Source organism: Pempheris klunzingeri, chromosome 17 (genome assembly GCF_042242105.1).
Source record: "Pempheris klunzingeri isolate RE-2024b chromosome 17, fPemKlu1.hap1, whole genome shotgun sequence".
In the NCBI taxonomy this organism is placed as follows: Eukaryota; Metazoa; Chordata; class Actinopteri; order Acropomatiformes; family Pempheridae; genus Pempheris; species Pempheris klunzingeri.
The window spans coordinates 17,850,093-17,992,935 of NC_092028.1; the positions used below are offsets into that span (position 1 = coordinate 17,850,093).

At 42.0% G+C, this 142,843-nt stretch overlaps 8 protein-coding genes across 11 annotated transcripts; 1 reads left to right on the forward strand and 7 right to left on the reverse strand.

Annotated features, from left to right (window-relative positions):
- Positions 1 to 41,197: 41,197 nt before the first annotated feature.
- rnf213a (ring finger protein 213a) lies at positions 41,198 to 71,317 on the reverse strand. Its single transcript, XM_070848069.1, has 67 exons — positions 71,236 to 71,317; positions 69,643 to 69,758; positions 68,619 to 68,764; positions 67,712 to 68,500; positions 67,362 to 67,540; positions 67,075 to 67,239; positions 66,643 to 66,848; positions 66,232 to 66,521; positions 65,883 to 66,142; positions 65,585 to 65,800; positions 65,292 to 65,484; positions 65,145 to 65,200; positions 64,719 to 64,893; positions 64,469 to 64,630; positions 64,269 to 64,367; positions 64,056 to 64,178; positions 63,624 to 63,807; positions 63,306 to 63,479; positions 63,045 to 63,197; positions 62,331 to 62,950; positions 61,940 to 62,099; positions 61,633 to 61,850; positions 61,042 to 61,179; positions 60,784 to 60,948; positions 59,034 to 60,321; positions 58,762 to 58,943; positions 58,505 to 58,660; positions 54,801 to 58,409; positions 54,589 to 54,713; positions 54,222 to 54,338; positions 54,018 to 54,142; positions 53,807 to 53,929; positions 53,661 to 53,722; positions 53,294 to 53,447; positions 53,075 to 53,216; positions 52,796 to 52,987; positions 52,548 to 52,678; positions 52,296 to 52,453; positions 51,991 to 52,197; positions 51,639 to 51,826; positions 51,383 to 51,503; positions 51,168 to 51,268; positions 50,888 to 51,070; positions 50,486 to 50,652; positions 50,276 to 50,378; positions 50,060 to 50,174; positions 49,701 to 49,908; positions 49,383 to 49,579; positions 49,143 to 49,265; positions 48,932 to 49,042; positions 48,465 to 48,707; positions 48,282 to 48,357; positions 48,130 to 48,164; positions 47,932 to 48,032; positions 47,657 to 47,813; positions 47,100 to 47,274; positions 46,500 to 46,594; positions 46,128 to 46,379; positions 45,021 to 45,153; positions 44,586 to 44,669; positions 44,305 to 44,485; positions 43,854 to 44,055; positions 43,670 to 43,747; positions 43,352 to 43,549; positions 43,013 to 43,102; positions 42,585 to 42,763; positions 41,198 to 42,047 (listed from the first exon to the last, which is right to left on the reverse strand). Exons 2-67 carry the CDS (start codon positions 69,740 to 69,742, stop codon positions 41,891 to 41,893), a joined length of 15,795 nt encoding a protein of 5,264 aa, XP_070704170.1. The 5' UTR covers positions 69,743 to 69,758; positions 71,236 to 71,317; the 3' UTR covers positions 41,198 to 41,890.
- A 7,810-nt stretch (positions 71,318 to 79,127) lies between these two features.
- On the forward strand, positions 79,128 to 80,484 carry LOC139217302 (neuropeptide B-like). Its single transcript, XM_070848627.1, has 2 exons — positions 79,128 to 79,385; positions 80,356 to 80,484. Exons 1-2 carry the CDS (start codon positions 79,128 to 79,130, stop codon positions 80,482 to 80,484), a joined length of 387 nt encoding a protein of 128 aa, XP_070704728.1.
- Positions 80,485 to 81,348: 864 nt separating this feature from the next.
- LOC139217209 (guanine nucleotide-binding protein G(o) subunit alpha-like) lies at positions 81,349 to 90,806 on the reverse strand. The gene is made up of 10 exons (XM_070848521.1): positions 90,758 to 90,806; positions 90,077 to 90,212; positions 89,892 to 89,983; positions 89,675 to 89,767; positions 89,263 to 89,423; positions 87,353 to 87,481; positions 84,273 to 84,402; positions 84,037 to 84,108; positions 82,185 to 82,272; positions 81,349 to 81,593 (listed from the first exon to the last, which is right to left on the reverse strand). The coding sequence occupies exons 1-10, from the start codon at positions 90,794 to 90,796 to the stop codon at positions 81,403 to 81,405; spliced, it is 1,131 nt and encodes a 376-aa protein (XP_070704622.1). The 5' UTR covers positions 90,797 to 90,806; the 3' UTR covers positions 81,349 to 81,402.
- A 2,408-nt stretch (positions 90,807 to 93,214) lies between these two features.
- LOC139216494 (ethanolamine-phosphate cytidylyltransferase-like) lies at positions 93,215 to 102,386 on the reverse strand. Of its 2 annotated transcripts, none has more exons than XM_070847625.1 (13): positions 102,054 to 102,386; positions 96,824 to 96,912; positions 96,071 to 96,232; positions 95,918 to 95,984; positions 95,723 to 95,807; positions 95,606 to 95,647; positions 94,863 to 94,995; positions 94,689 to 94,771; positions 94,522 to 94,599; positions 94,337 to 94,402; positions 94,178 to 94,243; positions 93,997 to 94,085; positions 93,215 to 93,788 (listed from the first exon to the last, which is right to left on the reverse strand). In XM_070847625.1, exons 1-13 carry the CDS (start codon positions 102,182 to 102,184, stop codon positions 93,674 to 93,676), a joined length of 1,206 nt encoding a protein of 401 aa, XP_070703726.1. In that variant the 5' UTR covers positions 102,185 to 102,386; the 3' UTR covers positions 93,215 to 93,673. The 2 variants fall into 2 exon arrangements, with proteins under 2 accessions (XP_070703726.1, XP_070703725.1); XM_070847624.1 differs by having other exon boundaries at positions 94,863 to 95,009; positions 95,605 to 95,647.
- A 2,349-nt stretch (positions 102,387 to 104,735) lies between these two features.
- LOC139217203 (transcription factor MafG) lies at positions 104,736 to 119,782 on the reverse strand. Of its 2 annotated transcripts, none has more exons than XM_070848512.1 (3): positions 119,688 to 119,782; positions 109,197 to 109,269; positions 104,736 to 109,095 (listed from the first exon to the last, which is right to left on the reverse strand). In XM_070848512.1, exons 2-3 carry the CDS (start codon positions 109,230 to 109,232, stop codon positions 108,643 to 108,645), a joined length of 489 nt encoding a protein of 162 aa, XP_070704613.1. In that variant the 5' UTR covers positions 109,233 to 109,269; positions 119,688 to 119,782; the 3' UTR covers positions 104,736 to 108,642. The 2 variants fall into 2 exon arrangements, with proteins under 2 accessions (XP_070704613.1, XP_070704614.1); XM_070848513.1 differs by lacking the exon at positions 119,688 to 119,782 and adding an exon at positions 118,926 to 118,986.
- Positions 119,783 to 120,278: 496 nt separating this feature from the next.
- Positions 120,279 to 123,564, reverse strand: pycr1a (pyrroline-5-carboxylate reductase 1a). Of its 2 annotated transcripts, XM_070847726.1 has the most exons (8): positions 123,437 to 123,564; positions 123,132 to 123,203; positions 122,928 to 122,998; positions 122,591 to 122,770; positions 121,636 to 121,857; positions 121,451 to 121,543; positions 120,867 to 121,030; positions 120,279 to 120,594 (listed from the first exon to the last, which is right to left on the reverse strand). In XM_070847726.1, the coding sequence occupies exons 2-8, from the start codon at positions 123,196 to 123,198 to the stop codon at positions 120,423 to 120,425; spliced, it is 969 nt and encodes a 322-aa protein (XP_070703827.1). In that variant the 5' UTR covers positions 123,199 to 123,203; positions 123,437 to 123,564; the 3' UTR covers positions 120,279 to 120,422. The 2 variants fall into 2 exon arrangements, with proteins under 2 accessions (XP_070703827.1, XP_070703828.1); XM_070847727.1 differs by lacking the exons at positions 122,928 to 122,998; positions 123,437 to 123,564 and having other exon boundaries at positions 123,132 to 123,190.
- An 806-nt stretch (positions 123,565 to 124,370) lies between these two features.
- Positions 124,371 to 125,925, reverse strand: LOC139217152 (myeloid-associated differentiation marker-like protein 2). The gene has a single exon (XM_070848444.1). It carries the CDS (start codon positions 125,923 to 125,925, stop codon positions 125,014 to 125,016), a length of 912 nt encoding a protein of 303 aa, XP_070704545.1. The 3' UTR covers positions 124,371 to 125,013.
- A 4,572-nt stretch (positions 125,926 to 130,497) lies between these two features.
- Positions 130,498 to 137,020, reverse strand: notum1a (notum, palmitoleoyl-protein carboxylesterase a). The gene is made up of 11 exons (XM_070848328.1): positions 136,426 to 137,020; positions 133,507 to 133,559; positions 133,285 to 133,380; positions 132,881 to 132,941; positions 132,741 to 132,799; positions 132,539 to 132,641; positions 131,861 to 132,052; positions 131,667 to 131,764; positions 131,376 to 131,523; positions 131,226 to 131,273; positions 130,498 to 131,118 (listed from the first exon to the last, which is right to left on the reverse strand). Exons 1-11 carry the CDS (start codon positions 136,752 to 136,754, stop codon positions 130,815 to 130,817), a joined length of 1,491 nt encoding a protein of 496 aa, XP_070704429.1. The 5' UTR covers positions 136,755 to 137,020; the 3' UTR covers positions 130,498 to 130,814.
- Between the last annotated feature and the right edge of the window lie 5,823 nt (positions 137,021 to 142,843).

Sequence of the window (142,843 nt, forward strand, 5' to 3'; positions counted from 1 at the left end):
CTGAGATTTTGTAATGACTTTAGATATGACCATATTATATTCCTCATACACATAGCACACAAAAGATCACTGTATAATCTGTCTGACCAGAAGTGTAACTTTATTTCTGATAATGAACAGATAGGAGCTCTACCACTCCTACATTCTGACAGGTTGCTTCACTTTGCTCTCTAGTCACCAGGCAGTATCAGGGTTGATTTTCGATGATCTCTCCTCCCCGACCTGCTGCGATTGTTTGGCAATGAAGGCAGGTTTTTATTATGCAGGGGCAGGACTTGACTCTGTCTCATTATGAAGGGCAAGGGGGGGAGAGATGGAGGGGTGAAAGGGAGAGGGAGGGGGACTCGGATAAGTTCCCCTTTGTGCACACACAAGGAGGTAAAAGGCAGACTGTGGTGGCTGGGGGATCACTGGAGTGGCTCCACAGGTCCTGTCGCGTGGCCCTGAGGCTTTCCTTTGGTTAGCACGCTCAGCCCTCCCTGTTCACAGCTTCAGAAATGTGCCTCACTGTATGACCACCCATTGCTTTGCCTCTCTCTGACACACATACAACTGCTACAGAGAGTAATTAGAAAGAGGACCAGCTACTGGTAAAAAATAACAGTAAGTATGAAAGTAGGCATGTTTACTATACAGGATGTGTGCATTTTACTCTAGTTACTGGGTAAATCAGGTTATAGAAAGGTCATGCTCCGTGATGATTTATGTGTACAGTGCTGATGCAGAAGCACTGCAGTATATTCTTTTCTTTTATTTGGACTTCTCCCGGCATAAAACCCAGATCTTTTCTGTTCTTTTTCTCCTTTGCAACTAAAAGTTCCTCCTTTTAAATGTGTTTGGCACTAAAAGCGACAGATGCCAACAAGCTATGACAGACATAAGATAGAGCTATTTTATTCATTAAATCCTTTTGAATTCTGAGTAATATTATTATATAATATTATTACAATTAGTACAATTTGTGCATAAAACACCCACATTTTGAAATGCTTTGCTTGGCTGAGATGGGACATTGTAGAGCTGATAAATAAAACATGCTATAAGGGGTGATGGAAGAAAAATCTTGAGGAAATGCATCCAAATGATGTGTGTTTAGACAGAGGTGCAGTAATTCCCTGTTATCAACTTGAATTACATACTTAATAATAATTAACATATTAAAGGAGGGCTAATTGCTACTTAAAGTCCATTATCTATTTTTGCCCTCCTAATATTCACTTCATCATTAATTTCTTCATGTCAAAGAACCTCAAAGTACACAGGAACTTTAGAAATTTAGAAATCTCCCGCAGAGCATTTGTGAATCAATGCGTTGCAGATTCAAGGCAATTCTTATACAAGCTTAGCTGCTGAGTATAATATGAGTCGGTAGTGAATCAGCTATGGGTGAGTCACCTCACCCCGTTTTTTTTCCTCAACTCTTAAACTGGACAAACCCAACGTAAGCGTTTTGACGAACTATGTTTTACATTCCCTGCTAACTGTCTCAGACATTCACCTCTTCCTATTCAAGAGGGCATGAGTGGGCACATGTGGTTTAAATTATGATGTTATATGATGCAAAAACACTGTGGCACAGAGAATCAATGAGGTATGAAGCTTTGCCATGTCTACTTTCGGAGCCCATCATTCAATCCAGGAAACTGGGCAGAATGCAGCTTTTTTTGTGCCTTCCTCAGCACATACCACTTCCTGTGTTTGACTGTAAACGCTTAATGAGATGTTAGATGCATATAATCACTGCAAATTATTATCATGGGTGACTTTTGTCCTTTAAAGAGATGACATCAGTGTCTGGCAGACAGAGCCATGAGAAATTCTGCATTTGCATTTACTTGGGAATGCCAAGTAACCACAACATCTCCAAATGTCATGCAACAGTTATTTACTAACAGATCTTACCCTACAGCAGAGGTCTCAGGCAACAGAGTGGGGATAACATGTCTCAGCTTTGTCTGTGAGCTTTGGTATATGACGCCCAGCATGATAGCGGTGCTCCATACAAGCCTGCCACCCTCACCCTGCCTTTCAGCACCTTCTGGCCCACAGAAAGGGCCTCTTTGTTCGGCCGTGTGCTTGTGACGTCCACTCAAGACCATGCTTCCATTAGCAACAGCCTGCCAAATAACCAGGGATTGTGATGGAGCCTAATGCCCACTGCATATGTAGTATTTACTTAAGGAGGAATAGAAAATTGTCCCTCCCGTAGCGTCCAGACACAAGACTACTTTTATAACTCACCTTAGTCACACTCACTGCCTTTTACCGGGCTGATTGACTGATTGATTTGAGCTTGTAACCTTAATATAAAATATTTTTGATTTATCATCATCATCCCCACTGGGTCTTTAGTGGTTCCACTGTTAGATTTCAAGCAAATTAACAGTCATTGAAAAAAGCTGGGACTGACTTGAGGCAAAACGTCATTAATCATGGCAATTATAGATCACAGATCATTGAGTGCTGATGCAAAAAAAAAATCATACTGACTATTTCAAGTTATTTATCCAATATCGTGCCATTAAGCCCCTTTAAACATGAATAAGACGTGTTCAAACTGTTTAAGAAGGCAAAAGGAAACAACCAAGCTTTAAAATGAAACATCCAAACTAAAATATAATTTGCATCTGAATCTGAACTGTGGTTATTACATATCAGAGAATAGGCACATGATAACGCTATGCTGACTTTCCCACAGCTGACCAGCGGTATTAGTTTGTCCAGTTGCACAATCTTCCATGTAGGCAGACTTAAGCTGAGCCAGCAGACTTTGCAATAGGCATTCAAGAATTTCATATTTTATTGGAGTAACCTGAAAGGTGTTTTATTGCACATGAAACACAATCCTGTACAAACACAATGAAAAGTAAACTTAGATTTCCCAAAACCTCACGAAAGACTAAAGAAATGACACCCTGGATTTGATTTGACCTGTGGTATTTTTCCTCTGGACAGGCCTGATATTCTATGGTCGTGTTCAAGTATGCCAGTCTTTGGCTTATTTTACTTGGATACGGTGACAGCTTCTCTTATCACTGCTTCACTTTTATTGTCCCTGTACAGACTCCTACAGTACATGAATTGAATCCAGGCTCTCAATTCAAACATTGTCTCACAGACAGACTGACCTGCTGAGCCAAGTCTACAAGTAGCCTACATGGAAATAAAACAATATTCAAACATCACTCTTAAAATAAACAGTTGTGCTCGGTCGGCATGGCTGGCAAATGCTCCTCCATGCTGTCTCTATTTAAGGAAATCCAATAGGCCTACAAATGTCTCTTCATATTTTCATGAATCATAATAATGGCAAGGTGAAATCATAAAATCATCATGTTATAAAACCTGTGAACTCTCTGGTTTCTATTTAGAACAGAAAACATCCTTCGGCCCCCACTATGTGCTTATGTGCACAGCTATGCAAAGAGCTAAACACACATCCAATAAAGGCTGAAGACAGCAGATTGCCTTTGATGTTTTTAGTATAATATGAATATGAAAAGTGGATTGGACAACAAATACATTTATACATTCAATAGTCTGAGAGTCCGATATGCACAAGAAGCTCGAAGTAGATAGATATTACTGCTTAACTGGATTTGCAGTGGCTGATCAGCTGTTAGCACTAGCTTCATCTAGAGTTAGAGGAAACTTAGAGGAGTTACACAGATGGTTTTACTCTGAATTTCCATTGGCTGATGATTTCCCAACAACCTGGAGAAAGGCAGAAACAGGGGCAATTATTGTACAGACAGAATGACTGAGGGTGGCATCTTCCATACTGTCCCATTTCTTTTTGTTTACCAAAGCATGCTATTTTCTACTTTTAAAGACTTTTTGTTTTGTTTTTCTCAACCAACTCGACCTTGATTGAATTTCTAGGGCAAACAAACAGGGTAAAAGAGCCTCATAAAGGAGCTTATTCTTAGCATTTCTTTTAATAGAAAAAAAAAAAAAAAACAAGGGTCATTTTTGTGTATTTTTTCTCCAAGACGGGAAACCCTGCCCATCTCTGTTTTTACTGGAGCGATGTTCAGGTGCTTGTTGTAAATGTTGACTCATTTGACAATATCACTGCCCTTCTGCCTCAAGGTCTGATGATGCTGACTTTAAACATGTTTCTTATAAAAACCTACATACATACATACTTTTCTTTTGATTATCTGCTCATATGCCTGAATGGGATTCAATTAAGTACATACAGCAATCCCCTAGACCCTTTCCATATTAAAACTGTCCTGGCAAACACATACTGGAAAAGGTTGAGTGTATATTTGCAAATATCAAGTGACAGAACCATCAAAAACCTGGTGTATTGATATACTGTACCTGTTCTGGCTGCTGAATATATCCTCTGTTAATAAATGCAGCACAATTTAGGAATAGTTCTGGTGAAATGTACAGGGTGGTTAAACATAAACTGTCTTATTTAAACTTAGGCAAGGACATTCACCACAGAGAATATTTTGATTCATTTTCAAGTAGTTAAAGAAAAGGAGTGTGTTTGTTTATTGGTGGTAACTGGCTTAGTGTAACCAACTGTCAGATGTTGAAATTAAGCCTTGTTTTACATGTTTTTTAAAAGTCTGACCACTGCGGTGTGTCCAACATACTTGGTTATAAATCTTGCAGGTACTGTAGAGAGATGCCATGCATGCATTAATTTTTCGGGCCCACCACACACCTTTCCACAGGCCTACACCAAAAAAACAAGGAGTGTGGTCAGTTTTTCCAGTCCGGCCTAATTAAAGGGGAGGAATATGAAACATGTGTCCTGTGCTTACAAAGGGCTGCGGCAACCAAATGCATCACCAAGATCAACACATATTTCAACAACCAACAGCCGTGCTATTGTTTACAGAGAACGATGTATTATAATGGAGAAAGGGTAGACTATAAATACAAAATAGAAATTTGCATGGATTTAAGCAAGCAACATGAAAATGAGGAATTATTTATTATTGTGTACTACAAATGCTGATATTTTATTTCCAAGGTATTGTTCTATTGTAGTGTAAACTTTATTCCCTTTTTCTGTTGTGTCAACATACCTGTCCAGTTCTCAAATCATATAGAAAAGAATAAAATAAATCATATTATGTATCATATTATTAGATCAAAACCTGTCACTCATTCACATTACAACTTACACGTAAACTATAAACCTATACATGTTGTTACAACTACTGTATATTGTTGCATGTTGCCAGGTGTAAGTGTTAAATAATGGTGTCAAAACAAAATGTTATAGATATATTACAACATTCCAACACTTTAACTAATCAATGCATTCATCTGTAAGCAATTTTTAAACCCATTCTGTATGCACAGAGCAATTTCCAATGATAGAATTATATTAAAGCCAAAAGGTCCATTTCTGAAGCAACAAGGAATGTTGTATGCGGTGTTACTTGTGGTGTTTCTTTGACCTGGAGTAGCAGTCGACCTATCTGTATAATAAGTCTATTCACACAATAATTGCTGCATGGGAATACCTTGGGTAAACTAGTCAAGACGTATCAAAAACAATCGGGTGGTCGCTGTAAATTCCTGCCTCTCCATGAGCTATTGGGAACAGAGCTGCTCAGTGAGAGTTTCAGTCCCATCTGCCAGCGAGCCCATCAGGACCTGGAAACCAGACTGCTTTCTCTTGCAAAAAGTCTGGAGGAATGAAGAGCGGAACGCCTGCTGGGAGGTTGTGGCAGGACCCTGCTCACCCCAGCTCATCTCAGTCTTAGTTAACCTGTGTGATACACGCTTGTAGCAGAAGTCTCAGCCCCTCTGCTCAGGATATTGTATACATTTTAGAACAATTAGAGTACAAGAGTTAAAGAGTAAGCCTTTTTTAAAAATATCCTGTGACTAACGATTCTAACTTAAAAGGGTGATGGACATGAATGCCCTTTTGAAAGCTGAGTCATGTTCAGAGTGCCATTCCCGTGTTTCCTTCGTAACACCCTCGGAAAGATCGTCAAATCATATTTGAGCCCTGCTGTGAAGTGAACAGTATCCCATACTCATGATGAATGAGGCTCCTAGCAGGACAGTGGCAAGGAGGACAGCTCCAATGTTATCGCACAGCGCCCCAAAGCACTACACTTCTGAGGGCCTGCTCACCTGGGAGGACCCTGCACATTAGGGCCTTCATCAATCACGTGTATGCCGGTTTCCACAGGCAGTAGCATGGACAGGCCTGACACAGCATTAAGGTGGAGGACTGCTCCTAAAATATAAGTGGTAACCTCATGTTCTGACTGGGATTCCTCTGGTGGTAAATGTGTGAAAAAGTATCCATATCACTGTCACATGGATAAGCGAGTAACTGCAATGCATATTTTGAAGGCGCTGTTGCTGCATAAGCATGGGAACATCTTTGTACAATGCAGAAAAGTTACTGGTAATGCAAAATAAACACCTCCCTCTTATGATAATATGTAGGTTAATAGCAATCGTTACTCAAACAAGAATTCTCATAATTCAAATTGGAGAAATGTGGATTTTATACAAGGCGCACCTTTAAACCTTTACAAACCTACTTGTCTGTGCTATAATTAGTCTTTGGGGACCCCCAATGCCTTTTCATAGAGTCATATTATCCCTACCGTTGCTGGACGTTTTCAAAGCTCGAGCAATCAATGCAGAGTTAATGAACCCAGTCCTGGGGCTCCTGTAGCCCACTGGAGGCACACGTTGAGAGGCCCCAATACCTGAGAGATCCATTTAAGGGTGAGATATTCCAAGCGGAAAAGCCTATTGGTAGCCAGGCCACATTTTATAGGGGTCAGAACAATTGGGAGAAAAGCGCACCCAATCTTTCAGGGGTCCACATGCGCAGTAACACTGTCAACACACAAGGGAGAGCAGGACCCCTGAGGGTCGGTCATGGGGCAGAGCCAATGCCAGAGCCTCTCACCTTCTCCCATAAATCCTTACAATCTGAACTCCCACTGAATGTTGTGGGAAGGTCAGGTGTTTGGTGCTCTCTCTGGAGAGGCCAGAGTTGCCCTGTGCACCCCCATTACTGCAGAAGGACCCTTCAAACTCTTGACCTCTTCAACTGCATGCTACCAGTTTCATTTGATACTTAAAGCATTGGAGAGTGTTCCTCAATACTAGCATCAGCAAATACACAGGCCGACCAACTGATAAACTGACAATGTGAAAAGTTTTTTTTTTTTATCATTTTTGTCCATGGTGAAAAAAGAAACAAAAAATGCACTTGTGTTACTTTTTCTAATACAGCCTTCCTAAAAACCTACTAAATGTCCAAAGCTGTCCAATGAGGCTTCCAGCAAACTGTGGTACATTGTGGTACACTGTTATGTACTGTGAGCAAGGTGTGCTGCGGTATCTGGCCTCTGGTTTTTCAAAGAGCGTGCCTGTCTGCTGTCTGCTGGTCCAGCTCTGAGGCTGTGGGAGAATAGGAGGGTAAGCAGCTATTTGGCTTGGCCCAGATGGGACATGTGTACGGCACTGTAGCTCGCTGGATAGGTGGATGTGGGCACTGGAAGTTGGCATGCTATATACATACTCATTATGACAAGCACACACGCATATGTCCACACACAGGCTACACCACACACAGATAGACAGACAGGCGCACACACACTTGCACACACCACCTCTGGTGGATCCTTTCCCAGAATATTTTGGAACTAAACCAGCTGCATGTACTGTGTAGACTGTATGCAGGTTGGCCGTTTGGTTTGGCATTGCCAATAGACTGGAAACATGTCATGTGACTTCTGGAAAAAGTGGTTCCCACCAGCCTTATGTCTGCATGCCAAACTGAGACATGGGCGATAGAATGCAGCACAGTCTACAAGCTCCAAAACAAGGTAGATCCTTTTAGATATCTGCTGGCATTAAATGGGTATGTTAATTTATACTTTTTTACATTGTGTCACACCATCCACAATTCCTCATCTATAATATGATGTATATATTTGCCCTTGAATTGATTTTTTTTTATGACCTCTTTGTGGCTTTGTGTACTGCAGTACAATCATATTAAATAAGCTATTAGACCTGCAGCTTGTGTGAGTTAATTAAGTTAATTATTAGGCTATAAGACCACTGAGAAACATGGTACTAACAGGCCTACAGTACTTAGGTGACCCAGCAAGGTGGCAGTTCACCTGAGCTGGTAAACAGGTCCACAGAAACACAAGCCTGTTGCCTTTAAAGGGATTTAAACCAACAGACTTGCAGGGGCCTACACTGACACTGACAGCTTTATAGGAGCATGACACTGGCAGGACTGAAACAGTAAAAGCATTAAGACAACATACACCTTAGGAAATAATGATTCCACCAGCAAGTACGGTAAGTTTGTTTGTTAGTGTAGGCACATGTGAGCCACTATTTGGCCTACAAATACGCAAATCTCCATGTCTACATGCTTGTGTTCATGCAAACGCAAACCGCTTGGCGTAGAGAAAGCAGCTTCTCTGTTCACTTAGGGTCAAGTGAGCGAATAATTATAGGAGGTGGCCTTCTCCAGAGTCTGCTTATAATTCTAATAAGGGAGAGTGTCAGTGGCAGAAAATGTCATGCCTGCTTCATAAATACAATACCACTTTGCCTTTCTGAAGTGAGCTAAGAGAAAGAGAAAACATATAAGTGACTCCAGTGCTTTCACACACACACACACACACAGAGGTCCAAGGCCAAACAAGACCAATAATCTACGTCTAACACAGTCAACACAAACAAAGAGGCATGTACACACAAGCACACATGAAAATACGAACATGGTGGAAAAAAACAGAAGGCTGATGTCAGAGTCACCAGCACGTTTGGGCTGACACCTCCTGGGTGACACACTGCTGTTTGCAGGCCAGGGCTGCAGCATTAGCAAGCTACAGTACCACAGCCACAGAGGACAAAGACAGCCTTCATGTGGTGTTCACTCAGCCCTGGAGACTACTTTTGGTTTTGTGTGTCTGGAAATGAGAATGTGAGGTGGCACTGAGACTCCATCGACCCAAAATCAAGCCCAGGAGTTATTTACGCACTTGACATTTATCGGAGTTTACGCTGTCTTTCTTTCCCACTGCTGCTCCAGCATAATATGCATGTATACATTTCCTACATTTTTAATTTGGGATGGTATAATTGCAAAGGAGCAAAGGTATAGTGTGATTTCTCCAACAAGCAAATGCTGATTTCCCACAGTGGGACATGGTTTCAATTTTCAGTAAGTTCTGTAATGACAAAGGCAAGGCCATCACCAAGGTAACTCTCAATTTTAACAAGTAACGGTTTCAATTTGTGATATACAAAACCCCTCTCCATCTTCAACACCAGTGAGAAGGAAATATTAGTTCCTTAATAAAACATAATTTTGTCTGGAGGCTGAGCCTCGAGGCCCTACGAAAACAGATGTTGTCTTGTCATGTTAGCAATACCACACGTGAGACAGGGATCTATTTCATTCTGTTTTCATAATGAAAGGAATTCTCCCTCTCTGTCCGCTGTCTCTCACTTCAGTTTGTCTTGAAATGGAGCCGCATTCCACACACACTGTCTCCTTAATTTGCAGGCCTGATTTGAAGCCTGTTCTTGAGATGACAATATTAATTAAGGGCTAATTAAAGTTATGCAAACAAAAGCTCATATTCGTATTTTTGCGGCAAACGTAACCGTATTAAACCAGATGAAATCAAGGGGTGGCCCTGTATGCAGACAGGAGTTGTAAGCTGTATGTAATTAAATAACATGACACCTCTCAGCCTGCTAGCTCACCATAGGAAACCCTCAACAGCATGAGACATATTCCACCACTTGCGGTTTTGCAGTCAGTCAGATCTTAGCCATTGTTAAAACGTGACCAGGCCACCAGTGAAGGGAAGAATAATAATAGTGTCCAAATATATGACGTGACTGACAAGAGTGATTCTCCTACTTACAGTTTGGTGGCTTATACAGGGCAGAAATATCATATTTATTTTGAGAAGATCATCTGTATTGGCATATACTGGCATCCAGTTAACCATAAAAAAGTGTCACCACAATTTCTGAGTCAAGTATTACACAGCAGACTGACGTTTCTTTTCAAGATTCTCAAGATATTCTTACTGGACCTGGCTATAACTCTGTGTTTTCATTGCTGGACTGACTGCCATCAGAGAATTTGTTTTGAGACACTCAGAGTTACAGAATTACATTGACTTGACCAAAGGAGTTGCCTTCTGCAGCTATCTTTGCAGATCGGTCTTTGAAGTGATTCCACAAGAGTAGTTTGAGACACGTCAAAGCTCTTCCGTTTCTCTTTTCCTTTCCTTTTGATGTGAGTCCAGCTGAGACATCTCTCTTTCTTTCTCTAGGAAGTGATAGAGGAAAGAGGGGGTGGAAGCTGCTGGCTTGGCTGCAGCAGAGACAGGCTCCACGGTGTTGAAATGCAGTTTGAGCTAGTGCAGGGTTCAACTCTGGAAACACCAAGTGTACTAAATAAAGAGAAGTTGCAGACCTCTGGCTGTCCACCCACAGACCTCGGTACAGGCTGCTTCGATTACTGTCACAGGAACAGTTTAGAGTGATAAGATGCCAAATATACCCACAGCCTTCCTTAATAAGACTGTTATCATATCAGGACAAACAGCTCTACAGACCTGTTCAGATTATTGCATCCATTCTATGTCAGTCAATTCAGTTGGGTCAGATTTTATTCAAATGGGCAAAAATGACTGTCCAGAGTGAAACAATGAATTTCAGAAGTGCATGTATGCACTCTCAAGTGTGCATTAACATGATCATGCAAAGTGTGTATGTTTAAGCCAAGTCTGTGGCTAACATTCAGGCCTTACCAGAATGAACAGAGCAAGCCTCACCTGAATGACTAGACCTCTTTTCTGTCCACCGTCCTCAGTGTTTCATCAGGGCCAAAGCTGCACAGTTCCTGTTATGCTTAATTAGTACATGACAACAAAATCATAACATAGGCGGTGTCGGGTTCCTGCTGACCAAAAAGGTTGTTTCTAAAACAAACTGTTGCTGGGAAAGTGAAGTTTTTGGAACGATGGTGAATGTAATGGGTGTGATGGTGGCAGTAAGCATGGTGGGCGGTGTTTGGCAGTGGTGCAGCTCTGTGGGTTTGGAGGTCCCCTATGTTTATGCTTTTGTCAGACACTGTGTTGGCCCCCGGGCCAGGCCCCTGGGGGACCCCTCCTGGCTGCTGCTCTCGCTCCTGTCTGCTTGCCGTGTTGCTCCATAATAAATAAGCAGCTGTAGGCCTGGACCTGTACTCTGCATATTCTCACACAACCAACTGTAAATGAGGGGAAGCTGCAGCAGCACTTCACACACTTACAGCCTGCCACAATTACTGTGTTACACAATACTGGATGAAGCTAGCATTAGGGTTGTTATATATGTGAATCATAAACTGAACATAAGGCTTCTTGTCCAGTAGTTCCCTATTCAGTGTTGCCCGCACACATCTTTTTGTTTTCTAAATGCTAAGGCTAATGTGAATAGTGGTCAAGACAAATTTCTGATTTTAAGTAGTATCTTTACTTTTGGCTACAGGGGTACATGGGCACAATCCTCAGATCCATACTCCCCAGGACCCTATCAGAGCAAACTAGCTGGAGGGTACTTCCACGCATCAGAGGCATATCAAAACTTTTACATCAGCAGAGGAGGCTCACTCGCAGAGCTGAGTCTGGCCTTTTTCTGACAGATATAAACACACAGATATAAGTCGGCTTTCACTGTCAGAGGGTTCAGTTTCAGGGAAGGCCCAGAGTTGGCAGAAACCACAAAGCGGTCATATAATGCACATAGAGTGTAAAAGTCGGTCAAATGGGCCTTGGAAAGCACCTTGGGTATGATTCCCTTTCAGCTGAAGCTTAGAAAACTCCTGCGGATGGCTGTGGACTAACCTGGTCCCATAAACGTTGAGTTTAGCAAAGCTATTCTCTTCATCTAGATTTTAGTGTGATTGAGGTTGATAGCAATGTTGTCAATACGTTGCATGATCTAGTTAATGGTGAAGAAGTGTGTGTGTGAAGTGGTGGCCATCACAATAACCCAGTAAGAAATAACAACTTTGCACAAATGTTTCTGAGTAGAAAGCCCATAGTCCAAAGTCCAAAGTCACATTGACACATTCTCTGGCATGCTGTGTGAATACAAATGCAAAACAAACTTTGAGCTTGGTGAGCAGCATTAAAACATTGCTGCTTGTTATTGCATGAATCACATGCCCCCAGCTGCCTCTGTTATTACAGTACATAACATGTAAATTCTGTCTGCTCCTCCATTTGTGGGACCCTCATATTTTAAATGTTTTCATGGTAAATGACAACAAAATTTCACTATCAATATTAATTCTGACCATTAGGCTGTATCTCTGTGTGTTTGTGTCTACAAACCTGACCTAACAGTGCAGACATACTCTATCATGCCAGATGTCTTGGAATAAGCCCACGCAGCCTCCACTGGGGCTCAGGGGAGAGTCCAGACAAGGTTATATGGTGGCCAGAGGGAATAAGCTTGTGAGGCTCTAAATCCCTTCTTCCTTCCATGGACATCTTTCTGGTTAGCATCTAAGGATCGCTTAAGTGTCATGTGCTAAAAAATATAGCCTTCATACCTGTTGATATCTTTCAGAGATATTTGTTGGCTTGCCAGGGCACTATTATGCAATGGAAAATAACTTATTAGTGACTTTGCCGCTTTTGTTCATATCCACTTTTAGTCCTTTGTGAATCCAAGATAATTTCTCCCTCCAATTAGGCTCCAATGTGAATGTTGCAACACAACATCTGGTGCTTAATCAGCTGGGAGATGTATTATTTTAAATGCGTGTTTTCCTCCATTCACGCGTGCATGTGTTTGCACGCGCACACGCTTTGCAGGCTGTGAGTATTTACATGTGTACACTGGAGGAAGCAGGGCCTCCAGGAATTTGATACACCATCCCACTCAGGAAGAGAGTCTAAGTCACCCAGCAGATAACACCCCAGTAGAGTCGGGCGCTGGATGTTTGGTTAAAGCCACATGCATTATGCATGCCCTCTCACTGTACAAGTACACATGTGTCAAAAGGCTCCCATCATCATCACTCCACTCGACAGATCCGCTTCCATGGTACAGGGGTCCCTCAAGGAGACCTGAGCTCAATATTGGAGGGGAAATCAGTCATGACACTAATGAGGCCCATAAAAAATGCTCTGAGATCCAGTCAAATTCTTCTTATTCAGAATATTCTTGCGGGGTGAGGTGATTTTTGGGATTGATTTCATCTGTCAGCCAATCTATTCAAGGCATTTTCAGGGAACGTATTATACTATAACATGGATTGTAATGTCAAAACAACAACGCACTGTATCCTTTCTAATGCATGTTGTAACCTCTCATAACGCTCTGAGATCCAGATCTATCTAACTATCTTCACTCCCATCTGGCTTCATTCTTCTTTACATCTGCTCACATCCTCCTGGGGTCAGTTGATGGTTAGAAATTCTCAGTTTGTGTCTCAGCTTGTTTTTGTAAACACAACTTTCAGTGAATTAACTCGCCCTCAGAAGTTTGAATCTGCTTTGGTGTCTTCTGATGCACAGAAGTTGCCACTAGAGTTCTGGTAGAAAATGCCTCGCCAGCAGGCCGTCGCCTTTGACCCGCAAATAGCAGGAAGAGGGGGAAGAAGCCGAGATTTGACCCTCAGGGGGCCGTTCCCATACAGGGAATCTAGAGTGCTGAAGGAACATGTGTGGTTTTGATATCCGCTGTGCAGCCAAATAGGAAACAGAGGTGAATGGCATGGGGAATCATCTGTTGATCATCCTGGATACTGGGCCCGAAAGGGCGCCACCTGTACCCTATAGAAAACGGTGACACAACAGTTTTAAAAAGAACATTTGAAATATTACTTGGAGTATGTGTATGAAGGGAGGGGTGATGGACATTCAGAATATAAATAATCTATGATTGATTTTGACCAATATACTTAATTCACCACACAACTTTAATTTAAAATGTCAATATCGTGAGAGGCTGCTGCAAAAATGCCAAATCAGGTTTGTTTCAGTATAAAAAAATGATGGATGATCTGCAAATCCTTTGAATATTCAGATTTTTATATGCTAGATGTGAAGCCGTGTCTTGGTGTGAGGTTGCTTCTATTTTAGTAGGAGGTGGGGAGGCTCGGGGGCTGCAGCAGACACTGTGGCGCTGCGAGTCCCGAGCAATGTTAGCCTCACTGTGCTGCTCGAGGAGTTTTACACCTGAATGCGAGAGGGCCTGGAGATGTCAGAACCTTGTAAGCCAGAAGACCCCCTACAGCGCCTGTCCCAGCCTCAGCTGTGTCCGCCCCCAGAAAGCCTGTCAAAACAGGGATTTCTTTTGGTGGAGGGGCTTCATGAGAGTCATGGCTCTGACAGTGATAAATGGCCTTGTCCATTGAATATGAAGTTGCACCCATAAAAATTACAAATCAAGATAACTTTATTTATACAACGGAGCTGACAATAAATACAAATTCAAATTCTACACTTGATGAGTTGGCACATAAGTGATATGTACTCTGTATAAAAAAAATTCTGTGGGGAATAAAACAGCAACAGTGTGGTTTTCTGGTATATAATAGCCTATTTGCTTTCAGTTGCTTCAAGAGTGATTAGCCGTCTCTACAATAACAAAAGTGTACCTGTCACTCGCAACAGAATCACACTACAGTCATGTAACACAATCTGCAGAGCCCATGGGCTGTGAACAGCAGCGTTATTGATTTTGGGGAGGTGGTTGATATTGTCACATTTTGGAACAGCACGTTCTATCTGTTTTCAAGGAGTTCAGTCATGTGCGCCAAAGCAAACAAATTGAGTGACGGGGGGTATGGTAGGGTTTGCAGGGGGTGGGGTCATGTTGTAGGTTGTGACACACGCAGATCTTGTCAGGATCAGGAGGAGCATGTCGGGTTGATGACAAGGCAGAGGTGGTCAGGAAAACCTGATCCCGTCCCTCGGGGAGGGCCAGTGTACTGTGGCTTCCTGTTTAGGGGGACAAAGCCACGGTGTACCTCAAGACACTGTATCACCTCTACCATCCCACGTCAAGCCACATCACCTCCCACTCTACCGCATGCATCCCCACCTCCACTCACGCTTTGATTTCAGGCCAAAGCAAACAGCAAACCTGCTGGCAGCCGCGGTCCCCGTTCCCATGGCGACAGCACACAAGGGCACAGCATTGGCCTTGATGATTTGGATCTGCAGGGACAGACAAAGAGGCCAATTCAGAGCCAGCCGAGAGATTTGGATGCAGGCAGAGCTTTCGGCTGGACACTGGGCCTGAATACACATGAAAAAAATCGGCAGTGTGCAAGACTTATCGCATCCAATCAAGCAAGTGATATTAACACATCCTGTCACTTGGAGGAGACTTGCTGAACAAAGAAGGCACTTGTCAGGGTTGGATGGGACCAGTAATAGGGGTGTAATGGAGAAGGATACAACTTCAGCAAGCGTAATTAACTCTGTGTACTGTTGAGAGAGTCATGCTGTGCCTGGTCTAATAATATAGTGGTCATTTCATAGTAAGGGAGGGTGAGAACAATCTTTTATTTATTTTCAGTGTATAGAAGTTTGTGTGACAAATCATTTGTTGGTTTGTTTTCACTTTGGCACTCTTATCTTTTACCGTTGATCAGAGTTTGCATTTCAGATGCTGCAAGCAAGAAATATTTGGTACTGCTACCTTAAAAGAAATAAACAAATGAGCAAAATATAGTCAAATATAATAGTTAAAGAATAATTTTCTGTTAATTAAGTGATTAGTTTATTAATCATTTCACTTTCACCACAACTCTGTAGTACAAATACTGAGGAAGAATACTCACAGACCAGATAATGTGAATTATGACGGTCAACATTAACAGGTTAGCAACTGTCTTTTGCTTCAAGTTTGAGTCACATCACATCTAGACTTCCTGTGTATGCCTATTTATTTGCACTGGACGGCACTGTTTTACGCAATGCACAGACCCAGCTGATGACACGCAGCTATTTGCCTGGATTAGCTGTAAAGATTGTAATCTGTCAAGGTATGAATGCAGAAGATATAAATGTAATCAGTTTTGAAACAAATATCATATCAGATTTCTCTTAAATCAAGGTACTTTGCTCTAAAATAATAATAATTTAGATTAAAGTTAAGTTAGGAATTCTGAAATATGCTTGTTTGATCCATGGTGGAAACTTTAAACAAAGTTTACAGAGTCAGAATGAATGAATCTCCCAGCGACAACTAAAAATTATTTGAAACATCACTCAGGTTCTTCCCCAAATTCCTTAATACCTCTTACTTGAGGACCTAAGTTAGTCTAAGTCTGTTAAAGTTCTCAAAAGTAATTTATTTCTTCAATGTCGTTGTAGAAAAAAATCCAGCAGCCACTATAGAAACTAGTAGACTGTAATGGCTGAAATGCTCTTGTGACATCAACCTTCTTTTGCAATTAAGCAAAGCTCAAAGCTCTTTCTATTAATGCCTGGGGAAAAAGGGCTGAGCTATGTGATCTGTAACTCAAGACAATTTGTGCCAAATAAAACCTGAATAAATCAAAGCCATATTTCAACGTTGCCTCACTGAGATGTAAATCTAGGGCTCAGAAAGGCTCTGTGGCCTCACCCTGGGACTGGAGGTAGTGTGTTATTGTTGATTAAAATGGATTATGGGTGAGATTACAGTCTGTCTCCTCCCAAAGTCCGCTCTAAACTAACCCAGCGCCAGCAGTCCAGGTCACTCCGAAGAGAAATAGACTCAGTGAGAGAGGCTCTTTCAAACAAGCTCTACAGTCTGTCTGGCTGAGTGTGGTTTCAGTGACACAGTGGCTTTTTCTGTTTTACTGGACCACAGGAGGGAGAGGGGTTGATTGAGAGAGGAGGAGAAAGAATGAAAAGTAAAAAGAAAGAGGGAGAGAGGGAGGGGGGGATCGGTGTGAGACAGAAAAGTAGAGTGATATATGACACCCAGACAGAGGGAGCGACAGCTATCAACATGTGCCTGGGAACTCCTCAGACTGACCAGGCCTGTCTGCTGGTGGGCAGTAGGTTTGTGGCCTGTGGCTGTGGTGACCTGGAGAGATTGTTTTCACCTTTCAGCTGGAACACAAGTTCCTGAATACAGTACATAGCTAAGAGCTGTGACATTGATGGAGGAGCTCTATCAGTGAATAAACTAGCCAAAAAACTCCATGGCAGTCATTCATGAAAAGCTCAATGAATGTTAAATATATCCAGATTTAAAATCTAGTCTAGTCATGCTAGATGTGGGAGGTTATGGGCACAGTGGTGCTAACATCAGCATGTTAAGACTTACAGTGACAATGCTAACATGCTAGTGCTTAACAGACAATGTTTGCCATGTTTACCATAGTGATTTAGTGTGCTAATGTTTGAAAATGAGTACTGAACATACAGTACAGGTGAGGATGATGGGAGTGTCATTAGTCTTGCAGGTATCTGATCAGACATGAAAATAATGGACAAATAGAATTTCTGACCTGATAATGAAAACTATGAAAGGTCAGGAGGTGACTAAAGTCATTACAGTTGATCCTGAAGTGTGTGTACCAAATTTAATTACTGACAAATATGAAATTACAAATGCACATAATGGATTTCAGGGCATAAAGTCAGTCTCTAAAGTCAGTGGGCTTCATCCTCTGGGAACCATGAATGTCATAGCGATCCATCCAAAGCTGTACATTACAGTCCCAATAATAGCTGATAGCTGATGATACTTCTGTCATCTTTATTCAAGGCTGTACCCTGAAGTTCCACTGAATGGTGCCTCTGCTGATTAAATGAAGCTTTGTGGAGCTTTCAGACGCAGTCAGATCATTGTTTTGCTGTGCCAGTATGTACAGTATGGTTCAGTACGGCTCCACCCCAAGAGGGAGATTAAAGGTTTTGTAGTGCAAGCTGACTAACTAGCTATAAAATGCTGCATACAATTCATTTTGCCAAGCACTGTATTTATAAAACACAGCTTTCTCCGAGTGCTTCTCCTTGATGATGCAACTCTGGCTTCATTGATGGTTATTTATTTGAACTGCTGTTTCGCGTATACGTACTTACTGTGTGCATTAGAAATGAAGTTTAATCTAATCTAATTGAATAACACCCAAAATTAACATTTAATTTCTCAAGTCATCACTCATGGCTTGTTTAATTAAACCTAACAGTTTACGTTTCTCTTCAATTCACAATGTAAACAGAACAGAAAATATACTGTTAAAGGGAAATGTAAAGGGGAACCTGGATTCTTTTGGTGGATGCTTCATTATAAATGCCACTGTAATCACACTGTGTCAAATCAGATTTTTTTTTTTCATAACTTTGCTTTTTGAGTTTTCCATGTCTCTTGTATGTCTCAGTATATTTTAAAAGGTAGCATCACATGAGATTTAAGGTCCAATTAAGATAACAGGCACAAGGTCGTAAAAAAGGAATCTCTGCAATCGACTTGATTACTCCTGGCTTAGCAAGAAAAATCTTGAGGAGATGGTGAAGTGTGTGTAACAACCAGAGCGGTTTTGTTGTCATAAGGCAGTATTTATTTCTTTTTTAATTAAGGAAAATGATTCCCATCTGTTAAAAGGTTATTGTTGTGCTTGTTATAAAAGGTTTCAGCAGAACAGTTGATTAATTGAGCATGTCTTCAGTGCTGCACTCAAGCAGGAGCTGACCAACCAATTATCATAATCCAGGACTGTTTATTTTTTCTCCACTGCCAGTCATGGCTCTTTGGCTGAGCCGGTGGTTTTACACTGCGAGGCCTGGTGACAGAGGATGCTCAGTAGCCGGTGAGACGGAGGGAGGAGGGAGGACAAGGTCCTGTTCAGTCTGTCAGTCATCTAAAATGCTGTAATGACTGAAAGTTGATCTGTCGAGGTTGGCTGAGCGAGCTGTACACTACTGACAGGGATGAAGAAAACACTGACACATTCAGATCACATTAGTTCCGAGCTAATTTACTGTATCAGCTATGATTTGTGTTTCTTATTTTCACGTAGCCCATGGCCACACAGAGAGCGGTGCAACAAGTAATACTTTCACTTTTTGCCTTAGTATCCTGTCTTTGCTCTCTTTTGGAACATATACTGTATCACCAGGCAGTTCCAACTGTCTGCATTACTGATTTTATGCATTCGCTAATGGAGAGGGAAAGTAGAGCTGCATTGACCATTAGCTCTCGAAAACATTGGAAATGTTCAATGGGCTAAAATAGTAACATCTGGTACTTTCATTGGCCGTGACACAAGACAGTCAGATTTCAACAGGGCTCTTTATTTTATGTCATCTGTAAGCCACAATATTTAGATGACACATTTGCTGTCTCCCATTCCAAACAAGTGAGCTTAGTCACATTCGGTGACCAATGTCGCTGCGGCATGTCAACAAATGTCTAGAGCATTAATCAAAATTTGCCCACAATTGTTTTATTTTCCAACGAGTATTTACTGTATGTCTTCGGTTTTAATTTTTGGCATGAGAGAGTAAATGTCAGAGCTAATAAGAGGTTATCGGGAAGGAAAAAGTAATTAAACTCCCTCCCCTCAGAATGAGTCCTTTTACAGTGCATGCTGGCGGCTTTTTCTCCCTTTTCCTCCGTCTAGACACGCAGGGCAGGACCACAGCTTACATACTGGACAAAAGAGCCATACAGGTCTCTAGAGAACTGTGAAGACCAATCCAACATTTTAGACTTTTCTGACCTAGGTTATATAAGTGACAGCAAGTTTTTATTTTTACAATGTTTACCACTCACTCGTCAGTGTGGAGGTAAAGTAGTTTAAAAAAAAAACTAAATCAATTCAACAGGAGCCACAAAAATTACTGAATTCAAGAGCACTACAATGTGCAGTGCTACAATTTGCAGTGGTGGAACTTGCCTCGGTAGTCTGGTAATTTCTGGCTACTGTGCAAGTAGCCAGTGTGAGGTTAACAGTGGCCAGTAAGGAAATTAAATTTCCTTTCCCACCCTACATGTTTGATAATGGCCTCTTCCAGAAACCTGCTCCCTCCTGACCTTTGCTTCCACCTGTTATAGTCTTGGTCTGCCTCGTGTCACTCACCTCATAACATTGACAACACCGCTCCACCGGGTGTTAATTGCTACATTCAGTGGCCCGGCTAATAATCCTGGACGGCTGGCAACATGCGGGCCCTTGCATTAAACCAGTCGTACAACTAGTATCTCTGTGTGGGAGTTAACGACAGCAGATGTGATCATTTTCCCAGCGCCTATTTTCTAAACACCTCTTTTCTATTGACAAAAAAAACAGATTTCCAGGTTGGCTCAACAGAATCAGTTACTAACCCTTGTAAAAAAAAATTACTCGGGGGAAAACACAATATATTGTTTGTTTCTTTTTGCTTCGGAACAACCTGGTGGGAAATTGCAGCTATCAAGTCTGAATGCAGCCAGTGTGCCATTATCAGAACCAGTAACTTTTACTTACGGATAAATATATCAGGTAAGAAATACCTAAATGGTCAGACTGGCTTATTTGCTAAAAAACAGAAAAAAAAAAAGAAAACCGTGTAACTGCAAAACTGAAAATTGTTTGATATCCGTTTCACTTGAAAATATAACGATAATGCATTTAAGTTAGTAACATAAAAGGTTTGTCTGTTGTGTAAATCGAAGGTTCAGTCATCCATGGAGGGAGCACGAGGCTGTGACCCCTCTTATTCTCCTGTAACAGAGGAATGTAGGCTGCTAAAAGCATCATTAACTGTCAAATCACACAGAGACCCTAAACATCAGGGGCCTGCAAGGACACCCTGTGAGCATCCTGTCAGCCACGATGAAAAAAATATATAGAGTGCATGTTAAAGTCAACTATTGTATTTTTAATATATTTAAATCTTACCCTCAAAAGCCTTTTCAACAGTCTAAAATAGTTGCAGCTAGCGTATCAGCAGTTTGGTTTTTACAGTATATGATAAACACAAGTGTTAAGATATAATGTTTCAAGTTAAAATATCTGCCAAAGTGCCACTTTCAGCAGCTCATAAATTTCATACACTGTACTCTCTGTGCCAAGAGACTTGCTATTTTTCTTATCTTGTACAGTATCAGACTGTGAAAGTGGAGGAATAACATCCTTGAGTGTGCCTTGCCAGGGCAGCAGCAGCCGTCTGCGGAGGAAATTAAAATGAAATACATCTCCCTGCCTGGCTCTAGCACTTCACACACCCATAAAGCACTTCTCTGCGATTGTCATCTTTACAGTCTACACATCGTTTAAGGAGATTTTTCATGTGGCTGAATATTGTGTTTGAATATTTGAGATCTGCCTAGCAACAGCAATCAAATGCGGAAAGCATTGCTGGCAGTAAAAGACGGTGTGTGTTCAAGTCATCAGTAATCCACATTTACACAAGAAAAAGGGAGGTCAAGGTGGTATTTATTAGGCACAAAATACAACTGAATTAGGCTACTGTACATAAATCAACCAGGGTTAAAAAGGTTTTATCATTAGCCTCTGAAAGTATGTAGTGTTAATGTACAAAATGATCAGAAAGGTTTTAGCGTTTGTGTGTGAAGCTCAGGTTGGTCAGGACCAGGCTGCACTGCACTGAAAGGACCTTTTCATCCATGACAGAATGAATCCGATGCACATTTTGGAGAAAGCTGCTGACATAAAGTCAGCTAGGAAAAAAATGTTGACATTCATATGCTCCCCCAAACACATCACATGTTAAAAATACAGAAGTTCCTGCACATGCGTGCGAGATGCAGGAGCCAGGGCGACCTACTAGTCTCAGCCCATCCACCCCTCACGCTTTTCTAAATATCCCATCATCCCCAGGTGGTGGACGGACGAGTCAAAGCCAGGAAACTGCCAGCATGACAGACACATGTCTTACACTGTTAGCCCATCTTCACCCCCCCTCTACATCCCTCGTCCACAAGCAATACTGCGGACATACCTCAGACATCAGACGTAAACATAGGTTTACGTATATGGGAGGAGAATTAAAGGCATTCTGGTACATTTCATAATAACATATTTCCAAATAAACCAGATTTTTACATGAATGAGTTCAAATGCTCTCCTCTGAGTGTCCTCCTATAGTAGCCATGTTGGGTAACTTAAAGTTGAGTTGCATTATCGGGGCTTAATAAGTTTTATTGTCTGGGTTTTCATTTGGGTGAAAGTCTCAAAAGAATGATGCCTTTTACTTACTTCATTGTGTATTTGAAAAACACCGCTGCCACGCTAACAAAATGGGATAATGAGTTCACAATTCAAATCTTAAGTGGTTTATTTCCTGGTAGACAGAACAAAGTATAGAAATGTAGAAAAAAAGTAACTCTAACCCTCAATTTTAACGAACGTCATCGGTAATTACTGTTCCCACAACCATTACCACATGAACAACATTTACAATGTGCTAAAAACAAATGCAGTCATTTTGAAAATACAGGACACTCTAGAAAGTATTCAATTTAAAAACATGAAAGTGAAATTCTACATTATTGTATTGAAAATAATTTCACATGGAGAATACCGAGAAAAGTTAAACCAGATTTCTTACAAAATATTACAGACTGGATGATTTTATTAAAAGGAATCCAGTGTAATTGTACATCTATTTCTAGCTATGGAAAACAGATATACTGTAGAAAAGTAAGTAGTGTAAATACATTAAATGGCTATTGTTGTAAAATGCAATGGGGATGTATAAAATAGGATTATTTTAATTATGACTTAAAAATGACATACTGACATACTCTACCATATTATCTTATGTGCCTTCCTGTGTTATATGTGCTGACAGGCCTACAATAAAAGGATTGAAGCCAGAGATACAAACATTTGCACATTTAGAGGGGAAGTCTGTTTTTTACTGATGCAGTGGGACTGTATACAGTAAGGCTGCCATGGTCCATAAATGTAAATCAGCACGGCTTTTCTGAGAGAGAAATATATGGTCTGGTTTTAGCAGAGGCCTCTGAGGATTAGCCTTACTCTAGAGGCATCCTTCGAGATGATGCAACAGGTCAGTAGTGAGACACTGCTGCCGGCCCCCAGCTCTGCTACGATAAAGGCCTGATGTGAACTGAAGTCATTTCAAGTGGATCTTTTCTGCTGTTTGGTATGAAGGGCTTTCTTACAGATGTTCATTGGATCCGAAAGCCCTCTTGAGAGGGACCCCTGAAGCAAAGCATCACATCACATCACATTTTAATGCCTAAAATTCATGTTTGCGTTCTACGTGTGTGTGGACATGCATATTGTTGTATATGTTGTTTTTCAAGCAATTTATAAAATTGCTTCTATTTATGCAGACCAGAAAAACAATAGATCTCATATTACTGCATATGCTGAGATCATTCCATAGTAAATCTAAAAGCCTAATGGCCTGAGTTGAAATCACTGAAGTATTTGGACTCTACGATCTGATAGTTACAGTTAGTGACACAGTTGCTCTTGAGTTCCAGAGAACAATGTTTAAAACTTAGAGCTCTGACTCTTTAACCACTTTAACCCTGCGCAAATGGACTGCAAACATACAAGATATACATCACATATGGTGAACAAATTCTCTGATCTGTGGATGAAATGGCCGGTTCAGCTATTAACAAAACAGGCTACATTTATGTGCCATTAGGGCCGTTTATTTTCAAAGAGATGGAAACAACAAGCTGATTAGGTTGACATTGCACCGCCTGCGTTTCAATCTACAGTGAGAGCCTGTTTGTGCGTTAGGCCAAACTGAGAGGAAAATATCCCTGCTTTAGTTGGATAATAACATTGCAAATCTGATAAATTCAATCTAACTCATAGCCTATTAGATGTGGTGAATTTAACACTGAATAATGGTCATTTAGTTTTGACCAGCAGATTGGGGTGCATTCAAAGGTTGTACATATTATTTTAAAGGATGAGTCCAAACTTATTTTCCATTTACACAGACTGTATTTTGCACTACTACTTTTTGCTCTTTTGAATAAGAAACGAGCAAATAGCACTGATGCCTAAAAACACTTTCACTGCACCAATATGTAATTTTAGAACTGGTATTAATATTATATTATAATACCAACTACTCACTGTTACAACACGTTGGAAATTCCGAACAAAACCAACAAAACAGTGTGTGTGAACGTGTCTGTTTCTTTGTGCATATGTGTGTATCTCTGTGTGTTGCTGTGTTCATAAGAATTCCTGAGGGATAATCCCATAATTAGAGCAGATAGCACAGGAAGTTTATTCAGGTGGGCTTTTTAAACAGGCCTGTCTACCTATTCTACTGTATGGGAGACAGCCAAGCAATGAGACGCTGTTTAGGTGCTTTCCACTGGTACAAGACTACAAGATTATGCACAAGAATCCTATGGTGGCATTATGTTTGAGCTTTATCTATGCATCACAAAAAAAAAAAAAACAGCTGGATTAAAATGGTAACAGCTCCTGGAAATCTGTTTTGTTAATTTCATTAGATCAACCAGCATATAATTTTGCACACATATCATATGTTTTTTCACCACTCTCAGAAACTAAATTCATCAAGTTGTTTCCTTTACTGGTAACAAACTGTTGCTTTTATCAGTTTTATGTGAGCATTGCACATAAAAATGACACTCAGTGGAGAAGAAAAAAACATCTGGTTTGCACAAAATCTACAACAAAATCAAGTCAGTACTTTTGGACACCCCAAACAAACTCTCTCTGGGTCAAAGGCAGGAAGCAGATGGCCTTCCTTCACTCTCCATGTGGGATCATATACCCTCCATAAGCCCATTAACACCTACGATACAGTAGCCCCGCTGCTGTGCTGTGCATTAAACAACTGCTGCACATCTTTAATCCGATCATCTCTGTTGTCTTTCTTGTTGAACACAAACAAAATCGCATTGAGGCTACGTGAAGCCATTAGTTGTAAATTGCCAAGAACAGTGTGAAAACCCAGTTGAAACCATGTGGTTTTAAACTGCCTCCTTCTCGCCATGTTTTTGGAATCACTTCCAGCTGCTACACAGCCACTAATGGCACCTTGGGCCCACATTGCCGTTTAAACACTGGCCAAGTCTCAGCCCCCTCCTGCCTGCTAGAAGCTAAGGAGGTTTTCAACTACTGTTGAACAAATGATTTTAGCCCATATTACGAGCAATAAAAGGACGTCCTGCTGAGTGTCCTGAACGGCGTGCTCATGCACACGAGCGGATCCTACTGTATGTTAGTGGTTTGAATAGTTTCTTTTTTTTTCAGATTGTGCCACTTCTGTAGTTTTCAGGAAATCCACAAAAAAAGATTCAACAACCAAATGAAAGTGTTTGGTTAGAAATAGTGTAAATGCGCAAACCTAGACGTCTCTGCATAGGAGCTGGTTTGCGTGTCCTCAACTGCTTAGAGTAGCTAACATTGTTCAGTTTAGTTTTATTTACCAACACCAACACGACTGCCTCTGTTCAGTTCCAAAAATGTGCACAGCTGTACACACAATCCATGCTAAAGTGCGGTGTAGATGTTCAGTCGGTTAAAAATGATCAGACGTCCATTGTTTATCTGTGTGTTTCCAGTATTGTGGCAGTTAGAGACTGCGGCAAAATTACAGGTCATGGACAATGAAGGGTTTTGATGTCAGACAGTTTGGAGGAGCAACTGAGCAGCTAAAGGTTAACTATCCTGTGAAAGGATACTTTGACAGGTGGAACCTCGGCGGTGATCAGAGCTAGATATGGCAGCTTGAAGGGCATTATGCAAAACAAACACATCCCAAACACAAATGCATGTGGAAGATCTACATACTGTAAACAGCCTGGGGAAACATTTAAATGCACGCCATGGCAGGCAGAGTCAGTGTTTATGTCGAAGGGTCCTCACTCAGTCTGTTAGAGGCTATCAGTGACATCATCCAAGAGAGAGGACTCTTGCTGATAACCTTTGACCCCCATGCTGCTGTCAGTTATAGAAACAGCCAAAGCTTACAACTGAGCATGTGGGTGGCCGCAGTCATACTCATACTCACATGTAGCACTCCCACATGAGAAAACCACACTCAGTGATGCAGTCCAATTTCTAATTTTACAATAATACTGTGTCAAGAGGGTTTTATCTACGTCTATGGAGCTTTTTGAGGACGTAGCTTGTAGTAGTGTTGTGTTGGATTGTATATTATTGAAATGTTTCGAATATTTTTTGTCCCTTTGTATGTAAATGTAGGTAAACCTTATTCTTCATCTTAAAGATACAAGCGCAAGCATATAATTTATGTATGTACTGATCTTGGGAAATACAGGAACTATTTGATAACAGTTATAAGAAGAAAGACTGTGTTTATTTTAAAATGTTCTTTCCTTGTTTTATATTGGTATACAGGACTCCCTAGAAAACAGTATTAGATCATATATGTGTAATTTTCTGTGCTGCTCCAGGCATCATGGCGGCCATTCTATGAAATGTGTGTATTGGTAAAACCTGCAAATGTGAGGCTACAGAAACGCACGCGTGTGCATGCATGTATTTATTCATATGTGCATGTGTTAATTGACTGCTTGTGAACCATGTTGGCTGGTCAGATGGCCAATTAGTGCTTGAACCTTTCTGCTTCATCTCAAGAAGAGGGGCAGGGCACATCTGGTGTCAATACATCTTAATAACTTATTGTAATTCTCCTTTTCCTGGACTGAACATGCTGGGACAGAGGCCCATTTAAAAACTTGTCAAGCGGTTACAGCGTGTCTGTTTGAATGGAGCCAGATTGCCATCACTAGATCAGCGAAGGTACTGCAGGAGAAGGAGAAAATGAACTTTTTTTCCTCTTTATGCAGCAGGGCAGTAAAGCTGAGACTTAACTTTTTATCATCATTAAAAGAGAGATCTTTCGATTGTATAATCAATTAAACAAATTCTGTCATAGATTTTACACACTTATTAGCACACTTGGGCTTTATGCACAAGATATTTAGTATAATGTGGGAAAACAAGCCCATTAATCATAAACTGCTGAGTGTGTATATGGATAGGAGAATTTAACTATTTTTACTTTTAAACTGATCCTAAAAAAAACTGAAGGAAACCCGTGAGTTACTGCTAGTAAATGAAAATACATGTTATGTTATATAATCATATAAATACTCATACATATATAATCATACACTCAAATCTGTGGTTTGTTGTACCTGAAGAGTTGTTTCAATGTATATTATGCCTCATGTAAAGCACTTTGAATTGCCTTTGTGTTTTATTTCTTCAGTTGATTTGAAGGTGGAATATAAATGGATAAATAAATATGATCGTCTGGCTTCCTCAGCTTGTAGACTGTAGAGTGGACAAGTGGTGTTACAGTTTGGCCCCAAGGCCCAATTTCCTGCATTCTTTCTGTCACACATTCCTGTAACAAGAACAATACAACTACAGTTTATTCCCAATTATAATAATTTGCTTTTTTTTTCATTCTATGAAGTGCTTAATTGATGCTTTAACAATGCCGTTAATTTTTGCTGGGCACGCAGCGTTTGCTTGCACAGGTCATTATATCCTCCATAGAAAAGAGAAATAACAATGGCTAGATGTGCAGCCAATACTTTCACCAAGGTTAATTTTAACAGATGTTTGGATAAAAAGCAAAATACTTTCTGTAAGTGAAAACCTTTGGAATGTCAAGGTCCATGGAAAATAAAGATTAAAACACGAGATACACGAATAGAGTTTTCTGTGTAAGTACCTGTGTCTTATTCAATAGTTACAAAACAATGAGTAATGCTGTAGGGAATGGATTGGAGGATACAGTCTTTAGGGAGCTTAGAGAGTAAATCTAACCACCATGCAATTTACTGATCGAGCTTTTGGCTGGCCAGTATGTTATGAAACTAGACAAATGTCTTCTTCTGTCAAACATGCTTATTTTAAGCAACCACAACTATATAGTTTGTGTGTCCCAGCTTGGCTGTCTTGGATGTGACAGAGCATAATGTATGAATTTCAACAGCCCTGGCAAAAACTAAATGGGCCATTTATAGTATCAAAGAGAAAACCAAATATTGACGTCAAAGATGCGAAAACTGGCAGATGCTAATGGTAACGCCTGGGCAGAGGCGGAAGTGGTTTACACATAAGCAGAAAAGACAAAAAAAAAAAAAAAATAGACCTCAGTCACTCTGTGGCACTATTACTGATTCCTGCCAAGCCCTAGAGGACAGAGCACAGGGAGGAGTTCCCCAGAGCACAGATTACCTCATGCTGTCCCATGCTGCGACAGCAGGCATGCCATCATCCCCTGGCGTCCTCCATCTTCCTCAGGATGTGATGATTAGGAAGGCTGACGTCTCTGGGATCAGACAGGCATCCAGAATCATGCTGTAGACCACTGGGTAAGTGAGATGCTGTGTCAATACGCCGCTGGCAGTTTCCATAGCAAACACAGAGCAAAAACTATTACCGTAAGTGTTACTGCATCCAGACAAAATCCAGTGGCCTGAAATCACCCTCTGACTGCAGTATGTGTTATGCAATAGTGTGAAAATATAGTACTTCATATCCCTACACATTTCTGATCATGGGCAGATTATGATTAATTCATCCAACAAGCACTGAAAATCTGTCTTGAATTTATCTAACCTTGCTTCTCGAGCGTTGCTTTGTTGTGTTTTTATTCAGACCACTAGCCTGCATGTAGCCTGTCATAAATAGCACCGCACTGGATATTATACTAACAAGCTAAGAGCCACGGACCACAATCTGCGCAGAATAAAGCTCAAGTTGCTGTTTCTGTGAGCTCAGCCAGTGTAGTAGATAATATAGCTGGCCATTCCAAAACCACAAGTTTTAGCCATATTGCAAAAACCCAGAGCTCCTTGTGGCTGACACTGAAGAAGTCAAGTTGGCTTTCCGAATAGCCAGAAACACAACCACCGTCACAGCTTGTTGACTTTCAGCAGTGGCTTTTACAAGGGGACATACAGGGTGACCCAAGAGTTCAGTGCCAGCGTCCTGACTCCTGTGGCTCTGGTCACCTTTGCACTAAGAGAATAATGCTCTCACCTTTTGGAGGAGAATTTAGCTGACATATTGGTTCACTATATTGGAGCGCTGAGACCCTAAGGAGCTGCAGCGCTGACAGACTCACTGAATATAGAGGGAGGGATACGGGGCTTCCTCCCTTGGAGAATAATCCCACCACCCTCCCATTAGGATACACATATATACATATAAACACACACATGCACACACTCCCTGCAGCTGTTGAACATGTGCAATTCCAAGCAGTTCAGCTAAAGACACGGAGACGGTGACACATTCACACCTGTTAGCACCGGCAGCACCGGCCAACTCTGACTGACAACTTCCCTCTGGCCATCATCACCTCTCAATCGCAGAAGAACTGTCCAAGCAAACAGTCCATCAGCAGCGCGGCGGAAGGCTCTGCAGTACAGCATTAGTATCAACAACCTTTCCACATCTCTGCTGATTACGGGACAAAGGGTCTGAAAAAACAAGAGAAAATGTCTTTTTTGTTTGTTAATAGAAGCTCGCTTACTGGAACATGAGCCACCGGTTGGGAATAAACGTGTGTGTGTGTGTGTGTGTGTGTGTGTGTGTGTGTGTGTGCAGAAGGATACAAATTACTGCTGTTTTCTGTGTGTGTTAATAATGTGTATGAACCAGTAAATTATTATTGTCTGATTTGTGGCCTTGAGAATGAAAAGGAGGCATACAGCTGGCTTTATTACATCAGCCCTGCAATGTTTTTGTCTTTCTTCTTTTTTTTTGGTTTTATTCTGAAAAAAAAAACAGAAGACAAACACTGAAGTCTAAAGATTGTTTAAAATAAAAGACGACTCAAGACACTAAAAGGTTTCATTCATATACTCAAATACACAAAAAGAATACCAAGATATTTTTTCAATATTTACGGTGTGTTTGTTCCACCGATTTAAGGTTAGAAATCCTCAGAGTCGGTGCCCTTCATTTGCTCGTAACAGAGCCATACATATATTCTTTGTTTGTTTTCACATGTGCTGCAGAAACTTAACAGAGCTGTGAGGTTTATTTAACGTCGTGGGAGAAATGGGTCCTGTCAGCGATAAGAAATGGGGAGATAAATTGTCTGTTATCATAGATAAAGATCATAAGGAGTGCAGAGAGGAGATGTATTGGCATGGGTAGGTATAAATCTTCTGAGCTCTTCTGAACTCAGGGAACATACTGTTGAAATATTAAGATCTCATGGTGCTTTATTCAAATGACAGATTTACATGTTTGCAAGGTAGAAACAGATCAACAGAATATCCCTTTTCAGCGCAGACGGCCACGGTGGACATAAATCCTAAAAGCAGAATAGAACCCAAACTGAGCGACGCTGCCCCTCTATCTCTCGCTGCATCTCACATCACGACAGGCCAGGTGATTAAATGGCAGCTCTTGCTCTGCAGCGATGGAGACAGCATGTTAAACACCTCCTTGGCATGAACTCTGATCCCTCATTGTCTGCTTATCTGCTCCAAAGACCCACAGATGGATGAGCCCAAAGGAGGAACGAAGGCTGTGTGGTAAAGTCATCACACGGTGATGTGAAGCAGCCGCACGCCGAGGCTTCTCCACAAGTTCAAAGGGAAATGAAATACTTATTCGATTTTTGTTTTGCTTTTTTTCCCCCCCCGAGCAGCCTCCATCTCTTCCACCCTGCCCATTACCAGATTTATTAATGTTGTTCTTGAGATCGTCTGCATAATGTATGTCAGAGATTTACATGGTTGACCAGATTTTGGTCGGGTGTCAAGGTTTGACAGGGCGAGCCTGTCTCAGAGAGCTGCTGAGTCCTTAGTTTGACCCAGAGGACTGAAAAGGATCTAGTGATGTGTGTGAATGTCCTTATGATGACAAAGTGCTCATGTCCTCCCCGTGGAATCTTAAACTTGCTGTCAAAATGGTGCACAAAACATTGACGGCCAATATATTATACACCGACGAACTGAAATTTCATCAGATTTTTATTACAGCCGATAATATGGAACCTTATTGAGGCCAAACTTTAGTATCTGGCATAGATTTGTAATGCGTTTTCTTCTGGATATGACCAAATGTGTGTGGTAAATCAAACTGTATTTTTTACTAAATGACGCAATGAAGTTTTTCAGATCATTCCCCACCCCCACCAAAAAGAGAAAAGGAGGTCCTAATGCGAATATTCTTTCCTTTATCCCCAAAAAGTAATCCCTAGTTACCTTTTGAAATACTGCGTTAAGTCAGACCAATATTCATTCATACGATTCATAGGATCAGATTAATAACCTGCCAACAAATTAAGCCAATATCTAACTTTTCATAATAAAAAAATAATTTTTTGATCAAAGTTGAGAACGTATTTCTTATTGTAAGAACCATCACTGACAGTAAATTAACACCATAACAATCAATCCCAATTTAATACCAATTCGAAGCTGTTCATGTTGCTCAAACAAGCACTTAAACAACAGATATTCTTCCACAAGCTGAGCTGACCTTGGTCGTCTCACAGTTAGGAGAGAGTTATGTGCTATCTGCGTGGGCGCGAGGTCATCCCAGGTTATCACCAGGGCCTCCTTCACTGCCGCTCGTCCTCTCCCCCTCGAGAAGCTTAACAGTTTGCCCGACTGATAAAGTCCAGTCAATTAGTCTGGGAGGATAAAGGCACAAACTGCAATATGACCTGCGTTTCCGCCTGCGTTGAGATAGTTCACTGCTGACATGTGTTTGTGTAGCTGTGAGTGTGTTTGCTCGCTTAGTCTGTCAAAAACAGTGTTGAAAATAAAGAGTGTAACCTGCAGAAATCATGTCTTTTAATTTAGTTAGAAATAAGCCTTTATGAGGCTGCATGCTGGGTGGACTTCGTGTATGGTATCTTCTGTTTTCATGAGCTCATCGCTGTTATCCGCTGCAGAACGTCTCAGCAGAGCCCGAGACCCTGTTGTCAAGAGTTTAACATGATCCCTCCTCCCCTGTTTGAACTGTTAGGGTGTGTTCTGACATCTCAGGGCTGCTCTCTCGCTTTATCACAGTGCACCGGAGAATCACCGGATGTCCTACAGCACAGAGAGAGAAGCATCCCTATTTTCACCAATTCACTTCTTCCATCAGCATGATTTTAAAAGTTCATATAGTACAAACACATACACCCTCACGTAATCGTGTCCATTGGTTGATGAGCCCAGCTGCTTGTGGCCAGCAATTCAGCCATTAGTCTTTTGTTGGCCAACAGCCCTCTCCACCGGCTGTGCTATCAGCCAAGCCAACTATCTGATGGCTGTGGAATACTGATGCTCAGCTGTGGGGCCCAGGGAGGGTGAACCTCTTGCCTTTTAAAAACTTCAAGGCTCTTTTATGTGCCAGTCCCTTTTGTTTCGCTTTTTTTCTTGATAATGAGAGACCAAAGCAAAGTGAATTGCCGGTAAACAAGGTGGAATGAGCTGAGGCTTACACATTGTTTAGCGCAAGGAGCGGTAGTCAAAATCTGCGTTTGATCTTTTTCCATTATGTAGCTGTGTCATGGCTAATCAAAAGCTTTATTACCGAATTAGTGGCCGTGGTAACGATCAAAATTTGCTCTCACTTTATAAAAATGCATAGCTTTGTTAAATTCTAAATTCACGAAGAATGTCAAATTGTTTACAGCTAAATTTCCAATCAAACAATTTGCGACTGTGTGTTATACACACAAGGAATTCATCACGATGCACCTCAGACTTCACATAAACCATAATTCTGTCCTGCCAGTGGTTGAACGTAATCTAGGCAGACAGTGGCCCCCATCGCGCCAATGAATGCTCCAAATCACATTTGGAAAGAAAGGTGGAGCTGATTCACCTTAGATGCTGAACTTTCAAACAACATTCATTTAGTCAGTATGCTCATTAATAACATTTAATTACATGTGACCTTCCTGTTATCACCCGCTAAATATCATGTAATTCAAGATGCATTGTAATTAGTCTGTATTGTTTGTGCAAGCTCTGTGTATACAGTTTGGAAATCCATCCTATGGGGCGTTACAAGCTAGAGTAAACAGGCTATTTTTCAAAGCCAAGACCACTTCTGGAGCCTATTTATAAATGGTCTGATTTGGACATTTCATATATTTCATTATAAACTGAAGTCGTTCAAACCTTCTCGATCCACAATCTTGATTTGCCTGGAAATATTGCTGCTGTCGACGCAAGAAAAATATACATGTTTCATTTTGGAAATCAGAGACAGAACATGAGTGGGCTGCCAGTGAGCAGCAGTAATAACCAAATGACTACCCCTGGCAGGAAATTACACGCATGTCGTTCCTGGGCATCACAGGGTAGTGCTGACTTGCCCAAAATAGGCCCTGCCAGTAACAACAATATTACACACAGATCTCTCTATGTGTGTGCAGGTTAAAAAAGCAGGGCCTGGCAGCCGCTCCTTCCCCTCATTATTTCCATCTACTTCCCCTGCTAGAAAATCCTCAATCCTCTGATGCCATCTCTAATAGCCAAGACAATCAGCAAATCACAGGCTGATCCTCAATAAGACATCCAGCTTATACTGGATGGTGGCTCACTAGACATGGCAATGGACGATCTCAGTATATATGGGGTGCAACAGTTTGAGGCAGTTAGGCCCATGGCTAATGGGATGCATATAGTCTCTGATTGGCCAAGTTAAATATTGTCATATTATATATATTTTCAACACAGTTAGTATTTTTCCCCAAAATACACTGTTGCCCATAAAGTTGGAATCAAATGCTTTTTACCTCTTGTGACAATGTGATTTATTCTTGATAAATAAAGTGTATATCTTCTCAACTTTATTGACTCTTCCAAACATATCACAGTGAAACTTAAACCACAATTAACCTTTGCAAACTGTGTATTCAGGCTTTAACAAAATTTGGGGGTATTGAACAATTATTCTGACTTTATGGGCAACAGTGTACATGCAATGTTGTGAGTCTCCTTTACAATCTCTGGGTAGCTTGACGTCATGTGATCAAGAGCTGCTAGCTTACATCATATTTTGGGTCACTGAAGTAAACGTAGCAAATTTAGCATAGTTTTGTCACTGACAAATTCATCGCTTCTCAAAAAAGCAATACAATACATATCCTTTGATACTTAACGTAGGCCTACTCATCATCGGAGCATCTTTCCAGTCATTGTTTTGGTTTTCCATCCCATGACTTTACTGTTTTACTTTATTCTCACCACTCTCATATTGTGGGCTGCAGTAGATTTTGGAAGGAAAATCTACTCACCACACGGTAGAGAGAGAGAAATAAGCAACTAGCTGATGAACATTGCAGAGCATTTAGCAACCTTTTTTCCCTCAGCCTTTTTTTGGCTGGTGGAGACCAAAAATAGTTTGAACACTAATCGAAAAGAACATTTTGCTCTGTATCTGCTACAAAAAGACATGTTTGACATTTAAACTTAAAAGGTGAGACAACAATATATGTTGGGTTCACAGCTTGTTCCTGCTGATCCCAAATGGCCAAAAAAAAAAAACTTTATTGCAGGTTTAGTGCTACTTTTTGTTTTTAATTACATATAGATATGTGGACATTTTGGCCTGATATTCTTGGGGAACTTTAGCACTTATATTCATTTTAGTCATAAAACAAAAAATGTTTCCCTTCGTCCCTCAAATTCCTACAAACACTCATCTGTCTGCAAAACCAGCAACCTGACACTGACAGCGTTGTTTCCATTCTGGACATTATCAATCATTTGGTCATCATCAATCATCCAGTTATGGCTGAGACGATAGAGACCCTCTCCATTCAGGGGTGTTTCTTATACCTGTATTTGCGTGTGACCGATTTACTACTTCATAGTTTATGGCGTGCTGTTCAACTGAAGTCATTAATACACTTATCTTTGACATTGCCTTGTTTTGGGGGTTAATGCAGACGAGGCTGCCGCTCACAAGAAGCTGGATTCATTTATTTAAACTGTGACCAGCCCTCACATGCAACACTTAGTGTGTATAGCTGGTTTCACATTTCACCGTAGCGATGCATGCACTCATCACAAGGACAAATATACAGCCAAGTGTTTCCCCATTGCATTGGAGCCCTTAATGGCTACATTGCTTATTTTGCCCCACTGCTGAAGAGAACATGAATTGTCTGGGGCTCACGCAGGAACTCGCTTCAGCAAGGCCTAGTCGGGGGCTCAAGGCCAATCTGCTTTGTCTGCTGCCACTGTACTCCACTCAAGAATCCATATCTGTGGAATTATAATTGAGGATAAATATTATCAAGTGCAATCGGAGAGGGTGTTGTGTATTTGTGCTGGGGCCAAGAAGAGAGGCACTGTGAAACTGAACACCGGCGTGGGCCCTGACCACAGGAGAGCTTAGTTGGAGGCAGAGGAACCATCTTCCTCTGTGGATCGCCACAGACATCAGGGAATACCATAGTGAAAGGTCAAGGTACAAAGTAACGTCATTTCCACGACTGAGGCTGCATATCATGGGCTACAGCTAACACAAGTCTGAAACAAATATGGGGGCAGTGGATTACTTTCACCCAGGACAACCCTGTTCCTTGGGGTCTTGGCATTGTGGCGTTCAGGCTTTTCTTCTAGTCTCTCATCACCAGGTGGAAAAAAAGAAACAACCCATAATCCAAGTTCTCTAATCTTGTACAGGATAACTGTCAGCACCTCCATACACTGTGGCAGGCTTCCCCTGCTTGTTACAACACTGGCACCAGTAGTAATCACTCTAATCCTTCGGTATCCATGGTAAACAAAACCTCTTGCACAGTCATTATCTATTCACAGCCAAAGGCCGTCAGATAACAAAGCACATCAGGGAGAAGAGAGTGAATGAACGGAGATGCGAGAAAGCTAGAGAGAAAGAAAGAAGAGTGTGAGAGAAAGCAAACGGGGAAAAAAAGACAAAGGGACAAAGAGGAGAGAGAGAGAACAGTATTTAATTGTATTATATAACACTCTTTGCTGTGTGCCAGGCAGCAACTGTTTTCTCTCTTTCAAAGGAAAGTTTTCTGTTGTAAGAGTTCCAGGCATTTCTCAGCCTTGATGTAAACTGATATTCCGCTGTTTGATTTATGTTTCCCGATCCAAGCCCCTCCAAAAACTGTCAAATATCTGGAAATCTTACATAATAACAATTTTGTGACATTCATGAATAAAACCTAGAAGTATAAAGACGCCAAGCGCTTTGGTCTTTTTTAAAGAACAACGTTTTGTCACTGGGCAGAAAAGAGAATTAGTCAGGGCTTTCAGGGACAAACACACACACACACACACACACACACACACACACACACACACAGAGACAACCAGAGTAGAGAGGCAAAACCTGGATTGGAACCTGAAAGGTCTGCTAAATCTCCCTCAGTTAGATGTGGACATGTTTGCCCAAGGCCAGTGAGGTCGATGGCTTTAAGCACCATCTATAAGATGAAGGTGAATTGCTATTTTTCTGTGGAACAGCTTCCAATCAGCAGAACGATCAGCATCCACCTGCTAGCTCAGCAGCCAGCATTGCAGCTTGGTTTGGGACAAGCTATGGGAAGACGTGTTCAGGTTAGGTGGAGATGTACGAGCACCCGATAGGAAACACGCCAACATGCAGGAACAAGACACTGGTATTAGAGCACAACAGAAAGCTTTCTGTAACCTTAGAGTAATTGTCTCCCAGCCTTGAGACAGTGCTCCAAATTGTTTCCCTTCAAACAAAATGCACGGATGAGCAGTTCTGGCTTACATCCAGCGCTTTTACCTTTTCTGCAGTGCCTTTTTCCCCCAAAACAAAAGCCAGCGAGAGCAGCAGGAGCGTCGCACAATGCAAATGTAACCCAGTGCCTGACACATAACCCTGTCTAGTCTGTGCTTCTTATTATTATTTGGGCAATGCGAGACATATTTCTGGGCCTCTCAAACACGCTCTCATCTTACCATAACAATCTGATTCAATATGTGGTTTTATTGTTATAGAACGCAAAGGCTTAGCTGTCTGCCTGTAGCAGACAGTTTGGTATTGAAATTCAAGCTGCAGTAATGAATCGGGTACAGTTAAGATTTCTCTGAGCAAGGTGAGTTTTGCAGCAGGCTCCACCAGGACCTCAGACAAAATCATTTTCCATTGAGGAAAGTCCATCTTTTCTCAGGAGACTGCTATTTTTAATCATTTTATCTATTTTACAGGATGCACAGAGAGGAGAGGCAAGTTCAGAATGATCAGCCAAAGATGGCATGCTTCAAATCAGCTGATGATCAGTGTTGTTTTGCATATTTTGAATGCACACGCATTTTAAATGCAAGGCAAACGCCCGCTGTTTGCATGCACATCCTACAGCGGTGTTGCTGAGAAACCTGTTCATGTGCATGGCAAAAAATTAACTCACTCTGGAATCCTGAAATGCTGTGCCTCTCATAGTCCCATGTGGTATGTTCCCACTTAAATAGTAATTGTATTTTCTCTTCACGTGTTTAATAGAACAACATGGCAGCAGTGCTCTTAATTTCTTCCTTGTGCTTGGAGGACAACCCAAGTGTTGAGTGCCAGGAGAAGTGCACACAATTAGCTAATATAATTCACAGATGTGCACACTGAGGTTTTTTTTTTTTTTTTTCCCTTTCTTCCTCGTGCAGCATTGCACAGAAGGTTCAGCGACCTGAGAGTTTGGACACGCTCTCTGCTCTCACCCCACTCTGACCTACTGGCGCATACATTTCAGATGACGTAGTAATTAAAAGACACTAATTTGATAATAATGCAATAACAGCAGCACCCTGCAGGGCTAATTTAAAGAAAACATTTTCCCAGACCGCCAGCATATGTAATGCCCCATAGAAAATACAGTAGCCTGTTGGTGCGCTTTCTGCAGTCTCAAGGGTATTTTGGGGTTCTGATTTCATACCACAATCATTAAAATCTTAGCTCCCTTTTGGCTGAGAGCGCCTGACTGGCGACGGCGCCTGAGAATGATATTGGATCCCCAAGGTGTAAACTTGATGAATATCAGAGGCTGTTTTGCAAAGGGTTAAGTGTGAAGCTCCACCACAGATCAATGCACAGTGACAATTTAAAAAGCTGAACCTCATATTATTTTAACTTGATTGTAAAGTTCATAGGGCATTTCTCAAGGATTAATAGATACACAGGAGTAACTCTAGACAGGTATAAACGGGGGGGGAATTGATTTAGATTGCTGACCCAGATCTAACATCGCAGAATCTTTCAATATTATTTTGTGACATCATTTAACTTTCCATAACAGTTCACAGGAGAGAGAGAGAGAAACGGGAACCATGTGGAGAAAGAGCGTGTGGGCTTACACACAACAAGGTTCGCTGGACACGTTCAAACCAAGCATGTCTTCAACCATCTGGCCACCGGAAAACTGATTTTGTTTTAAAAATGGTTGGGAACAAAACCAGATGATCTTAGATAGAGAGGTATCATTTCACACGTCTTTCTACTTGTTATGAGTTATGAGCCTAATTGCAGATTTAAAATGGACACTTAGTTACCCATAAATGCCCACACGCTTTAATCTAATTGGCCTACGAACCATTTCTTCTCAGACAGTGTGTTGAATACCTCTGTATTATTTAATACAGCATTGAAAATCTGAAAAGACAAGGCAGCCATGACAGTCAAACCTTCCAACATGCTGTAGCTGCAAACCAAAAGAGGTAATGTCTCCACATCATTATCCAACTTTGTTAATCATAATACCCTCGTGCTTGTGACCTGATCCCAACAGTCCTGCAGCCATGAATATCATTAAATGTGAGCCACGATGCAAAGTAATTTTGCCCCTAATTCCTCCTCATCAAGAGACAAAGACAAGAAACAAACAGAGAGCAGGGAAAAGAATTTGGCCCCTTTGTGTCCTTCCCCTTGTATTGTTGTCATGGTGGCTTTGAAGCCTACAGAAGTGGAAGTGAAAGTGATTGAACTTGCTCACTGAGGCTTGTTCTACAGGACCGAGCTGCACAAATCAGGTCTCATGACCCATTTGTGGGTGTGTTTATTAACCCCATGTACAGTACTTCCACATTCAGGTTTGCTAATGAGCAGCGAGGAAATGGCTCCAGAGCACATGTCAGCAGCACCTTAGCCCGGTGGAATCTGTCGGCTGACAGCTCTGGTTTGCAGGCTGCAACTTTACCTATTTCATCATGATTAATAGAATAGATTATTTGCATCATTGTACTGCTGAGATAAAGTTTAAAAAAAAAAAGGTTTAAAATCTGAGAACCGTTCAGTCCATGACCACTCTTATGGATATCATTTGACTGCAGACTCCCAGAGGGTGGTCGCTGGCATGGTTTACTTTCACAGGCGCATGCTTTCATTTGTCATTGTTATGCTAAACACTGCTTTGGTATAGAGGAAATTGAATTAAGTAGCCATCCAGCAGCAGTCTTGCGGCTGTCTTGTCCTTATCATTTCCATCAGTCTGATCAGAAACACATTGAGCTCCCACCAACAGAGGGTCAGAAAGTCACGTAACCTTAGGCAGGCCGCCATTTCCTGAGCACTCGATCATGGATAGCCTCTGTTGGCTTTTGGCAGTGATGTAACATGTAAATAAGGAGTAATTTACTTGTGACCTACAGTAGTAAGGTGGCCAAGAATCTATTGTATAACACTCTCTTTACAACTGCACATAAAGGGAATTATAAGGTACCGAGTACAACCTAATTTAGTTCCACACAATTGTGCTAACACTTGCTTTTGTTAGACAATAGCTCCAAACAGACATTTTTCAAACATTTTATTCAAACTATTAACATTTGAGAGGTGACAGAAATATGAGAGTGCGCAGATTGCCTGGTTGAAAGTGAGAAAATATGTTGTTTTTGTAATTTGGATGGTAACTTTTATGGCAAATGACCTGGAACCTGCTCATGCTCATTGATATATCGGTCAGAGAAGGTGAATCTAAGCACATAATCCACTTTTCATTGCTGAACTTGTTGCCAAACCCCTGAGTGAGATGCTCTACAGCAGGGGTGTCCAAACTTTTTTCACTGAGGGCCACATACAGAAAAACATACAAAGGGCTGGGCCACTCACTAGAAGTGAGCTCTATTGCTAACTTTAATCCACTAGAGGTGATGTATATCGCCTCACCTTTAGTGGATTCAAGTTGGCAAAATTAATCAAATGTAGGTAAATTCTGCTTGATAACTGAATATGTTTCAAGAAAAAAAAAAAACAGCCTTTCCATTAGTGGGCTTTCATTTATTAGCTGTGGTACAAGCTGGTCTTTGCCTTGTGGGCTCTTGTTCAGGTGATCAGTGAGATCCACTAAAAATGCCAACCAGAGAGGGTCACTGAGCTCATGAAGAGGTCCTTCTCTCTTCAAAACTGGTCCATTTCTGATCTCAGGGAATAAAACCGCTGCAGAGAGCAGCCCCCCCAACACCAACACCAGAGAGGGAAGCTTGAAATAGTCTGTGCTAGAGCCCTGGTGCTTGAATTAACAGCCTTACCTCCACTTTCTTGCCCCTCGGCGGACACCGTAGAGGCCATTCCTTTGCACTCACCTGTCACGGCTGGAGCCCCATCTGTCGTACCTCCACACAGTTCGTCCCATCATGCCAACTGCATCTGGCACAGCTTCAAAAACATCCTCACCCGTCGTGGTGCTCTTCAGACTGCTAACATCAAGCAGCTCCTCCGTAATGCAAAAGTGATCTTCATTAGTTATTAGCTGTGATCTCATCGCACACCGTGTCTGAAACTTTCTACTCTCACTTGCTCTCTTACGTTTCCTTAATTCTGCCATTTTGGGTCACCTGGAGCACATTTCTTCTTCTATTGCTCATTTTATAGAGAAGCTGCCTCGTTCAAGACAGTTACTCCCCCTAGCGGTGAGATTGAGAAGTACAATACAGCCCAGCACAGGTTCCATGTGTGGGCCATGTTATAATACATTTTTAGAATTTCCTGCAGGCCAATGAAAATTAGACCACGGGCCGCAGTTGGCCCACGGGCCGTAGTTTGGACACTCCTGCTCTACAGTCACTCTCAGGATTTGGGACTAGTTTGTCTGCAATGCCAGAAGGAAAAGTTTAAAATACCCTAATTATATGCTAGCATAATATATTGTGAAATGCTTAGTGCTTAACCAGGAAGGAGAAGGGACAGAATGCCACATTTGAAAAATGTTTGTACTGTTACATTATTACACAAAACACAAATCAACAGTCGCACAAAAGGTGTCACCTCTGCATCATTGGAAGCAGTATGCTTTAAGTTTAATGACGAGTTGCAGAAAATTCAATGAAAGAATGTAAAAGTGTTTTATGGAAATAAATTTTACAGTGCTTTAAGACAGTCAATATAAAAAGTGGAAGAAAGGCAAGTGCAACTTTTACATAACGATGACAGAAACACACACATCAACATAACACAAGAAAACCCTGATACACAAAAGGAATGGAAATGACACATTATACTTGACAAAGTGATTAAGGTCAGTTTAATTTTCAGTCCCCAGAGTTAGTCAACATTTTGTACCTGAGCAGATTTCAGATTTGTCTTCTGCCTCTTTGGGACAGACAAATTCACATTACAAGTAAAGTGCAAGGAAGAAGACTTTCAACTGTACGGAAACTGTACATATGTTGACGCTTAGGAAAATGGAAGCTAATGCAAAACAAGAACAGCTAATTGAAAGAAAACCTCAAAGTTCACATGTTCGTACAAATGAGCTGTAAATGCGAACTGCACACAATTCTGTAGCATTACGGAGATTAACATTAGTGCTCTTAAAAAGGCACATCTCTTCTGCATAAATAAGTGTGAAACACAGAACCTCTAACACATCCACACCACTTCAATACTGTCATGATTGTAAACTTCATCCGAGGGGTATGAAGGTCTCCAATAAAGAGGGCAGAGAAAACTAACAACCCTTTTATCTCTTCATTGTCTCTGGCCGCGCTCCTGCTTGAAAGCCACAATGAACTTCCAGGCTTCAACATATTGGGACAGGAAGATCTCCTCCGGGAAGAGTTCCACCACATCATGGGGAACGTCCAGGTCTTTGCGCTCCATGTACGACACCAGCGTGTCTTTCAGGCTTTTGGGAGACAAAACGTACACATTATAGATGTGATCAGACTTACCTTGATGCAATAAAAACATTTGGCTAAAATACCCAGCACACTTCATTGAGGGTGAGGACTAGAGGTCATTTTTGGAAAATTAGCGATACTGTTTCAACTCCATGGGTTCACATGGGTAGAAATTTTCTTTGTACCTGAGCCCCATCAAAATTGTATTGTATATTTGTACAAAACACATAAATAATCTTTTGTCTGTGGCTTGTCCACAATTCTGACAAAAGGCTTGTTTGGTTACAAAATGCCAAAACCCACAAGGCGGCTCTAACTGGGAATTTAATGTCCACTTTCCAAAAACATGTCTGGCAATGGTGACTTTCATTTTTCAAAGTTTAGAGATGTACTTAGTTCTTTATTCAGTTTCACATGATTTCTACATAAAACACTTCAAATTTTGACCTAATTTTAAACAGGATTTTAAGAATTTCTAGATATATACTTGATTCTAGATTAAAAAATGGCAAATAATTCAATGAAGAAAGATTTTGCTTTACCTCCAGTTAGGCCTGTAGGTATCGAATGCATTGGGCTTCTTGAGGACCAGCACCAGGAACTCGTGCATCTCCAGCAGGAAAGCGTCAGCGCTGTTCTTAGAAAAGAAGCCAGTCAGCAGCCTGTGCTCATCCTCACCCAGGGCCTGTTTGTACTTCTCTGAGATGCCCACAAATGGATCCTGAAGAACACAGAGAATAAAGCAAAGTAATGACAATGGGAGGAATAAGCACATGAAGAATAACAACACTGCACTTTTATACTGTACGTATGTGGAATTAGTCTTTAATGGCTAAATTAAATCATTCATAATTCATAGACGAGCACTTCTGCTGCTACAAACACTAATAATAATAATAATAATAATAATAATAATAATACCATGTCCACTTCTGTATCTGTATACTGGCAGTACTGTGTGATGCCTTACCCTCTTGAGCCGCAGCATATTTTCTGATTTGAGTGAGGCCAGCAGTTGCCACAAAGACACACAATGCTTCAGACAGCACATGCTCAGAGCCTGTGGGCAACACAGGGAGAATAATAAGTTTGATCTCACGTCTAGCACATAAAATAAACACACACCAGTTGAAACTTTGTTCATTTAAATCCAGGAGTAAAAGTATAGTATGACAGTCCGAAGGTTATGTAACAAACAAGTTGCCCTTACAGGCATATTTGGGAAACATTTATGCTGTTTATTCTTTATTCTGGAAGTGAAAGAACGTGCAACCAGATAAAATAACCGGTGTCTCAGATAAAGGCTGACCTTGACGATATGCGGAGCCATCTGGCTTTCCATCTGCAGCACCTCCTCCAGGTAGCGGGACAGCGGCATGTGAGGCTCTCCCCCAGTCATGGCAAGGAAACCAAGGGCCACTTCCAGTGTGGACAACGCCTCACACACCTCACTGTAGGAGTGCAGCTCCACGGCCACAGCAAACAGGGTGAGAGTCTGAAGAGGCTCCTGTTGGCACACAAACACAGGTCGTATGATGTCATGAGCGCCACATGTTTAATATACTATATGTGATAAATGAATGATAGTTCGAGTGGGTAACCTTCTCTGCTGTGCATCACAACTCACTTGCTTGACTTTGGCTTTTACATCCCTCAGGATAATCTCATAGTTGCGCTCATGCCTGTTGAACAGTGTTGGAATGCCCTGTGGAAAAGGGACAGAGGCATAAAAAATATGGTATCTTAACAATTTTCCATAGAAACAGGAGTCATGTTTGGGCAAAGCCACCGTGCTTTTTCCATTCGCTCACATTGAGAGTGATGAGAGGTTTGCCCAGCAGGAAGCGGGAGACAATCTGCTGCTGGATCTTGGGCAAATCGTACTCGTGGAGAGTCTCCTGGCCACTCTCAATGCTGTACTGGGTGTTGGACAAAACCAGGGGCATCAGGTCCCTCTCCAGCTCATACCGAATCACATGCAGGTCTGTCAGATCTGCAGGGCTAACTTTGTAGCTGCGGGAGGGATAAACAGACAGTCAGCCAAGAGACTGTATCTATAGGAGTATTTCTGCAAAACAGTTCTGTGTTTTCACCCCTTTCTGGCTATGACTTAGTTAGTTATTTATAAAGTTATGTTTCAATCCTTTTAACAATCTCACAGTAAAACCAATACACAGATGTAGGATGCATGTGGGGAAAAAGTTCACCGCTCTGATGGCCAAACATGTGAAAGTCAGAAAAATGTGGCATGAGTGCCCCCACCTGGTCTCCTCTCCAGTATGTTTATCCACACAGTAGACCAGGTCATTATGCAGGGCGATGAGGTAGCTGACAAGGGCTGTGGAGCACAGGCCCGGGCCTTGTCGCTGTGGTAACAGCACCTTGAAGTCACTGTTGAAGTCCAGGTCCTTCTGGCAGAACTCATCTGGGATCTTAATCTCACCTGAACAGCGACATTTTAATTGAAGTCAGGTCGCCGTGCTGGGCATGCCAGTGTTGGTGTAACTGAGCGTGTTGTGTGTACAGTGTTTGTGTTTGTTTACCGTTAGTTGCCAAAGACACTCTGAGCTGATTCCAGGTTGTCAGGAAGATTTTGATGTATTTCTCATACCAGGCTTTCAGGGAAACTGCACACATGAAGAAAATAAAAATGTCACCCCAAGTATACAGACGTCACTTGGAGACAGGAGAGGCAGAACACTGGGTTGACTTGACTACAGCATAATAAGACATAGCTGTTCACATCAGTGGAAGAGATTTTTGCTCTATTAAGAATACTCAATCATTGTCTCCTTCCAGGTTAAAACAACTCATTCCTTGGCAGGCAGGATTTCAAACTGTATGTTTCCAGCTATTTTACTATGTCACTTCCAAGAAAGAAGTAATTTGGACCTGCATGGAACTCTGTATCTCTTGTGTAAGTGAGTCACACAGTTGAAAAGGCTAAGAACCACTTGTGTAGATATTAGTTTCAGTACCTGTTTTCTGACTGCGGAGGAATTCAGCAATTGTGGGACAAGTCAGCTCAGTGATGTTTTGAAACTTCTTGACCAGATCTCTCTGGAGTGTGAGGATATCAGGAAGGTGCTTCACTAGTCGGAGCTCTGCTTCCTAAACAGAAAATCATAATCAACACAATCAAACAAGGTGACATTTGATTTCTGAACCTTGAATATACAAATTCAACACTTTTTGAAGCCACAGAATAAGAATTTTCTTTTTCCAAAACAGTAAAGTGTGATGTGGGCATCACAGACATCTAATAATATCTGATATCTAATATTCCTGGGTCCAAACGATACCGTTTTTTGTTTCCATAGTTTTCTGAATTCTGCATTATCTGTAATCTAGAATTATCTGTAAATAAAACATCCATCCATTTTCTATACCACTTATCCGTCAGGGTCGCGGGGGGAGCTGGAGCCTATCCCAGCTGACTTCGGGCAAGAGGCGGGGTACACCCTGGACTGGTGTATACAGAGACAGACAGACAACCTTTCACTCTCACGCTCACACCTACGTGCAATTTAGAGTTACCAGTTAATGTGCATGTCTTTGGATTGTGGGAGGAAGCTGGAGTACCCGGAGAGAACCCACGCTAGCATGGGGAGAACATGCAAACTCCACACAGAAACACCCCCGGGTTCAAACCGGGAGGCTTCAAACCGGGACCATCTTGCTGTGAGGCAACAGTGCTAACCACAGCACCACCATGCTGCCCTGTAAATAAAACAGCTAAATAATTTTTAACTGAAAAAAGCAGAGGAATTGAAATCTGCAGGCTTCCCCAAGAAAGACTTTAAGGTAAAATCAGTATGTCTCCTTTTTGTCATACATACAACACTGCAATCAACTGGTACGATGTTGTGACCAGATTTCAAGGGGAATTGCAATGCAGTTTCTTCAGTGGATACAGGCAGAATAGACTAAAAGTGGCTAATAGAATAGTGGCTCTAATAGAATAAACACAAGGCACTCAGTGGATAAATGGACCACAATATGCTAATGAACCACTGTTGAACCTGCTGTAAGTATGACACAGGATTCTTTTGCTGTGTTTTAAGTTTTTTTTGACATTGTCTTACCCTGTGCAGAAATCTCCAGAGCACAGGCAGAGCGTCTTTGCCATCGTTTTGCTCCACGATGTGGGTGAGGCTCAGGACCGACACTTTCTCCCTGCAGCTCCACACGGCAGAACCGTGGATCAGAGAGTTTTGGGGAAGTGAGGCCAAGAAGAGACGAGGATCGCCAAACACAAGCTTCATGATTGGATTGGCAGAGATGCGAGAGTCAGCCTGGATGAACGTGTTCACTTCCTTGAGCTGTCTATCCAAATGCTGTGAGGGCGAAGATGACAGAAGAAAATGTGTTATATGCAGACCGCTTACGGACAGGCAGAATGGTGCGCTTTACCGGTTCTCTTTTACAACTAAACGCATAGCCAAAAGTATTTCTACCTTCAGCTGAGGTGTGATGATGGCGTTGCTCACTTCCATCTCCCATCCGTTTCTAGCCTCTTTGGTTGAGAGCACATTGTTATACGGAGCAGGCCCTGAAAAGAAAGACCAGCCGTGTTTAATAGTAGAAGGCGATCCAGTGAATCTAGTGTTTCAGTTTTGGAAAGACAAAATGTAACCTCGGTAGGCAGGTCTCAAAACAAGTAAAAATTGTTGCACATAATTCACAGCTGTCTGAAGTTACTGCAGTAACTTACTGCTATGATTACATTATCCTATCACCCTGGACGAATTGAAAAGTGAGAAATAACCAAAGGGCCTGATCCACAAATCTTGCATTTGTTGTCTTGAGTGACTTAAAATTACTGTACTGTATTACTGTGTACTGTGTATATAAAAATTGCAAAATGAACACCACACAGTTTCCAACCACTAGGAGGCACCCCTTCATCGCTATAAAAAAATTCTATCACTGTCCAACAGCCTACAAATTTACAGTAATAATGTAGGGGAAGGTTCAGAAGCAACAAACTATCATTAGGCCTCCCCAAACATGGCAATAATAGCTTTACAGTAGGTTTGTTATTAGTTGCTACTTACATTTTAGTTGCTGGCTGGGCTGCAGGAGGCTGCTGATGAACAGGTGAACAGTGCTGACCGTGTCGTCTGTTCCCTTACCCAGGGATCTAATGAGATGCTTCATGTCTTTTCGCAGGTGAGCAAGTAGAAATGCACCTGGGTCAGGTACTGGTGGCTTGATGATGGCCGAGATAGACTAGAAACACAAATACAATGGATGACTGACTCTCCCCTCTGAAAAGCAAGGAGCATGACAACTTTTTCTTCCATGTCTTTTTCAGAGTTATACTCTATTTGTACTTATTTTTTTTTATAAATGTCATGTTTGTTTCTTAAGTTAAATGTTTACTTTGTCAAGCTTGGTTGTTGTTGTTTTCCTGTGTGTCTATTCATGTGTAAGTACATAAGAGCAGCGGAAAAGCAAGAGTTAAATTATTTGAATGCGTCTACATACTTGGCAAATAAAGCTGATTCTCATTCTGATTCTGAATTACAACGACACCTTTAAACACTCAAGGATATATTGCAGCAGGAAATGATCTCCATTGGGACTGTACTCATTATTTTGTCAAAGCTACCTGTAAGTGGCTGCAGGCACCAAGCAGCATGGCCATGTGAGTGAGCATGCGAACAATGGTGAAGGGAACAGGGGAAATGCCCTTTGTGTCCAGCATGTCTGGATTGTCCCTGCGACTGGGGTCACCAAGGATGTGGCCTGCCTGAGTGCGGTCACCCCTGTCAGAAGACAGTTGATACAAGTTACAAGTACAAGTTAAAAGAAAATGTTAACTAATGAATTTGCTTTTGTATCAGTTTATTCTTTTCTTTCCAAATTAACTTATCAACCACTAACTGCAACTGAAGAGGTTGAAATCCATGCTCAGGACGGTGATTGTTTCCTCCAATTACAGCACCGCAGTCCAAACAATGACTTCTTTCCATGGGCTGGCCGCACTAGACAAAAAGAAAAACAATAAACAGGACACATCAAAATTTAAGAATACTAGAAAAAAAGACGTGCTTATTATGTGTCTGACTGAACAAAACATACCTCTCCAACGGTGCACAGGTGACCATTTGGACAACCTATGATGAACAGTACATTAAAAATTACTATAAAAAGGTATTAAGCATGGCTGTACAGAATCTTCAGCTGACATATTTCAAATTTTGGAGAACAATTTTTTTCTGTATGTGACTTACGGTACCACTGCAAATGTCCCAAAGCCTGTCGAGCCACAACAACCATGTCCTCTGGCATGGTGGGCAAGAAAGCTGCCTGTACCGACAGAAAACAAAAAAGAAATTGCAATAAAAACAAATTAAACAAAACAAAGAGGAGGAGGCCTAGTTTTCAACGTTGAAAGAAACTGAAAATATACATACTTGCATGTTGGCAGGTGCCACTGCCAGCTGCTGCAGGGGAGCTAATATCCCCTGGTTCCCGGAGAATAAGACAGCAGCCAGGTGAACAGTTAAGTCCACCAACACACACTGGGCACCTGAGGTCCCAGGTGGAACACCCAAAGGCCCAAGTTGGTTGAGCACCAGAGCCTGAGCGAAAGCCTTCAACTCTGGGCTGGCAAGGAATTTTGAGGTCTGTACGTAGGCCACCAGGGCTTCTAATTGCTGTGGACATATAAATATATATACTTTATTAACACAGACAAAAAAGTCCGGTAACAAACTGTATAAGAACTTATTTGGTAGATGTGATTTATTTAGTTTCTTTGTATTAGATGGTAACTAACCACACCAGAGTGTGCTTAAAATAAGACAAGAACAAACAAGTTAAAATTGATGTGAACAAATATGGCGCGAGCCGCTCATTGGGTTTTAATAGAAGAATCTACCTCAGGCTTGGGATGGAAGCTAGCATTGGCTTCTCTGTGGAGAGTGGTAACTTCTCTGTACAGCGCCAACAGGAGATAAACCGTTGTCTGCTGTGGTGAGCACTTGCACCCCTATGAAGAAAAAACAAAAGACTCACGTATGTAAACACACATACAAACGCAGGGTCCTGATCTGATGCTGAGTTACCAACAAAAAGCGACATAACGTTACCTCACAAGTCTTGTCTAGTCCGTCCACTTTGGCTTCCATAACTGCCTTTGCGACAGCATCTCTGATAGTCTTGTAGTGCTCCCCACAGACAAGATACTGGTCTATTGGGGTGGCTTCGTCACTCTGAGTGTAATGAAAATTGAACCACACTACTTAATTACTGCAAGCATTATTATCTAGAATGAAACCTTGACTTCATTTGGGCACTAACACTGAAAATCACAATGTGGATAACTGAACCTTTTGTAGAACTTCTTCAGGAAAGAGCCAACGCATTTTATCCACTTTGAGGAGTTTCAGGACGTACTCCACTCCATGTTGGCTGCAGATCTTACGGATCAAGTAGACACGATACCAGCTGTTTCCACTGTGCATGCACAAGTTCACCACACTGGTCAGGAAGGCTTCGGTTCCGCTTTGAGCACTCTCCTGCACCTCTGTTGTGATTAAAAACAGAAAAAAAAATATATTTGGTAAAATTAACACATTCTCAGAGGAGAAATAATCATACATGATTTTACATTTTCAGTCACTGATAAGTGTACAGTATGTACACACCTGTGGCTCTCCGTTTTTCCACGATGAGGATAGCAGCCATATCCAGGTCCATACGTACTCTGGCCACCTGCTGTAAATACTCCACAGTGGCTGTTCCAGCAGACTGACCATGTGACTGCAGGTAGTCAGTCAGGAAGGCACTTTCATCCTGCAGGCACACCTGCTGGTCTGCCTTTGACCTGAACTGCAGCCTTTCAAACATGGAATCCTTGAAAAATGAAGAGGTAGAAAGTGAATATAGCCTATGAAAACAAGTTGCATCATAATGCAGGATATTGTAGTCCACATGTGATTAGCATATTTGCAACAAGTGCTGCTGAACAAAGGAAAGGCTTTATTCTATTTTGGTTCATGTGTACCTCCAGGCAGTTAATGTACAACAAGTAGAGTTCAGTTTTGTCCGTCTCCTCCAAGATGCGGCTTTGTTCAACTACCATCAGATGACGTTGGAGGTAGCCTTTAACTTCATCGAAGCTTCAGAAAGAGCAGAATTTACACTAAATGAGAAACACTGCTAAACATTAAAGAAGCATTCATAAGTAAGTCTTATGCAATGCGCAACCATAGCCCCTCACCTGTACTTCAGCAGGAGTTTAAGCACCACTGACCGAACCACTGGATTTTTATCCACAGAGTCATCAAATGGAGAGAGCACCTTAGTCAGAATTTGTCGATTAACTGGAAAATAAACGAAAGAGGAATAGTCAGAGCTGACAAAACATTTACACACGTACACATGGTTGTACACAGACACACAAGTAACCAGGACTAAAAAAGTGTCCTACCTCTGAGAATGGGAACAGAGTTGGCCTCCACCATGAGAAAGGACAGCAAATGGAGAATGACATCTGAAGAGGGAGGAGAGTTGTCCTTGAAGCACACAGTGGACACCAGGTCAATGAAGAATGCATTGCACTGCCGCAGGAACTGAGCATGTTGGTTGATTAGAATCCTACACAAAACAAGAGACAGGAGAGTTAAACAGGTCTTTATTAAAGTATATTACATGCAAGTCACCTCAATTCTATGAGGAGTAACAACAGCACAAGGCGCATCAAAGGAGTGTGCATGTGTGTGTGCGTGTGTGTGTGTGTAAGTAGAAAGAACCACACCATATCTGTGCCATATGAGGAACAAAATAAACTAAAATAAGTTCCTGTTGCTCTAATCCACATACAGTTACCTACCTTATGGCATCTGAAGGAACCATGCGGAAGTCATCCTCAACTGGCTGCATGCAGAGGGGACAGTACATCTGACCGGGGAGCAACCACTGTTTGATACAGGGTAAGCAGTAGATGTGTTCACATGGAAGACAGAGCGGATCTTGGGGGTGTCCCATACACACTGGGCAGAGTGTAAGACCAAACCTGGATAAAACATAACCAGGTGAAGACCCAGGGTGGAGGCAAAGTACAGTAGGGGAGATTGTGATAACAAGCAAAGGATAGAAAACTGAACATCTACCTGAAGATGCGTTCGACTGCTCCATCTTTGCAGGTTTTCAGCAAACCAATTACAGCCTCAAATGACTGCGCAGTTTTGAGGTCTGAATTCTTTTCAAGTGTCTTGATGAGAGACGAAGACATATTACATTATATTATGGAGAGGAATTATTGTGGTTATTGTGGTGCGAATTTTACAGAAGTTAATTGAATTTATCTCATGAAACAGCAACCAACCTGGCCAAGCCGTCTTGTATGTTCCAAGACTAAAGGTTTCAGCTTCTTCTCCAGCATCTCAATGCCCACTAACATGTGCTCCACAAATAGCGAGAGAGAGAATATCCGATTCCATCCAGCTCTAAAAGAAAATATGGATACAGGAATAACGATCAAAATCAGCAGCAAAAGTAGTGGCTAAAGGCAGCCTAAAAACTTCAGTAAATACAACCGTTCCACTTGGACCATTTCATTATTTTTAGAAAGCTCGACTTACTGGACTCTACAGGCGATCGCCTTGCTCCTCTTTCCATAGTGTCTCACACTGTCCTCTGAGCAGATCAACTCAATGGGAACCTGCAGTTTTTTCACCTGTCTGAGCCAGGCTTGTCTTTGGGCATCTGTGTCCAGGAGCTGAGGCTCCAGGTACTCCACACATGCAAGGGCAGCATAAACATCGAGTACCTTGGAGACGGGGGGAATAAGATCATTACACATTCCAGGTAACAAAGAAGGCAACGTAACTAAGATTAAATATGATACTAAAAGTATATAATAATTTAATGACCAGCCAAACTCAAAAATGAAAGAGGTATCATTTAGAAGAGTAGTAGTCTTTAGAGGCTCACCAGTTCTTCTATGTCTCTGGCATGAGGACTCCTCAAGAGGTCCTGGATTATCTGAGGCTCAATGCAAATCATTCTGGAAAGGTTCTGCAGTCTGTTCTTGAACTTGTGATAAGCAGCATGGACCCATGGAAGTGATACCACTGTATCCACGTCATTGAGCTCCAATCGCAGCTCATTGACGCAACAGTTCAAGGCACCACACAGTAGCTAGACAGACAAAAAATGTGAATTAGTATATACATGCACACACCATTATAGAAATGTAGCCTTAAATATACGGGGTTTAAGTATTACAGAAAAACAACCTGCAGATCTTCTTCACATGTCACGTTCATTGTCATGGCGATGAAATCCTGAAGGTAGCGATGAAAAAACTCTGTCTGCATCTCTGGGTCTGCTCCTTCTATGTATCGTCCCAGTGGCGTTTTCCAAAAGAACTCATCAAACTCCTGTTGAGTGTGGCCTGACAGACACATACAGCACATTTAATGTAAAAGCAAAAAGTCAACATCTTCACAGCACTGACATGACAGTTCTACCTGATAACAGGCCATTACCTTCATGTTGAAGTGCATGAACCCAGAGTTCCTCCAGGTAGTTCTTGATCCTCCAACTGAAGGGCATGTTACAGCTCAGGTTCCTGTCTTGGGCAATGTAGTTCTGTACAAGGATGGTCTTTGTCTCAGAGCTGAGATTAGAGAAAATGACAAAGAGTTTAAATATGCAAAGTAAACAGTAAGTTAAATTGTATCAATTATAGAAATTTGGTATCATTTATGCAAAATGCAGTTTTATCACCACTTACTTGTGGTCCAGTGTTAAGTGTGGAATTTCCAGCAGCTTATCATTGCCAAAGATATCTAACCACAGCCTCTTGACAGATGCACCACAGTTTCCATCTAGCAGGATGTCCAAGTTTTGGTCGCGGTCAATGACTGAAACCAGCTGCGCCAAGAGGGGGGCGACCACAGCCTGAACACGCTTCCATAAGGTGTGCCTGTCATGACCCCCAAAACATTAACAGTGCTGTTCCAAAAATAGGAATATGTAGCCATATATTGGATTCTGCGGCTGAAGCACTCACCTGAACGTTCCTCCCTCTTGCAAGGCATCTATGTTTGAGGCCTCCTTAATGACCCAGTTGGTCTTGATGGATGAGAAGGTGTTGCCATCATGAGTTGCAAGAAGCGAGTGAAGATGCCTCTTAACAGTTTGCAGAAATTCACCTGACAAGAGTTGCAACATGGTGATCACCACAACTGCTGTAACAAGAAAAATACTGGAAAAAAGTTGTTCTTAGTACCTGTTAATTTGTCATTGTCACTGAGGAGTGTCAGCAGGATCTCGACTCTCTGAGTGCTGCGGAGGCTGCTTTCCACCTGGTCCCTCAGCATACCCACTGCACTCTGCACACAGCTCCGCAATAGTGCTGTAGTGTCCACAACATTATCACAGCCCTGCAGCAGGAGGAAGAATAAAATGACATGTTATTGCTGTCAGTCAACGGTGTGTGGAAGGAACAATGTTAACACTTTTTTTTTCTAAAAGTGATGCACATACATCCAATGTTATAGGCGTAGATTATCAGTCGAAGGCAGAAAGAAACACACTTTAAATTTGCAATTTTCCCACTACAGCAAATGATTGAAATATGTGTTATCAGCACTTACATTTTCCTCTACCTCTGCTTCCTCCTGCTTATTCTCAGTGTACATGTCATCCACCTCCATGGCTGTGGAAAAATACTATGCAATTTAATGCTACATGTAAAGAAATGTAATATTATTATTATTACCATTTACAATGAATCACTTACCTTCAGGCAAACTCATCTTTGTTTCAAACATCTGACTGATTGTCAAGTTTTGCAAGGCTTTGATGTCTGAAACAATGTCCTTTGACCGTCTGAGATCATCGATGTGAGCTGACCTCCAGGGCCCTAGAAATATAAACATCTCTCAGATTATTTACCATTCTACAAACAATGTGTTAAAAGAATTTAAATTCGCAAGATGTAGTAACCTTACCTCCGTGAAAGCCAACGTAGGAAGTCCCTCCTTCCATTCTTGGCAGTCTGGTGATAAAGTAGACAAACACCTTGCTTCCTGTGTTCTCCTGAGTTATCTTGTTGATTTCATTTATGGATGAATACCTAAAAATGAACAGCAAAAGTCAATATGGAAAAGCCACACACTGGTGCATAGCCAACAGAGAGAAAATATTGGACCTACTTTGCAGATGCAATGAGATTGGCACTGTGAGAGGCTTCATCAAAATCACACTGAATGATGAGGATCTTGTTGCAGGGTCCAGTGTTACTGCTTCTATTCTCAGCTGTGAGGAAGTTCCTACAAGGAAACAGGGATTTGATCTTTAGACTGAGATCATACTGCAAGATCATGAGTAGATTCAGGCTAAAAATTCTTCAGTGCTCTTCTGAACATACAGTGTTTCCTGACAAACATACTGTAATAATACAGGTGTCTGCGAGTATACATGGCAGTATAGACCCTAACCCTAACCCTAACCCTAAACTGTCAATACCAGGTTACTTCCTGTTAAGTATAAAATGATGCATTCCCCAATATATAAACAAACCTGATCTTCTTCAAGAAGGAGTGTTCCGTGTCAAACTGCTGGAGTGAGAGAAGCTCAACACTATGCAACATTTGCTCCATTGGCTCCAAGTCTGATGCTGTCAGTAGTCTGGAGAACGTTGTCACCTATGGTTTAAAATTAAAATCATTAACACATCTTTACAATTACAACTTCAGGATATACAGCATTTGAAAGTGGTAATGTGGGGTTACCTCTGTGAAGGAGGAGCAGCAATGGACGTCCTGCCTTGTATGAGCAAGAATGAAGTCAGCTAAACAGCTGCTGTTCTGTTCTTCAAAGTAAACCCTGGCCAGATATTCACTCTCCACTTTGGGAAGGCCTGTGAAGTCCAACCGAACCACGGAGTCTGGTGTGGCACATTTGAGCAGTATGAGTTTAGCCTCCTCCAGTATCCTCCTCTCAGGATCTGAGATCTCACAACTGTCCTTCTGCTTCTCTATTACTTGAAGTACCACAGAAGCACATGTGTCGGAGTGGTAGCCAATGAAGACGTCTGGTGGTTGGTACTTGTAAGTCTGAGCTACTGCCGTGTGTTGACTGCTGACAGACACAAAGTTTTTCACCCATCCCTCCAATTCACCCACCATCTTCTTCTGCTCAGTTTTAAGGACAGTGTGGATGTCCAGGTAGTGTTTCTCCAGCCTGTTGATGAGAGGTATTGGGAACTGTTTGTAAACCACCTCTCTTTCCTCAATGACGATAAGCCGGAAGTATTCGTGCACCCTGCATTTCACACGGTGGGTTCCCAGTCCAAGGTCCACATATTTCTGTCCTCCCAAGCAGACATAGTATTGGTTGAGAGCATCGTAGAGACTTTCATAGAGGTTCTGCAAGTTTAGAAGCACAACTGTTTGACCGGTCTCCATGCAGATCTTCACTCTGTTGATGTTGCGGCAGATTTGGGTGTATTCTTGGTCTTTTGGGAAACTGGATCCAAAGATTATTTCCGGCTGGCCACTTTCTGAGAAGAAGGTTTGCTGCAGGATCTGTAGGGCTGCATAGTTTTTGGTTAGCACCAGCAGGTACCGACATTCTTCTTCCTGTCCAACTGCCTGAATGTTTTCTCTCACAAACTCAATGGCACTGATGCTCTCCAGGCTGGACGCAATCTGCAGTCTTTTGGTGAAGACTGAAACTGCATCCACACCAATCCTACCACTGAAATTTCTCAACACTGCCTTCACAGTTTCCTCTGCAGTGGGCTTCCGTTGAGAAGCCTTGGCCATCGCAAAAATCATCTTAATCAAGCTGTAATAGTCACGTAGGCCAAAAAATCCTTTGCCTTGTTTGCGACAGATGTTTAAGTAGGCTCTTGCAAAGGGTTGGAAAAAATCCCTGACTTTCTCCAAAACCATTGCATCAGATCTGCATATGCCTTTAGCACTCTCTATGAGTTCTCTCTCATCAGGGTCACCACGGGAGACAAAAATGCCTCTGTTCATCTTTGCAGGGTCTAGAGCCCAGTTTGAGATTCCAATGAAGCCAACCTTTTTGTGTGGTAGTGGCTCGTCATCAATGCACCCCTCCTCTAGCAATGGATGAAGGGTCTTCAGTGGCATCTTTGGAGAGTCCTCAGCAAGACCAATCTCATCAAGAACCACAACTGAGATGTACTCATCCAGGTTCTTCCCCTCCTGGAAGCGTCCACATTGCTTGAATGTATTAATGATGCCGTCTGGTGTGGAGTGAGGGCTACACTGGAAGGACACCAAATGGACCTGTTTGAGCATTTTGTAGAGGTCAGAATGAGCAGCTTGGCCCTGCATTGCGTCAGCCACCAGGGTTTTAGACAGAGATTTTGAACTTCCAGGTTTTCCAACTAAGAAGAGAGGGATTCTTAGCTCAATGCAGAGAACCATCATGAAGACGTTCTCTTTGAGGGCACTGTTTCTTGCAATAGTATCCCCCATTGGCACACCACTCAGAAGTAGATCCTGCATGAGTGATATTTCCTGCATTACCTTGGCTGAGCTGTATTCTGGTGGCAGGCTTCTGCTGACTTTCTGTCTATATTTATCCTTATTCTCTAGACAGGCATGGTAGCACACTCCAATGGCCATGACAAGAGACCAAAGCACAGGGTCTCTGGCCTCTGGCTGTCTTTGATGCCTTTCATTCTTCTCAGCGTTTTGATTACTCTCAAATTCTTCAAGTTCTGCAAACAACATGACGTGGTGGCAATAGAACCAAACAAAAGTCTGCATGCAGCGTTCAACATCTCTCAGGCTGACGAAGCTGCATTCATCCGTTCTTGTCCGCATGTACTTCTGTGAAGCTGAAAGGACATCAGTGATACACTTGATGTAGCTTTGGTTGATTGCTTTGCTTTCCACCACTCTTTGCACAATCTGCTGGATGTATATTTTCTCTGTGTGATCATTTAACTGTCCAAAGTCCCACACCAGAGGGATCATGCTCGGTGGCAATGCTTGAACTCTATAGACTAACTGGCGGAGAGGGATTGACCCAAGTTTTTCATCTGTCTCTTCAGCTCGAACTCTGTACCCAAGGCCAGCAGATTCTAACCTCTGAATCATCTCATCTGTGTGCTTTCTGTAAGGGTTGCATGCTGCGATAATCTGCAGTCCATAATTGGATGTCAAACTTTCCCCCTTAACGGTCTTGTCACAGACGACCTCCTTAATGCTGCTGATGGCCTCAGTTGTGTTGGCCTCATCGAAGAAGAGAACAGAGTCAAATCCATAGTCTTGCTTGTTAATAGAAGCAATATCTTCTGCTTCTCTGACTTTGGTGTAAATCATCTCTGAAGTTGTTCCTCCATGCACTTTGACCAGTTTCATGTTCTCAGTAGCCACTCCACTCCTCCGCAACTCACAAAGGAATTTGATGAGTCTGGTCTTACCACATCCCGTCTCTCCCATGATAATGACAGGGATGCCACACCTGAACCGCATATGGATTGCCAGCATCTTCAGGATGTTGTCAGTTGTAAGCTCATATGTTTCATCAGGATCAAGAGGCCACTGGATACCAAGAACATTGCAGATTCTCTCAATTTTCTCTCCTCTTGGAAGGCTATCAAAGTCAATGTTGAAAGGGACTCTCTGTAGCATTAGGCCTTCAAACAATGCCCTTGTCATGACATTCTTTTTTATCACTCTTCCAGAAGTGGGCTCAATGGCATCAACGGAGTTCTGCTCATTGGGCTGAAGATGGAAACCAATGAAGGTCATGGACACATGGTCATCATTAAAAAAGATGTATGGATGTGGTTCTGTTTCCCATCTCTTTCTAATCAGAAAAGGAGCCAAGTCCTCATCTCGGACGCCAGTCAGGTCCATCTGCTGCCTGCCAGGACTCTGGTCTGAGATGCTGAGTGATGGAGTGGCAAAGTCCTTTGCCATCAGAATCATGAAGTCCACCACAAAGGTTTTGAATCCAGTTAGCGTGTCTCCAGTGAAAGCGGCATCACAAAAAACAGATGTCTCACAGTCTTGCAGCTGGAGGTTAAGGAACCATGCAAAATTTCTCAGTTCTGCCCAGGATGGGTCCACAATTCCACAGTGCATGAGAAGCATCTGAAGGCATTCCATGTGTGACCCTTCAACACCCTGATATGTGAATGCATCAAGGTCTCTGTGATTATGAAACCGTGTGAGATACTGGTATGGCCGCTGAAAGGCTGCACTCCTGAATTCTTCATCATCCATCAGTGGGTCATCAGAGCTCACAATGCTGGGATCTTCTTCCTTCCTCATCTCTAGCATTAGAACTTCTTTGGGTGGTCGGCAGAAAATGTTTGGAAACAGGTCTGTGAATGTGCCGTTCACAGTTTGATCCTGAGGGGAACACAAAGATGAGAACACAACACAGGAATAAGGAGCAGTTTAAAATCAGAAGACAAATGATTTGTGCTAGTGCCAAAAACTCTTACCTGACGTGAAGCATTTCTGGTTGACTTGACAGTCGTCTCTAAAATCTCAATGAGATACAGCTGCTTGTTACTGCACTTCCACATCTTCCCCTCAGAGTCCATCAAATAGCGCAGAATCAACAATTTGAACAGAAACTCATGGAGACCTTTCTGCACCTTTTCAATCACAAAAAACACAGTCAGTCAGAATCACATGTAAACTGTCAAGACATATATTGTTACAATAAACTAAGCATTATCTTGAGACTCATTATTACCGATGATGTGATATCAAAATGAAACATCATAAGTTCTTTCCTCTTGGGGATGTTCAACAGAGATTGAAGGATGACATTCTCATCAACGTTAGGTTCAATCAAGCGAATGCATTTCATCATTGTTGACCTTTTGGTTGAGTGCTTCAGCTTTTCATACAGCCTCTTAATGTAGAGAGATTTACCTGAAATTGAAAAAAAAGGTCATTGTAGCAGTATGACTAATGTTAGGAATTAGGAATTTGAAATGGTTGAGCACTGTATATTATACACACCAACACCAGCCCTTTTGGATGAGACGACACCAACACACAGTCGGTCCTTGAAAGCAGCTGCAGCACTGCATTGATCCGCGGGGACAACAAAGTGTTTTTGGAGATACCACTGGATCTTCGCCATTGGCTCCAGGGAAATCATGTGCAATCGGTACTGGCTGAAGGCTGAGGGAAGGTAGGTATGTTCTCTTTCTGAGCTGCAGATCATAACAAGTATGTAGTCTTTCTTGCTTTGCATTTTCATTCGCTGAAAAAAGTTCTCAACCTTAGAGCTCACATCGTAAGTGAGCAGATCTCCATACAGTAGGGAGTATATCTTCTGTCCCCTGTAGCCTGTGCTGAGACAGCGTCTGAGGAAAAGCTCAACCTGCTCATATGGTGTTGAGGAGTTGCACAGGAGGACCTCATCATAGGTGGGAAGTGTCTCGTCTTCACTACTCATGTAAATGGAGATGCAAGATGTCAAAATGTCATTGTGCGGGCAAACAATGAGGTTTGGACTTCCAGTCGCCAGACCTTTAGGTAGCTGCCTTTTTATGAGGTTCCCAGTGTTATCATCAGAAATGTCTTCTTCACTCTCATCTTCTTCACTCTCATCTTCTTTGTTGGCCAGTAATTCCAACAATTTCCCAAGACTTTTTATATCAAGAATGTGGGGAAGAAAATTCTTCATGTCTTTCATATAAGCATTCCATATCAGATCAAATTTTTGCGAACCACTTGCCTGTTCCACAAGGCTTGGCAGAGTAACCATTTCACAGGTGAAGTCTGGATCTCCCAGCTCACTTCTTGGCACCACAACAAAAGTCTGGAACTCAATGTCCTCATTTTGCTCCTCCGGTTTGGTGAGGATTTCATACTGGAGTGCATGCCGAACCTGTCGTAAGTCAGAGGCTGTGCAATTTGGCTTAATGAAAGACAGCATCATGAGGACTTGATCCTCCACATTGGTTACATGTTGCTGAGTCAGTTTGCTGCAAAGGTAGACAATCTGTTCTGCTGTAAAGTAGTTCAGATAGTAATGCTGAGATCTCTGTTTGTCCACAAAATCCATCCAATATTCCAAGCATTTCTCCATTTTCCTGCACAATTCAGGCAGCTGCTCCTCGATTCTGCCCTCCACAAAGACAACACTGACAACACTGCCCAAGTTGAAATCCATCATAATGCTGGGTGTCTCGCTGCTTGAACAGCAGTTGATTTGCACTTCCCAGTGTCTGAACAGAGGATTGCCAGCAGTGTAGAGGGCAATGAATGCCTCAGCTAGTCTTTGAACACTGGCAAAAATCTGAAAAACAAACACAAACCTACAGTCACATGCAACTGTATATCTTTTTTGTGGGTACATTATATTCAGGGGGGATACAATCTTGTGGCAACACAAGGGGAAAACAATGATTCCAAAATAATTACGATAAATAATTTTTTTAAATATATTGTAGGGATGAGACATAGTGTAATCTCTTAGGTCACCTGTGTATAGTACAGCTGTCAGACACTGAGTTAAAGAGGTAGTCATAGTCATTGCATTATGTCAAAAGATATTAGCTCTATTCCTTTTAAATTTGACGAGAAAATACCACATTATTATTTGTTATTTACTTAATATTTAATATTTTATTATAACTGTGGTTTTATTAATGTTTCAAACAGTTTCATGCAGCTTCAGTGGTAGAGAACCTTTTTCAGGTTATATGTTAAATAAAATAATCTATGTTAATCAAATAAAAGGGGAAACATTTCAATATACCTCTGCAAAGTGATCAACTTCATTCTGCCCTTGATCCCCTTTTCCAGACATGAGCATGAGTTTGTTTTGCAGCTCCCGCAGATCCTCGAGAGAATAGCAGCGCATCTGCTGACCCTCATCATGCTCCTCTGGAATCTGCAGCTTCAGAGCAGCATCGAGGCTCAACTGGTTTGGGAAAATCAAACAAAAAGATAATTTTGTAAGAACTTAGTTCTGCAAGGATATAGAGATACTATCAGATTTAATTTTGTTATTTACCTTTTTCACACTTTGTCCACTGATCAGGTAGATACCCTTGTTGTTAATGGCTGATGCTAAAGACAGAGATGACAGCTCCACTGACCCATGACTGTCCTTCACAGTCTTCAGCCATTCCAAATGGCGTGCGCTGTCCCGCTAAGAAAAGAAGGTAGCATTCTTAACTGTGCTGTTTATATTCAGTAAGGTAAGGGTTTACCCAAGTACCCTGACTGTATGATAATCATTTTCATGAGTGTTTATAGTTCATTTACTATTCATATCATCTATTATCAATGTATTTAAGAGATTGTGTTTTAACCAACAAAGCATTAGTAAATTCTGGAAGAGTAAAACCATCTCAACGTATGAGGTCTTCTCTTGTTTAACACATATAACAATGGAGTATATAAGTAGAAAATCTCAAACCATCTGCCTCTGAGTAATGTCTATTTAACATCCCCACTGTCTGTGGACTCATAGTGGCATCAACAAAATTAGTGGCATTTCCACTCTTGTTGTTAGTTAAAGAATTCTTCAGACAAAAGGCTGGATTGAGATACTTTATCATGATGACGCTTTTTAGTAATAGTACTAGCAAAACTCTCTTACCAGTTTTTTTGGTAAGTTGCTGTCATTCTCCAAAGCTCTCCAGAGCTTCTTGAGCACCTCTTTGAAGACATGGAAACCAGAGTCTGGTTTGAGCTCATACAGCATTGAAGAGTAGCCGAGGACAGCATCATGGAAGCACGCGACACGATCCACATCCATGTCGTTCTCTCCCGCAGAGATGGAGGCCAGGTCAACGAACACTTTCAATTCATTGATATCTGGAAAGAAACAACATTTTTAAAGTACTTTGCCTGAATGAGCACTAAAATAAGTTGTCGTTGTGACTACAGAAGATAGATGTTCTTACCTTCAAGCGCATCTTTCACCCATTTTACAAAGTGCCCTCTGAGTCCCAGCTCTTGTAGGCACAGTCTGCGGGGCTCAGTGATGTCCACCAAAACCATCTTTGTCTGCATCAAGTCATTGTCAATCCGACTGAGTTGCTCTTTCTGAAAGTCAGCATGATTCTGCAAGGAAGAAGAGTCAGCAGGTAAAGACACTCAGCACCAGCAGAAGGTTTACTGTGCTGTCTAAATCTATGAATATAAATATAACTAACTAACGCCACTTTAATGCATTATCTTTACACTTCTTCAAATACAGCTACTTAACGCAAATGTTGTGTGCAAACTGAGGTTCTAACCAGATGAATTGTCACATAATGTGCAATATGCATAGTTCAAAACATGGCCACTTACAACTTTTGTGAGTGTCTCCAGAACCCTGAAGTCCCCTTGAAGATGAAGCGTGTCTTTGACCATCATGATAATTTGAGCTGAAGCAACAGCTAGATGAAGCTCGTGATACTGTTCGATCTGCTGAACCCTGCTGTGGATCCACTGTTTGTCAATCGATTTATCAACTTTGCACATGATGTCCAGGTCCTGTGCAAGCTCTTCGTACTTGCCCTTGTAAGCCTCGAAGAGCTGGTTTACCTCCTCAAGCCTAATGCTGCCATTCTTCAGACAGGTGTAGATGTCTTTGTAATTATCAAAGCAAGGCCTAAAAATCTCCTCATGTATCACTTGTAATGTAGCCATAATGTCCACTATGTCATGTTCATCAGTACTGTCATCTTCCATCTCTTCAGCGGCCAGGAGTTTGGCGTGTTTCTCCCAACACACTTTGAATATGTAACTGTCTCTGAAGGTGTACAGGACCTCTGCCATGTCTCTGACTTCTTCTTCCAGATTGAAGTAGGTGACAACACCAGCCAGTTGAGAGGGCAGTTGATCAATTTGATGAACCTCCATGAAATGGTTCAGGGGCATGATCTCAATGTTGACCTGCTGCCTAGTTTCCATGTCGGCAACGTCAACTACCATGGAAATTAAATAAGCATATGTTAGATTTTCTAAAACTGCATTAAAACCAAACTGAATGATTCTCTGGCCATGACCACCATACTGTACCTGTCATATGTTCCTCAAGTTTGTGGCTCATTGTTAGGAGGACATCCACAAGCTCCTTCTCGTGGTACACAGCTTTCAATTCGTCTTGTCTACACTGTAACAGCCTCCTCATTTTGGCATTATCTTTGTATTGCTCATTCTCAGAGAGGCAATCTTATAATGTCAAATCACAGACACACACATCTCAATATCAATATCAATATCAATATCAAGCCACTGCACACTATCATATGAAATAAGCCAATGATAACTGGTTCTTACCGATCTTCAGCAGTTCTAAGTAGTAGTCTTTCCTTCCCAAAATGACATTGAGCAGACTGGTCTTAATGTTTCCATTGACCAGCTGCCTGTTGACGGCTGTGAATGACGATATGGCTGTAGCAATTCTGTCCCTGGCATCTTCAGAGAGCTTCTCAATCAGCTTTTCTTCTGCACCTGCAATGACAGAAGTTTTTTGTCTACAACCACAACAATGATTGGAAAATGTTTGTACTCTATACTGGAGATCATGATGTTTTTTTTTTTATTATATATATTGTAGTTTGGGCTGTGCATTGTTTATTTTTCCTGTGGAGATACCATGTAGTTGAAATATGTTTTTAGCAGCAGGCCAGGAGAGGAGGTGCTGGAGGACTACTTCTTCATCTTGCTGATAATTTCCTTGTCGGTCCCTTGGCCAGGATTTCTGGATAATGGCTGAGATGAGTTTCCCAAACTTCCAGTTTATCTTGAGCCTCTCAAACAGTTTTCCCTCAGTCTTGGTCTGCATGTGAGGTTAAACAGTCATAAGTCATTATGGTTCATCTTTGAAATAGGTGCAATGAGGCTGTGGCATAAGCAGTTCCTTGCATCTCTATACAAGAACATTTTCCTGAATGTGCCTTTAGAAGATTTAATTAGTAATTCACTCATTTTGGTGTAGAGAAGAAAGTTGATATTCTTACATATGTCCAGCACCGTTCTAAAATATGCCATTAATATATGTACATTTTTTGTAGTGTGTCTTCAGACCTGGCACAAAGATGTTACAGCCTCAAGAGCACACTTCTCTATACTAGCAGCAACGTGTGGGTGGGATTCACTGAGTTCCTCTATCTTCATGCAGTAGAATTCAGTTTGATCCAAAGCAGACTCCTAAAACCAAAGTCACATAGAAAATATCAAATGTCTTACAGTTTAACAAAACAGAAAACCACAAGGATCTGCAAACAGTGCAACCCATACCTGTTTGTACTTTCCCTCAAAATCCATTGTGAATGTCTGTCTCCATTGTTTTGTGCAATCTTCATCTTTGAAGTGGATGGAGATTATGTTGTTCCACATCTGTAAACACAACCAACAAAAGAACCATTTTACCGCTTTGTGTACGGATGACAGGTTGTAGGCGTGTGTGTATGTTGTGTTTTATTAAAAAAATTGCTCACTTCAATCTCCGCTGTAGCCTTAATTTGGTACAGGGATGTCATGCCCTTATTGAGCAAACCCTGTCTGAAGGACAGATTGATCCAGTTTCTCATAATGACCATTGCCTGAGAGATCACCATGTCTTTTGCATATTTCTGTTCTCTTTCCTCTTCTTGAGTCTCCTAAATGAGAATTATTAGCACTGTAATTAATATAACCAAGACTTAATTCTTTCTGAAAATGGTGTCTTATATCATCAAATTCACCTACCAGGTCCTTGTTACAGTGAACAAAGTCTGACACTGATGCAACCATATTCATACAAGCTACAGGAATATCAGTGTAGTTCTGGCTATATGATGCTGGTTTGACTCCTTTGCAGAGCTTCTGTAACAGTTTCACAGCAGTTGCTAGGCACTCTCTCCTATAAGTCACTGTGAAATGACTATAAAACAAAAATGAGAATGAAAGGTTAAAGCATTTGAATTTGATAAACATATTAGCTTCCATGTAGAAATGTGATTTCATTATCTGCACAGCAAGGTAAACATAAAATAACATGGAGAGAGCAAAGCAGTCTTAAAATGTGAACTGGCTGCACAATGACAATTTAGGTAACAATTAGAAATGATCTGTCTGTGACTTCATGTCTGTATGATTCAACTGAAAATCCACTAAATTTAGAGAGGAAATCACCTGTATTTTTCTTCAATGAGTTGTCCTTGGATGTGTGAGAGAATGTCAGATACAATCTGTAAAACAGAGATTCGTGAACATTCATTAATTTAATTAAATATACTATGCACCCAAATATATATTTTCAACTAGTAGTTCCCATTTCACCTGGAAGTTACTGTAGTCAATATCCTGAGGAGCCTTGTTGGTGAAAACGTGAAGCATGTCTAAAAGCTCAATGTGGAAGTTGACGGTGCACTCCGTCAGTTCATCAAACGGCATCAAGAACAAGCAGGACCTCACTAAAAGCCCATCCACTTCCATCAAGTGACTGTGGGCTTTCACCGCATTGACCAGTGCCCTGACAACAGAGGAGTAGGTAAGCATAAGTACGGCAATATCTAGCTACTTTCAAATAAATGAAATCCAAGATTTTTGGTTAAGCTGTACTTTTGGCTTACTTTCGGTCTTGACTGTTGATGTATCGTGGGGAACCAGTTTCAAGGCCTTGCAAACCTGCCCAGGATGGACCGTATTTCAAGTTTCCAGAAGCTGGTGCGGCTTCAAACGGCTTTGCTGTGCCTTTGAGGAGGTGGAGGAGGGGTAGTACTAGAATCCAACGGGTCATCCCCACTGTTTTCACACCATTTATCAGAGACACCAACTTTTCTGGCAGACTACAACAAAGATCATGTTATGAGCATCTGAACTAAAAAATGATAACTAGAGCAAATATTGTTGAAAAGATGAAGTACCTACTTTTTGAGAACAGATACAGCTTGTGAAAAATCTGCCCAATATCGAAGGAACTCATCTTTGTTTAGTTTGGGCAGGCACAGTGCAGTGCAGAGCCGATGAAGTTCAGCGTCTTTCAGTCTGATTCCATGCTGTTTATACACACAGAGGAAAATCACAGCCGCCCTCAGGGGATCCTGAACGAAGAGCATCTTTCCGTCTGCATCACTCAGCAACTGAGGAATCATTTTTGTGAGCATGAATTCCTTTAGCATCGTCCTCACCTGGGGAACCAAGATAATTTGAGGTCATCTTACCTGGGTGTTTGTAGACAATGTATAAGGCTGTTCTGATAATAACCTTTCAAACTTACATCCTCCTTTCCGTATTGTAAGGAATGCCATTTCTTTTCTTTTTCTTCATACACAAAAGGTTCCCCATAAACCTGAAAGAACTGATTCAGCTGGATCAGAAAACTTCTCAAATTGGCATCAGTCCAGCTCCTGAGAAGATCAAATATGGTCTCCAGCATTACATTCCCTGCGATCTCTCTGCCTTGGATCAGATTCTTCCTTTGTTCCGGCCAAATGGCTTCCTTGAAGCGTTTGATCATGCCCTTTGATGGCTCAACACAGATGATGTCGTCATATTGATGCCAGTCCCCTTTACAAAAAAGATACAACAGAAATGTCATTTTGTGCAATGTAAATACATCATGATCATCAGATGCCATTAGTAAGCAGGCAAATATCATTACAGTTGGACCAAGCGAACATTACATTACCGTCATCGTTGACAAGGTGAGGCTTCACAAACAAACATCTGTTGGTAGTTTGCTGTGCAGAATCCAGTTTGTATATGTACTCATACTGAACATGATTCTTTTTATTCTTGTAGACAACATATTTGTACGGTATTGACACAGACACAGCTTTAGTTTTGTTCGTGATCAGACTGCCCTCGACCAGAAAACCGTGTTCTCCAAGATCCCTGTGTGAAAAGGAAAAGTAACAAGTCAGTGCGACAGGAAAAAAAAGAGCCGCTCAGTTTGGCAGACACATCAAAAGCTACAAGGGATGCAGCTAAATGCACTAGATGTAGTGAAAATGGATTTTAGAGTTTTATATTTAATGTCATATGTATTTATATTTTATGTCATTGTTTGATGTGCCAGTGAAGAAAGTTAATTATCATTCATTCATTCAAGAATGCGTACTTAGTTGCAGTCAGCTCAACTGCATTTTCTTCCCATGTCCCAATGCGGGACCCAGCCCTGATGAAGATACGATCTTCTCGATCAAATTTGAAATCCTTTGAGAGGACTGCATGGAAGTAGATTGTGAGTCTGTCACATGCAGCAATGGTGTTGTTCCTCGTTAGCCTAAAAAGCAAAAAAACAACAACAACAACAACAAATAAATACAGAAATATGACATAAATGATATAAACTGGCAACATAGATCTGAAGCAAATGTGTACAACCATCTGAGGGAACTTCATCACCTTTTGGGTGGTGGACCAGCAGGGGTGCTGGACTCCGTGTTATCCTTAGAGCCATCTTCACTTCCCTTTTCATCGTCAGAGGTTTGTGCTGCAGCCGAGTCATGCCCGCTCCCAGACTGCTGAACCACCATGTGCTCTACTGCCACCTCTGGGTCCACACTGGAGCCTGTGCTGTCACCCTGCACATGTAGCATAAACACGTATGTTAAATATACACTGGAAATCTTTTTTTTTTAAATTATCTCATGTACTATCTCCACTAACAGGATAAATACCAGGGTTCTGTACGTCCAGACTACTACTGCACTACACAATACACAACATTACTACTTAATTTTAGCCACCATTACCTTTGATGATGTTTGAGAGCCAAAAACCATCTGCATCTTTGGTTCAGCTGCCACAGTCTGTTTCGATGTCTGGTCCTGTTGGCTCTTTTCCTTTTGTTTGGTTTGACCTGTTGGTTTTGTGTTGGGCTCCACGTTGGCATTCTGGTCCAGATGACTCCTTCCCTTTTGTTTGGTTTGTCCTGTCTGATTCGCATTCGGCTCCACATTGGCATTCTGGTCCAGTGGAGGTTGTTTAGTGGAGACCGAGTCTTTCTTGTTCTTTGAGCTCTTCTTATCAGTCTTCTGATCATTAGCGTTAGCAGCCTTTGTCGTTTTCTCTGAACCGGACAGAGAAGTGGCTCTCTTGCTGTCCTCTGAGATGGGACTTTGAGTCAGAGTGCCAGCTTGTGCCATGCTGACCGGTTGATCCTTAGTTGATGTCAGAGTGTCGCTCTCTCCCTCTTCAGCGTCACCTGGAGCTTCCTGAGACTGCGTCGCAGTGCTGGCCTCTGCTGTGGCAGCAGTCTTTTCGCTCTCAGTGACTTGTGTGTCTCCAGATGCTGCTACAGATGTGGTAGCTGCTAAGGCACTAGGCTGGCTCTCTTGGGAGGAGAAGCCATCCTGGTGTGATTCTGGTGTTTCATCCATTGCATTATCTGAACTTTCACTGTCAGAGGACACTCCTCTACCCTGCGGCTTCTTCCCCTGGTTGTCTCCCAGAGACACAAAGGACAGGTCAGACTGGCTTTGATCTTGGTCTGATGACAAGCTGTCATCTTTCTTTTTCTTGTTCTTCTTCTTCTTTTTTTTCTAGGAAGACCAGAACGTAGAGGATCAGTTTTACAAAAAGGTTTATGCTTTAGAGTTGACAAATTACCATTGCATAGGTCATAGTCCAGTTGAATCTACTGTCTACTGTCACACTCACCTTCTTCTTAGGGTTGCTGATGGCCTCTTCATGCGGCCGTTTGGGGAATCTGTTGGATTCTTTGTCGTCTACAGGCGGGTCGTTTTTCTGTGACGCTGATATCTCAGCCGAATCTGCTACCAAAGATTTGGGCTCATCTCTTACATCTGCAGCATTAACGATGTATGATATACAGATCAGTCTGCATCCAAAGGCATGTGAAAACCACTGTGACTGAATGAATGATATCTACGCAGCACTGTATACTCTGGGAGTTATAAGCAGTAGCGGTTTGCTGAAGACTAATTTGCATTCCAGCCAAATCCAAATCACATCACGTAGCTGGTGGAAGATTTGAAGGACGCATTAAAACGTAGCAAAGAAAAGATTTACACAGAAATGTTCAAATTAATGAATACAATCAATACAACATATAAAAGAGGCATTCGTGTGTTGACTCTGAGGACCCTTATGGGCCTTCTCCTTTGAATTATTAGCTGCAAACAAAACACCTAGGCCTTCCTCTTGTGGACAGATGATGCAGAAATGCTGCCATCTTCAGGTAGGAGAATAACACTAATTTGACAACCACTTATTTCATTGCTCTTATGTCAAGCACTTTGTATTACAGCTTTTTTAATTCTGTGTAATACACTGAAGTAACGTAATGCAGGCTAATGTCATGTTAATAAACAGAATCAACGTTTTAAACAGCTGAACCCACTTTTCATTATTCTTGTTTACTTCAAATAAAAGTTATTGCAATTATCATTTAAAGAGAAAGTGACATCGTATCAAATCTTGATAATTTTATGTTTGATCCAAAAACTGTGGTGGGTGATAGTGTTTTTCCATCCAAATAATACACCCAGTCCTCTATGATGCACTCTATGATACTACATATGTCCTTCATATTATATTCTGGATGCTATATTAACAATCTTAACATCGTAGTCACTTTTTCATACATTGTGCAGCCCTCATTTATCAAATCCTGTCAATCAATATGTAGCATTAAAGCATGTTTCTGAGTGAATGTACTCACCCTGTGTGTTTGCAGGTTGGACAGACAGACTGCTGCCACACTCACTGCAGAACTTGGCCTTCTTCTCCACAACATTATGGTGACAATTTGGACACTTCATCTTCAGACTTGAGTGTCTGCAAAGGGAGAAACTGGTTTATTTAACAGGAATGTTCCCTGAGGTCCCACCCTCGAGCAGATTCCTTTCACTTTCAATTTTGCTGGGTGAGGCCTCAGGAGGGAGTCTCCAGCTCTGCAAAACAACTGTCCGGAAGCAGTTTCTTTCACTTGGACTTTGAGCAGTCTTACCCAACAAACTGACCGATAAACACTTACTATGTGATCACTACCTTAAAGTGCCAGAAATGTAACACTCATTAAAACCAGCTTAACATTTTTTTAAAATCTCCATATATTTTGTAGGAAAAATAAAAAGCATTTTTCACCTTGGCTAAGCAGTTTATTTCATAAGACAGAACTTTATGTTGTCTTACTGTTAAAAAGCTGAAACTAAAATTATATTTTAAAAGAAACAATGTGAATTGTCCTTGCAATTGAATAGTCAAATCATTCATTTTAAATTTCAAAGAGTTCAACTATGAAGATTTTGACTCTTAGGTCTTGGTTGTAATGGAGGAAGGTTGTAAAACGTGTTTTGTACTTAATCCAAACATGTTTTTGTGAATATCTTGAGTCATTGAACCGTTGAACCCAGAGGCCAGAGAAAACAGGAAATGGACACAATTCATTCTGTTTGAAGATTAGGACTCTAAACTTTGTCTCACAATTAGAAACACTATATTATTCTCATAATAATGTGCGATAATATTCCCATGTCTACAAATCATTAGTGTGGTAATATTGTTGAATTATATTGTGGAAAAATGCAACAAAAAATGCGGAAGGATTATATAATTCATTAGGTGGCCACACTGTAAAATCACCTGTAATCACCTGTAATAATAAGTAGTAAGTTATATTAGGGTAAAAAGTCAGACCAGAAAGTAGGATCACGTTTTTCCAGAACAGAGTGACTCATCTTCTCGACGAAAATATCTTTGACGGCAACGATCAGCCAATCACATGTTTGCTTCGTAAAAGTATCATCACGTCACTTCCTGTTTCAACTGCAGCCCAATAACCTCATTCGACAACTGCTAAAGCTAACTAAAGAAACACACAGCAGCCACCATTGCTATTAAAATATCACACGCGCCTCCACGGCAAAAACAGCCTCGTGTCACACCAAATAAGTGTCAAATGGTACAACTTGGCGAGCGAGTTAGTTAGCCACCTAGCCTGCTAACTCACTCAATAACAGCCAGTCCATGGAGCTGCGTATGCTAGCTAGCTAACATTAGCTGCCTCAGTTTAACTCAGTTTCTAGAAAAGGAAAGAGAACAGTAAAACAAGCAGGTGCGAGGAACAGGTGACAACCAAATCATATCGCATTCAAACCCGGTTTGAGCCAAATTTACTCCCAAAGGTCCCGTGACAGCGAGGTCTGATAGCCGCTCCGGCTAACTGGATTACTTTATTCCTAGTTTGTCATAACGTAAAGTCTGACGTTTTCACCTCCCGCTTTCCACAAAACAGCGATGCGCCTTTTGCTACCTGCGCCCTCCGCGTGCTGCTGCCTCTCCACCGGAGGAGTCCTGAAGTCACCACTCATCCACTGCTTTTGCTGGCTGTTTCATTTCCGCATATCTTATAAAGTTTCGTTTAGACAGAAATGGGCGTCAACTAATAGATTTTACTTTCTTTATGAGTCTCAGCAGTATTTTTCTGCACTGCACTCAGACTCACAGAGAAATGTACGTTTGGAGCAACATCAGCCACCCAGACATGAACAACAAGGATGGTGCCCGAGCAGATGTTGTATCTTTTACTCTCACTAGCCTGTGTATCCCTCTAGACCTGGAAACTAACAAATAGATGAGATGATACAGCAGATCCAACCCCAAAAACACTATGTCTCTGTATACCTCCACATAACAATGAGTACACGTCTCTCATGGAAACCTATGAAAGGCTAAATGTTGGCCTACTCTGCCTGGCTGTCCTCTCAATAACCTCCCCCTCACTACACACACACCTAAAAAAAGAGATGCAACCTTGGTTAGATGTAGACTTTACTTTATTACTTTATACACATGTTAGAGCAGCAACAGAGATAAGCAGTAACAGAAAAAACAAAGTTATATATATATTTTTAAAAAGTACAAGATATAAAAGTTGATATGGAATGATAATTACTACACAAATAAAAAAGCGACTAGATATATCAACCTCAGGTCAGCATATAAACGTTAATTTCACTGTAATTTTAAAGCAACGCATGGATTCACGATGAGTGATGGCTGAAAGGAGTAAAAACTATGAGTACTTAAGTCATTGGGACAAAGTAATGATGAAAAACAGTCAACATATAATTATCTCTCTCTGTAATCCATCATTAATGAGAAAGACATGTAAAGCCAAACATATATGCGAGTGTTTCCTGTGAGAAATCTGCACTCAAAGGACACCCACTCTAACTTGTGCCTGTAAATTCTCAGAAAAGGAAAACAAGCTGAACATGTAGATGTTTATTGTTATACTGAGCGTCCTGTGATGCTGGTAGGATGACCTTTTATCGTGCGATGAGCTGTGCCTCTCTACTCTGTGCAGCTCTCACATGAAACCCACTCAGCCGTTTGCATGAGGGACAACAATGGAGGCTCAACACAAACGTGTCTCAGGATGCTATGCTCTGAAATCATCAACAGGGGGCACAGTAACATGGATTTTGAACAAAGTTTGGGTTTTATTTCAACCAGACGTCTGCACCAAAGGTTTTCACAAAGGGGACAGGGTGCTCATCTGGGAGGGGAAAAGGGCACCTGAGATATCTTGCCGCAACACCCAAGATTGGTGTTGCGGCAAGATAACTTCGGACTCTACTTTGGCCTCCTGGTTTCATTTTGTGCAGGCTGGTTACCATGGTAACTTGGCCAGCACTCCCAGGTCAGGAGTGTGATACATTCAGGCTGTCAGATTCAAAGGTACTGAAACATCGCTGTCTGCTGTGCAGCTCAAATAAAGAAGTAAAATAGTGACTCAAAAGTAGAAAGTCCTGTGGAACTATAGCAAAGAACATTACAAAGCATGTACTGTAAAACCTGCGTGCACCCGTGGATACTATTGAAATAATTACAGTGAGACATGCAGTGCTTTACAGGGTTGTTTATTCTCTCAAACAGAAGTCAAGAAGCCCCTATAAGCCATTTTGCCCACTGGGTTGCAAATAAGAGCTGCGTAGTTGGGATCTTGCGTAGTTAGCAATGAGGAATGTTTGCATATATGAATGCACAGGTGTGTTGTTTCACTAAAGCGCTGGTGAACAACCAGGCAGATAAATCTTCAGGAGTTCAACTTAATGGCAGGGTGTTGTTCCAACAAAAAGAAACAGCTTAAGTTGTTTCACATTTACTCTGTTTCTCTTTTCCACCTTCATTTGTCCAATATAGCAGTTTGTATCCAAATGTCTGTGTTTCATTTCCTTCATATATTTCCGTCTTTTACAGCCTACTGAAAATGTTGCACTTGTCAGTAGTATAGGTTTACAGTTGGGAGCAGAAATGTTCTCTCTTGAGAACCTCAGGAACTAAAGACTGCAGAAAGATAATTAACTTTCACAGTGCCAAAACTGCAACGAGAGCATCTATGATTTTTTTAAAACACTGAGCACCAGAAAAGCCAGGAAGAAGAAAGAAATACAATAATGTTCTCCTCGATGAGATGCTGAGATATTATTGATCGTTTTGATATGGCGGGATCATCTGAAATGTGTCAGTAGGGTCTCAGACTCACACTTGCTTGTATTGAATCAAGCACAACGTTTTATGGATTCTTAATGTGCAGCTAACATCGTTGCAGCTGCAGAAATGACGCGAATCAAAACATTCAGTCCCCGGCCAGCATGTTTAGCTAGATTTCCCATTAGACTTAGTGGAGGCTGGTTGGGTGCTTTCTTTTTCTCGTGTTGCAAAATTAAATTTCATGTCAATTTGTGGATGTTAAGAGGAAAATGTGCTCCATGGTTTGGTTTTTTTCTTCTTTTTCTTCTTCTTCATCTTCACTGCAATGCACGTGCAGTACATCTTAACAGAAAGTCAGAAACCAAATACCCTCAGAACATTTGTCTGCACAGCTGTTACTGCAAAATGACGTGATGCTTGTGAAATCAGGAAGGCTCAATATATGACGGTTTCAGCGGCTGGTTCCTGGAAAAGGAAAAAAAATGTAGGTAGCTCTTATACAAATAACTATTCATTAAATGTGCACAGTCTTGTTGAGCTTTACCTGCACACTGTGCTGTAAATTATACTTGTGTCACCATCATCGGGGTCCATCTGCTGCTCCCTGCATGGGTTACAATGGAGTACGTGTGTTTCTGATGCAGCATAAGTTATATTTTGAAAAGTAGGTAACACTTGTAAAAAAAAAATAAATCTCTCACGTGTTTGATTTTCTCTTAGTGTGAAAATCCACCGTTGCGTAGATGACTTCTGTTGTAGCTCCCTCACATTGAAGTCCTTCTTGTGATTGGTTATTGCCAAAAAAAGGCCAGTTGGCATATTCTGCATTCTGAATATGATAACAAATGACAAATTAGACTCACATGAAACTCTAAACTGTCGACACTTTCCCCCACACGTGAAAAACAACCTGTCTTCTCTTGTGTGTCAGAGAATTAAAGTTTAACTTTGTTTCTAATAACCTGCTCAGCGTGTCTGCAATTACACAATAAGTTAAGTTCAAATAGTCAATATAAAGTTAGTGCCACCTGCACGTCCTCGTCACGCTCGGTCTCTGGTGCTCTTGCCCTTTTTCTGATGACTCTGAAACGCATAAACACACTTTGGAACGTCATCACATGATCCCTGTATAGAGATATAATTGTGATACAGTGTGAATAGAGCTTACCTTCTGACAGCAGTAACAGTGGTCACAACCAGAAGCACAGCCACAGCAGGAATGATAAGTACACCAAGCGCTGTGTGATATTCTGCGTCACAAAGGCAGTGTGTCAGCTCATTGAGGATCCTCCAAACTAAGCCAAATATGTGACACAGCACGATCTATTAAATTAAACTTTTATAGTCCTCGTGCAAAATTTCTATAAAGCTATAACACCACTGTTCAAGCAATCATGATTTAATAATCAGAAAAAGGCACTGAAGTATTAGTGATACAGGCGTGTAAATCCACTCACCTTTAACCTTTAAAGTCACAACAGAAGAGTTCTGACTTCCATGTTTGTTGGTGGTGCTGCATAAATACCGGCCAGCATCACCAGAGACGAACACTGACTGCTGTCCAACAATTTCAATATTATCATTTGCTATTTTAAACCAAGTGTAATTCATCACTGGGGGGTTTGCATGGCTGCTGCAGATCAAGGTGAAGCTGCTGCCGGCGTCCACCTCCATGGATGGACTGGCTGACACTGATGTGTTCTTAGGGCCATCTGAAAGAAAACCAGAGCTGTGAAGAGCTGCCAGAGAAAGCAAAGTGATTTCTGTGACATTTAAATGTCTGTATTATGCAATCCGAGAAGATTTACAAATGTTTAAAGCACCCACAGACACCATGCTGTGGATTTAATTTTCAAAATCATACTTTTCATGTATTTCTCAGTCTGTAAAGTGCTCATCGTGTGCCCAGTACTCACATTCAACATCAACATTTAGGACTCCCGAGGTTGCCCCTGTGTGTCTCTTTAGAGAGCAAGTGTAGTTTCCAGAGTTCTTTGAGGACACGTTGCTTAAATAAAGCACAGGTCCTTCATTTATGAGTTCTCCGTTCTTAAACCAGGTGAAAACAGAAGAAAATTTGCCGCCATCACAGTCGTTTGCGCAGGTCACATTCACAAAGTCGCCTTCCTTCGTTATTCCGCTTCCATTGTGTGTGGTCACAGAAATGTTCAAGTCTAGAAGAGCAAAGTGATGCTTCAGTTTCACTCTGTACAGACTGAAGTGCAGAGAAGATTCACAACATTATTTAGTTACTGATAGAGAAAGAAAACTTACCAACAACCTTTAATCTTGGTGGGTTAACTTTACCAGTCATTCTGCCATGTTTTAAGGCAGTCATAAATCTGAAGGTATATTCTCCTGTGTCATTATGCTCCACTTGGTGTATTTTGAAAGAACAATTGTGTTGTTTGTCACCAATGTACTGGAATCTTGAGGAGGTATTAATCAAGTTGCTGTCATATATGAAAGGACCTTTATAAGGATCATAACTTTTATGACCCCACATGACACGTTGTACTATCCGTTGGTGGGGATAGTTAAATGAACATCGAATGACAGCAGACGTGCCTTTCACCGCACAGATACGTTGCTGTTGATATTCCACTTTCCACCGGCTGCAAAGAGCGCCTGAAACACACGTATTGATGCACAGGTCAGTTCATCCTGCCAGTGCTTCGTTAAATGAGATTTAAATGTTGTACTTACCAGACAGAAACAGTAGCATCAGTGTCCATGTCCTGTTTCTGTGCTCGACACACATGCTGCAGTCATAAAGCTCCTGTATGATCTACAGAGTTTGTGCGTCTTGTCTCTCCTTCCTCTGCTAAGCAAAGCTTCCTGTAATGTGAAGGTTTGGAGAAAAGTTTTCAGCCGCTGAAATCAGGTCACACAGACTCATTACACAGACTTAATGTGAACGTGAAACCAGGCCCCCCCTTAGAGGAAACATGTCACACGTTAAAGGTGTTGCTTATGCTTTATGGGCCCAGCAGAGTCAGGCGTGCTGTGACATTGTGGTTATTCTTTTGACACAATTGGACAATACTAAAAAAAGTCTTACATGGAGTGATGAATGTTGTTTGAACATAGTTTATCCGGTTTATGTTTCATTAATTTTACTTTCAATAACTTGGCACTTAAATGTAAGATTGTTAAATTAAAATACAACATGATCTATTTTTGTACTTTTAAACACTATAACAGTACAAACATCTGCAATTAAAGGGGAACTCCACCGATTTTACACAACAAAAGTCTGTTTAAAGGTCTTTAAAGGGAGATGGATTATGATTTTTTATCTGTGGTGCAATGCAAGTGTAGTAAAAAATATCAACTAAACACCCTCAAAACATGCCTGTTGTTGTCAAAGCTGTCTTATGCAAATTATTATCCAATAAATCTTTCTTTGCTTTCCCCTACAGGATAAATCAGTACATTAAAAAAAAGAAAACAACTGTAAAAAACATCTCACATGTTTGACTATCTCTTATTTGACTGTTGCACAGACGAGTTCTGTTGTTCCTACGTGACACCGATTGCCCTCATGTGAATGGTTGCTGTCACAGATGAGCCAGTTGTTGTAGTCTACAATCTGCACACAATCATAAAGAAGTAACACAAGTTTAACGTATCTATTGTCAAACGATATCCTTCAGATGTCAGATTCTGCCTTTGCATTTCTGTTATGAGCTTCTGTAGGCCGTTTCAACCCTCACAACAAAAATATCCTCTGCGTTCTCATATCTGACATCTCTTTTAGCGGAGACGTGGGCCTGACTTGCTTTTCACCTGCTGAACTCAGCTGCAAACAACTTCCATGCAGCCCTAACTGTGGCGTGGACTAGAGTGTACCCTACATGATGAAAAAAAAACAAAAAGAGTAAGCTAAACCACCAGCAAAAATAGAGCCACGTATATGTCCTCCTCACAGTCTGTCTTTGGTGCATCCGTCCTCATTCAGTTTCAGACACAGAACCACGACATGATCGTTGCTTTTAGACGTATCGAGATGCCCTCGATACATGTAGTCTTTGGTTGGCAGGACTTAAAGGATATCAGTAGGCCACAACAAGGGCTTGAGTTCATCTGATGACGACGAGCGGCGCTCATTGCCTCATTTTAGTGTGCTTGCTCATATTTGTATACATATTTCTTGCTACATGTACTTCCAAGCTGCTCAGTTCAAGGCAGAAATCAACTTCTTCACTCAGGCTTCATATCTAAAGGCTTAACCGTTCGTCTTTGGATAGAAGTGTGTAAGTGGAATGGACTGCATGTGCTCAGCCGGTCAGGAGGCTCCCACTCTACCCTGATGGGCCTGCACTTATGAAAGGGCAGCCCTCTTTCCTTATCTTTGACAGCAGCACACAAGATAAACCTTTTTCAAGCATGAGATTTGTAGATCTATCTGTAAAAGTGATGGTCTTTTGTCATTGAGACTTTTACGTTACGTGACATGGAAATGTTACTAGTTAGCAACATCACTGTTGTAACTTCAATAACCAGGATGCTTATTCACTGAAACATTAAAGAAGTCAGTGGACACCGTGGCATCAGTGTCCATGTCATGTTTCTGTGTTCAGTGTGCATGTTCCTACTTCTTGAACAGAATCGGGTCAAATGATGTTGATTGTTTTCAGACTTGAAGCGTCATTTCCTTATCCCCTTCTTAAAGAGCACACTGTAAAAGCTTCCTGTAACTGAAAAAGGTAAATAAGGTCGTGAGTCGCCCTAACAAAGTTCTCCGCCTGTGAAATCAGGTCACATACACCACACACTCTGTGCCGCTCCAGTAAGATGTATGAAAGCAGCCCCTGTAAGGAGGAAGCCTGCATCATGGGCTTATGCCTGAATGTCTGATGGTGCTTGGTTGTGGTTATATCAAAGCTGGCTCTCTGGCTTTTCATAGGTTTTCAAAACACTATATATATATATATATATATATATATATATATATATATATATATATATATTCACGGGGCTGATAGAGGTGGAGCCCATTGTAACTACTTTATACTTTACTTGCAGTTCAGTAATAGGGCGTCTATTTTATAAACTGACTGTCACAACTGTAGTAAAGAGAATTATTTCCATCTGAATTCACTTATATGATATATATATATATATATATATAATATAAGTGAATGATACTGATTAACTTGCCATTTTGTAAAGCTGATAGTTGATGAAGTCACTATTTGTAGTCAAAACAGTAAGACTCATTAAAAAACTATGAATAAAAAGTTTCATTTTAAAAGTAAAACTATTTAAAAGACTGAATAAAATAAACATATGGTGTCACTTCCACCTCAACAGCACTTGATTTATTTTGCTGTACCTCTGTACACATTTTGGGATTACTGTGGTATTTATTCTGTAAATCTGGAAAATGGCTCTGTTTTTTTTTTTTTAGAACTTTCACTGGAATACAATTTCTTTTAGACAAATAAGATTTTATGACAGAAATCGATGCCTTTAAGTTTAACATTTCTATCAAGGACGTTGAGATGAGATGTTTCAAACAAAGCTCGCCAGGAGAGGTGGGTTTCTCTCCGGGGTGCGAGTGAGTGAGTCAGAATCGCCCACTTTAGGGCAATTTTCGTCGACGAAATTGTGAGGATGATCACGGGGTCCCTATAAGAAGCCTCTCACAAGTAGCGAGCGATGCCAGTTACAGGTGCGCAGGACCAAGCCTCATTGCTCGACATGGAGATGCTCCCCAAACTCGTGTTCCCCGTCGTGATGATCTCCCTGCTGGTCGCTTGCAGTCCGACGGAGGCGTGGTACAAGCAGGTGGCCGGCCCGAGCTACTACTCGGTGGGAAGGGCGTCCGGCTTGCTGTCCGGTATCCGGAGGTCACCGTACGCCAGGAGAGCCGAGCCGGACCCGTCAGACAGCGGAGAGGCAGCAGCCAACAGCGTCCTTTCCGAGTTAACTCAGCAAAATTACGTCCTGAAGACCATGGTCAGTGCTCGTCCGTTTTATCACGGCATTTTTGGGTTGGAAGGGATCTCCATTACGCATGAGCGCAAAAGTGTATTATTCATTTAAAGGGTTATATTAACCAGAATGTGCCGAGTTCCCTTCAAATTGCATGAAATATGGGCTTTCTTGAAAATAACACAGGCAAGAAACAAGTGACATTACTTTAACATGTCAGCTTTTAAACCTACTTTTTGCGCCCTCTACTCGAGTTTCGGCAAAAGTTTGTGACACTCTTAACGTCTGGCTACATTTTAACAATAAAAACCATCCGTATTGTTTTCTAGGACCTATGTGCTGTATATATCTGATAGATGGATACATTCAATCTTTTAAAAAGCCTGAGGTCCTCTTCCTTTGGTCACCTCAGTCAGGATGGAGCTGTCCAGTCAGCACCACACAAACTACACACTACAGGTCTTGGGATTCTTATTTTTACGCCGTAGGGCAGAAGAGGTATTCAGATCTGTCACTGAAGCAGCGACCAAGTAAATCCACTTAATTACACGTTAAAACTGGCAAAATTGTCATAAAATAATATAGTAAGTGCTCATTACGCATAAAATGCCCCGTCAAATTCAATTATGTTTTATATTCACGGGGCTGATAGAGGTGGAGCCCATTGTAACTACTTTATACTTTACTTGCAGTTCAGTAATAGGGCGTCTATTTTATAAACTGACTGTCACAACTGTAGTAAAGAGAATTATTTCCATCTGAAATGCAGTGGAGGAGAATACAGCATCATAAAATGGACACACTGATATGTGGAGTATTTCAGTAAATTCACTTTCTTTTTTAATTCAAGTCCATGTAAACTCACTGGTGATTAGTGTCTAGTATTAGTGAATATTGGTAGGCATATAAATCCTCACACTGTTAGTCTGATGCAAGTGTACAGTTCTTTTTGAGCACCCTCTAATGTAATCATTTGTCTCTTCTGTCCAAACAGCCCGTTTGTATCAAAGACATTACACCAAACCTGCAGAGCTGTGAACTCTTGCAGGAAATCAAGGGTTCGTTTAAGTGCACGGCGGACGTCTTCCTCTCTCTGGACTCTTCGGACTGTGCAGGAGACTGAGCTGTAAAGCCGACAGCTGAGCTGGATGATGAAACCTACTGCTTGAAGGCATGACATTAAAAAAAAACAAAAAAAAACTGTACATTAATCTGACTTCAAGTTTAACTCTCGTGTTGCACTAGATTTAAGATGTGCTACTTTTCATTTGCCATTTCACCAGTTTGTTTATTGATTTTATGACCCGTCTCAAAATGTTAAGCTGTAAATGTATTAATGTACATATCTGATCTGAGTTTTCATTAATAAATTAATCATATTGCAGCTCGTTGTTGAAATTACTGAATGCAAAACAAATAACAGTGTAATGTCTCGTTACACCAGGACTAAATCTGGTACGATGCCCTCTCTTCTCCTTGTGTGAGATTAATGTTTTTGTACTTGGCTCCTGACAAATTTAATAAACTGCACTAAATCTATGTTAGAAAGAATTAAAATCACTTGCTGCTTTTCCTGCAAATATAAATGTCAGGAAAGCGTAACTTGTTCAATCATTCTGATCATACAGCTGTGGGAGATTTAGAGGAATTAAATATGCCAAAGCAAGATTTAAACAAGGAAAACACTCATTAAATTTTACCAAGTGATAGTTAACAGGCTTGTATTAAAATCAGCTCACTGACACAAGGATACATTTGCACATTAAACATGGTGAGGTTTTATACGACCTGGAGAAAAATAAGCTGGTGTAACCGTTAGATACTGAGAGTGAATACACAGAATTAAAAGCGTATCAATAAGTCTTTTATTTAAAATGTTTTAAAACAAAGTGGGGAACGTGCAGCTTAAAGGATCTTATTATCTTTGCTTTATTAACTGCTTAAATAAGTTATTTAAAATATGAGAAGACATTTTCCCCACAGGAAAACTGGTAAACTTTCCCAATGACTAAAAACCTCCTGAACAGCCTTCAGGTGACTTTTACAGCAGCTGGACGGCTGCTAGATTCTCCTTGATGATCTGATCTATGACCATGTGGAAAACCACCTGTATGTTCGCCGTGTCTGTGGCAGTGGTGAAGTGGTGGTAGACGGGTTTGTCAGGCCTGCTGTTACACGACGAGAACAGGGCAGCGATGTGGTGGGCAGCGGCATCCACGTCACCATCTGCACCTGGATGGGAACGAAGGAAGAATAATTACAAACCTGGAGTCTGTCGAACCCATTAAATATTGATAAAACATGACACTGGCTTCCAGTGAGAATCTATGCAGTTTTCCTTCTCAGTCCCTGAAACATGAGTTGAGTCTGAAATATGTATGAACATCACCCGGCCAGAATGAGTGATATACTCATATAAAGAGGACTGTATGTGAATACTATGACAATCTCTGGCCAGGAGGAATTCTGATTACCCAGTGGACATGGGGGGGCGGGGGGGTCACAATGAACCATCCAGCAAAGCAAAGATACACTGGCAAACAATTCCTGGAGGAATTCAAGATAGTAAAAAAAACCCTTCAAGGTCCAAACTGTCAACTCTTGAGTTGAGTAAGAGTGAAGTATCCCACGACAGCAATATGTACGTTAAGATTGGGGTCAGATCGTAAGATTGGGGTAGTTACTAGTTAAATGGGAGACTCCCAGAACCTGATACTGTATGCATTTTGTTTTTATTAAAGATGAACCAAAAAGGCTTGAATTCTCCTGCATTATCCTTGTTTAATTTATTATATGGCCAAACCAAGATTCTCTCCAACGCACCTTTATAACTAGAAAGGTAAGATCTCAAGTGCCTCCCAGAGTGTAGGATCTTCTCCCGAAAAAGGTCAGTTTTGTTCATGAGCAGAGTCTGTAGGAGAGAGAGAGAGAGAGACAGAAGCAGAGAGAGAGAGAGAGAGGATTGGGAATTTAAAAGAAAAAAGGCAGTGAAAATGATTAACTCTCCAGCTGATGCCATTAAGTGCGGTTTCTCACAACGTGAGTGATGCATCTAAGATGTGCCACATTCTCAACACCTAAGTTATCGGCCTCATGAATAAAACAATATCTTCACACTGCTGTATACAAACACCGAGAGCATCCTCACATCCTCTGATGGCGGCACTGTGCACCTCTCCACTCGCCTAGGGACACCAGACAGTAAGCATATCCTGCTCAGCTGAAACACGCCGCTACACTACATGTGGATCAGACAAATCCAAGGATCACTCCATTAAAACACAGAGACACACACACAGCACTGACACTAAAACAGTGACTCTGCATTTGTGTATTAAAAGCATTTTCTTAAGCTCCTAATGAGGTTTTTACAGAAAAGGAATAGCACCCTGTAAAATAAAAATACTATTGGTGCAGTCTGTCACCTGGCACCACTTTAGGCAACAGAGAAACAGAAAGAAGGAAAAGCCGTTTCTAGTTTTCTGTGTCACCGATTCATTATTGCTTCTTTGTTCTTTGACAGTAACATGAGCACTTTCGAAGATGAAATGGCCGTAAGAGAACCCTCGTCTCTAAATGTCTCGGCTTAATCAAGTGCAAATATTAATGTTACTGACCAACGAGGAAGTACAGAGCACAAAAAAAAATTAAGGGAACACTTACGTCATCACAGTATAACACCAAGTCAGGGATATCAATCTATCCAGTTAGGAAGCATAAGCAGTTGCACCTGTTTTAGTGCAAATGAAAGTGACAACAGGTGCACTGGAGAGGCAACAGCAAGACAACCCCCAAAAAGGGAATGGATTTGCAGGTGGTGGCAACAGACAGTTGCTCTCTCCTTATCCGTCCGACTGATTCTTCTCTAGTTTTGCGTTTTGCTCGTGTCCTTGTCACTACTGGTAGCATGAGGCGGTACCTGCAGCCCGTTCAGGTTGCACAGGTAGTCCAGCTCCTCCAGGGTGGCACATCCACACGTGCCGTCGCAAGAAGGTTTGCTGCGTCTCCCGGAGCAGCCTCAAGAACATGGAGGAGATAACCAGGAGATGAGCCGTTACGCGAGGAGGGCTGGACAGGGCCGGAGAAGGGCATCGACCCTACAGCAGGACCGGTATCTGCTCCAGGGCCCTACCTCAGTCGGTTGGTGATTTTGGTTTCCATTGACCGTTGTTCCGTCATTTTGTTCTCAACAAATTACACAATGTAAAGATTTTGAACTTGAATATTTAGAGATCTGTTGTGTGACTTAAGTGTTCCTTAATTCTTTTGAGCAGTGTGATTTATGCGCATATAAATAACCCCTCAATTTCACAATATGAAAGAAATCAAAGGAAGTAATTACACTGAGTGTTCGTAGAAACAATGCCCGCAGCCAACTTACTAAACAGAAATCACCTGCCCTACATCTCAATTAGACTTTGTATGCTAATTATGTATGTCAGATGCAATCATAGGCAGTTTGTGCCCTGTCTGCTTGGCATGAATGATCAACAAAACAAACAAAAAAAAAAGCCACTCAGCGCTTCAGTCACCTCCACACACTTAGATGAGCTTAAAGCAGAGCGTCTGTGCATAAACACACAGCCAGAGATCACAAAAACACAACTCGAATACCTTGTTGGATTCTAAGCACATTCACATTCATCTTTAGGAAAATAAGTGCAAATAAACTTACCACTGAGGTGCTCCTAAAGGCCGTGTTGGCACAGATGGATGTGAGCAGGTCAAGGCTTTCCTGCAGTGGATTCTAATAAGGGAAAATATGGAAATAAAGAAAGTAGACAAAGACTTGGAAAAAACAGATGTAGTTTACATTAAATTCACTAAAGCTTTCTGCCTATTCTGCCAAGTAAGAAAAGACGGGATTACATTGGATTTACATGACTACAATTAGTCATTAGCCTAACATACCCCTGAAGGATCCTCCATCGGTGTCGTGTCGTAGCTGCTGAGGGCCACAACAAACAACACGGCCTGAACACAGTCAAAGCAGCTGAGCCACTTCCTCCTCTCACTCTGCTGCCCCCCGACATCATACAGCCTGTCAGAAAGCAAAACCAAATCCAGTCAAGCCTGATTCTCCACTTACTTAACGCCGATCACAAGTGCAAAAAGAGAAGAAGAAAAAAAAACAACATCAAAAAACGATTCATTGTGCAATCGTCATTGAATCTTTCTGTAAAGACACATTCTTCCCCTGAGAGCTCATGTCTGGTCACAGGTATTTTGTGATTAGTTGCAGAAATTGAGAGCTTAAACAGGCGGTTTAAAACTTTTGAGTAAAGTAAAAACATATTCCCTCATAGATGGCTTTATGTATGCTGCAAGCCTCTAGGAAAAAGTCTTACTATCACAGTTCTGACCTTTTCATTAAATAAAGAACGGGCAAAATGTCTGATTTGTAGACTATATGGCGAGATTAGGAAATAGCATTACATTGAAACGTTCAACCCGTTTCAAATATTGGGGCAATCTATTTCAAAATATGATCTGGCAGTAAGTTAAGCTGAGGGTCTTGGTGACACAGGTAATGAGTTCCCTTTTGGGCCAGACAGTTTCCAGGTGCATGATTGCAGTACTCATGTCAGCAGCAATGAAGCATTTATCCCCTGGGTCAAGACTCAGTTTTAACAAGCTGGGGGACAATAAGCATTAACTGTGGAATTTGACAGCAGTAGTTTCTGTGCTGCTGGGAAGGAAATCAGTCATGACAGAAAGAGGGCTTTTATGGTTTCCTGGATTTAGTGGAGGGGTGAGATCAGACCTGCAAACTCATACAGCATCTGAGAAAATAAAAGGTTTGGAATTTAGCCATTTAGTGCAGCCAGCACAAGAGATACGAGACCGACTCACTCTGAAGCGGTTTTGGCCATGCATATCACAATTGTGGTGTGCAAGTTTAAGAAATTATAAAAATCTTCAACCTGCCATTTAATAATTTGCAGTAATCGAAAGCAAAGCCATGCCAAGCCAAATCTGAACAAACAGAACGTCACATGTGAACAGACAAAACTATTAACTACCACGTGGAACATCAAAACAGACTGCATAAGGACAGCGCATCCACCATTTACACGATCTTCAATGCTGCACAAGTTCAGCACGACCTTGAGCCCCCTTCAAACTGTGTTATACTCAACACACAAGACTTAGGATGTACAGTAGATTATGATGCATCAAATATTTCAGTAAGATTTCATCTCTGAAAAAAAAAAAAAAAAACCCAAAAAAACAATTGTGTACGATGAGAAGTCTGGGTTGCCTTCGCTAAATCTTAAAAGCCTTTCTGCACATCTAGAATATAACATTTGATGAAATTTGATAAGACTTAAACTCTCTTTAGTAAAAGATATTACTTGATAACAAAATGTCTTAAAGTACAATAAAATTGTCAGATTCTGTAGTGAGAAACTACAGTATATGTAACATTCATGAAGTCCTGGTCTGTATGGATTCAGTTCTCCATAATGAACCCACACACTGAATGCCGTCATAGCTCGGGCGTCGGTTGCAGGTAGCATCTCGAACAGTTGTTTACTCTGAAAACTAAAGTTCAAAAGGGGAAAGGAGGGTGGGGTTTCAGTGTTTCATAGCTATGCTTCCACCACATTTGTTTTATTATTCCTAGAATAAGCAGGCGGAGCGAAGCCATCAATATTTCATGTAACGCGTAGGCAGCTGCCTCCCTCGGCTCAGCAGAGTTCAGCTGTCGTCACGGGCCCTCCAAGAGTCGGTGGTGAAGCAGAGTCTCCGGAGGCTCGACAAGCTGCTCTCTAGGACAGCAGCATGTTTAAGTGTGTAACAACTCCATCAACACCAAGTCTGGGGGATAATTAAGCCCAAAGCTCCTTAAGGGACAATAGATCGGTTTTGTTATGTATTAAGTTATGTTTTCATGTATTGTTGATCAAAAGTTTCACCAGTTTTAGAGCAAATCTGGTGAAATGTGCTTGAAGGCAATCGACCACAGCCATCAATCACTCAGGTTATAATGTAGATAACAATAACAATCCAGGTGGTCACAGCACTCTTAGTTTGATCATGACTGGACGAACATTTCCTGACTGCCTACATGCCATCAAGTGTCCAATAAAAAAAAAAAAAAAGGACACAAATGCAGAACCAATAATCATTAAAAAGCTAAGAAAACCTCACCTTTGCACAACTCCAAAGCTCATTTACAAGCCCGTCAACAATTAAGCCAGTCGCCATCACTCTCATTACACATGCATCTCTCCGCACACGCTGGTAGAACATGAGCAATACGGCAAACCCTCATCGAAATATTTTTCTACAGAGCGACTGGTTGTCAAAAACATTTTGAAATCAGCAGTGCAGGCACAAGCTTACTAAAAAAAAACATCATCTTTGGCTGTTATGCATCTAAAACACATTATACAGTAATGTATCTGCAGGTACATAATGAAATGCACTTACTGCATGCTAAACAGCGTATATGATGGAGAGGTTTGTGTGCAGCAGCATGTCTGTATGAAGCTTCATATGTACATGGGGTTTTGGTTTCCGTCACCATTTGTATATATTGCTGCGAGGGTCTGCAGCGATGCCTGCATCTCCCTGGTCGTATTACATGTTGCTCACAGGTTCAATATCAAGTTTCTAATCAAGATTTCCTCATTAGAATTGGTGACATTTTTTAAAGGGAACACTTCCTTGGGCCATAACACATCATCAGCTTGACTGCTCGGTTAAAGGTAGAAGATGCAGAGTTCAGTTGTCCCTTGAAAGTGAAGGAAGGTGATAAATTCTTTTAATTTTCGCTGTGCATACTCAGGAATCCAATTGTCCAACAATAAATGTATAATATACGTTTTCAGGGAGCTTTCAGTGAGCCCGGTGTGATGTCGTTAAAGCATTTACCTTTATGAACTCAAAATACAGAATTAAGTCAGCACGTAGTTACAGCTGCATGGCGCTGTATCACGTTGCGACCACTGCTGAATTTGCACGGCCAGTTTAATAAGTCTTACCGAAAGATCATTTCATTAAGTTGGAACTGCGTCTCGACGATTCCACAGGTCCTCACTCTCACCCTCAGAACGTCTGCCTCAGCGGGAACGTATTTGGGAGCGATGATTCGATTCATGTTCTCAAAGAAACTGGGGAGGGGAAGACAATGTCAAGCATCAGGAACTGACGAGACTTAAACATTTCAAAAAGTTACCTTCAGTTTCTCACCCGCACGACCACGTTTCAGTTTCATTGGGGCCATTCTTCAGCTATGACGTCTACAAGTGTCAGTTTACTTGCTAACTGAGCTATAACTAATGGTTTCCAATACAACGGCCCTGGAACATATCCTTCCTCTATAAAAGGGTTTGGTGATTCAGAGGTATTGATCAAACTTTAGGTGAGTTTTGGAAGCTGTGAGTTGTGTTCACTTTTTTCTTTTTTTTTTTTTTAAACACAGAAATTTCTTGATCTTAATGTAATTCCACCTGCTTAGTTCCAGTTTAAAATGGCACCGACATCAAGTTAACAAAGCTAGTACTTCCTGTATCTTCAAATTTCTTTTTAGCAACACTTAACAGCTCAGTTCATGCCAAAGCGAATGCCTGGGAAGCCATTTTACACGTCGAGGTGCCCCCAGGTCCCAGGGAAGTCAAGTGTGTCACGACACAGTCTAATCCAATATTTCTGGAAGGAAAAATCAATGTGGGGTCCAGCAGAGTGAGAACACTGAGGGGAAGCCAGCCGAGTTTCATATCGTCCTCCAGCTCCCAAACTTATTGAGTTCCGATAATGAAGCTGTCACATCTTCATCTTTCTCAGAACGGCCAGCTGGAGTACGTTTCAGCTTGGCAGACCTGCTCCCTGTTGCCTGGGAGATAAGGAGCTCTGCTCAGTCCATTTAGTTCATTTAAAGATAAAACCTACTGGAAAATAAAAAACACACCTTCAGTTTCCAAAATGGTCTGAAATTGCATCAATTACAACAGAGTTATGGTTTTAAGTTCAACAAAAATTCTAACACGTGTTTGGGGGGAATTTTTCTTGCATGAAACCAAGTGGGCCAAATAATAATAATAATGCCATTTAGCAAAATGTATTCAGTCACACTTCAGTAAACAATCGGCACTTCACCTGATGGTGCAACTCTCTCACACACACACACACACACACACACACACACACACACACACACACACACACACACACACACACACACACACACACACACACACACACACACACACACACACACACACACACACACACACACACACACACACACACACACACACACACACACACACACACACACACACACACACACACACACACCAAATTATCTATGCAAATACTGCTTTTTTCATGAACAACTGAAAGGGCACAATTGCTGAAGGACAGCAATTGGGGAAAAAAAAAACCCTCTTCTGTCCATATACATATGAGGAAAATCACACAGGTTTGGTTTCATAATAAAAGGGCATCATTCGCTGTGAGATTTACTTTGATAAAATGCGGTTAAATCAAAAAGCTCCAAGTTAAGAGCTAATGCCGCACCCTCCAAACCTCTACAGTAATTACACTTAGATTGCAGCTTCACACACATATACAGCTGTTTGACTTGTTACTCATTAAAACAAGAAAAGAGAATCTTTAATCATATCTTTTCATCTGCTCCACCCTAACTCCCCATCTTCCTGGATATCTGCAAACAGAGCGTTTTAATTTGGTCCCAATTAAGTCTCCCATTCTACAAATGTCACAAGAATCATTTCCTGAAGGGGAGTTCTTCTCAGCAGTTGCTTTACTGTTGCTCTGTAGATAAGATGCGATGACATGCCTCTTACTGGGCAATTTCCCTTGACATTTCTGTCGCCGGTCACAACTGGGCGGGGTCGTGCAAGGTGGATCATTGTGCCGGTCCACTTACTAGAGTGCAGAGTCATTCAGCTTAAACTCGTAACCTCTGGCCGCAGCTGCTCGCACCCCTTGGTCGGACCACAGTGCACAGAAAGCGTGAGCCACAAAGGGAAGCAGCTCCTGGTCGTCCCCCAAGCACTGATTGCAGGACAGGATGGAGCGGGCGTGCATCTGCAGTGGGAAATAAATAACATTTCTATCCAAAGTAAATCAGAGTAAATGTGGTGTTTTCTCCTGCAAAACTACAAGTGATGCACATGGATCAATAAGTCTAGAATTTCTAATGACCGCCAATCATCTCTACTGATGCTGAATGCCGTGTACAGATGAAGACTGACATCTAGTGTGATGTAGAGGGGCTGCAATGAAAAGCAGCGTTCAGGGTGTTTTCCATAGGAATCTGCATCATGCCTCCTCATCACCTTGTGCTTCTTGTTGGCAAGGTTAATCCTCAGCATCCCCATTCCCCGAAGGACAAACTTCATAGAGGTCAGCAGGTTGTCCAGTACTGCAGGCTGCGAAGGGAGAGATCGCTGACGTTTTACGCTTTGACTGCTGACAGTCGTTTTTGGCACAAATAGGTTGAACACCTCAGGGCGGAAAAAGAAATGCTCAGTTTGCTTCACAGCTGCCCAGTACCTTGAAACTGATCAGCTCCTGTTTGGAGAAGCCGTGGCTGTGGATGATCTTAATCTGTTTGATCAGTGTGCTCTTTCCGCTCTCTGTAGCTCCTGACACCCAAACCAGAGAAGTGCTTTCACTTCAAAATGCCAACATTTCAATGATACCAGATAAAAAAAAAGTTATATTACTGTTAAACTCACCAAGCATGAGGATTTTCACCACATTCATCTCACTTCTGGCATGCTCACAGAGGTCTTGCTCTATTTTAGAGCTCTGGAGTTTAGCCTTTTTACCCTCCTCTGTGACATCCTGGTGCAGGCACATTCCCATGCACACCTAAGGAAGAATTCACATGTAACCTGGAGGGGGCTGGCAGCAAAAGAACTATAGCCAATGATCAATCATCAACCTCAGCAATGAGGAAATACTTTCAGCTCTGTAATACATCTTAAAAGTGTAGGTTTGAACTAGCCCACAAGAAAGTAACTTTAACCAGTTATTCACTGTGTTTTCTGACTATCTGAAGTAGCTTTAAATTATGAAACTGTCAAATGTTTTCCTCATTGTGGGTTATTTATTTAGCTTTATTCTGCTTCTGACACATAGAAATGAGCAAAACTGTAATCAGTCACAAAAGGTAAATTATGACTGTATAGTATGTAGTTATATTGGAAATGTTTGTCAGTATCTTAACAGCAACCTGAAAGATGTCCCATAAATCAATTTGTAATGAACGGCAAGAAAATGTGTTCTATTTCTAAGCGGATCTCGTTTGACCAAAAACTGTCCAGAAAACACGCGTCTCACACTTTATTCACTCGTTACCTGCAGCGACACCGTGCTAGTTTCAAACGAGGTGAATGTTTAAATGAACGTGCTACCTGCAGTGGGATCGGCAGGAGATTCAGACAGCAAAACATCACTCCGGCTTCACGGCGTGTTCTGGTCCAGCCTGCTCCAGAACTGTGATGGCGACCAATGGGAAGAGCTCATTTGTTTGATTTGGGACACGTGTGGAAAGTCAGACTTTTAAAAACACACACGAGCTGCTTTAAGGAAGAAATGCGTGTGTGGTAATATTAGGAAGTCAGGTGAATCATTACGACAAGGAATTAGTCAAATGCTGATGGAGGTTTTGAATGGGCGTCGTGCTTACTGGCTTTGAGTGGTGGGATGATATTAACTCAGGTGCTGCTCACTCTTGAGGTACTTCACCTGAGGTTTTTACAATAATGTACATTTCTAATACACTACATTTTATACATTTATCTGACAGCCAGTTACTTTTAAAAACCATCTAGTAAATTATATGTAAATCATTACATTTAAAATGTATAAAATATGCATACAGCATAAACAGTTATAATCAGCTCCACCTTGATAGAATGAAATGAAAATGACTTTCCAATAGTAGGTGACATAGATGATAAATGTGAAACACACTGGATCAATTTGCCCACATATATTATATATATATATATATATATATATATATATATATATATATATATATATATATATATATATATATATATATATATAGTGTCATTATTGTTTGTCATTTTCCCTGTTCAACATGTTAATATGATAAAGAAAACAATATTGTAAAACCATACTTAATTTCCCTTACTCATTGAGACAAAAAGCAAAAGTTAATACCAAATTTTAATGCATTTTTAGCAGATTACAAGCGTCCTTGGATTGTGTTGGAACCAACATCTGACTTTTTCCACTCAAATAAATATTGTGAACTACATATCATCTGTAATCATCTTTAAATTGTACGAGCAAATCAGCAAACAGATATAAGGTTAATATATAAAAGTTGGGTTGGTCTAGTAGTCAAATAGAGCCAAATAGTCTCTGTCCCCCACTTTTAATGAAGTATTGTTTCATTATGGAATTGTTACTTTTGATAGTGACTGAATAACAAAGCACAGCATGTGATCCCAAATTGGTGAACTTGTCATTGAAACACTGGTTGGTTTAATCAGCTGCAGCTGCCTCCCTGAGCCGCTTAACAATTTACTGTTAGAGTCGTATAACTTCATGCTACCATTTAAGGTCACAACATATATTAAATTCTCTTCTACGGTCCCTTTTTAGAAAACGCTTACAGAACTTTGCTGGGTACCAATCTGCTGCTAAAATAATCTACTCTTAATGACCTGACATTTAACGAACTCTGTGTGACTCATTCGTATGTTGCAAAATTCTGATCAATTATTCTGATCAAAGGTCATTACTGTGGCCAAAACATGACCTTAACCTTTCATAATGCGATTAATCCGCAAGCCTGCTCATTTACCCCAATGACTGAAGAAATAAATGACACCCTGATACTTTCTGGTTTAGAGAAAAGAAGACAAAAAGCCTTTCAGATTAAAATGTTATTATTATCAGCAATATGATACTGTAGTCCAATCAGTTTCTACAGTATTTGTCAACTGGGAGTTGTCAATAACATAGATTATAGCCTACACTGAATACATTCCAACTTGACATACAGATATATTATTATGATTTTTAAACAATATGAAACTGTCTATACAGTAGTTAATGGAGAGGAGGTGAGTAAAATATACATCTACAAAAAATATATTATTTAATCCCATTTGATATAGAGGCAGAGGTTAAATTGCTGAGGGCTCAATGACAGTAAGAGGTCTATTTCATGAGTAAGAGGTCTATTACAGGATCAAGTTAACAACACTGAGCTTCTGTCATAGTTCTCTAGTTATACTAAGAAAACTAAAGGTTAAAAGCTGTCTGTTAATAATCTGTAGTGTTCTCTAGATTAGGATAAATCTAAGGAGTGTTGATTTAATAAAAAAAAAAAAAAAAAAAAAAAATGCAACTGCACTCAAAAAGGCCAGGCACGCAGCAGGTCTCGACTGCGTGCATTTTTGAGTTAAAAACCTGCCCTGCCGATAAAACCGAACAGTTGTGATGATTTCTGAGCAGTCAGTGCAGTCTGATAGGAGCAAGGTCTGATATGTACATGAGGTCCCGTAAGAGTCCGTCAAAGTTTCAACACCTTCTCGCGTCCAAACAACCCAAGGTAGATGCAGAGAAGCAACGAGGGGGGGTGGTGGTGGTGGTTCTCCCCTGATTCTCTAGTGGTTTTAGCAGACTGGAGTCACTTTATATTACATACATACAGTACATACAGTATATACAAGGATAGATCAGCTGTGGGGCTACACCCATTGCTGGGCAGAAAGCAGCAACAACCCCACGGAAATGATAATCAAATCACTTCCTTGTTACAGTTTAATGCCTCACCAACATCTCAGGTCCCCACTTCCGCATTCCAAACTCATACTTTAAAAAAATCATTCTTTTTGAAGGCAAAAAAATAAAAGTACTTGAGTAATTAAAAATATCCAACGACATATTGATATCTCCCTCCCTCCAACTACCTCATCGTTATCGTCTCCATAACTCAATAGTTTGACATCTGTATGTGTGATTGTTGACTGACATGAACATGGATTTGCATATGCAGGATATATTAATACACAGAAGACCCCCTACACATACACACACACACACACACACACACACACACGCACACACGCACACACACACACAGTATACCTGATGATCCCAGAGCAGACTACGCCGCCCTGGCTATAAACGGGCTGCTGTAAGGACTGCTGTTATTAGCCAGGATCGTGTGTGGAGGGTGTCGTGACACGTATAAAAGGGTTGATTTTACTGTACATGAGTTTAGATTAATCGAGCCTGTCATTGTTATGTTGACATTTAGTTGACTGTGCTTATTTGGGGCCTTCCTACAGCACAGCCTGGGTTCTTTCTTTAGACTTTTCCTCCTCTTGTCGCTTCATGGCCTGGATCACAGCAATCTCTTTGGCCTCTTTCTTCTGGTTCCTTGCTTCAAATAGCAACCTGAATTAAATAAGGAAATTGGAAAAAGTATACAGCGTGCCCTTAGACCAATCAGCAGCGAGCGAGCGATGTCCCATTTACTTTACCTTACAAAAATGCTGTCTACTGGATATTACATAAATATGGCTATTTTTTCCCCAAAGTCTTTACAAATTTCTCTTTGAGTTGACAGCAGCTTTGCAACCCCCCCCCCCCTCTTTTTTTTTACCTGTTTTTGATTATCCTCTGCACAATAGCATCCGTAGTGAGGCTGTTCCCACTGTCAACAGTACGCAGGATTCCTTTCCTCCTAGGCTCCTGGATATGGAGAAAACATTGCCAAATGAATGTCATTCATCATCTCTGTGGATTACAGTACTTCATGGAGGGGCCAGTGTTCAGATTCTTACAGCGTAAGGGTCAGATCCATCCTTGTCAGGGTATATTTCTGTCTTTCCATGACATACAAGATCCACCTGTGGATAAAAAGATGTGCTATTTTATTCATTTTTAATTGCTGTGAACAGTAATGTCCAGCGGTGGGAGGTGATTGCATCGGCTGTGCTTACCTTGAAATGGTCCAGCAAATCTTTTGTGACTGCAAAGGGTGCACCAATCACCACCTCTGACACATACTGGGGGGAAAAAAAGCACACAACAAAATCAGAAACCAACAAATCACATAGATACTGTATGTAACTGTAACTGTAGATAAATATGATACGCATGCAGTTCACTGTGCTGAAGAACTCACTCGACAAGCCAGGACGCTGAGCGTTCTCTCATGGACATTCATGATGGGGTAGTTTTTCCCTTTGTAACGATTCACCTCCTGACAAAAATGAGCAGAGATGTATGTTAAAAACATTTGACTCAGGGGGGGCAGCAAATGTCTAACGTGGATGCAAAATGGGAACTCACCTGATCAAAGTGCAACCCCACTATGATGTATGGCTTTTCTGCAAGCTTATGTACTGCTTCCAGGAAGTCCACATGGCCAATGTCTGACGGGTGACTAGTCAAGGGTGACAGTGCAAAAGTAAAAAAGCAGGGGTTTTTTTTGTTGTTGTTTTTTGTGAGGTCATACAAGGATACGGAAGAGGTCAAAGGCTCCAGCCACATAGATGATTGTATCTCCGGGTTGGGGCTCCTGGCCTGAAGCAAACTGGATGATCTTCTGTGAAGTCTGCAGGAACTGAGACACTCCCGTCCAGGGACTGTGGCCCTTCTGACCATGTGACCCCCATAATACAGAAACAGGCACAATGAGTACAAAGTGACAGTGCAGCAATAAGACAGGAGCACTTCAGTACAGTGTCACCACGTGAGTGTGTTGAGCATGTGAGACCAGCGCGCGGCATCATCGCCACCCTGTGGTGTGAGTAGTAACATCACCTTTTGTTTAAAGCTACTTCTCAGCTGCCCCACAAATCCCCAGCACATTTATTCAGCCGTTGCCAAATTCACAGCATTACTCTTCCAGTCTTAAATGTTCAAATGTGAAGACATCCTCTACAGCTTTCACACTATTTAAAACCCCAGCATGTTAACTCTGAGTTACTTTTCCCATCCAGGAACAGAAGTGGCATTCACTGTGTGCTGGCAAGGCCTGCAACTTGATTATAAAGTGGGTCCACAGTCAAGGCCTTTGTTTAATAATGGCTGACATCTGGCCCACATGGCAACTTTGACTACTTGACTGAAAAAACAGTTGAGGAAGAGGAAGCTTAAGAGCCAAGAATTTGGTTTTCAACATTACGCCAGTTTAGTTTGGTAGTAAGCTCGACTATTTCATGGCATAAGTATTGAAATAAGCTGGACACATGTTTGGTACCTACCTTTCCAAAGTTGTCTGTGTGCTGCTGATAGTCTGAACTATCCTAAAGAGAAGAGAGAATTGAATTAGGCTCGTACAGCGTGCTGACGGCATATAGAGAGAATAAGACTGTGCTCACAATGTTGCTGTGGTGTGCTTTGGTCATCAGTAGCATCCTGCCAACCAGATCTGTGGTTGAAACTCCCTGGGTTCTCTTGCACTCCCTGTAAAAAGCATAATACACAATGTAATCCTTTAAGAAACACACACACACACACACACAACATCCCACCCTGTTATTATTGTCTTCTGCATTTTTGAAAAGGAAACTCACCTGTACCGCCCTGACTTCTTTACCTCCTCATATGTGTCTTTCCCATCCACTGTTAGTGTTATATCATCTGGAACAACAGCACATGTGAGAATACTGCCCATATCGTCTAATAACATCAGTGATGTAGCATTATGAGGTAGTCTCATACTGTACCTCCGTGCACACAGAAGTCACAATTGTACTTGTCGAGAGTCCCGAGGGTGGTGACATAAGGCGCTCCCTCCACGACCTCGTCCACCCATTTTATGGCCCGCACCATCTTGTACCTTTCTTCCTGAGTGAAGACTGGCGGACCCTTGTGCTTCGCAATCTCACCTCAAAAACAAAACAAAACGATGCTGATACACACAAGCATAAATAACTGAAATCATGAGAACAGAGGGAGATAAAATCTCCATTTGCGCGTCATTCTGATAAGCTCTGCGTTTCATTGTGAACGAATGGCCATCGCTTTAATCACTGAAATAGTTTATCATCGCTTCAGCAGAGGAAAGGTTGCTGATAGTCTGTGCTGGCCCTGAGTATGAAGTCATTCCTGGTTATCATAATGTCAGAATGCCCCAGCGTGCCGTAGGAGGGTGAGGCACAACCGCTGAGTCGCTGCACCACTGTCACAACATCCCCTCCGAAGTGTATAGGACACAGCTGGTGCCTGGCTGGTAATGATGGGACTAAAGAAAATAAACAGATGCTCCAGGTGTCATGGCTCCCCAGACCCAGCAGGTGCAGGCTGAATCATGCATGGTAAAAGAAGGAGGAATATCAGAATATTGGAAGAAATAAGTCATGTATAGACAAGTTCAAACATTCCTGGCAAAGCAGCCACGAGAGGGTTTCCGTTGAAGATACGCTGTGGGGGTGGGAGGGGCAATGCTTGTCATGATGCGTTGTGTCAGTGGTTCTTACTGTCTGTGTGTACTCCAACGATGAGGTAATCTCCCATAGCCTTGGCCTGTCGTAGCTGGTTGGAGTGGCCATAATGGACCATGTCATAGCTGGGAGGAAGAAAACAGAAGAAATATGAATATTCACCAAAGTTACATGATTGTAGTGAGGTAGCGAGGACGCAGGATCGTGTGAACTTAGTCTTTTCTTGGATCACAGTACTAAGCGCACTGGATTAGAGTTGTGTTAAGTGCTTTAATTTCGAAATGGATTTTTAGCTCATGGGTTGACGTTGGCAAAATGACTTCTACAATTCTTTAATATTCACAGTGTTTCTGATAACATCGACCCACCGGTGTCGTCCACACACCTCGGGTGATCTGCTAGATATCTGATCAAAGTCTCGTCATAAAGAAATCAACAGCACGGTGTGTTTTTTTTCCCTCCCACTTCTCCCCACCCCGGCTATGATACCATCTGCAGATAATTAGATTAGCACAGATTCGAGACTGAGATTGTAACATTGTAATCTCGCATAGTAATAGAGAACAGATGGGCATTAGCCCTCCATCACTATTACTACTGCTAACAGCTGACATCAGTCTGATATTTTTTCTTTCGGCTCTCCTCTCCAATGTGCTGAAAGTGACTGAGGATGCTTTGAGTTTATTGGGATGTGATCACAGAGTTGCTGCTCGTGTGCATTTAGTGACAGTACTCACAATCACCAGCTGCTATCAGCAATTCTGTCGGCCATTAACTCGGAGAATCACCATAATGACAATATAATGATGGCTAAAGTGAAAAAAAAAATTGTGAAATTGTCATCTGGGTGCTGTTTAGTATTTATTATATATTACATGTCAGCACTCTCAGGAGTCAGGTGTGAAACAGCACCATGAATATCCACAGAAATCAAACAGACGAGCGCTGCCAGAACTACAGCACGTACACAGTCACAACAGTAACAACATCCCATGTTGTTTTCAGCCACAGGCCACGCTGATGAAAGACAGCATCTGTGTCTCTCTGCCTGCAGTGTCACTATACACAGACCGGGCTGGACTCCACGAAAGCATACCGTAATGCAAAAGCAACTATTACTAGACTATAGCGCTCCTCGTCATTGTGATTCAGATACAGAGGAGTGCAAAGGTGAAGGAGGCTTGCTGTGGAGGAAGCTCATCAGAAACCAAGACATTTTCTGAGCGTGTCCTGCGCTGTCAGTCTATTGAAATGGGATCCACATGCACAGGCTCTGAGGCGATAGTGCAAGGCCAGAAGAATTCAGTAAGGAGAGGGGAGGGGGGGCATTTGGAGATGAATGAATAGAGGAGAAAACTCAGAGACCGAGACAGAGTTACATAAGACCAGGAGGCTGCTTTTTGGGGTGCTATACTAGCTACAAGACCAACACGTGTTACCGTATTCCTGTTGTATTTTTTAGCAGGGATGGATCGTCGCTCTGTCACTGCAGGGCGATCAAATATTAATGAGTGTAGCCTGTTAGCGGACACCCAGACAGCACCTTAGCCTTTTGAGAGCAAAACCAGACGGAAAGAAAAAAAACAAGTTAAGACAAACGCTGATGGCAACAGGGAGCACAAGACTTAGAAACATAGTGCTACTGTTTATTCAGTTGAATGCTCCATGGTTAATCAGGATGCCAACAGTTTCACATAAGCCTGGACTGAATGGGAAACACACTGTTACTTCACTGAGGCTTTAGATAGCATGTTTATAGTTTGCGGATACACTGCCTCAGCAGATACAAAGTGGAAGCGGACTTTACACTCTTCCTTGGTGATGCCTCTCTGACAACTGATCTTTAATCCTTGTCACCTCTTTTCAGGGTGACAAACAAGACGAGGAAGAATCAGTCACTGTGCAGAGAGGAGGGGGGGGGGCAGGGTCAGAGATGTCTCAACAGATGAAGTGACTGTGCTCTGTCCTTGGAATTTTCCTCTCCTGCTGCTGACGCCGCTGGATGTCAGTAAGAGCGCGGCCGTGTCCAGCGGAGCTTCGGGGAAACAATGTGCTCAGTGACGGGCACCGCTGCACAGGCCGCAGCGGCCCGAGCAGGTGTGGGCCGGAGGGGTTAGAGGGGTTAATGTCATGAGCTCTGTTGACATTGGCTCTCTTTGCATGCTCACCCCACCGGTTAATATTCTGGCATCCCAAATATTCTGAAACATTCCATCAAACCACGGATCGGCAGCCACACCTAAATGACAGGAATTCTACTAGAGAAAGCCACCATAATCCTGGCCTTCATACACAGAAATTCAAAAAATTTATTTTGCCGCTCCACCATGGAGCCACAGTCTTTCCACTAAGGCTTGGTGCTTCTCCCAAAAAGCGTCAGTCACCATCAGGCATCTTCAAGGATCTTTTCTAGGGCTGCAGCTTATGATTATGTTCATTTCCTTTTAATAGCACTGTCTATGAAAAGCCAGAAAATCAGTGAAACATTTGGTGATGCATTCAAATAGTGTGTTTTAATCAGCCAACAGTCCAAAACCCAAAGACAGTCGGTTCGCTATCACAAAAAGCATCAAAGCCTCACATTTGAGAAGCTGGAACCAGTGCATCTTTGGCATGTCTGCTTGAAAAATGTCCCAGATGATTAATCAATCATCAAAACAGTTGGCAACTAATTTTCTGTCGATGGATTTATCAATCAATCTTTGCAGCTCCGGTCAGTTCACCCACATTTTTGAGATATCTACTGCAGGTGGTGAAACTATTTTTTTCTTTTCAGCAGCGCCCCGTTTACTTCTTGGTGAAAACTGTTTACACATTAGCTCGGTGGACAGCGTTTCTGGAAAGACAGCTTGTTGTTCCAAATATGACGTATGAATGCCACGAGCACCACAAACAAAATTCCATTCACATCCATTGTTTTTGGATGGCGTTGAAAGCGCTAAGCACCAAAGATGTTGAAACTTTTAAAATAAAACCCCAAACTTTCTGCTAAGCTTGGTACCAGAACGTCAAAATGGTAGTGTAGGTGAAATAACCCTTTAAAAGTCACCATGTTCTAGATTTAAAAATTTGTTTTGAGATTTTGACATTGGTTAGTTTGTTGGTTTTCTATTTTGTCCTGTTGATCAGACAGCAGCAAAGACGTACTCTGTATGTGGTCCTCTAGCAGAGAGCCCTGCTGTACTGTGGCCTCTCCTCAGATACCACACAGAAAGTGCGTCTGTCATCCCTCTGGAGAACATTTTAATACATCAGTTAAAGCTAAACCCTTTAGCTCCACCTAGGCCAGTCCATGAAACCTGTGGAGCGTCTTTTAAGCTTGCCTGTCACGTGAAGAGTGGCCAACAATTGGCTCATGTTAGTAACAAGGAGAACACTGGCACTGCTGCTGCTGGGTGTCAGATGAAGTGTTTGAGTTGGAGATTTTTTTGGATGCATTTATGACGTTGCACAATGGATTTTGAAAATCCTCCGTAAGGCCCAGCAGAACACGGAAGAGGAAGAAAACGGAGAAAACATGATCGAACTTTGGACCGAACCTACTTACAAGGCTATGACAAGAGAGAATTTAGCCTCTCTCAACACTTTCACCTTGAAATGTTGGTTACTAGTTTGTTTGCAGCCTTTTGTTTTGCATTGACTGGTGTTATCTAAAAAGTATTTACCAGGCAGCAGCAGGAGGAGCAGACTGAACAAAGCACACTTTTGTTTTTGGCCTTTGCCGTACATGGTTGTAGTTTTACTTGTTTGAACACAGACGCTAATTTGGGACCATTAGCTTTACCACAGCTACGTGTTCACACATTCCAGACCACACCTGCCACTACATGAGCACCTTGCACAATATAATTGCTTTTAATTCCATCACATCAAGCCTCTACACCTCTGCAAACAAGGAAGACGCCTTGTTTGTGTGGGTGACTGAGCATGCTCAGAGCGGGCCGGTCACCAAGTGGTCCAAGGATTATGTGGAATTGCAAAGGTCTGGGTCTGATCAAAGATCTTTCCTCTTCCTCCCTTTAAGAAACATGCATGTACGGCCACTAAAGATCTTCATGGTGCCTGGATTGTCTGGAAGTCTAGGTGTGACATATAACATCTGACAGGGCTGACAGTCCTTGTTTTGAAGAATGCTCATATATTCAGTTATAAAAATACATATTTTACACCAACTAGTGCTTTTAGGGACTGAAATCCTGCAGAATGATATATAAAAAAAGTCGTACCACTACAAACTGATATGGTCGGACACATTTACCAGTATCTAAAACTGGTTTGCTTGTGCCACATGAAGATCAGTAAACATTTAAGCATCCTCATCATCACCACCACGAAAGATCTTTGTGGCAGTGTGACCTTCTTGGTTGTGTCTCAAGGTGTAGTTTTATGGATTAAAGCACTGATGTTGCTTTTGGTTTATTGTGTCTTAAGCATACCAGCATATTAGTTAAGCGAGAAGAATGCATTTTTTTGATTTCTATTCATTATATGAACAATAAAAGAAAGGCTGTAATAAAAAAAGATACTAATGACGAAGTTCGGAAAATTAAATACTGCCAACGTGTTGCGGCCACGTCCAGTGATGATGTGTAATTTGACACATAATCTCAGCATTTATCTTATGCCTCGCTAGATACTGATATCTCTAATTTCCACAGGTTTATTATTTATTTTGTTTAAAAGAAAGTACTGAATGGCATATGAAGAGGCTGGATATACACTTCTGGTATTGTGCATCTACTTTATTACCTCTAACTCCAGTACAGCTCTGTGTTAAGTGTACTTAGAATACATTACAATACATTTAATTGACACATTTATCCAAAGCACTTACAATAACGTGCCATTGCTAGCATGTGGGTTTCTACAGAGTCAAGGTTAGGAAGCTGCCTCTACGTGTCATGATGATTTGCATCAGCAAAGATCAATATTTGATTATTATGTAATAGTGTGTTTGATGACATGGAAAACTGAGACTAGGGTGCCCCAGAAATAATGCACAGGTAATGTCATGTAATAAGTCCTGGGTGAAAGTGGTTATGTGCCTGGGAGTTCAAATTCTCACTTAACAACGGAATATTCAGTGAAAAGTTTGGAGTGCATCTCAGGAGAATGAAGCAGCAGTCCTGAGTGAGAGCTCCTCAGCCTGCAGCAGGCCCGTCCCGGTGCTTGGTGACAGGCTGACGCGTCCATTCAAACGTCCTCGACGAGGACCGGAGTTGTAGCATCCTCATAACACAATCAATCATCCGGTAAGTTTACTCACCAGCCGTCGCACCACACCCGGATCCTTCGCCTCCTCTTCTCGGGACTGCAAGCTGCAGCGCCGGGGGTCGTCCCTGCGTCTTTCCCGGCTGCCGTGTTCACTTGGTGGTGGTGATGTCCGTTCTTGATCATCTCCTTGAAGCTGGTGAGGAATCTTTAAAGGTGCAAATGACCGGCTACAGAGGGGCTGCCCTTCCACATGAGACGGTGAGCGGACCGTGTCGGTTGGGTGTCCCCTTTCGGTGCGGGACAGCCGGTTTCTGTGTCAGCAGCAGCAGCGGCGGCGGCGGCGGCGGCGGCAGCAGCGGCAGAAGCAGGAGTGCGATGCGCCAACGCCTCCTCCGGCCGGCGACGCAGCGACGCACGACGCCCGCTGCGTCAAGACGGCAGAAGAGAGCAGACGCACCGCGAAGGAAGGGAGCGATGTTGATAAAACTCCCCGAGACACATCTTAATGGTCGCGGATTTAATTTTGAAAAGCCCAAACAGGAACATGTGTGCTCACTATGGCGGACTTGACGCAGGTTTAATCGTACGATGAGGTGCCGGTGCACGCAGCCGACATGTTGTTACATAATTTCCACAGTCATGTGACAATATCTGGATTCCCACAGAAATAGCAGGCTACCTGCCAAAGCTGTCTTTGATGGCATGCCAGCATGTGGTGCGTTCATTGACTTCAAGTTATCCCAATAAGATAAACCTTAATAAAGATAAGACATATTTTATCTTTAGATTATTCAAACACCTTCACTGAAATAAACAAAACAGTTACTATAAGATGTAGGAGTGATTGTTATGTGATGATAAAATACAATAATAGTGATGTTGTCGACAAAATTTAAAAAATAAAAGTCAGACTGTCGCCTATTTATCAACGACTGAATTTATCATTATCATCACATTAAATAGGTCAAACATCCATCAAAATACACTTGCAAAGTTGTGCAGAGTGCCACGGCAACAACCAAGAAAGAAAAGCTGTCTTTACGCTGACATTTACAATCATGCAGTCCAACTGTCCTGCAATAAACCTTTATCTCAGCAAAGATTGTGCTGTTCAATTGTTGAAGCTCTTATCAGTGTTCTCTGCGTTCAGTCCACACGAGTATCATTCAGTGTCTTCTGCTGACTGATATCTTTGAAACGTGTGTGTGTGTGTGTGTGTGTGTGTGTGTGTGATGTCCAATACAGCGTCGATGAATGATTGCAGAATGACAGTATTGCTGTTTTTAATGTAATCGCATGTATGAGGTAAATAGAAACGTATTATTAACTCAACCTGGACTCTAATAACAATATAAAGTGTGACTGCTAGCTCGTCAGAAATGATGTGTGAGTGAGATTCAACAAGTGGCGTGTAACTGATGTTATTTCTCATCTGATCCAGTAAAGATGTGCACTGTAGGGGGAAATCCATCTGATTAGAGAATGTGGCGTCATCTTGTGGAAAAACCCTGTTAAATCACACCAAGGCTTTACATAGAAGTGCCAGCAGAGGGAAACCCAGACCCACATATTGATAAGCTGGGGCAAGGTTAACTCCTCACAAGCAGTGGTACTTAATATCCTGGTGGCTGTTGTCCTTTTAGCTATGAGGAATGCACACAGCCTTTTTTCTTATTGCTGGGAAAACACTGAAAGATCCCGGCGTTTAAGGTGAGAGTGAGCATTTGCGTTGCTCCCTCACAACAGCTCTCAGTGATTCAAATCATTTCCGATTTGAGAAAAACACAAACCCAGTGCAGAATCTCTTTAAAGCAGGCATGTCCTCTGCCACGGTGACATCTGCAGAGTGGAGCCCCATGCCAAGCTTTGGCAGGGCAGACGTGCTAAATGAACGGCCCTGCTGATGGGGATGGCAACATTAATTGTACAGCGGGCTGTGGTCGGAGAACTGGGGCAGGCACCTGCTGCAGAAGTGGGTGAAGATGAAGAATGCTGTCCTAGATTGCCCACCAGCTCACCTTAACCCAACCCGCCAAATTAATCAACTCTTCAGAGGCCATCCGGTTGTCTGGGGCAGGCATCCGAGGAGGGAGAGGAGCCTGTTTTAAGGCACAGGTCACACAGACCTGTAGGAGCCTCCTCCATTTAAGAGAACAATACCACGCTGCAGTGGTGCAGAGGCACTGGGGTTTAGACTTGCCCTGCAGGATGGAGCCATAAGATGTAGCTCGTCTTCAGCCATCTGTCTCTTTGTCTCTGCGTGGTCTCTCGTGAGATGTGTTTTGAATGTGCTGGGGCTGAAACGCTGCTGAGGAGGGTGATGTTTGATGAGGTGCGCTGAGACAGAGGGGGTTTAGGAGGCCCATAGGGAGCACAGATGACTAACTCACCACTCCTCCTAATCTAGGACAAGCACACCTAGACATCCTTCATGACTCTAATGTTTTACTCGTGTCGGGCCAAAAATATGTCCACCGAGGTTAGCCAAAGTGGGTCGCCCAGCGGCTTTTTTTGGATCACAGAAAAAGAAATCGTGCCATCTAAATGATCGCTGTCTTCTAAAACCCACCCTGGACGGCAAAGAGCCTTCCCCGCCAGTTTATTTTTACAAGTATCAAACTGGGTCAATGACGCCACAGAATATGACAAAACCCAATTTCAACAGTGTTTAAAAGCCTCCAAAGACAGAGCAGTAGTGCTTAAAATGCTTTTTCAAAACATTTTATTGGTCTTATAGAAAATAAAGTAAGCTGTATCAACAAACATACAATATATACATCAATAACTTAGACACCTCAGAGAATCACGTTTAAATCCACAGTTGTTACTGTATATATGAATACATAGTACTTATCTACAGATTGCAAAAAGTACAATAATTTAATTTATAAATAGTTACAATTAACTATTGTCTGTTTTCATACAAAGTACTGCAATATTTTATTACAACCCATACAGAAAAATAACAAAACAGATTATTAACTTTGTATTACTCGCTTTAGTCAGATTTTTATACCTTTGAAACACAGACCCACTCCATGGAGTTAGAGGGAAAAAACCTGCACAGTCCACTGTTTACAAAGCATAATTTCATGAAAAAAGCAAATGTCTTGAGAGCTATTAAATTCAACTGCCACACAAGTGCTGTTATTTATCCTCTCTAACATGATAAAAACAGAAAAAAAGAAAAGAAAAGAAAAGAAAAAAAAACGATAACCAATTAAAAATGAAATCTGCAGAACAAATTACAGTGTTAAGATCAATTTCAAATACACACTGGACACATAATGGGAACAGAAATGCTGTGGATGATGCTACAGCAAACGACGAGCATTAATGACTGGTGTAGCAGCAGAGGAACCTCAAACGTACAAAACACACACACGCGCACGCACACACACACACACACACACACAGGCATACCAAAGAGAAAAAAAAAATATTGCAAGTGGCCCTTGTGACAAAAATCTACTGTAGCATCCATTTCACTCAGTGCATTTACACAACAGCAATATCTTTCAGTGAGATATCCAAGTCCAATTTATGGATCCGGTAATTCAACTAATTTAAGACCAGAGTAATTAGTGAGTAAGGCTTGAGTGCATCTGTCCCATGATTCCTTGAAAAACACTGTAAGCCATTACAGTTTTAAACATGTTAGCTACTATAAACAAGGGCCAATTGCTCTTCCTTTAGGGATTTAAAATCTGAGGACAAAATAAAATCACGTTACAAAAAAAAAAAAATGTTTTTACAAAACAGCAAGAATTATTAAATAACAGACCATAGTCACTTTGACAATATTGATTACTCTTACATCTACTCTTTCACACCTTTCCACTGAGTTGCATATTAAGGGTCACTTTTTCACAATGGTCATTAATACCTACTGTAGCTACATATTATACACCTGTATGTGTGAGAGAGAGACTCGTCATCTCTAGCGGAGATTAAGAGATTGGTCGACGGTGCCACTCGAACACCTTAAAGACACTTGACACGAAAAAAGATTCACTCCACAAGACTGCCACAGCAATAAGGACGCCAACATCAATACTGGGCTATGTCAAGAGTCAGATATATATTTTCCCACAGTTAACCAGTCAATGTAGATAGCTAAGCATGTTGACAAAGTGAGGATAAAATACTCGCGCACGGACAGTATAACCAGCACCCAGGTCTCTGGCATTGAGTTTTGCTGAGGCGTAGTTTTAAGAGCGACTGTAGATTAACACCTCGCCGACACTGTGAGACATTCTGACCAGCAGGAGAGTGAGATCTGAATGAAGTGCATTTTTGTTAACGGTATCACAAAACTGCTTTCACCTTGAGGTGTAACACTCCTTCACTGTTAAAATTCCTTTTAGAGGATCAGGAGAGTGATGTGACACTTGGCACAGAGGGAGCGCTGCTGGCAGCTGCTGTTGATTGTAATTCTACGTGGTCGTGCTGTGTCTCTTTCCGAGTGTGGATTGAAGCCCTTTATGACATGCTTATTATAAAAATAAAAGGAGGAAAAAAAAAAGAAAGAAGAAATGAACAGAGCTGCCATCCCTGCCTGCTTTCTTCTCATCTCGAATGGTTTGTTCATTTTTTGAGTCACCTGTTTTGTCCTGAGCAAAACAAGCAGAAGCTTAGTGCATACGAACCCTCAGCCAAACCCTACCGCTTTTAATCTGAAAATCTGGGGACCAGGGGACAAATTTACACAAGTGATGCTGCGCCATTTGGCGGTTACCCTTTCAAATCCATTGATGTATTTAGAGAGAAAAAGACTTCACATTTTATTTTATCTCTCAAAAGCTAAATTTGAAGGGCTGTTCATTTCCATTCCTGCGATCTAATTCACGCCAATTAAGCGGCTGGAATGAAAACAATACCGAATCTCCCCAAGAATGAAATCATTTACCTCCAGGTTACAGAGGATGTTTTTAGAGGGCATCCAGCACCAGGCGCGGCCATTATTCAGATTCTGCAATGACGGTATCACTTTAAGCTTCAGGTAAAAGTGTTTTGAGTTAATGTTCACTGGCGCCGTTTCACCCAATTCTGTCTTACATTGGCTCAATGTGGTAAACTCTTAAATGACAATATGATTTGTAACTAACACCAAGGAAGCGGAGGATATCACAGATGCCAATACGCACAAAGACAATTGACCTTGTTTACACCACCTAGTTTAGCTCTACAGATTTGTTTTAAATAGCACAGCATTGACATCTATACAGTGAACAACACTGCCAACTTGTCACTTACACATCACATCACGCGCTACCCCACAGTACGCGCCTAGTCACTAGAAAAAAGCTATCAGACTTCAATAGTAAGCCACTTTCGGTACAATTGCAAAAAAGATGTCACAGGATTTTTTTTTTTTATGTTTTCTTTATCTGTATTTCTATAAACAATGGAAGGTAATCTATCTAGTAATAAAAACCAAGAACTCAACATTAGACAAAGTTTTCTACACCTTAACAATTCAAACAGTAAAGCTTGTGTAAAGATTTTCTTTTGGAAATATCTGATGGCCCTGTCGACAAGTAATTACAAAAAATGCAATATATATCTTTTAAACAAAACAACTTGAACATATTTTCTCTATGAGCAAAAATTATGTCTCAAAATGTTTGTGGTTTTCACTGTCCCCACAAAACACGAGGATATTACTGTTATAACATTCAGGTTTTCAGATATTGTAGAAGAATCTTGTCATATTGGAATGGCACTCAGCTCTGGAACAATATCATTAAGAACTGCTGATCATTTTTAACGTTTTCCCACTTAACCATAAATATGCAAGACCTCTTTGTATTTTCAGTGCATACATATATTATTGCATCTACCAGTCATATTGATAATGACAAGTTCATTAAAGCCTGTCACAGACGCATAAACAGAAATGAATGCTAGATTTGGGAGCATTATTTCATACTTATATTCCTGACAGACGACCAACAAAATCACAAATTGGACTAATTTACTAGTTTTGGGTTAGTCAGGCTGTTTTGAAGACATCTGTAGCATCCACGCCGAGAGTTTGCAACCGTTTGTTACTTATCCCAATTGAAGTCAGTGCATAATAACAAGCATGGGGGTTCATAGTGAGACGTGTGCTGGCTCTTATGTTGTGGAACAGGCAAGGAGTAATGTCTTATTTTACTGGTTGTGATAAGCTGTGAGACTCTGCAAATGCCAATTCTCAGGGACGGAAAAAAACACAAGAGCCCAGTCTTAAGGAAAAAGATACGTCACATGGTGCACCTCATCAAAAATCAACAATTCAACATATTAACAATATGAATTTGATACCACTTTGCACCACCCAATATTGCCTTCTTGAATATTTGTGACCGCAATTTGCTTTTTAAATGAAATGTCTCAGTATTGCCAATTTGTCGCCATTCCTCAGCAACCAGCTGTGATCTCCCAAATTGTCCAAGTCGATTGTGTCACTCTAAAGCACGATATGTCTGCTGACAGGTACAGACTGCTGAGTCACACTTTAAGAGTGAATTTGGGAAGCATATTGTTAGTGTAAGTGACAATGGTTAAGACTGAGAACTTACACAGGCAATCCTGCGCCATGTTACAATGCACTGACTAGTTTAGTCTTGAAAATCTTCGTCCCGTCTTTTTTGCTACTACGACCTAGCCTCCGTTTTGGATTTGACGATGGTGATGACGCTGGTGGCACCTACTTTACCAGGGATGAGGGGCCCTATGACGGAGGCCATAGGTCCCCTGGCTGACGTGACGGGGTTGCGGGCCACAGTCCTGGCAAAGCTCTGGAGGGCCTCATATTTTGAACGCAGAGCGTCAAGCTCCACCTTCATGCTGGCGTTCTCTGTGGCTAGCTTGTCCACTTCCTGCTGCAGTTGAGCCTTTTGCTTCTCCAGCTCCTCCTTCTGGGTGACGCGCTTCACCCGGCAGCTGGCTGCATAGCCCCGGTTCTTCAGGGTACGCCGCCGCTGCTTCAGCTGAAGGATTTCCTCCTTTGTCAGGCCCCGTAGATGCTGGTTCAGCTCGCGCACTGACATGGTCACCAGCTCATCATCTGTCAAGCTGGTGCCATTTTCCCCTGGCTCCCGCTTCACCTGGGGATGGGAATTAGTTAGCGTTAGTTAGCTTTTATCATTGGCATAGAAGATTCTTCACACCTTGATAAATATAATTCTATTTCATACGTGCTAATTACCTTCAAGGCCTTGTTTCCCTTGTTTGTGGTAGTCATGCCACAAGAGCCGTGTCCGCCTGTACTGCTGGCTGGTCTGTGGGAAGGAAAAGTCACTATCAGTACATAGAGCAATACCAGAAAAATGCCTGAAGGAGAATATTTCTGTGAAACACATAAAACAGTATTTTCTGGCAAAGAAGCTACAGCATGACTAAGTCCTTCAAATATACAAGGCACAAAGTGGGTCAAGGACTTAACGCTTCCTTGTAAGTGATGCCAAGTCTGTTCAGCTAGTGGTACCTGGACTATTACTGCACCTGTCACTGTGAACAAATAACTTGGTGGTTTGCTTTTCCTCCTTCAAAATAGGCCTTTCACTTGAATCCTGCATTGCATTTAAACTGCAGCATGGCGAGTCACGACGAGCATGACATTTAGTTGGCTGGCAGCAATACACAGTGATTTCTTGGAAACCAAAACTCAAGAGAAGTCACTTTCGTTAAGTGCAGCCTCTCAGAGCAGAAACAGCAGAGGACGTGGATGGACTACAACAAAGCCCTCAGCCGTAGTACTGTACATACAACCTCAGCTAAAATGCATTCACAGAAGGACACAGGGCAGGTTTTCAGCTAATGTGCGAGCTATCCAGTCTAGACAGTCGCACCTGTCTAGATTTGGCTGGTGTGCGACTGTAATCCCATAAATCAATGAAAAAGGGATATGCTGTAACTACTGCAGAGCCTCAGCTACCATCCAGAATAACAGGGCTGCACTGCAGTTTATTCTGTCATGTCAGTACTGAGGGAACACCAAGAGAAGCCGTGCAGGCGAGAAATCTAACCTACTGGTGTTAAGACAGGCAGAAGGTTGGGTGCCTTCCACCGTGTGAGCTCTGTCACAGGATAAGCACACACACACACACACACACACACACACACAGTTGTGGCCCTGGGTGCTTTACACTATACACGGTAAATGCTGTGTCAGCGACACAGGCACCCACCACAGTCAGCCCAGCCAGCACATTGCCTCTGTAAGCTGATTTACACAGCCCAGCAGTGTGTGTTTGTGCTGAGCACATAAACAAATGCATGTGGGCTCTTACAACTTTTTAGCATCAAAACAGGAAGCAAAAGAATCCTAAAAAGAACTACTGTCAATGTGTGCATGTGTTTATATTCTACAAGCCCATTATGTACCATGTATATGTATGATGTGTGCAGAGAAGCACAGAGAGGGAAGGGAAAAAAAGTGATGAGTCTTAGCTCAGAAATGTACTAAGATGGCCAGGATATTTCCATGGCAACAAAAGGGTGCTACAGGTGGACCGGTCACCTGAGCCAAACAGGGAGAGACAGACGCTTGTTAAAAATGACCTGAATACGACACTATCACACAGGCTGGGGACATAACATGAGGTCAGATTGTGACTTGCATTCTTGATGCTTCCACTTCAAAAAGTCCTCTGGCTCCACATGAAACAGCAATGTTTCCCTATGCTGCAGATGCCCGTATAAAAAGCCTTTCACGTTCTGCGGAGGACTTTTTAAATGTGATACTTTCATCCCTGTTGGGCTGGCTATGAATAGCTGACTGATAGTAACACCTACCTTTCACCGGCCTTTGTGGTGACTCATTTCCAGTAAGCATTTGGACCACAGATGCAAAACATAATGGGATAATGGTCTGCCTGATGATGCACAGATAATGGACAAATAGACAGGAAAGTACTCCACTAATAGCTGCTGGGATGAGTGTAAAAAAAAAAAAAAGGCTGCTTCTTCCAAATTTCATATAAGCCTATCATTTTCCCCTCAGCCGCCTAGACCCAACATTGTTCAAACACCAGTTGGAATCTTGAAAATGCTGCGAGATGGCACATTGTCCAGGTTGAAGAGGCGTACTCTGTCACACAGCTGTGTGTGGTAACATAGTAGGCATGGCTTGGCACGCTGAAAGCTCACCATATGACACAGTAGAAGGATTGCGCCCAGGCTGCAACCCTCCAGCACAGGCTGCTGCCAACAGACGGCTACCAATGACAGGGCATGGCAGCACAACACAGACAAGGTCCAATGCACAGCTGCTCCCTTCCACTACCAGGCATGTCATACCTCACAGTGACAAAGAGGCACGCTCGCACAAACACACAGAGGAAAAGGAAGGGAAAGTACACCTGTAATTTTCCATCAAAGAAGTGACAGGGAAATTTCAGACTTGCAGCACTCATTTAATTGCAACAGAATACCCTTGCATTTGACAAGTTCACCCTCTTAACAGTGGCAATCGAGGAGAGCAGACACCAGTGTCTTCCTTGCGCACATGCATTAGCTCCTTTTAATGATTTCTGGTCTTTTTGTGTGTGCCGAGCAAGAGGAGCAAGGGGAGCACGAGGCGAAAGCTGCAGCTCGGAGCAAAGGGCCAGCAGAGGTAGGGAGCAAGCGCAGGGACGCAGACGTCTTTTGTAGGTGCTTGCTGAATTTTTATGAATCGCCTGGAAGAACGCTGACAAATCAGAGCTGATTGCTTGTGGAGGAGAGACATCACACCCACAGGAAATAGAAATCGCTGAGTGTGGTCACCTAGAGAAAGAGAGGGAGGGGATGGTGAGAGAGACGGAGAGAGAACGAGAGAGCGGGGTGAGAAGAAAAGAGAGACAGAGAGAGAGTGAGAGAGGGAGGGAGAATGAGAGAGAGCAAACAGTCTTGTGAAAAATGCATGCTCGACACATTTAGAGGAGCTTGAGAAGAACAGGTTGAGGAAAAAAAAAAAAAATACTGATCTCAGCAAGGACCAAAACCAAGGTGCCAATTAGGAAGTTGTGAAGTTGAACTAACACGACGAGAGCAACCCAGCCAACCTTCACAAGCTGTCTGTGTTCATCTGAATCTATAGAGGGCAGCTCTTGAAGGTGGGGTCGGCTTAGGTTGAGACTCAAGGGTGGGGGGGTGGGGGGGCTCTGGTGGGATAAATGCTGATGTGACATGATAGGTCCGGCCTTGAGCCCGTGTCATGCTTTAATGATCTCATTCCCTCCACAGGATCTCTCCAGGGGGCTGCCAAGGATGGACACCATTAGCTAGGGGACCCTTTGTTGAGGGGGAACCGAGGCTACAGCATCCACGCTCTGCGTCCCCTGATGAATATTTATCACTGTCGTTCACCGCCTAAGGTGGGGGTGGGAGACAGGGGCGGGGGTGGGAGGCTGAATAAAGATGCTCAGGAGGTGATTCTTCAAGGATACATCCAAGGCTCTTCCATCAACGGCTGTCTCAAAATGGCGGTAGGCTGGTGGGGGTGGTGGGTTGGGGGGGTGGGGGTGGATTTGTGGTACTCGAGGTGGTGCACATGGTGGTTCAGGGGCTGCAGGGAGAGCCAGCTCCACTTGACAGCAGTGTAACAAGATTATCAGGGCCATAAGAGCAAACAAAAACCCCAGCAACCTGCCTCAGAATCCAGATTACGACAGCGCCTGCTCTCTGAATACTAAACACGACTGGGGAGGACTAACAGGGCGGGGGCTTCACTGAGACATGACAGTGGATTGCATATCACGTAACTAATCACATGCACATGTATCCACACAGAGACAGATTACCAAAACCACACAAGCACATATAAATTTAACTTGTCATGATCAATTCCTGAGAAGAAGCGTCCGAGCACTTGGCACTGGCAGCTTGCTAATGAAGTGAATAAAACTAGACAGTGGAGGTGCATGCTGATGAAAGACTGTTTTCAGGAGAGCACAAGCAGCATCCAACAATGGCAACTCAGTTCTGTGAAACTAACAGCTGAATATCATCTCACACCAAACAATGCATTTCGCTCCAAAAGAAAAGACGCACAATGTGGCTCATTTCGCCCTTATGCCTGGTTTAAATTTCTTTCCTTTGCCATGACCAGTCCAGGCTTGTAAAGGCTTGTGCAGCCACGAGGAGAGACACAGGAGCTATGGCCCAAATGTAAATTAAGCCCGAGATGACAGAATGGTTAAGCAGAATTTCCAATCCATTGTCCATTGCAAAACCTGCACATCTTAGACGATTAACACGACACAAAAGGAGAGAGCTGGATGTGAAATCAGTATGATCACCTATTCAGTTTCCTTGATCAATAATGTATGAGACTTGTAGCCTCTCGCTCCATTATCATGAACTTTCCACAGGAAATAGAATGGCGATGACCGCGAAGATACCGAAAAGCACATGATTAGATGAATGTGTGAAAAAGAAATGTCAGCACTTTCTCATTAAGCTTTGGCTCATTAATTTATACTTGGTGCTTATTTGTTCTTCTGTCCACTTGCTCTTTCAGGGCTGAGATGCTTAATGCAGTCAGCCAACCTCGTCACCCAGTATGCCATAAATAGCAATTCTCAACACTTCATGCCTGATCAGAGCCACTACTTTTACTCCCTCCCCTCTAGTTCGGAGTTGAAAAGATCGCCTAGATATTCGGATCTAATCATTCCTCCCTTCAGCTGAGTGAAGTCAATTATCGAGCAAGCGGCATATGCGGAGTGCCATTTAACTGAAAATTAAAAATCAGACTCCTCTGATAGCTGTGGAAGAGTTACTGGAAGACTGGTGTAAACTTGAGAAAAAACACTGCGAGAGTGAGTCTGTGGGAGAGAAAGGTACGATGGGAAGAGGGGAGGGAAGCTATTAACTACTAAGTATTCAGAGCGTGAAATAAGAGTGACAAAAAGAGGGAGAGGGGAAATCATTCAGCAGCTTTCAGAGGGAAATGTGATACGCTTGTAGTAGAGGGGAAATACTAAGCCAATACTTTTGAACAGTGGAGGTTCAGGGTAATGCTTAAGTAGCAGTTAACGAAAGTCTTATGTCTGCCTTTTGGAAGGCCTGACCCTTAATATAAACACGGTATGACTACACCTGAAGAGTTAGTACAGTCTGCATCGTCCCAACGCTGCTCTCACCTGCAAATGATGCTCGACAAACAGACGGATGCTGACATCTAATCATGACACTCTACATTCAACATTAATAGAAATCAGTAAAGACAAAAATACGTTCTAAAACCAAATTTAGGACTCATCCAAGGATTTGGTGTCTGTTGCTCCAGAAGTGCCCTTTCCCCCCTCACACACAAATTTGAAATGTGAAAAAGACAGACTGAATTTTTACCTGCTGCATAAAGCCAGTGAGAAATCATGCAGGTGCTAAAGCTTATTTATTAACACCTAAACCTGGGCCACTTGCTTTAGCCTCCATGTTTACAAAGCATTGCATTTTAACTGAGACCAGGATTAATGTTCAGTCTAATACAATATAAAAATTACAACCTTTATCCTGGACCTTTTTGGGTATTAATTTTGTAATAAAATTACTTTGATGCCTTCGTTTGGAGAAGTAAAAGTAAAAGAGATTTTTTTAAAAAAAACAACAAACATAATAGCAGTAATAGTGGTAACAATCAAAGCACCAACATGCTAAATAGTCCAATCATTCCTAAAAATATTAGATTCGCCTATCAGGATTCATGCAAATAATAATAGGCAAATAACTATCTAATCAAAGCGTGATAATTCTGTTCCAATTTTAGTACATTTTCAAGATTGCTCTGCTTGAAGTCTATCTTAAACTATGAAATATTTCTGGTTGCAGATGGAGACAAACAATAGGTGATAAAGCAGAGGAAATTAAATGTCTGTAGATATTCTCTAACTTTACGTAGTATCCCGCTGAACAACATTCCACATCTGATGATCACATTTTTTTTTCTCGGCAGACGTTCACATACATGGCTGAACATTATTTGTCACACGGTGAAAATAGACACCACAACATGATGCACTGTTATAAATGCTGCCCCTGAAAAAAGTCCCATATGGAACCTAGTGAGATACACCATGCAGAAGAGCATGTGGTACATTTATTTATGTCTGGAATTTGCATCCAGTTCATGTGGTTTACAGTGAAAACATGAATCACCGCCCTCAAGGGATTTTGTATTTTCTGAAGTCACTGATAATGTGAAGCTTCTGTAAAAAGGGACTTGGGTTGGACTGGTTTGCATTAACCAATGCTTCGATACATACAGAATCTATTTCCAAGCTCAGTAGCTGCTGTTTACTCTTGGAGCTGCTCTGTTAGTACAAGCAGTAGGACAGGAGAGGAGACTTCATTGGCCTTCCACTGTATCTGCCTGGAGGACTTGATTAAACAGGAAGAGAATAGCTCTTGATACTTCGGCCTTGCACTAGCAGAGGAAGTAAGGGTTGCAGGCAACCCACACACTGACAAAATATCCAGGAGCTTTACTACACTGGTTGCATACATATTAAATGCATATTGCATTGACCTAACAGCTACAACACAGCTTTAGCAGCACAAAAGGCTAAACTAGAACAGAACATTTCAACACATTTTAATGCTATTGAAGGGAAAATAATACTGAAATAATTCACATCGATGAGTGGCGTCACGGCATGGCTGTTATTTGAGGCGATTTCCCTTCAAGTGAAACGTGTGATAAAGCCATCAAACAACAGAGCTCTGCAGCATCGCTGAGAAAAAGGGAAGAATACAAACAAAACAAAGAGAAGTAATGCATCATCTTATTTTTTTTTTTCCAGAGGAGTGCTTTGATTCAAATGTAGTCAGTTAGCAGAGTTATTACCTGAAAGTAACAAAGATGCTAATTTCTATTAATAACACTGCCATCGCTCAGTTCAAATTATGGCAAGTGATTGATGATGTCTGCCTCCAGGTTATTTGATGACACCTCATACTCAATGTGGTTGTCAAAATATCACTATTACGTCATTCAGCATACAGTCTGAATTAATAGCCATGCGTACCAAGAATTTTAACGACAATCTGCCTGAACTGATCAATGCAATGAGGGGATTTCTCAAAGTAACCCTCCTCTCAGTTCCTCTCATATTTTAGTCTGAATTAAAGCTTAAATTACAAATTTAATCACAAATCAAATAATGTAGAAGAGGAAAAAAAAAAAAAAAAAGATAGTTAAATGTGTGTGTCCATCCACAGATAAAACGTTTCCTCTTGAGCATGAAAGCGAACCTGCTCACTCTGTGTTACCACAGGAGCTTCAGCTAAATAACAACTAAATAAATATCACATAAATAACTCCATATTGAATTCGGCGATTGTGGTTGCCAGGAACAGTGTTTATTGATTTTATTTTTGTGACTGCGCTTTTCTAAATTAGGAGTATTTGGTGTACAACATCAATACCTCACATTTTTAAAATAAGATTGTCATTTTGACAGTAATTTTTTTTTTATTTATTTCACTATTTATATACTGCTACATTCATATAAAAAATATTAATGTTGAACCCTGCTGTGCGGATAGTAAAAATTATTATTAAAAAAATATAGTTGGTATTTATTTGGGAAGAAGTAATTTACAAAGAATCTGTTGATTCTTACCACAGATCACTACAGGCAGCACTAGTGGCACTTAACTGATCTGCCTGAGCTCCGTTCCACTACAGGTTATACACTGCTTATCTCCAAACTGAGTCTCAATAAGAAAAACATATACACATCCATCCCAGAACATATCAGGATATGGGGAGAAAAGTCACATTTTGTCTCCTAAAACTCAAAAATGCATGGAAACTGACATTTTCTTCCACGCCTCATTCATAGTTAAATTCCAGCTTGGCTTCTTACACAAGTATGGGTACGGTTAAATCACTTGTTTTTTTTTTTTTAACTTCAGTTCACCACTGATGTGTCTCAAACATTAATCAGCCAAGATAAAAGTAGGTTACATGAAAAACAGCAGCTAGAGCACGGCTCTACACTTATGTTCTCCGTGTTCTGTCTGTTATTGGCTAATCTAAATTATGAACACACAGAGGGCAATAATGAACATGCCAAGTTTAACCCAAGTTCCAAACAGAAATTCATCAAACACACTGGATGAAAGTATTACTTTGAGAAGTGGAGCGGGCATATCGCAATGCTAAGCAATCATAATCCGCACTACACTTGCAAGAGGTTTCATCACCAGCATTCCCTCCCTATTGCAAAAAAAGGGGGAAAAAAAACTATATTGATCTTTTTCTCCCTTCCTTCCAGGCATTCCCATTTCCCTGTGCGGCTTAAGCAGCACTTTTGTGGACAAATCCCACATTTGTGTTCCTTTCTGGAGGCTATTAATTGTCCTGAATAGGCGTAACTACTCCCAAGGCACAGCTGTGTTGGCCATACAGAGGTGTTGGTGGCCACACTGTATTCAATGCTGTGCAAAGTCTTGCCTCGTGTTTCATCAACCTCAAATATCCTCTTCAACCCTCCTATGCCTGCCCGTTCTGAGCAACACCACTGGGTATGAGCTGAGCACACGGTTCACCTCGATGGTATCCTGCCTTATTTTATCTTCGCTACCTCAATGCAAGAGGTGATAAATCTCAGAGCTGATCTCCACCACTCCCTGCCTCCATCCACACACCACTGCCAGCCCCATCGGGCTCTTATATGGGGCCTCATCTGTTCTTGTTACCTGCAGAGAAAGGCAGAGATGGGCATTACGCTTTATTGCAAAGCCCAGCTTCTGATGTAGGGACGGCCTGTCTGCTAAACACACTTCAATGCCCTGCTCGGATGAACAGAGATGATGAAATAAGTTGGATATCAGAGCAAGAATGGGCAACTTCTATCTGTTTAGCTCTGCCCATATATGCTCAACAGTTTCCAAGGTGACTTTTCAAATTGCACAGAGATTCTCCATGGATAATTCATTACCTGCCCTCCATAAGCGTGCACTCTAATAGGCAGCAAATTTCATCATGTCACACACAGGGAAACAAGAGCATCTGCCAACCTAAAATAAAAGAAATGAAGTGTTCTACTGCATTAAATAAATGATACAGGCAAGCTGGTACTCTATAGTAAATAGCGTACTGCTCAATAACAAAAATTTAAAACAGCACACACCAAAATACTCATTTCCTACATCAGCATTTTATTCCACATGCTACCTAAATTAGGTGTTGTTTCCAATTCATACATCCCATAATTACACATGACCCAATTTAAACAACCACTCATTGCAGGACTCCATTGTAACAACACAGGCATAATATATTGCTTATCATGCATTTTTTAATGGATCTGACATCGCAGTTGACACTTGAGCACTTAGTCTAGATGTACTCGCACCCCATTTGTTGATGTACATCATGACAGCGCTGCAATAAAACGCACATTCTCAGCTGAATGTAGATGAGGCTATTGATAAATGCATGATGGTCATCACTTGATGCTCGTGGCTTTGATGACTGACTTGCACGACAGATCAGCACCATTACGATCCATCCCTAATAACGGCGGCTTGGTGATAAACATCGACCCTTATCCACCGAGCAGACCTTTGTCCGGTGGTGCCATATTTCGGGGTGGATTCTGTGAACGTCTAAATACATCATTGTGATGATTCAGCACGATAAAAATACCGCTGCTTGTTTGTTGGCTCTGATAATAAAACAATACTGTGGGGTAACTGCCTGGATGTGATATTAAAGCCAAGGACGGCGGGTTTGGTTTGGCACTGCCATTGTTACAATTTAACCAGTGGTTAAATGAATTGTCACTTCAGGTGAACCAATTCAATACGAAAACGATGGCTTGAAAGATGAAAATCAATGCACACATTCAAAGCAGCGCCAAAGAACAACACACATTGCTCACATTTAACGCACCACCTTCATCTTTGGCAGGAATGTCAGGAGAAAATACTGGAAACCAACCTGATCTCGCTAAACCGCTGCCTCGGCTTGCTCTTGCTCCTCTTCACAACGAGGTGATGAAGCAGCAGGTTTGAAACAGCAAGAAGCGCATGAGTTGACAAACCACCGGGAAGCGCTGCGATACGGTGGACGCGCGACGCCTTGGCAAAGTATTTATCACCAAAAGCGACCTAGTTACACAGTTTTGACATTCCTCGACTCTGTCCCCAACCTCTCAACGCCTGCTTGTGAAAGTGGCAAACAACTCCCCGCCTACAAAACAAGCAAGCGAGGAAATCCCCGTGCTCAGCCGTCCTACTCCAACAGCAGCATTACGCAGCACCACGAGCGATTCCTCCACCGGGGGAAATCACCGTTTTACGCACGAAGCGGCTGGACGCGGCGCTGCACCAAACCCCCCGAAATCTGAATGACATGTGAGACTCGCGGCTCATGAGTGTGTACAAAAGGTTAGCTGCCATCTCAGCATAGTAGGAGCGAGAGTATCGTCAGCGCACAGCTGCTACAGTGCCACTTCCGGTGCGCGCTTTCAAAATAAAACCACCACTCCTGACACCAAGCGCGTCACTCGCTTCACTAGCGCGGCTGCTCTTACTTTGAAAATCCACCCGTGGTATAAATACAGCTAACTTGACTAGGATATATGTAAGAAGCTAGGTATGCTAGCCCATGGAGCTAGCCGCGGCCAGCTTGTCAGCGGCGAGGCGAAGGCATGCACACTCAGCATAACAACACCGACTCCGTTTGGGTTTGCAGACCCACCTGACTTTAAAAACGACGCTCTCTGGAGTTGCTGCTGTCAAAGTCCTCTTCTTCTGCCGTCGCGGCGGCGGCCGAACATCAGAGGAGACGTTCAATGTCCGTTTTCTCTGACAGAAGAAAGAGCGCGTCCAAACGCCAGCTCGTGCTCCCCTTGTTGATTCCTTTCTCTTGTATCGGAGCCAGACGTCATCGTGTTTGGTCACGTGTCTCCATTCATGAAGGCTTTTCTTTCCTCACAAGAAAAAACACATTTTAACCAAAAACATGCCTCCTGTTGTTACACTGCAGCTGCCAATACCTGTTCAGTGACTGGAAAACAGCTCTGCTGGGATTTACTGCTTCTCACTGAAATAAATCACACCCACAGAGTTTCTTTTTGTTATTATTAAATAATAAAAAGGCATCCTCGCAGGTGCACTGCGAGATGAAATATAGTATTTAGCAGGTATTTTTGAGTAGAACAATATTTCAACACAATTTTGAGACAATAAATAGAAGCTGAACAACTTCCAGACAACCGTGGTGCAAAGTTTACCACATCACTGCACTTGGCAAAGGAAATTTCATCACAAAGGAAAATATTGCTTATTGAAGTATCACAGCTTTCTTTATTAATCCACTCAGTTAGCTTATGTTTCAATATTCATCTGCCAGTAGTGGTTTATTTACAGCATGTACAGCATCTTCACTGATGTGACAGGTGACATTAAAATGGGCTGTGTCCCAGCGTGACGATCACTTCTTCTTGGGCTTGGGGTTACTGGGGTTGTTGAACATACTGATCCCACGAGATTTGACTCCAACAGCTTCTGCAGTCACTCCTGGCTGCTGCAGCACTTTGTCCAGAGTTGTCTTCTTTATGGCAGCAGGGGATATTTTCTCTTGGTCAGCCAAAAACTGAAGCTCCCTATTTGGACAACAGCAGGTCGTTTTGCAACATAGTATGGAATCTACATATTTAGCATTGTATCACTAGGTAATTAGTAACCAGAGAACTCTTATTGTAACACTATTTGCATATAGCTCCATCTGCTGTCTGAATCATAAGCATCAAAAGAAATAAATCACCCTTTGGCCATTCGTGTGTGACAATTAACTTAAAAGCATTTCTTGTGTATCCCTCTGACAGGAATTATGATTTGTTAGTTTGTTTGTTTCACACTTTTCTCATCAGCTTACCTTGTCCTGACGCAGGAGGCCTCCACAGCGTTGATCAGGAGGCTGCGGAAGCCGCCGCTCTCCATGACATGCAGGGCGTGGATGGTGGCGCCCCCTGGTGAACATACATTGTCCTTGAGCTGCCCCGGGTGTTGCTCTGAGTCCAACAGCATTCGAGCAGCCCCCTTTAGAGACACAGGAGCGGATATCCACATGAGACAACCAGAGTATTGCTAATGTCCTACCCAGCATGCATCTTTTATCAAAATACTACATAATAACAACCAAAGTGACACCTGTCAGCACTGTATATGGATTTTTAATTTTTGCAGAAACAGTGCGTTAAACTGTTTATATCAGATTGAAAATGGACCAAAGTGAGTAAAGACTGTCTAACTGGCACATTTTCCCTCATGACAAAGCCATAATGGCCCTATGTGCAATAATAAAGCAGATAAAACTGATTTAAAAACACAGCAAAGCTAGAGAACCTCCATTAAAACCACCCGAAGCAACTGTAACATAATGACACGGGAACCAAAATCACACACACAAAAACACATATACGGAAAAACAGAAATGTATTTAAAAGATAAAGCTGATACCAGCAGAGCTTGGGCTCCGAGGCGTACTGCCAGTCTCCTGGGCAGGCCCATTTTCACTCCACCATCAGCAAGAGCATCTACAGCTGTAAACGCCTGCAAGGCCACATTCATGATTGTTAGGGTGGTGGAATGAATGGATGGTACAGGTGAGGCGAAATTGTAAAAACACATATAGAAAGACTCACGTAAGCCGGACCGCTGCCGCTGAGGCCGGTGACGGCATCAATCAGGTCCTCTTCCACCTCAGTGCAGTATCCTACACTGGCCATCAGCTGCTCCAGAAGCTTCCCATCCTCCACTTCTGCATGGGTGCCTGTGGCGTACACGGTGGCACCCTCCCGCACCACCACTGGGGTGTTGGTCATGCAACGCATTACTTTTGGAGCCGTGCGATACTGCTGCAGCTTCTGTGAGGGATAACAACGCACTGAATTAATTGTCCTGGAATTATGGAGAGCAAGATGGTTGCTCAAAGGATCAATTATAGTTTCTGACTTCAATAAAATTAAGTTCAAATTTTATACACTGAGTCGATAGAATAGTTGACATTTAATCTGCCATGCAATATATTCTTTTTTTTTTTTTTTAAGACTACATGGCCTTCATTAAATGGAAATGCATGCGTGTTTCAAGTCCAAGCAGCTAACCAATGTCATGTTACAACATGTGACTGTTCTGCCTGAGGGTCTGCTGAGATCAGAGCGCAGAAACGCAGCGAGAGCCTCGTGTTAAAAATAAACAATTGAGCCAGAATTTCATAGGTATTAGCCACCATGTAGGGCTGAAAGATATGTAAAAACACAACTGATGATTAAGACATACCAGTCATAAAAAAAGAAAAAAAACACATCTGGGATTTTGATTATAAAACTGTGCAACACTATAATTTAAAAATGGATTTTCCCGGTCTTAACAGTAGCATTAAAGTTAAATGACCCAGTTTTCTGGAGTTATTTGACTTTTGCAGATGAATAAACAATGAATGCATCACATCCACATTACTGGTGGTTTCTTGATGGTACCATATAACCTCCACGTGCTATGGTGATTAAGTATTCTGCAAAAAAAATATCATTTTTTCCTCAATATTGACCAGCTGTGCTATTAACAATCCCTGCTCAGTGAGTAACGTGGGCTTGCCTTCTCTATGGAGCTGATGGTGACGCCTGCAGCACAGGACACAATAAGGTGCCGATCTTCGATGTCTGGTCCGATCTCATCCAGAACAAAGGGAATGATGTGTGGCTTCACGGCCAGGAAGAGGACATCGCTTTTGCTCACAGTCTCTTTGTTGCTGGTGGTGAAATTGACACCCATTTTCTGCATAAATGACATCTTTTAGTGCTTCAGCGGGCAGAAGTATAGACAGGAATTCATCACACACAAAGAAAAAACAAGGTTACATACCCTGAAACCCCACGAACAAACACATATTGAGAATTAAACAGCTCATACCCATGCCTAACAGTCTACCCACCCGCAGTCCCTGTACTGTGGGGAGGTCTGTGTCTGGGGAGCTGGCTGTGATTCTGTGGGTGGCAATCACGCCTTAAAGGGGGAAAAAAATAAAAAATAAAATGTCCAGAAATCATTTCAGTGTCTGATTGCAATTAACATACATAAACAACTCAGGTCGAATCTGAATTAAACACACATGGTCAAGGTATGCTTCAAAGCTCACCTGCAGCTGTGAAGCCTCTCACCAGAGCGTGGGCCAGCTGGCCTGCTCCTATGAAGCCCACACTCATTCTACCTGTGGGAGTTCAAAACACAAACTTTAGCACAGGTGTGTCAACTCTGTCTTCACGAAAACAGCGGAGTTTCTTTGTCTAACAGCGCGATGTGCAGCCGTGGGAGCTCCGTGCTGTAGTTGTAGGACAAACTCTTTACTTCCTTATAACGCAAAGCAAACGACGTGTCTGAAAACACACACGAGCAGCAGCCATGTTGCTGTGCAGTAAATACATCCGCAGTCAGGACACTTACGAATAAGCTGGTGAGCGCCGAAGTTGACCGGCTGACAGACCGAAACAGCGACTTCTTGACAGGAAACACCTGAATTCACAGCTCCGCCAACGTGGCCCGGCTGTCTGGCGCTCTCCTGTACCTGCGGAGGGACATTTGACTGACAGGCGGGAGAGCCAATGAGCGTGGATGTTTAGGGAACACGTAACACGTTTAGCCAATCAGAGAATAGTAACAACTTTGGGGGCGGGTTGAGGAAAGCCGAAAAGCCAGTTGCATCAGGTTGTGCTGTAAAGTGTAAACACTATCATCTACTGGCGAAAAGCTTGAAAAGCATGGCACAGACTTTTCTCTGGGGATGGAGACACACGCAAATGTGTCCTGGGGGGCAAATGTTCAAGTTTGTTTTTTCTGTAGTGTCTCCATTGAGGAACTACGTTTCACCCACGTCACCTTAAAACACTTGACAGGTCAGGTAAGCTTGTTTTGAGCTGCTAATTTTTTAGCCAGTGGTTGTAGAGCTCATGGTTTTGTGTTTTCTTAACACTGCACAGGTGACACGCAGCGTAATTTAACAGGTTGCCCTTGTGCACTTACTCATTTTTAAAAAATATAACGCAAATGTAATTTGATGAATAACATGTAGGCTACTCATCTTTAACAATCAACTGTACCAATTTCAGTTTGGATCATAACCTTGCCACTTGAGCCTGCTATCTTCTGAAAGTTGAAAGTGAAGGTTCGGTTAAGAAAGGGTATAGAAATAAAAGAGACCAACAAAACATACTACTATTATTTTATTAAACATGAAATGTAACAGAAACATAGCAAAAGAAGAGATATGGGACTACGTCATTGTGCTTATCACAAATGATCCATTTAACACTGTTGTCAATATTTTGCCTTCAAAAATTCATGTAACATTCAATGGATGACAGGAAAAGCCTAATGAACTTAAACCTCTGGCATTATACGTGAGGACAAGGATACAGGTTGGAAAAACAAATACTGCAAAATGGCTAGAAAGCCTTTGTTCAGTGCACACTGTAAAAAAAAATGTATCTCTAAGAGATATATCATCATCCATTTGAGTGTTTAAATACATTTTAATGCACACATTAATACTTGAATTGATTGTTTAACCTGTGCAAGTCTGACAAAAACACAGTTTTTTTATTCTTAATATTATCCCATACTCCCACAGGTTCGTCCTGTGTGGGGGACCACCAAAGGAATTGGGAGAGGAGGGATGTATTTGATGCTAAGATGGACGTTCCCAGACTTCTCTGTGGACAAAGTTGCTGAGATCAGCTCATCGGCGCACCTGGCAGGCTCTCCCTGGTAGGTCACTGCAGAACTGGAGAAAGGCCTTTGAGTTTGTAGCACGGGGTAATACTGTCAGTTTTACTGCCTACAGGTTCAGTTCTAGATGAATGCTGATAATAAAAAATGTCACACATGCATACAACACCATGAATCTACAGATCCAAGGGAATGGGTCCCTCACAGAGACTTGGCTGTGGGGAGCATGGTGGATGTGGCCTCAAATTGTCTTTATCTGCCCCTGAGGCGAAACAGTCTTGAGTGGGGAGGGTTCTTCAGACAGCAGAGCTGGCGACAAAGCGAATCCTCTGGGAGTAAACGAGATCAACAAAATATAGGATCAGATTGACGTTGGTGAACACCGTCACTACCAGCTTGCTGTCCCAGGGGCAGTCTCCCCGTGGGCAGTCCTCAGGACGTGTACTGGTGCCGTACTTCTTGTCAAAGCTGAAGATGGGCCAGATCAGTGCACTGCTGAGGTAGAGGACCACAGCGAAGAAGGTGTAGATAACCACAAACCGGTCAAAGGGGAACCGCAGGGCAGAGGTCCTCCCAGAAACTGTCAGTATGACCACTATCACAGTGACGGAGAAACACAGGCTGTACACCACCACACAGTACTGGGTGGCGATGTAGAGGTTGTACTCGCTGTCGTTGGCCAGGGCCCCGAAAATAATGCACGCCGCAAAAGCCTGGACCACCTTGAGCAGACCGGACACGGTGGCCATGTAGCCCACCACGGCTCCCGGCTTGGCTCGGGTCAGGAACACCTCCACGCCGTAGGGGAAGCAGCAGACACTGGAGCAGACAGTGACAGCGATGCGATATATTTGGGCTTCACAGCTCTCATCAGAGCATTCTGTTTGGATGAAGTAAACAGGGTAGACCACGGAGGCAGTGATGTACATGAGTGTTGCCAACATGGCGAAGGACACGGTGAAGTTATCCCAAGAAATGGGCATGCACGTGTGGAGCCGCGTGATGTCCAAGGTGAACACAACCAGTGTGACTGCGAAGCAGAAGCACCACACAAACATGCAGAAGGTCCCATAGCTGGCGCTGTAGCCTGCACTGTGGGACACAAGGGCCATTATGGTGCAACCAAGTAGCAGCTGACACATTCGAGCTGCACCTAAAGGTGACAGCACAGCGTCTTTGTTGAGGTAGTGTCCTCCATGAGAATCCATGGTTGTGTTGCCCCTCAGAGCCAGCTGTTGGTCTTGGTGAGATTCTTGACGTCTTTTCTCTGTCCTGGAGTCCTTGCGGTTCTTTCGTCAGAGACCTCACCCTTTCCTTGGTTGCCTTTTATAGAAGGTCCTTAATTACAAATGTCTGCGATTTTTTTTTTTTTTCCTGAGCTTTGTAATTATAGTGGTCCACTTAAGTTACATGTAGAAGTTCAAACTGTAGGAAGTAGAGGATATTTGGTTAAATCTTGAAATAGAATAATAATGTTTTGCAGGTTGTTTTTAAAGTAACATATCTACTTGGCTGCACAAGTCTATAAACTGCGTAGAGTCTAATATCTGTGAATGATATAACACTGGTATCAGTCCTTTTATAGTGTTTAAGAGATTAAGAATTTGATCCTTCTCTTATTCAAAGCTCAGAAATGGTTGGTTTTTCCTTACTTGCTGTCTTCACTGTCTAAGTTGTCCAGTTCACAGTGAAGTAAGGTCCTCTAAAAGTCATATCCAGAGATAAATCTTCCAACAATAGCCCTCTGTGCCGAACAGGTGGACTAGTTTTGCCTTGTCAGTCAAGTTCCATTATTCAATGACTCGGTCCTTGTAGTTTCTTCACTGGCCCTTAACTTCCCGTCAAAATCACTGAAACTGTTGGCTCCCACTGTCGTGCTGTTTCTGTCTCCTTTTGCCTCTTGGACTTGTCTCCCAGTCTTTCTTACTCACACAAACACACACCCTCTCCCTCCCGTGTGTGTCAGTGTGCACTCAGTGGATTGCTAGGGGTGGCTGTTTAAATAAAAGTTTGTGCCGAGCCCAGGGTTACAGGCCTTGCCAGCTCTATAAATAGGGGGTCTATATTCCACAGAGGGGTGGGAGGCTACATGTGGCAGGCAGCATAAGAGTCGTATTTCTAGGGAGCACCCAGAGAGGCTGAGTCAGAGCTCCCTCAGTAAGAAACTGGCATTTATATTCAGTGTAATGACAGGGGAGGGAGGCTAAGACTCCCATTAAAGACAGAAATTACATACAGGTCTAGAGGGATGATTATGATGACAGATTTGAGCGATACATGACAGGGGGAAGTGGAATTAGATTAGTAGTTACTTAAAATACTTCAACCTGTGATACTGGTATGCTGTGATTTTTGATTTACAAAAAGGTGTACAAGGAGATTGTTAGAAAATGCTTTGAAGTTGTCTGTGGTAGCAAATACCATTATGAATACAGAACACACGAATAAGAAATAAGTATAAATGAAATGTTTCTAGATTTGTATTTTATTGGAAATGGCCTAATATCTGACCCCTTATAACTCTTCAGATTATAATCAGATTACTCTAATCAGGCTGCTGTAAACATCATATTTGTATAAATATAAATAATATTGCAATCAGACTCTATCTACATTTTCTTAAAGGGGAATCCCACTGATTTTGCACATATCAGGTGTTAAGGATGACTACTGCACTGTAAAAAAAAGAAAACCTGTCATGGCTCCAGAGAGCTGAAGTGATTGAGTCAGCATCAGTCAGAGCCGAAGACTACAAGCTAGAAAATAAATAAAAAATCTGGGGATGTTAAATTAGTCCTGATAGGTTCTGAAGGTTTTCTGAATATGAGGTTTTGGTCTGTAATGGAGGATTATAAGACACTCTTCGTGCCCATAAAAGACAATTTGTAGTTTTTCTGATGATGTCAGATAATTGTATAAAAAGAAACATTGCCAAATACCTATCTGAAAAAGGGTTCTCCTCGCATCATCCAGCAGTGAGCAGCCGAATCAGGAGCTTCTCAGCTCGAGGACAGCAAACCTCCACTGGGGAAAAAGGGACCTGATTGATTTGAAGCCCTAAATAATGCGCATAGTTTAATTTTCTCTACTGCATCTTCAGCAAAGTCAAAATGGACAAAGAGTAAAACATATATAGTCAACCTAGAGCACAGGTACAATTATCCGTGGTTAATTGGTTTAAGAGGGGTTAAAATCTATTGGATAGTTAATGCAAGGGTGGAAGTTACCAGATTCTGTAACCACATCAGGAACAAAAGACCACAGATTTATATTAAAGTAACATAGATAAAGTCCTGCACCTATCAAGTATAATACATTAGATGAAACATGACAAATTCAGTTCTTTATTTAAGCCAAAGGGCTCAACTATGTTAGGGTGAGAAGTCTCCTCTCTGAGTTAATAACGTCATCTCCCCTAAGAGGGAGATAAACTTTAATGCCACTGCAGAGCAATGGTTCGCCTGTGCACCATTATGATGTTATCAAGCAATATCATACTGGTGTACGTGGATGACATCAGTATGTGGATGTGTAAAGTATTCGGTCTGCCATGAGTTAGAGCTTTGTGCAACAGATTGTTGTTTCTATGGTGTTGTTTCACTTGTAAAGTATTACGTATTTTATATAATCATTCAGCTCGCCTCTGTCACATATTCCTATGACCATGGTATTATCTGTGTATCTTTTCCACAAAGCAATTTAGGATAAAATGTCAACAGAGTTGACAGTGATGATGATACCATAAAAATCTATTAGGGTAATTGTAGCTATATTTAGAATATTTTCACCGCTTTCTTTTGTCATCAGACCCTTTCCAACGGGCAAGCAGTTGCATTTAAGCTACCTGACTCCATTGACAAAAACAATAATCTTACCGCAGAGTTGCTAGTCTACCGCTGCCTGTTACTGTGTGAGTTTGGAAATGAACTAATATGTTAGTTCATTGATTGAGGCAGCAGTAGACCTGCAATTCCTGTGTTCTTTTAGGTAAAATGATTGTTTTTGTCAGTGGAGTCTGGGGCTCTGAAGCCTGCGTAGTCGAAAGGGCTGTCTGTCTGACAGGTAAAGCAGTGCAGATGTTCTAAAAACAGCACACACTTAAACTGATATTTAACCTCACTCACCTTAAAACAGGGACTTACTGCTTATTTTACACTTAAAACTATCAGGAAATTTCTGAAAAATAACAATACCAACACATCGCAGTTCACTTTACCTGCTGTGGAATGTTTCTCGAGCCAAAAACTGCATAAATCTGAGGCTTTAACAAAAAGCCTTTGACTGTCAGTGTGTGTACGCTAAGCCTCATATCTTTTCTCAGATGTGTCAAAATAGTGACAAACATGTTGGGAGCCTGAGGACGCTGTTGACCTAACCTCCTGCTAAAGCTTTGTGTGCTGTGAGCATAAAATGGGCACGGCAATTGTGCAAATACTCCTGATACCGATTCTATTATTACTGCTCTTAATAACAAAAATGATAATAACACAGCAATATTTACCTTGTAGTATATGTAATGTGTCTTTTCTTTTTACGTCTGATACAAAGACATGCAATCAACACAAAGAGAAAAAACAGCAATGTATTTACAATTTACAAAGAATCACTTCTCTGTGAAAATAGCACTTATAAATATGATTTACATAACAAAATAAATATGTAAATTACCAATGTAGCTTGAGTTTTTTTATCTGTTAAAAAATATGTTACAGAATAAAATTAAAATTAGTAATACCTTTCCTTCTCTGGTGTGATGCGAAATAGAGGTCCTTTAAAAACATCTTTTATAAAGACATCATTACATACAACATTGTCATTATATTAAAAAGTGATCTCTATTATGAAATACAAGAAGGGAGTTACAATAGTGAACGCTTGAAAGAACCTATACAAATACTCAAAAAAATATACAATATACCATATTTGTCTCCTTTTAAATGTTCATTGCATTGATCTGAGGATTGCTGAAGTACTGAGGTGATTTAACGTGAACGAGTACCCTACGATCGGGTTGGAACAGTCCTCTTGTGACAATGTGAAAGAAAGAGGTATAGACTAGAAGTAATGGCACTGTGGCGTATGTCTAGGTACAGACAGACCTTAACACGTTTCCAGGTCCACTTTAGCACCACAATCAGTTTTGGGGGAAACAACTACATCATCGTGGGCATCATGGCTTCTTCACAGCTGGCAAAACTGAAAATAAGCCACTCAGATTTCTACACTGACGGGGATGAGTTAGTTCTACAGGGATCTTGTCTCTTAACCCATGATTATCTCAGTAATTGTGTGGAGCGTTGCCTGTCTTTTGTTCTTCAGGACTCTTCTGTTTTGACCATTAGACAGGAATTACATCCAATATTTGTCTGTTTGTGGCTTTCTATTCAGTGGCCTGACTGTGTAAAGAGTGTGTTAATCCAGCCGGTCCCTACACCGTGAGGAGATTAGAGGAGTGTGGTTGTCATTTGTCTCTCTCTATTGTTCTTAAATACAAGATTTCCTTACTGATCCAGTGCTTTCTCACCTTATATGTCCCCGTATCTGCTATGATGATTTCTTTTGTGTGTGTGTGATTAGATGACGTTAGAGCCCAACTAGTTTGCATGAAATCATACCCTTATATACTCTATAGTGACTACATAACAAAGACAGCATCCTTTACGTCATTGTGGCGTTTTCTTTTCTTTTTTTTTTTTAACAATGACTAATTATAATCTATATGGAAGGGTGAATTTAAAAAAAAAAAAAAAAAAAAAACAAAACATCATTGAGCATCCTTAAAACTGGATTACATTCGTGATATTTTTTCTTTTATAAAGCAAAAGATAATTTAGATGGAGAGGAGCAGAGAGTCGTGTGTTGCCCTTGTACTTGTCACCAGTTGTGAGGAAAGGGATTGTGGGACAAATCTAAGCCCCTGTGTTTGGCTGAGGCTTGTACTTAAGTAAACAGGAGGTCAGAGGGGAATCAATTTTAGGTAGAATAGGTTGTAAAGGTGGATGAGTAGTTGGAGGTATCAGGCATGGGAGACGGGCAGGAGAGACCAGCCAGCCTTGCACGCACTTAGCTTGAAGATACTGTGTGTATGTGTGTCCCTTTAGCTGCCGCTGCTGAGCATGCCCAGTAGCTTGCTGGGGTCCATGCCCTGCTGCTGGGCCATCTTCTGCACATCAAAGCCCATGTGCATGAGGAACTGAATGACGTTCATCTCTTGCCCCGTGAACTGGTCTCGGATGGTGGGGCAGGTGGGGTTGCAGTGTGGCCAGGGGCAGCTGTCAATCAGATGCACAGGGCAGCCTTTGGGCGGAGCCTTGTTGTTCCTGTTGTCGTGGAGGCTGCGGTCCCAGCAGTGCAGCGCTCGGGGCAAGGAGGTGCCTTTAACCTGCACGTCGATCCAGTAACTAGAACACAACACAAGGGGGCGCTGTTAGCTCACGAGTGGAAAGTCTCAGTCACAAAGTTCAGTGTCCCCTTACGGTGATTCGCTGGAAAACTCAATCATACTCACTTTCTGGTGATAACTTCATGTGATAGGCACGCTGGAGCAAACATAGCACTAAAAGAAGAAGTCAAAATTAATATATACATATCAATCTGAATCCGTGCAACAATCCTACTTTACTTTCTCCTCCTAAGATGAAGAGACAAGAGGCCTTACGGGACGTCTTTGAGGGTGTTCCTCAGCTCAATGCCCAGGTTTTGGATGTAGCGCCACTGGCCTTCCTGCACAGGCTGCCCTGTTAGCTGGATGTTGTCCACTGTCAACTGGGCCTCATCAAACAGCCACTGAACGACAAACACAGGGCCTGCAAAGGGAGAATTTAGAGAAGAAGATTAATATTGTATATATGTACTCAGACATGTGCCATGTGGATGTTTTGGGCTTGCATGGATATGCTGATAAAGCACCCTGATAGTAACATAGTACAAAATGAGACCCCAGACTCACTTTTTATTGACGGGAAGACTCGATATCCAAAGAAACAGTTCCACTCCTCTCCTTCGTGGGTTTGCCTGCATTTCTCTGGTACCACGCTACCCCAATACCTGATGGGGGAGGTGAAAAGCACAGACAGAACATGAGCTCATCTCATAGCTCATCTCACAAAATCTTTTTATGACAGCGTTCACTGGCTCCCATACTTGATGCCTCTCTTGATGGTCTCAGTGGGAGCACAGCTGACGGCGTCCACACAGTCCGTGCAGTGGTACTGCTTGTTGTCCAGGAACCAGCCGGAATCAGACAGGCCTCTCACTTGTATCCCAGTGTGCCCCAGTCCCTCCAGCAACTCTGCCACATGGTCCACATTCAGAAGGACCCCAGTGCCACCCGCACTGCACACAGAAATATGACGAATATTCTAATTAGTGCCAACGCAGGAATGTAAAAGACATTTTGAATTTGAAATCACAAGCACAATTTCCACACACAAACTAATCTCAGATATCGCCATGTAAATCCAAAATCTGAGGGCAAGGGACAAGATGAAGTGTCAGTGTTCTGGTTTCTGTTTGTAGTCCAAGTACGATTGACCAATCCCATTTGAGCAGGCTTTGGTTGCATTCAGGTAAACTGTCCATGTGGAGAGCAAAAGAGGCAGAATGCAATCGGCTATTAACCTCTGACTACTTTTCATTAGCTTTTCTTCCATTTATCTGCATTGAAATGATTTAACAATGACTATCGCCTGTTAGAGGAAGTCTTGACAAGGAGATGTGTTATCCAGACACCAGAAGACCCGAAACATTGGCCTCTGCCCCCAGAGGCTAAATCATCGTCAAACGATTGCTGATGTGTTCAGAGATTGCACACTAACGTACCTGCTTCCTGCTAGTAGGAGAACTTTGGCGTTGTCCAGACCTTTGTTCAGCAAGTCCTTCACAACCTCCTGAATAATCAGTGACCCCATGAATGCATAGGCACCTACGCACAACACAGAGTAGTTTTTAAACCGTTCTTAAGGCTGCTCTTAAAGAGGATTACTTGTTATTGTGTGTTTGCGATGATTCAGTAATGTCTTACTCTGCTCTGTTTTGGCTGTAGCGCCGCTCCACACATCACTGGAGCAGTACGGGATGAACCTGCACCACCAACATAAAGGTAAGTTAAGCTATGGTTTCAATATTGAGCTTGAATAAACAAACAAACACGAGTCAACTTACACCATGTTGGCATTCCACCAGTGAGGGTTTTCCTCAGGCAGCGGAGACAGGATCCCCGTGCCTGCAAAGACAGATCAACATGTATCATTAGCCATCCTGGCACTCCCAGACACATCCTCTTCTTCATCATCATTACAACATGGATTACAGTTATTACACTGCAATGAGAGAGGGAGGCGTCTCCGCTCCTACAGCAGCGGGCGCCAGGTAGCCCTACACCGCAGCTGCATTATGACGGGTTGTCGGTTGCAATAACACTGCAGATGATCGCAGATACATCCGATCCTTTTAAGTACTGAGACATTACAGGGGGATCTGGGTAATTTTATCGGCATGTTAGCGGGTCAGGATTTGCCACAGGCCACAGGTGGAGTAACAGTGGTGCTTATGGGAGCGATACAGACCTGTTTTAGTTTGGGGCCACTTGGACGAGCTCATCAATCTCCTCATGGTCTCATATCGGCTGTCACAGTTCTCCTTGTTGAAGCAGTACCAGCCGCCTGGACGTATACACACAAAAAACACAACATGGATAATCCTTCACAAGAACTGTGTACAATTCCTTTAATTTGGGCATGAAAGGGGACACATAATGGAATTAGTTAAAATTAGTCCTGAGTACTGACCCTCTAAGAAAATCAGCCATCGCCTGCTGCCTCGAGATTCTTTCAGGTAGTACCTACAAGAGAAAAGACAAAGTGAAGTCAACACATAAGAGCAGCTGTGGTAATTATGCTTGACTTGCATGGAAATATTCAATGTTCTCTCCTCAGAACTATTATATAAACACTGAAAAGTAAGAAGCCCACTGTTTTCACCACCAGCGATGGTATCCAAGCATTAAATATAAACACACACGACGGTAGGATGCTCCGTTACGTTGTCGATGCCTATCTCTAAAAGGTGACAGAAAACAGCAAAAATGGAATCCAGCCACCATAAATACAGCGAGCACACAGGGGAGAACAATGAGCTTGTGTGTGTAGTTTGCACTTAGAAAACCGATACAGTGATCAAGCGGGAGATAAACATCATCCTGCCCCCTATCCTGTTCATGCTGTAGATGCTATTCTTCATGTTTACTGTTGCAGTAATGTACCATCATATTCCCATCACTCTGAGCTCATCATTCCTCAGCAGTGTCCTCACACACAACATGGATAAAATCATGGCTCCCCGCCCATAGGAGTGATGTGATGGGAGATACGGTGAAAAATCATAACTACGTTTGGCCTGTGCAGATGTCAACACACAGTCTGACTTTTGTGTAGCACCCACATATGCCCAAGATAATGACCCACAAATGCACCCTGGATTAAAATGAGAGACGTGTGCCGTCAGCCCACAAGAGTGCAATGCTATCATGATTCTTCAGTGCTGCAGGACGCACTCATGTCAACTGTCTCATCATCCTTCAGTCAACAAGTTTTTATTTAATGTTTACAGCAGAAGAAAAACCACAGATGAGGCAAATTGAAAAATTCTGGTGTGTAAACCAGTTTTATCCATGGAAGCAAAATGCTCCAAATGTGCTTCTGTGATGCTGAAAGATATGTTGTTGTTTTTTTTTTTTTACTCAATCAGTATCCACCCAACTGTACCAATGACTAAACTCAAAAGATTGCCAAAAACATTTCAGTGACTTTAAAGAAAGCAGACTTGGCTGAAGCTCTGAGCTGTTTTCTCAGACACTGAATCACACTTTGGCCGCAGTTAATGTCTTGTGCTATTATTGCGAGGCACAGTCAGTGATGTAGGCTGAGGACAGTGCACTCCACTTACAGCCTCCAAACAACAAAGTGAAGGCGGGCTTGGCAAGCTGAACAAGCCAAGAGGGAAAGGCGCTGCATCAATCCAGTCACTCTAACAAGTGCAATTCCAGAGGATGAATCACACAATTCCACCTTCCCGTCTAGTGAATGAGTTTTCTCCTTGCGTCCTTGTTTATCTGTAACTGTAACAACACCTCGCTGGAAAACACTGTCAGGAGCTGATGGATTAGCATCTCAACTGACAACAGCCACGGTAGTGAAACGGCCATCTGCCAGTAACTGTCCCTGCGCTTGTCCTCATGCTGCGTCTCTAAAGAGCTAAGAGCTTTACTGCGCTAACAGACAGCTCTCTCTGCCACTTTGGGGTTTAACAGGAATTAGACAGGATAGTAAATCCATCAAGAGACATGTATAGCAAAACCCATTTTAGTCACTTCTGCCCACCACTGAACTGGTCCCAGATAAGTTCTTATGCACAATAGCAGACAGTCATATATCATCAAGCCTGTGGCATGGACAACATTAACAGTTAAGCATCTATATAATACTGGAAAGTCCAAATAATAATGGCTACGCAACATAGTAATGATTCAACAGTGCTTTTCAATGTGGCTCCATTAGTGGTAAATGAAGGGCATGTCATTTAAATGCTGTTCTTTTATTGTGGTAAAGTTGTGTAACATTTGAAAACTTTATTCTCGTGATGCAGAATAATATAGCTGAGACATATTGGGGCTGTGGTTTTTTAAAGGCAATTACCATGTATGAATATGAAAAATTACACCCTTTACACCTTTTGTCATAACTCATCATGTAACAAGGAGTTTAACCCACAGTCCACAGTTTATCTTCCTGCAGCCAAATGGAATAGAAATGTCTGTACAATGTTTATGTATTAAATAGTAGGAGAGACAGTGGATCTGTCTGATATTAATATGCTTTTAGTGCCATGGCTTATCCCGCTTCAGTAGAGAAATCATGCAGGCTTTCTTAGTGCCAAATGGATTTCTGCTTAACAATAATGTCAACGTGGATTGCAAACAAAATGTAGTGATTCATTGTTTACCTCGTGGACAAATAGACTTAAAGTAATTTAACCGGAAACGAACTCTAAGCTATTGGGAGTGAATGACAGCGAATTTTACACGTTTTTTCCAGAAGCCAAGTGGAGAAAAACAGGCTGTTAAACGGTGTGTGTGAGAGCACAATTCAACAGAATGCGCAAAAGGGTGCAGAGAAACAAACAGACAGAGAGGGATGGGCGGGGGTCTGAAAAGTTAAATCTAAACTTTCTGCAGAGCAAATCCTGCATTCTAATTTGAAGCAAAGGAAATGAAGCGTAGGCCATGTGGCTATCCGCAAATTTCACGCTTCGCTGACGCAAAGCAGCTGTCCATCTTATCCCGGCTGAAGCATATTCTGTCCTGGAGCTTTGCTATCTTTTTCATCTAGTTGTTTTTTCATTGTCAGCATTTAAATGTTTTAAGGGTCGAAAGCCAATTTTGAACTTTTGCAATAAACAAGTCCGGATAAATGAGAACTTGTTTTTCTCCATCGAGGCCAGCATTGTTGTCCTCAGGCCGCATACATGTGGGCTGCTACGGTTAGCAGGATGACCAGCAGGACGGGCTGCGCCCCGCTGAAGCAAAATAACAGCTCCTACTAGCTCCAGGGTGCACTGCTGCACAGCTGACCCTGCTCTGACCCGTGATCCAATCACATGGGAATCCTGATTTATCTCACTGTACATGTGCATTCTCATTCGGTACGTACCCCGCGGGACTCCCGTCGTTGCAGGTGACTGATGTATTCTCCAAAAAGTTCAGCTTCATGTCGTAGTCGAGCTTCTGCGCCGAGCACGGGTAGAGGGATTGCGCAAGATTCTTCACCTGTGTCATGAAGTTATCCATGTTCTCCTCCACGGCGGTGAAATCCAGAGGGAAGCTCTCCGTGGTGTCACCCCGGTCCGCCCGGTATGTGGGAGGAGGTGGTGCGCGTCGTGGCTGTGGGTTGCGGCCACCCCGGAACCTCCGTGCGCAAAGAGCTCCGGACTGCATCAGCACCAGCAGCAGCACTGATGAAACCATTCTGATCGCTGTCATCTTATCCCCGTGTCTTATCCGTCCTCCAAATGCAGCGTCTCGCCCGGGACACGCACAGTTTCACTGATGGAACTGAGAAAGAAACGACAATTACGCACGGTTTCAAAGACGCAGTTGTCATCCGCTCCCAGAAACGCGTAAAATTAAGGTCAACTAAATTTAAAGTCCTTTAAGATCAATCGCAGTCGTCCGCTGAATTCTCTGGATGTATCTCAAACTTTCAAAGAAAGCGCCTTCAACTGTTTGCCAAGTTGTCTTGTACAACTCAAGCGCTGCTGGACCGGGCGCACAAGCTTGAACGACAACACTTGTGCCATGCTCTTGTATTTTATTCAAACTTTCCCCCCTTGTTTGTCCGTCCAGCCAATCGCAGGAGCGGGGCAGGACTCAGGGCATGATCAAGCGTGGCAGAGTACCCCCCCCCCCCTTCTTTTTAATTTATAGAGGGAAAAAATGTCCATGCGTTGGTTCTTTTGATCCACGAAGTTTTATTTGATGTGGTAGTTTTTATTGGCCTTGAAATGCCCATTTCCCATTCCACCACACATTTATGAAGTGAGAATACGCATCTTGTTACACACTCAAGTGGGAAAAGACCAAACATGATCAAAACTTGTGCAGAGTTCCAACAATATTTGCTATTTTAGGACAGTTAATCTCAAGAGATTTTATAAGAATAAAGGAAGCTTGTTACTATTATTGTTATTGTTACTATTATTATTGTTATTGTTATTATTCACTATTTTTAAGGCAAATAAAAGAATGATATTGCTCAGTATCATCCTCCACCCTAGAAAAAACACATACGTCTTTTTAAGAATCACTTCCAGTTCTGACTAGTGGAGTTGCTCATGTTTTCTTAAGGTTTAGAAAAAGAGACTTGGACACTTGTTTTTTTTTTTAAAATCCAGACGGGGCCTCCAAAGATCAAAGCAGCCATCACTCTTTCTCCCCCCTCATCTTGCCTCCTCCCTCCCACTTCAGTCTCTTCCAAACGTTCCTGGTCTACTGTATATTTTAAGTCGAGCAGAGCATCCTGATGGGAAGCCAGCTCTTTAGCACAGGAATGCCTTGTTACGGTTGAGGTAGGCTTCCCTCGAACAACCTCTCATTTTAAGGACACATTTAAGTTTAAGTGCAGCCCTCAAACCAAAAGCGATTATTCATCAATGTGACACTTCATGGTGGTGTTTTGGTGACTTTTGTTTTTGATTCATTCTTACCATGTGAAACAGACATTGTAACTCAGCTTAGTTTCAAGGGGCTGGACATGCAGGAATAGCTGACAAATGTGATGCCACTAATGCATCTTTTACAGTTCTACTTGCTCACCAGTACATATTTGTATGAAAGCAACAAGCTGCTTACTCAAGAGCAACTTAAGGGGAGTTTCTGCAAAGCACAGATTGAGGTAGCTTATTAATATCGTCTTATTGATGCAGTGTCAGTTTTACTTTATCTTCATTGTAATGAGAGACAGGAGTTCAAGTTCTGTTTGAAATCTTACTCTTTAGGGACTGTGACTTTTACAAAGTTGTGTCAGTCAGATAGTGTACTCCTAATCAATTTGAGGTCAGTTCGATCAGTTTTCCTCAAATTATTACGCATCCATGTTTTTAACAGTTAGTCAAAATGGTTTTCATTTTTGTATCTTGAAAGAAGACACCATATATCCAAAGTCGATAATAAATCAATCAATAACTCAGCCAGAAGGAACAACTTTGGACATTTAGGACGATGCTCATGTATGCCCTGAGAAGAACAGCATCATAACTGTAAAACGGCTGTCGGAAAGAGAAGCCCTAGCCCCACGGTTAATCAGTATGCCTGAAGGATGTCGGACCGCACTGAGCCAGGTAAGATGGATATGAAGTCACCAGTGGGACTGATGGTATTCATTGGGAACTTCAAACAGATGCTTGTATAGATTAAAACATGTGGTAGGGCCCAGGAGGAGAGGCTCTGTCACAGATTGAGCCTAGTCACTTTGACCCATACCTCCCTGTTTTATCACACGTCATCCCCAAATATGTAACCCTTAAATCACTCGCAGATGGACGCTGGCCTCTGACACACACTCTACCATGAGGAGATGCCCCGGCGGTGTGTCGAAACATCCTCTGGCCCAAATGAGTGAGAAGTGTGAGCTGCAGATGGCTCGCACTTCGAATCATCTAAACGCGTAGATTCAGAGAGGGAACGTGAGGGATCCTGCGTTAAAATGACCTGACCGTGTGATGATGGAGACAGAGTTAGAAACACTCTTTAGCTTTGCTACTGTTGGTGCACAGTGGTTTGTTCTCTACTGTGCACCTTGTTTGAACTCCAAGCGTTAAGCCTTTCTGGCTTTCACTGATAATTCTCTCTCTCCTTTTTTCTTTGCCTCCCGTCGTCTGCATGTAGCGTAGACACAAATTTAACCATGCAAGTCCGAATGGATTAATCCTCGATCTAGGTCATTTGAAAATGACCCAGCTGTTCTGATGGCAGTCCCTCAGAAGTGCCCCTCTGGCTCCCGTAGCCCCCGTAGCCCCCACCCTGACTCCAGGCCTCCCTGTGAAAGTCAAAGCCTGTCTTTCATCTCCGATCAGTTGCATGTGCCCTCACAGATCCACAGGTTTTACTGCTTAAGTCTGGGCTGGCAGCATTGATCATGTGACCGTGGCCTGCCTGGCGTTTAGACACATCATAGCTCTGTGAGCGCTCTCCATCTGCGCAGCCTGCCAGTTCTGCTCACACATCCCCATCGTCCGTCTCCCCATGCCTGTTAGTTTTGATTTGCACATGCTGTTGTCGAGGGTCCATCCGTGATCATCAAATCCTGCTAGTTGGAACTGTTAGGTCAGGTTACATCAAAGAGATCAGGAGGGATCAGCCTCTTGAAAGGGACAGGCTCTGGCTCACATCATCAGAAACAGGTGGAGGTCCTCATTGGAAGAACAAAGGAGAGATCACCATCTATAAAACTTTTATATTCATAGAAGAGTTTCTTTAAATTCCTTTAAATTGCCACCCTCTCCTACACAAAGCGCAAAAACTGCACAGCACCAGCATAAAACATATGATATCAGGTTGGGGATTGTGGGACTCAACCGCAGCATTAAATCCCATGAAGGTCACAACAGCAAAGCCTGTGACTTAGTGGTATTATGCCACAAAGTGTTTAAGTGTGGAAATCTGCTAAAAGCCAGGACAAAACTGGAACTGGAAATGTATGGGATACGACTCAGGTGTTACGAATTAGTTGAAAGGCTGTTGAGAGCGTCAGAGGTTTGTGTTTAATGTTGTAATTTTACTCGTGCTGCTAACATTTCTCTTCCGGCTTTTCTAAGAAACAAAAACTCAACAATTGACATTTTGTTCATTGCTTGTCAGCTTGGTAAGTGTAGAGCCAAGATACAGCACTGAAAAAAGACATTGATTTTAATAATACTTCTATTAACAAGTTGATCTGACTGTAATCTCACAGCGCTTTGACATTTTAGGTAATCCGCCCCTGAGAAAACCTTTTGAGCTTCAGCTTCTGTTCTGTGTCACCTTGAGACAAGCCTCCGGAAACAGGTCCCCTTAATTTCATGTCGAAATTATTGTTTAAAACCCAAAACAAATATGTACAGAGATTTTGGGTGTTAACACACTGTAGAGTTCCTTTCATGTCTCCCCACCACATGTTCCTGATATTACCCAGAGAATCAGTAAACAACCTTGATCCTGACTTAAGTCAAGAAGTGCCATCTAAGATGTGGATGTAAATAGGGAGTAAGAGAGGGTAAGAGAGGCAGGAGACATCTGTCGAGCAGGCTCTCATTTCGTAAGAGGAGGCCGTCTATTGGTTACAGATGATGCCCTGTTTGATAAAAATGAACTCTTTCAAGATAGGACAGCTTGCATTAGGGGTCTCTCTCTGGCACCAAGGGGTAATCAAACAGTTCATCTGACAGGTCAGCTGTTTGTTGTTGATCTTTCATCTGAATGATGGGCACAAAATAGCTGCTGTTGCCTGTAAACATCTCTGTCACGTCACTCATGCTAGGAAAGATGGATGTGTGTGTCTGTCAGGGTGGGGGTACATGCATGTTTTGCGTGTTTGCCCACATGTGTGTAGGAATGTGTGGGTGTACGGGGGTCGAGTTGAGTGAGGTGGACCCAGCTGTCTTGGAGGTACCGCTGCGTGAGCGTGCGGCCTTCCTCCAGGAGTTTTCCATTCATGCCTTGTGCCTGAATCACCCTTCGCAATGCCCTCTGCCAGGTAGACGGAGGAGGGAGCAGAGACCGATTACCATTCAAAACCCGCTATTATTATCATCAGAGAGGCGGCAGCCCTCCTTCACTGCGCTTATTCTCATCTCCGCCGAGACAGAAGGGGAATTGGGCTCTTTTGTCTCGGAAATGTTTATTTATGCCACAGATTTGCCAGAGGACATGGAAAAGCCCTTATTAAAGGTCACGACAGTAGAGCCAAAACACATTAGTCATTTTCGGTCCTTTAACCTGGTAGTCTCTCTGTGGGAATTCTTTTGAAGTCCACACCCTGCTGTAAAACATGGTCATTATTCAATTATGCGAGAGCTGTGAAATAGTTTTGAGACTGTATGGCCTTAAAGAATCAACACAAGACGAGTTTTTAAAATTTTGTCTTATAAAGGAAACAAATGTGAAGGAGAGCAAGTTGTTGTGATCTAACATGAATCTAATGTTCAATCCAAACTCTTGGTGCCAGTTTTTCAGACTGGGATTAAGACTAGTCCAGACTAAAGGCAAAAATCCCTGGAAATATATATTGGAAGGCACCATAGTCTTGGACTAGACTTAATCCCTGTCTGGGAAATCGGCCCATAATGTTGTGAGTACACGGTATGCGCTTCTATCCACAGAGCCACTGGGACACCATTAGCCCATGGTATGTGCCTCATTATTTTTGACACTCTCTTAACACCAAGCAGCCGTTTTCTTTTATCCTCTCAGCAAGAAGATGAAGCTACTGTAATCAAAGAAGACAATGATCAGTGCCAGCCTCTTGGCCTGGCCTGGTACCTGCTTTGATGTCATATTTTGGTGTATAGTGGGCTGTGGCCCATGCCAAAGAGCACCCATAGTCGCCAACTGTCTGACAGGCTGCCTTTCATCAGAATGACATCACTGTGCTACTTGATTACTTTCCATGGGCTCTTCCAGGCCTGGGAATTTTCTCCCAGGAATCTGAAATCATCATCCCTGCCTTTACACCCTTTGTCTCACAATAAAAGAAACACACATCTGAGCCACACATAAGCTTGTGTGACATACATACAGTATGTGTATTCATAACTAACAGTGAACTAACTGTTAGTACTGTGAGGTATTTGCCTTTCTGCAGGAAGCGTATCTGAAGACACGTTCAGTTTCCCTTTTTAAAGGCAGGGTCTGAAAGACAGATACATGTGGGCTGAAAGACTAGAAAGAGTAGCTGGATTTTGAAAGTCTCCACCCAAAAAAATCCCATCTTCCCTTCCTCCAAAGCCACTCCCCCACAACACATGAACTTGCACTGGCTAACTACTGCCAGTGGACGGGTCCACCGTGGTGATGAAGACGGGCCGTCATTCATTGTGTACACAACCTCTGACTGACAGGCTGTCTTAGCTTTTATAGTCTGACAAATAAACAACTCTGTTAAATGCTCCCATCATAGAAGCACAAGTAAAATTGTGGCCATGAACGTAACGTTAACTTTAGCTCATGGTTACTGCTCACTCAGATCAGAGGGTGTGCGTTACGTTTAACTCACTAAACTACGGTTTGTTGTACTCAACGGCGGCTCTGTCTTGTTCTTCAGCTCAACAGGTGTGTGCTTCGTACTGGGTAACTTGTGACGGTAATTTGGGCCGGATTATCTGTGAGTGTTTAGCTCGCTGGCCTAAACAATAGCTCTGATGCCTTGTTTTAGACTCTGGACATGTACAATGAGCACATGATGTGCAGACAGGTCGGTTTACTACAAGCCTGTGACAGCCGCAGATACTAGATTTTTGATTTGTTGATTTCTGTTGGGTTATTATGAGAATATCGACAAATTTACCAAAAATGCTTCTAGAATAAGTTACATAAAT

What these genes read in the sequence shown, in the direction of transcription:
- LOC139217203 (XM_070848512.1), bottom strand. Translation starts at nt 109,232, where the DNA reads ATGACTACCACAAACAAGGGAAACAAGGCCTTGAAG. An exon ending in AGGGAAACAAGGCCTTGAAG is followed by an intron (nt 109,096 to 109,196) that starts GTAATTAGCACG and finishes TCCCATCCCCAG; the next exon opens with GTGAAGCGGGAGCCAGGGGA.
- notum1a (XM_070848328.1), bottom strand. Translation starts at nt 136,754, where the DNA reads ATGACAGCGATCAGAATGGTTTCATCAGTGCTGCTGCTGGTGCTGATG. An exon ending in CTCCTACTAGCAGGAAGCAG is followed by an intron (nt 132,053 to 132,538) that starts GTACGTTAGTGT and finishes TTCTGTGTGCAG; the next exon opens with TGCGGGTGGCACTGGGGTCC. An exon ending in AGTCTTCCCGTCAATAAAAA is followed by an intron (nt 131,524 to 131,666) that starts GTGAGTCTGGGG and finishes CTCCCTTTGCAG; the next exon opens with GCCCTGTGTTTGTCGTTCAG.
- LOC139217152 (XM_070848444.1), bottom strand. Translation starts at nt 125,925, where the DNA reads ATGGATTCTCATGGAGGACACTACCTCAACAAAGACGCTGTGCTGTCA.
- LOC139217209 (XM_070848521.1), bottom strand. Translation starts at nt 90,796, where the DNA reads ATGTTTTGCTGTCTGAATCTCCTGCCGATCCCACTGCAG. An exon ending in TCCTGCCGATCCCACTGCAG is followed by an intron (nt 90,213 to 90,757) that starts GTAGCACGTTCA and finishes ATTCTTCCTTAG; the next exon opens with GTGTGCATGGGAATGTGCCT. An exon ending in AGGAGCTGATCAGTTTCAAG is followed by an intron (nt 89,768 to 89,891) that starts GTACTGGGCAGC and finishes CTCCCTTCGCAG; the next exon opens with CCTGCAGTACTGGACAACCT.
- rnf213a (XM_070848069.1), bottom strand. Translation starts at nt 69,742, where the DNA reads ATGAAGTGTCCAAATTGTCACCATAATGTTGTGGAGAAGAAGGCCAAG. An exon ending in ATTTTGATATCACATCATCG is followed by an intron (nt 58,661 to 58,761) that starts GTAATAATGAGT and finishes GTGATTGAAAAG; the next exon opens with GTGCAGAAAGGTCTCCATGA. An exon ending in ACCTGTGCACCGTTGGAGAG is followed by an intron (nt 48,033 to 48,129) that starts GTATGTTTTGTT and finishes CTTTTTGTCTAG; the next exon opens with TGCGGCCAGCCCATGGAAAG.
- LOC139216494 (XM_070847624.1), bottom strand. Translation starts at nt 102,184, where the DNA reads ATGATCAAGAACGGACATCACCACCACCAAGTGAACACGGCAGCCGGG. An exon ending in TGGGGTTGCACTTTGATCAG is followed by an intron (nt 94,600 to 94,688) that starts GTGAGTTCCCAT and finishes CATTTTTGTCAG; the next exon opens with GAGGTGAATCGTTACAAAGG. An exon ending in CAGAGGATAATCAAAAACAG is followed by an intron (nt 93,789 to 93,996) that starts GTAAAAAAAAAG and finishes TATTTAATTCAG; the next exon opens with GTTGCTATTTGAAGCAAGGA.
- LOC139217302 (XM_070848627.1), top strand. Translation starts at nt 79,128, where the DNA reads ATGGAGATGCTCCCCAAACTCGTGTTCCCCGTCGTGATGATCTCCCTG. An exon ending in ATTACGTCCTGAAGACCATG is followed by an intron (nt 79,386 to 80,355) that starts GTCAGTGCTCGT and finishes CTGTCCAAACAG; the next exon opens with CCCGTTTGTATCAAAGACAT.
- pycr1a (XM_070847726.1), bottom strand. Translation starts at nt 123,198, where the DNA reads ATGAGTGTGGGCTTCATAGGAGCAGGCCAGCTGGCCCACGCTCTGGTG. An exon ending in TCGGAGCCCAAGCTCTGCTG is followed by an intron (nt 121,031 to 121,450) that starts GTATCAGCTTTA and finishes GTGTCTCTAAAG; the next exon opens with GGGGCTGCTCGAATGCTGTT. An exon ending in GCCTCCTGCGTCAGGACAAG is followed by an intron (nt 120,595 to 120,866) that starts GTAAGCTGATGA and finishes TTGTCCAAATAG; the next exon opens with GGAGCTTCAGTTTTTGGCTG.